Genomic DNA, 144,179 nt, shown 5'->3' on the forward strand with positions numbered 1-144,179 from the left:
GCCCAAAACCATTTTTACCTGCCCAATCAAATAAAAAGTGGCCCAATCAAATAAAAAGTAGCCCAATTGAGCTGTTAGATGTTAAAAAAGCATGGAGACACAATAGGGCTCTCACCCTTCATTCATCATGTTTTTAAATAGGACATCCGTTCAAACCCTATGACATATGAATCTGAATGATCAAAAAAACGACGTTCCTGATTCTTATTTGGTCTAATAAATCAGTCAGTGCTGTGAAGATATCATGAGCCGAAACATGTTGGTGTTTATATGGTGTTTCTTGCCCCAACAGGATCTGGATTTCTACACGACTCACTCCTCAGAGGTGTATGTCTCCACCTTTTTGTTTGTGAGACTTTTCCTCATGTTTTTCTTTTTTAATCCAACCCGGTTGTTAGATATTTATAGCAGACATTTGCATGATTCAGTTCTCCAGTAAACATGGCAGACATGGTCTGTGAGAGGTTTCTGCACCAGCTGCTCAGCCTTCATCATGTGACCTGCTGTGTGCAGGTAAATGTCTCTGCTCTGAGGCCGCTGATGAATTATTTCCATCTCAGCTTGAAGGCGTCATGGGGTTCTGACACTGTGTTGAGTTAATTGGCTGATTATTCCCATGTCGCGGTAATTAGTACTTCAACATAATGCAATTGATCCAATGGGGGGGTTTCTGAGCAGGATGTGTGCGACTGGCTGACAGCTTTTGATTCTAGTGCTTTTAACCCCCCGCCAGGCCCCTCTGAGGACGGAAACTGGGCTGATACTTCCACTGTTTTAATTAAACCGCTTAACAGTTACCAGCAAGGGAGACACTGTGAGACACCTACACTGTTTCATAAAAGGTGAATACTGCTCACACACACATCGGCAGAAAGTGAGACAGGCGTCCATGAAAACAGAGAGGCAAACCTACCTACCTTACATATATACCTTACTTTCTGGACGGTGTTTCCCCTTTGAGGGAGTGGAGAGCTGGAGGCCCCAAAACAGAGGAAGCTGCCACAGCCTATTAGCCCGGCTCTGTTGCTCCACTAAAGAGACATGATTTACAGACAGCATTCAATAATACAAATATGTCTCCTGAAAAAACTCTGAACTTATCGTCTGGTAGCAACCAAGCAAGCTATCCTGCTAAATGACTGACATAGTGGGAGAATTTGGGGCTCAGAGTGTTGCTCAAGGACACTTCGACATGTGGAGAGGATGAACCAGGAACCTCAATTAAAGGATGACTTGCTCTAACGTCACAGCTACCTGCTGTCCAGTAGTTACAAAATCCACGTACCAGCACCTCTCAAGCTCTCTAATTGACATCTTGTATGTTTAATCTGTAAGGAAAAAGTGTAAAAACGACAATTTGATGTTATTATTTCTTAGCTCTGAGCCGTTGCCAAGAAATAGTCCCTTAGACCCCTTGCACCCAAACCCAGTCCCAACGGGTCCTGGCAAACTACCTCGGGCTTTGGCCAGGTTCAGTTATTTTCAAAAGCGATTTCTCCTTCTCTTCCTCCCTTCTTTCTCTCACTGTGCTGATCATCGCATCCACTTGTGTCATGTGTTGAAATACAAAATACATCCTTGGGTCTTGTTTTGGGTCTCAATAGGTTGGTTGGGTCTTAAAGACATGAGTATTGGCCAGGTTTGGGACCAAGAGGTACAAGTCTGGCAGCCAGCACAGGCTGGGGTAAAGTGAGGAACAAGTACCAGTCAGTCCCGGGAGCCTATCTCTGGCTGCGTTCAGTTTATGGCTGCATTCATGCAATGTCAGCAGAATGGGAAGAAGAGGAAAAACGCCCCTTATTCTGACTGAGTGTTCACTCAGTGTTCACTCTTCCAAGGTGGTTAGCCCTAGTGATAACCTTGCAGTCACACCAGTGTTGTGTTATGTATTGGTAGCAGTTAAGTGAAACCAGATACAAACCACCTCCAATCCTCCAGTCTGGTAGCAATAAAAAACAAATAAAAAGGGTTATGCTTTGATTTATGACAAGGTATCTAAATAAGAAATGACAAAAAATCATCACAACCATCATGCCATCATGTTGACATATCTTAATCTGATGGGCAAATACATTGAATTCATCCTGCCCAGAGGATGAACCCTGTCTATTAGGGCACATTATCTTCCCACTAGCGCCACCCTCAGGACAAAATGTCGATGCGATAGAAGATAGTTTACAATCTTGCAGGCAGATTTGCATGAAATTTACTGAGCACATTCATGTTCCTCAGAGGAGGAACCCTTTAACTTTTATTATTGCACAACCTTTTCTGTTCTGGTGTCCTAGTGTCAAACGTAACAACAAAATCATCACTGTGCAGTTCATGGAGATGATTTTGCTCCCATACAATATGCAACCATCTGACCCGTGTGTATCATAATGAAGGCTGCAGCCTCTAGAGGCCGCTAGAACGGCATTACACTTTTAGTGTTGTTGAAATATTGATCAAGCTGTTGAGCAGTTTTTCTCTCTTCTCGCATGAACATATGCATTCCTGTTTCCCAAATAAACACACACAACACACTGACACAAATCATGTATGGGATAAAGCACACAAATACACTCTCCTTCTCTGTCTCACACACACACACACACACACACACACACACACACACACACACACACAAAACTCGAGACTCTTTGCCGGCTGAAGTGAGGAAGACAAACAGATCGATGTGGTCGGTGACCTCCATTAACACATCAGTCTGTAGCCTCTCTGTCCTTCAACATGCTCTCAACTGTGTGTGTGTGTGTGTGTGTGTGTGTGTGTGTGTGTGTGTGTGTGTTTGCCGTCTTGCATGCATCCTGATTTGCATTCATATTATTGGTATATGTGAGTCTGATTCTATTGGTGTTTTTGTACTGCTGTTTGAGCTGTCTGTCTTGGTGCTGTGTTGATGAAGACTGAGTGAGGATGACAGGCAGTCTATTTCTGTTCCTGATTGTAAGGATGCATTATCTGACACAGTATGTGTATATTTGTAGGCATGTGTGTGTTTGTGTGAGATCTATAGTTCATCTGTGTAGAAAATGTTTATTTCATGTGTGTATCCTCTCCTTTTTCCTTTTTCCACTACTGGTGTTGACAGGATATGATGTTGTGTGTGTTTTCCTTGGCAGTTTTTAAATAATTATATTATAGTTTTTTTTTTATATTTAGGACAAACAAATTTACAATCCATTATTTTGTTTTTCCATTTTACATGCGAATCAGAAAAATGTAAATCCAATGGTCACTTGCCAAAGAACATGAAGACCATTAATTTAAGTTTTCATGTATTTTGCAATCAAAATCAAAAGTTGTTCTTCAGCCATAACTCAGTTTCCCTGGTAACACCTGAGGGTTTGACTAATACCTGGACCAATCATTACCATCCCATATGGTTCTTATGCAATGGTTCACTACTCCAGTTAATAGGACGAACCTTAGATACGACTTGGCAACGGGAGATGTTTCTAGTCTCATAGAACCGTGACAGTTTCACGGGAACTACTTAGTAGGTGTCCATTGTCAGGAGTTAATGGTCACCGTGCAGCCAATCAGACTCGAGTATTCACCCCGACCATGGTACAGTAGTGGCGTCTGTGTGTAACAGTTAATCTATTTAAATGTATAGAAGATGAGTGACTGAATGCATGCCCATGCATGCTCTGACAGTATAGTCTGAGCCGACATGACAGCCTCCTCTGCCGTCTCTCCAGGCAGCCTCCGACGCCTCCAAGTTCTCCTCCAAAAGGCTCATCTGGCACCGCCCAACCTGGAAAGATTCTCTCAAACATTCTCTGCCCTTCGCGCTCCGCTGATTACCACCTGACATTTTGGTGGTAAAAAAGCAATTCAGGAGCATTGATTTGAGGGAAAGAGCTGGCGGCTGGGAAAGAAGAAAATCGATGGGCGCTACGGAGACGAGGTCAGGTATACAGGTACACTACAGTTCCTCGACAACAAAAGGCCAATGTAGGAAAAGAGAGCTCAGTGACTCGCAATCAGCTGTAAATCATACGCTGCAGGCTGCGTCAGCAGCTCCCACTGAGAGTAAATTGTCTGTGTTGCTATTTCTGCAGGGTTCCTGCTCGGTTGGTAATAGTCAGGTTCACTGTCTCTCTCTGCCTCTCTCTACCTCTCTCTCTCTCTCTCACACACACACACACACACACACACACACACACACATTGACAGATAAGACACATTTCTTCACTTTGGGCATTTCCTTTGATCAGCAAACGTTAATTAATCTAATTTAAAAGCCTCACTGAGAAGAATGAGGGAGCTTGTTCTCTGGTTTGGCTCTTTAAATGTGAGCACTGACCTCAGTAACACTCCGGTTATTAACTGACAAATGAGCTGTGTCTCAGTGCTGCTTCTGATATCCTGATTTCAACTGAATCATGTGGATTATTCTAGACTCTCGTTAACCCTCTTCCACACACTGCAAATCCGTTATTCTTCTGCTCTCCTGGACTACTATGTGGTCCCAGCAGGACTTTGTTTGGCTCGTTGTAGCTAAAAATCCCTGAATTCATTGTTTGCAACCTTTTGTTTTTACATAGCAGGTCATACACTTGGAGTTTGAGATGAAGGATTATTACCGACATTTCAGGTATGCTCACTTTCACTTTGACCTCCAAATTAAGTGGTTTAGTTCATCTGACTAAACTGTTGACTTGCCTCCCACTGATGGGCACCACGCCTCAGTTGGATCTCTAGTCCTGATCCGTCTGAGGCTGCAGATGCGGCACGCAAAAAGAAGAAATGTCAATTCTGCCCCAAAGAAGTGTAAAACAAACACAATGTGCCGCAACTGTGAGAGATACGTCTGTAAAGCTTATGACACAGTCATACATGTGTTAACATTCTACTTTGATCACAGCAAAAACTATCCATCTCAGATCACATTAGGATCATTAGCCACAGTCCCACCTCCCCAGGCCCCAAAATGTTAATGAAGCTTTGCAGTCATGGCCATTCTCCACCTGCCCACCAGATGCCCTCGGACTCCCCCACATCACTCCCACATCCACCTGCTCACCTGTTCCTCATTATCCTAAACACCCTGTCAGTACCCTGTCAGTACCCCCCCCCCCCCCCCATGCTATTGTTCGGTATTGTCCTGTGTGTCTTTATTTATTTGTATTATTTATCTATTTTTTCTTTCTTTGTTGGTCTGTTTGTCCCAAGCTTTCAGTTTTTATACTTTATAAGTACTGCTTTGTCACATGTATACTTGTAAATGTTTGTTATCTCAAAATGCCAATAAAAAGGTTATCAATGTTGCTTCATGCCTCTTCTACTCAGACCTGAACCCTAAACTGCATCTGCACCTTTTACCTGTAGCCAGTGGATTCTCGGTTGCTTCTGTTTGGACTCGTCTGTTCCCGATCTGTCTTTCTGGTTGTCTGCATCTGGGTTCTTTTCCTTGCTGCCTCGAACACGCCTGCGACGAATAAATATGTAATCAATGAAGTTGCGTCATATCCATCGTAACAGACCGAACCACATCCTATTTTTAATAAAAGAACATTATCAGCAAACCAACAGTGAACGCACTACTCCCTGATTATTTTTCCTTTTTGAAAACACTGTGTGTGGAGCACTAGAAAAAAAAACAACTCCAAATCAAAGTGTGTGTGTGTGTAGGTGGGTGTGGAGTAAAGGAAGCAGTGCAGTAATAACAGGGACTATAATTATTGGAAGCAGGCCTGATAAGGACGAGGTGAAGCTTCTCGCTGCAGACACGCTGGTGGGACTGAATAATAAATGAAAGGCAGAGATGAAAGGGACTGTGGGTCGCCCCCTGCACGCTGACACCCTCCCAGCATCCGCTGAGGAGAACAAGAGCATTCTGGGGGAATAAACAGGTTATTTAAAGATAAACAAATATGGACGCTTCCCCCGGGAAAACATCCGACCGTGTGACGTGGTAGGAGCTGGAGAGAGCAAGAGAGAGAACACAAGTGAAGAGTGAGATGATAGAAGGACCTGCCTTTCATTCAACACTGGGTAGATTCACGTGAAACTGTAGTTTTTAACGAGAAAAGAGTATATCTGTCCCACCCCCGCTAATTGAGACAGCAGATTTAATTTACAGTATTAGGTACACTATTTATACCAGAAAAACAAGTTCCTCTGTATCTCCAGGGAGTTCTGTGATCATCATCAATCAGAGTGACGCAAAGCCTCCCCAGAGACTTCAGCACCGCTTAACACTCTGAAAGGAAGAGTTTGGAAATATTCTTGTTTGCTGTTTACCTCAGAGACAGATGAGAAGACTGTCAGTACTGATAGGCCCAGGGCATGTTTTCATTTGCAAAAACAACGAAATAAAAGAGGAGCTTGTGGTAAAAGGTACCAAAGTCCAGACCTTGGGGAGCTCAGTGGTAGCCACAGCGTTGTCCATCCCATTTTCCATGTCGCTGGCCAGTCCTGTGTCGCCTGGAATCCCACAATCCCTTGAGAAGTGGTTTGTTCGCGTTGCACTGAAAATGAATAGCTGCAAAACTTCACTGTGCCGCGGTCAGTGGGTCTTCACAGTCTGCGCTTCAGTGCTGTTGTGCTACCGGGGAGATGACTGGCTCTTTAGCTGCTAAATGCTCCGCTACGTTCACCAGTCTCTAACTTTGTGTGCTGTTTGGTGTTGGACAGGTAGCTTATAGGGAGTTCTTTGAGCTTTTGCTCTGAACACAGCTGCCTGCAGTTGAAAATGATGCTATGGGAGCTCGGACAGTGAACCAAACGAGCTTCAAAACCACAACAATGAGCTAAAAGAAGCTATAGAGGAACTCGTGATAAGTCTCTGTGGCTTCATCACTATATTGACTACTATTGACTATAGCAGCTTTAATAATCGTTTTTTAATATCTTAATAATCTTGAATCATTTGTTTTCATGTCATAACGTGTATATTGTATATTTTTGAGAGTGAGAATTTGTTTTGATATTATTTAGGTAGAGGTAATCAATGAGCCCTTCTGGGCTTTTCCACATTCATTTTCATTATTATTTGTATGCCATTTGTGTGATTTCAACCTGTGTTAATAAACTCAAGTCATAATTTTGTCTTAATTCATTAATGATACTACATGGAGATTTAGTCAGCTTTTATCTCGTCTCTGTGATGGGAAAAAAGGCTGTTGACAAATATGTTTTGTCACAACAAAATGAACACGATTGCAGACTTTTCAGTTGCCTATACACGGTCTCCTCTTTGAGTTCACTCCCTCTCTTTCTTCTCTTTGGTCAGTGGATTTGAACTGTTGTTCCTCGCTGTGTATGTGTGTGTGTATGTGTGTGTGTGTGTGTGTGCGGTGTAATACAGATATGCGGACAAACATAACCCACAGCATTAAGACAAAAACTGTACTGTCAGCTCTGTGGAATCTGGAGAAAGAAACAGCCTGCATCTGTGTGTCTTTGGGGATTTGAAGAACCCCCACCTCCACAAATCCTGTGAAACGAGGACAGCCGTCTCCCTCTCACATTTACTTTTCTATTCCCTCAGCGACAGAGTGGCGGTGATGGCTGCAGAGGCAAACAGAAACAGGAAGAGACGTTTCTTACAGTAACTGCCATCTCTGCCTCGGTAATAAGCATCAGACTCTTACCCAGAACCCCATGGGAACAGGGGATTCTGAGAGAACCCATGAACCCCACCAATTCCTCGCCACATGCTCTTAAACACCACAAGCACACCTAAACCAAATGTGGCATTTTCAGTTAATCACTTGTGAGGACCGTCTTCCCTGCATGTCTTTCTGAGTGCAATTACTTTGCTCTGCAAAATCACAGTAAGACTCGCAGACCATTAGCATACACTTAACAGTCAAGCATCATCTGCAGGAGAAAGGAAGAATAGTCTGGAGAGGAGAATGGGGTTTCTTCTCACTGAGCTCAGGAAGTTCACATGTACCCAAACTCATAAAACAGTTACTACACTTCAGGTGTTTAGCCAGGATGTCTTACATTAAGTGCAACATCTTGAAAAAGTCAGTGTTTTTGAATAACACAATGACAAGAAGTCGTATAATGCGCACACACAAGCAGCACAACTAAAGACATCTACAGTTTTAGGTATTGTGACGAAGTGATATGAATTTTGATTTAACAAATGTAGCAGCAACATTTTTGGTTATTTATTTATTTAGTCATTGGTCGGGCTTCCTCTTCTTCATTTCTTATTCTTCATCTTCCTCCTCTTGCACTGCTGCCAGCACATACGCAAAAAATACTGAAATAATGAATAATGTGCTATGACTTTGGGGAACAATGGGAAATTGGCGTGAACAGAACTAAAACCCACCCCTCTTTGGGGCCATATTGCTTTTGTCATACATAACAAATAAACGCTATTAAACGTTTAAATGGACCACGAGACTTGGGACTGCCAATTAACTGCCCCATTGACTCCAATGTTAACTGAAAACAGGAATTTCTAACTCACTCTATTTCTCACATTATTGTCACCTCAAACATAAAATCTACATCAACGCGTTCTTTTCTCTCTCAGCATAATAACATTATGCTGATTGGACTCGTTTTACGAGCTATAAGCAGGGCTTTGAGAGATTTAATCTCCATTCAGCGAACTGTCTGACCTGTCTAAGAGTGGTGCATCTGTCTCTCACCTCACCGCCCCTCCCTCCTCCACTCCCCAAGGGGGCCACAGTCACCATAGCAACCAGTGACTCAGCATTCGTCGAACAGAAATGGGCAAAGCTGACTGTGATTAGCTAATTAAACCTAACTGCTTAACCTTCACTCTAATATCCATGCTGGCTCCCTTTCATGGAGGCATTTTTAATGTAGGCCATGTTGTTCTAGGATACTCACCAAGCATCAGGCACACTCAAAACTTCTTGAGGAATTTTCTAGTTTTTTTTTTTTTCTTTTTACCCATTTGTGATATTCTCATGTTAGAAGTCCAAATCCCCTACCCTGATTACAGTTTTTCCTGTAGTTACTCCATGTAGATGCTAGCAGCATGGCTCTAGAGATGGCAATGTCAGTTGGTCGATCCACCACTTTGGTTCAGATAACAACGTCTCAACAACTATTGGATGGTTTGCCACTGAACTGTGTACAGACATTAAGATTCCACAGAGGCCGAATCCTACTGGCTTTGATTATTCTCTGGATTTTCCTCTTTTGCCACCAGCAGGTAAAATCTTTCAATTATCCGGTGACATATTTCAGCATCTGGCAGATGGATTGGCACACAATTTTGTTCAGACATTCACGTTCCCCTCAGGATGAACTGTAATGACTTTTCCTCTTGCGCCATGATCAGGTCAACATTTTAAGGTGTCCAATACTAAGAACTAATCACATTCCCATCAGCCTCAGCTCTGTGTCAAGTGTTAGCAAATGTTAGCATATTAACAAGCTAAACAGTAGCAGTACAGCAATCTAATTTTCATTCCAGCTGTCAATACAGGAGGATGTTTATAATGTTCTGTTAAATGTGTGTCTCTCATTTTGGACAGAAACTCATATCAATTCTATCTCTCCTAAACACAATCCTGTTTCTTTGATGTTTGCATTGCTCTGCCAACGCTGCAGATCCACAGGGCTGTGAAGAAAAAACAGCCATGACTTGTTTCAAAGAGTTTGTAACTAATTTATGATTTTGTCCTATTGGCAGGGAATCATTTGTGGGGAATAAAGAGAAAAAATGGCTGGCTGTCGCATAGATCTGCTCTCATTCTGGTGAGGTCTCCCAAAGGTTCAGGTAAATCTGAGTGGGATCATTTCGGTATCCCACTGGGGATAAAAACAGATCAGCAGAGAGAGGGGTGTAGAGACAGAAGTGTGGGGGAGGCAAAATGCAATCAGCTTATTGGGAGACACATTTGTTAGTGTGTAAGGTTGTGCACAGTTTAGTGCTCTTTGCTGTGTTTGGAGGGAGAGAGGTGAACTGAAATCACACTTTTTATTTTGAATCCAAATAAAAGTCTGGATGTTTCAGAGCTGATGAGTTCAATTTAATTCGATTCATAACAGGTTATCTCAGGGCACTTTTCATATAGAGCAGGTCCGGACCGTACTCCTCGTAATATTATCTTATATATTAAGATATTATATTAATCTTCTGTATTAGAAATTCACCTGAAGCCCCCAAAAGAAAACACATAGACACACGTATTTACGCATGCACACACACACACACATCAGGCGGAGGTTGGCTCATTGAATCACTAGACAGTGTGTTATGTGGAGTGTGACCTTTCCAAGTGCTCCCACTGATGGAATGAAAGGTGCTGAAACACCCACAATGCAGTCGCCCCTCTCAGGAGAAATGTCAGTAATTAGAGCTCAGCGCCAGGGGAGGTTACAGGCCAAATCCCTCCACAGACACAAAGACACAGACACAAATAGTGGAGCACTACAAGTGGCCAGAATGAGAGGAACAGGTGACTTACTCTACAGTCCGAGCAGTGGCATCACAAATCTCCTCTCACACATGAGTGTGGATTATAGACGTCAATTACATTCCGATATTTCTGGATGTATCCGATCTCAAGGGGCCGTCTTTACCGTAGTTCCACGTTCTTTGCCTCCCTCTGTCTTTGCATTGGATTGTAAAGTGACGTACCTTAGTTACACGCAGCAGTGCTTCTTGTGGCTTCCTTATTGTTACAAGTTAGGTAGCTCTTAGATGGATCAATGAATAAAGAACAGTCTCCTTAGAAACACGAGAGCTGTCCCAGTCTAAGCAGCCATTGTCTACAGAGTGTCACATGACATGATGATAGGGATCAGCACAACAATATCCACAGTTTATATCGGGAGCTTGAATGTATTCATTTCATGTAAATCTACCTTTTACAACATGGGATATCCTTTGTGCGTCCTCTAGGGAATATAAATGTGCTCAAACAAACTATAACCAGTCCACTCAGCCTCTGTGTCCCACTATAACCAGTCCACTCAGCATCTCTGTAACCAGTCTACTCAGCCTCTCTGTCCCACTATAACCTGTCCACTCAGTCTCACTATAACCAGTCCAGTCAGCATCTCTGTCCCACTATAACCAGTCCACTCAGTCTCACTATAACCAGTCCACTCAACTCCTGTGTCCCACTATAACCAGTCTACTCAGCCTCTCTGTTCCACTATAAACAGTCCACTCAGCATCTCTGTCCCACTATAACCAGTCCACTCAGCCTCTGTGTCCCACCATAACCAGTCCTCTCAGCATTTTTCAGTCCAAAATGGCGGCAGCGCTACAGCAGTGCCATCTAGAGGCTGTTGTCAACAAAGCACCATAGTTTTGACTCTTTGCTTCTGAACACAGCCATCGTTAAGGCCATTAGCAACACCTGTGCTCTGTCTTCTGTGATAAATGTCTGTCACAGGTGTGGAGTAGAGACAAGACGGCAGGAGGCTGTTGAGTTTGAGAGTTTGAGTCATTTACAGCAGTCCACAAAGTTGTAAATTCACTGTCATTAAACTCCGTCACTGTCCGTGCACTCACACAAATACATTTTTCAAACTCTGAGACAAATAGTTTTAGTTTTCGATGTAAAGAGAGTTCCCATTTTCTTCTTTTGTAACGTAGAAGAGCGCTCTAAACCCAACCACATTCCCATTCACATGACTTGTATTATTGGTTTGTGTAATTGAAGCCTCTCCCCTCCCCCACACTTTAATGTCAATGTCAATGATGAACATCCTGATCGTTACAGATCATCTGATCCTTCGACATTTGACCCTGCGTTGATGATAATGATGAATCCAGTATACGAGATGTATCTGATGAAAGTATCCTCATGTTTGTTTGATTCTTTTTTCACGCTACCATCTGCGTGATAGGCAGGATGTGGTCTTTTAAGTCAATAAAGAAGCTGGATGAGGATTTTGATTTCATACAGTTTATGAACTATTGTATGTGTGTGTTTCCCTCTAACACTAGTTAGACTCACAAGTTATTGATGGAGGGGTTCACCTGAGTTATACTCCCCACCTGCAATGTCTTTATTTCAAGAACATACAGCAGCATATTAATGCTGAACTACTAAGCCATATACTACATATATATATATATAAATATATATATATATATATATATATATATAGGCTTAGTGGTGTGACAAGTCATCAAATGTTTTAACTTCAAGAGCCGTACACTACTGATTATAACGAGTCACCAACTCGCTAACAAACTCCATGTGAGTCTGCTTCCCTTACTTTGCCCAAGTTCTGAACTCTTTAACACAGCAGCCTTAACCGGAGAATAACTTTGGCTTTCACTCACAGGAAGTGAACAGTAAGCTTCTTGAGCCTTGCCAGTTAACACACATAGCAGCAACAGTGTACGCTCTGGCCAATTTCTACTGCTGGCTATATGCTCAAACAGTAAAAAGAAAGTGTCTGGATGACTCCCACAAAACTTTGGAACCGAACGCAAATTGCCAGCCACATCAAACCGCGATGACAACTCTGAAGATACAGAAGCAACATTCACATCATTATAAAGAGTACAGTCTAGTCCTGCTTTGTATAAAAAGTGCTTTGAGATCATTTCTGTTATGATATGGCACAATAGAAATAGAATTTGATCGATATGTCATTTAAGACCAATGTCAAAAATTATTAAAAAACACAGCCGATGTTGATTGTTGGCTTTGTGTTGGAGCTGAGAGCTCGAATGGACAAGGAAGAGAGGGAGGGGCTAAAGTAATTTCACACCTGCAAAACACAAATGCATAACCATCACACACTCAGCAGATGGTCTCCTGTGGAGACAGATGTTCTGGAGCTTTCAGTCTGCTTTCCCACCTCTGCATGTCTCCCTTGCTTGCGTTACATTTGCTCAAACATTGATCATTTTTTGATCTGCTATTAGGGTAATTTGTCAAACATTTTTCTCCATCTCTGCATCCTTCTCTGTCTCTCTCTTTCTCTCTCTCCAAAGTAAAAGTTGTCATTTGCTATATCTTGTTACTATTTGCGGTGTTGCAGCTTTGACAAGTGCCTAGTTTAGAGTTAAGTTCTTGTGGCTCCATAATCCCTTGAACTATTTGGTCAAAAAGTACCAAATCACACCCACATTTTTGGCATGTTTTACCAACAAAGGAGTTAACAAAGAGTTGAATCTAGTGTGACCTTCTAAAAGTTTCTCTGTTTTTTTCTCTCATTTAGCTGTAAAAGAAATGTGGCCATCCACAGTTCGGCTTTGTTGTTCCTGTAGTTCCTAACTGGCTTCTTGCTCTTGTAAAGATAGCTGGCAGACTTTATGTTAAGCTGGCGCTAACTGAACTTTGGCAGGCTCTCGCATCGCTGCTGTAAGAAAAAGGAGTTCTGTGTGTCCGCTCCGAGCAGACTACACGGAGTCAGCTCAGATAGTCATCAGGTGAGCAATTAAGAGCAACAGAGTAAGTCCAGGGGACATCAGGTAACAGGAAGTGATTTTGGAGGAGAGGTGCGACTGTTTATGTAATGGCTTACGTTTCAAAGTAAGAGTTCAGTTGAAGTCAAACAATGAACTAATTCTTCTGTGGAGCTCCAATGATCCCTACAGTGTTAAAATAGCATGTTTGAGATCAGTGGGGGAGATTCCAGCGAGTAAGGAGGCATTAACAATCTCACATCATCTACAAAACAGCTGAAAGCATTTTGTACCGCGGTTGATTAACTCCAGTGGTTTCAGACATCTCATAACGCTGAAGTCCTCTAAAAAGCAGAGTTCCTGCAGCCATAGCAATTCACTCAGGTGTGATGTCATCCCAGCTGAGTGCTCTCCTGCACAGATCCCTTAAGATTTTCTTAGCACAACACAGCAGGATTCAAGATTTAAGAGGATCATACACTAAAACATGAAGGAATCAGACTAAATGCACACAACAAAATCATTCATGATGGCAGTATCGTCTGCATGACGTGATGAATCCCTCTGAGGCCTCTTCTTCAGGTGTAAAGCATGCTGCTCAATAATTGTCTTGTTATTTGGCATGTTAAGCTCCTTTTTCCTCAATGGTAAGCTGATCTGGTAAACTGACTTGTTTTGCTGAGTTTGTGACTAATTCCATAAACTTATGACCTTCTCTTGACTTTCCAGGTTGCTAATCCACACTGCATTCAGGGAAATCTGTCCTGACATGCTGCTGCCAAAGTCTTGAATCCAAATTCAAGTCCAGCCCAGCATTGTCCTGATTGCATAGGGTCCACCATTAACACTGCGAATCACTTGTCACGAACATTTGTCCCTATCAGCAACCCAATCCCTGCATCTATCTCAGACATGTGATTATGTGTCAAATGAGGCCATCCCTGAAGATCCCTTTGTCTTGGAATGTCCCCCCTGTGGACAGACACCCCTGTTGTCCACTGCTACCTCTGATTTCCTCTCTGCTTGATCAGAGTCTTTTTTGCACAGGAAATCCATTTTCTGCAATGTTTGCTGATGTGACCAACACACAAACACCCCTTCCCCTCAAGAAGCCTATCTTCTCTTTGTGAGTTATTTTCTCCAACTGGGGACACAAATCCAACGTGTGTCCTCCACCACATTAATGACTCATCCTCCTTGCTGTTTGAATATTTTCCTTAACATTGGTTCCAGATTGAGTTTTGCTGTCCACAGGGGCTACAGTGGTGACAAAGCTGGTTTCTTTTATTCCAGAACAAGGTTGTTTACACCTTTATTCATTGTCACTGAGGGCTAATCCTGTATGTCTCCAAACACTGGGTCGGTTAAGATTCTCACTTGTCTCTCAATGAAACTGGTGATGTCAATGAATGTAGCTCTCTGGCTGCGCCTCTCTTCCTGAGTTTGTAAGTCAACTTCCTCATAATGGTCAGCATATTGGCAGGTATGGCTAGCTCATGCAAATATCGGACTTCTTCTATGGCATTAGAACAGCCTCAGAGGGAAAGGCTGTAGTCTCGAAGGGCTTTTTCATCTTCTGTTTTGATGGGAGGCCATGAAAGAGCCCTTTCCATGTATGCAGAACTTTGTGCTCATTTCCAAACTGCTCCCATAATAAAGCTGGCAGGACTTTTAACAAGTCCGTTAGGATGACCCTTATTTTACTGCTTCAGGAAATGGAGTCAGTCACTGTAGCTCTGTGTTTCTTTCACTATTCTCAAAAGCTTTCATAAATGCGTGATATTTTAATGGATCACCATCAAAAATAGGGGTCTCTCTGATGAGAGGCATTGATGTTGTATCAAGAGGGTAGTTATTTCATTTTGCTTTCTCATAATCACAGAGATATTGTTTCGATCCTTATTTTACATCCCAAAATTTGCATTCAAGGCTTCTCCATATTTAATTTGTGTGTTCTCTTTAACATTGCAATACACAGCATGTTGCCTGGCTTCATGAAGTATGAATGAACTGTGGTGCAATTATCCCCTTAGGCCTTGTCCTACAACCCAAGTTGTTTTGTTTAACTTCCTTTTGTTTCATTGACATTTGTGGAATAAATGAATTGACATTAGCACTGAGAGCTTCTGGTTTTAGTTTTCCTTTTTCCGAATAAGAGTTAACTCCATCTGAATGCTTTGTTTTCCACTTCGGATACCCTGAGATCGTGACACATCTAATTGAGCCGTGTGTGCTGCAATATCCTCATCCAATAGAAGCTGCATCTTCCTTCTCCTTAGCAGTTCCTCCTCTTCTTCCAGTTCATGTTTGTCCCTTAATCATTTCTGTCTTGCCATTAATGCTGCCAAGTTAGCCTCTGCTTTAAGATATGCAGAAGTAGGAGAAGCAGCAGACGTTCCTCCAATCCCAGAGTTTTGCAATTTAGTCACTCTGCTTCCCACATTTGACACACTGTCACTTGGTTTTACATCATCTTGCATGTCATTTATCATGATTATGGACACAGCCTGCATTGGTACCTGAGGTTCATCTGCTATAGTAGTTACTCCTTCAGGTGTTGCAGGATCAGACTGACCAAGGCTGCCATTCATTTTGTTTATTTGTTCATCCTCTGGGAGTAAAGGATCAGCATATTATGTGACATCGTGGCATTTTCATAAAAGTTGAATTAAACTCTGCACATGTGAGGAATTTTCCTTTCTTTTCAAGAATGCTTTCATTTCTGGCATGAGCCCTTTTACTTTATTCACAATGGTTTTGCATTTTTGCTGGAGCTTTTCGATTTTATTCACCAAGGCCTTGGCTGTGAGTTTAGTTTCCCTTTTCTCAAACTTTTTCTCCTTTTCAATTTCCTTTTCTCAATACATTGTGCATTTAAAACATATTCACAGACCGAAAGGAAATTCATCCAACAAACATTACATTCCCATATCTGCATAGCAGCGGCAACTTCAAGCAGACGGAGCTTAGACTCCCAAAGCATGGAGATCTGTGTTAATTCAACCCTCGATCAATCAGTCAACTGTCCCCAATGGACAAACAGCAGTGAATATGCAAGCCGCATCCCTTCCATTCACATACAGCTTAATGCGCACTTCCACCGGTGAGCTCACCAGGCCGTGGCTCGTTTTGACTGCGGCTCCCAAAGCTGTATAGTTAACAGCCAGCGCTTACCTCCGTCATTTATCTCAGATAATTGCTTAGTTTCATCCTCTTCCAACTGATCCTTGATCCGGATCTGGTGATGTTTCTTTCAATGCCTTTTTGTGTTGTCAAAGATGTCGCAACTTCAGGAGACAAACTAAAGGTTGCTGAGAGGCTGAGGTCGGGCCTGGTTATGCTTTTTACTGACGTGCTAACAAAAATATAGCTGAGATCCAAAATACATTATATAACTTTTATTCATGAAAAAGGCCAACTTATCATAATGTGCGCTATAATCAGAAAGATCACAGCGATCAAATGACACTCACCCCTTCATTACCCCTTCAAATTCATCACATTTCTCTGAAGAGAGGAGCTCAGCAGGTATCGGTCAAAGCGGCTTAACCAGTTTGTTTGCACTAAACAGAGTTATTCAAACTTTCAGTAATAATTTTGGGGTTATATCAAGGCCTTTAGAAATAATCAGGTCAAGAGCGTGACCCTGATTATGAGTGGGCCCGTGTGCTGTATGAGCGCAAAGGTTGATAACATGTCAGTAAAGTAGTTCGAAAAATGGTCTGTGGTGTTGTCAATATGAATGTAATGCCAAATAAGACGCTTTTACATGATAAAATATCTGAAAAAACAACACCACCACCCTTCTTCTTAGACCTGGTACAGTGTGAAAATGAAAAATTAGATGGTGAAGCTTTAATCAGTTCTACAGACATTGTATGTTACTTTTATACGCATCTATTTTTTCACCTACTTGCATGTACATAATAGTTCTATGTTTACATTTATCTATCCTAGTTCAGCTTTGTTGTCCTTGGTTTTAGCTGTATGTCTATTGTTATCTATTCCCTGAACTGTGTGTAACATTGAGAGCAACATAAATGCTTTACATGTGTACACATAGTTGGCCAATAAAGCTGATTCAAAAGCTGAACTGCATAATAAAATGAACTGTGACCAGTAGGCTTCTGAAGGGAAGGAAAAACACATTTAAGAATTACAGCTCCACTTGCATGAATGAGTAAATGGTCGTTAGTAATCACATTGGATTTACTGTGCAAAAGTACTGGTATGGTCCTTTGAGGATTATAACTTTAAGTGTGCTTTTTTTTTTTTTTTTATCTGGTTGATGAGCAATTAAATTCTCATTTTTGGACTGGAAAGCAAATGTTGAATCCCCGGCTTCCAGGGGTTGGACTTTGCATCAAAAAGTGATCATATTTGCCAACAACCTTACAGCTGGCAAGCATACAACCATCACCATGGCAACTTTCATTTGTTCATATCAATCCCATATCTGTGGACGAATAAGAAGTCTTTTCAGTGCCAAATTTAAAGCTTCACTTTGTATATTGTAAGTAGAGCAGCAGTTTTGCCCTTGAAGCGTGAATGCAAATTAGAGGGAGAAATCATCTGGGCTGTCTTGACAGCTTCCTATAAGCCTGCCCGGTTCTCCTACTCCCCCCACCCCCTCCCTCCCTCCCTCTCTCTGTGGGTCCCTATGTCTCTGGGACAGATGGTGAGTGTCAGCAGCATGCCAGTCCTCATATCTCACTATGGGCCTCTGCCATGGAGAGAGATGTTTTCGCACAACGTCTGGGTGTGTCTTTTGAATCCAGTGAAGGAAGGGAAGAGAGAAGACGAAGAATGAAGAGAAATGCAAGAGGGAAGTAAGGCAGACGAGGGGAAAGAGGACAAGAGGATGAGAGGGAATGAGATAGGAGGAGGGAGAGCCATGCAGGGAAGGATGAGACGAAGAGAGGATCGTGAGATGTGACGGCAGTGAAGGAGTGACAAGGAAAGGAGAGATAAAGAAAAGAAATTGCATGGAGAGTGAAGGGAGGAAAGAGGATGAGAGGGCGAGGAATAGATGAGAGTCGGAGGGAGGGAGGAGAGGTAAGGAGGGATTTTCTTAGTCTTTCAAGTCTGACTTATCTGGCATATTCAGTGAAGCTGATTGGTCCAGTTGCCATGGTGATGTAGTGGGCTTGGGAGAGAGAGAAATAGGGAGACTTTTGAGTTTTGATATCCTTCAATAAAACACGTCTCTTAAAAGAAACACCCCGCGAATAACTCCACACACACACACACACACATATTGAAAAATACATTCACTGCACCACAAAGCCCACACATGCTGGTACCCAGAACACCACCACCAACACACACACACACACACACACACACACACACATGACTGCAACCACATGCAGTCCAAACTGAGCAGTAGATCCCTGATAAACTTCATGCTAATACATGGGAATACATTTCTACAAACGGGTCACGGTGGTATGTAGTGCGTCCAACTTTCACATTTACTTTAAAGGCCAGAGTTTCTACTCTCTCTCAGACCAACAACCATGTTTCAAATTGTTTGATTCTTTTGTAACCAAGACCACAATCCTGCCCTAAGGTTAGGCTCTTTGTAGGAAAGGTTTGAGGGAAGTTCGGGGGAAATATGCTTTTTCACTCTCTTGCTGAGAGTTTGATGAGAAGATTGAAACCACTGTCATGTGTTCATGCTCAGGGGGAGGCCTGTGGCCGAAACGCATCAGCAATAATGTTTAATAAAATGCGGAGTTCAGGATTACAAATATAAACAAAAACAAAGTGCTGCTTGGCACAACTAAATTGTAAATTTTGGGAGAAAGTGAAAGTGCAGGTTCGCTAATGAGCTACTCGCTGCATGCACACCACAACGAGTGAGAAGTGACTGAGGCCATGTTGCGTGATTTGTTCACTTCCAGTGCGTCTTCTCCGATATCCACCACAACAATCACTTTTACATCAAACTGAAAAGAGCACGGCGGTGGAGCTGTGTGCAATAGTGAGAATAATACATGACAGCATCAGCGTGTAGAGTTTTCTATGAGCAGTGTTGGGCTTCCACAAGGCTCGGTGTGAAGCAGCACTCAGACATTTTAGTCAATAGTGTTCAGGCTTTCCTGACACAGTACAGTGCTACACTCTCTACTGAGGAAAACTGCAAGGGCTATTACAATGGAGTTTCTTTAAGGAGAGAGAGGGATGTATTTTTGTTAGTGTCTTTCATTCACCTTGGGTCACGACTTCCACTTCCACTGTGATAAGAGCACAGACAGCCTCCCAGCAATTCAGCACAATTTCTTCTCCATAAAACCCCAAACTCAAATACTTCCAAATACACAATCTTTACTATATAAACACACAGATACAGAATACATGTATAATCTACATGTGCACACACATGCAAATGTGGAGAAACAGCGCACACACACACACACACACACACACACACACACACACACAAATCCACTCTTGCAAATGCACAAACACTCATCTGAATGTTGAGAAAAACAAGTCAGATAAATCCATGCTTGCTCAAACGCACACACACACACCTGCTCAGGGGAGATAAGTGTTGGAGCTGTGAACAGAGCCAGAGTCTTCTGAGCCTGTAAAGTGGAAAGCTGCAGTGCTGCTTCCCTCACAGCCTGGCTGCTCACAGCTAGACTGCTGCAAGCTCCATCCACCCGTCCATTCACACAGCTCCACCTTGGCCCCACATTTTCCCTGCAAAATGCAAAACAGCAGAATAGAAAAATCTCTAGAGTGAAAACAACGTAAACATTGGCTCAGAAATGGCAGTAAAACTTTCTTTCAAAAAAGAATATGTGTGCGTATTATCAACATTTAAGTGGACAAATATCTGTAAATAATTACACAATTTGGGAAAATGGGAAAAAAACAAAATGAACAAACAAAAAATAACAATAACTAAAAAATAATTATGGTTTATTACAACCCTTTTTCATAGTTTTGGCTTTCATTTCTATTTGTAATAACAAACTGACGACTGGGAATGCAGCTATATTACTCTTACTACTACTATACTGATATAACACTGAAAACAAGTCTGACGGGTCAGAAACAAACGCAGTTAGGCAAACTTATGTGGAAGAGAAAATGAAGGTGTGTCCATTTTAAACAACATTACAGACCCACTTCAACTGTTCAATGATGGATTATTACCGTCATTTCAGGTGAACTCACTTTTAGTTTCACCTCTAAATCAAGGGGTTTAGATGTAGTGGTTCATAGCCCCCTCTAGGCAAGGATATGCCACCTAGAGACCCCGGTGTCAGCAACTCAGCATCAAATAATTACCCTAAAAATGTTCAGCCGACCCCAAGAAGCTTCTTACCTTCAGCAGTGAGGCTGTCGCAGGTGGCTTTCAGAGAAGAGACCAGCAGCAGGAACTATAGTTCGGGTTGGGTTGTAAGATCAGAAAACGCTCATGGGTTGTTTTGGAAGGCAATTACAAGCAATGTCAGTTGCCGGTGGTCTTGCTGTGGTGACTCACTGCCTTCGGGCCAAATACTTGTGAATATGTGTACTCTTTCTAACATGTTATCATTGCTGTACATGTGACGTTAGATGGTACATTAGAGCATCAGACCTGTTATTTTCGACAGCTCAGTGTTCCTAAGAATTATGTTCACGTTGGACAATTTCACGCCTCACGGTTCACATCAAATGCTAACAGTCAGTGTCAATGTGATGGATGGAATGATGTCAGATGTTATTCATTGCATATCATCTTTTATGGTTATAATGTTTACTGTCAGTTGCAGGAGTGGTATAGTACAATATTTCGGTGTTTTCCTATGTTTTAAGTTCAACACCAGCAGTAGTAAAAGTAGAAGTAGTTACTGGAGGGCTCCAGCAGGGGGAGCGTAGAGCTGTTGAGCTACGTTAAGGGATGCCTCACTTCCTCCTTTCAGTCATTACACATGATCTGAGGAAAACTTGCAGCTTTCATTCACATATCCCCCTTTTTTGGGTATGAGTCCCTCGTATTACCACTACAGTTCCCATGAGTGTTTGACAAAGATGGCCGGTCTGTTACCCTGCAGGCTTATTAAGACTGCACTCTATGAACTCCACTTATTGATGATAGATCTCATTTTTAAAACTCAAAGTTCACATATCTGCTTTTTCCTGAGCTTTCAACCACATTTCACAGCCTTTCCTCAGCAAATTGAAGTGGATATTTTGTCACAAATATGTGTTCAAGAAATGCAATAAAACAATCGGTCATGAATAACTCAACCATTCAGTAATGTGCGCTTCAGAAGTGAGTTACTTTGTTTTTGTGTGGGTATATGTATGTTTTTGTATTTTCTTTTACCACAAACGATAGGCAGATGTTTCCTTTTAGAATGATTCCATATCTACAACTAGAAAAAGTACTCTTTGATGATTGCATGTTAATGCAAAGTGACAAAACCATCCTCCTAGGTCTCTCTGTCTCCTCACATGTCTCAGAAACGACAGGTACTGTCATCCACCTGAATTCTGTCTGCCACTCTCCCTCGTCTCCCCCCTTTGTCTCTCGCCCACTCTCTGCCTGTCTTTTTCTCTAAATGGATTGTTCAAGGGAAGAATTACTCCATTACCTCCATTATCCATAAAACTTTCAGCATTAATGAGTCTCATTTGGGATCCCACCACTCCCGTTACACAATTGCATTATATATTTCCTAATTCTATTATGTAAAGGAGATATTCTTTTTTTTTTACTTTTTTACTTTTCTTTTAACTTTCAGTCTAAAAAGGATGAGAATGATGACAACTGCTTTCACCATTACTTACCTTTAGTGTTCCATTATTTCTCTTGAATTACGGTTCTTTGCCACAGTCTGCAGTTCTTGTTCCTTCTATTCAGTCCCTGTTCTCAAGAGAGAGACTGTGCGTGTGTGTGTGTGTGTGTGTGTGTGTGTGTGCTTTATGATGTACTGATAATACTGATAGGTTAACCCATAAGAACCCAGACCCATTTCCCCTCAAAGGAAAATTATGGGGAGTACACCACAGACCAAGTGGACCACATTGAAGACATTTCTGATGGGGTTTTTTTATACTACCCCTTAATGTGAAAGATCTGTGATGGTACATATACGTTACATTGGGCGTTTATGGTAAATGTACTTGTTTTATTGTTTTATATTAATTTGTTCAAGAAATATGGTCAAAACAGGTTGACTGTATACAGGAGACACTATTAAAGCATTAGAATCGTTAAATGGGTTTTGACTTACCTTTAGTATCAAAATACAGGCTTTTTGAAATGAGTTGCTTCCTTCACTTGTGTTCTTGTGTACATGTCACACCACCATTTTGAAAAGGTCCCGACCTGCCACAGTCACATGACTGTGACATGACCACCACACCAGGATGTTTCGTATATGTCGCTCAGGGACTTAATGAGTTGAGATCAAGCACAAAGCTGTATAAGGAAGATTCTGGGGCCTTTGAAGTGTGTGTTACGCTGGTGTCACCATGGGTTCTTGTGGGTTAAAATAAAAATCGTGATGTCCAATTGATGATCATCGAAATGCTTGGTCACAGCCGACCTTGCCTAAAGAATGATGTTCACTCTTTTCAGCAGGATGGTGTTATTGTGAATTTTCAGACCAATCAGACAACCTTATTTCTTAAACTGACTAGCAACAAATCTGGAAACATGTTGAACTACCTCCATGTTGCAACATCAGGGTGCCCACCTGAGGACAACTGGTTGGCAGTTTGATTCATATTATTACCCAATATAAAATAATAGCAACACTTATAACACTGTATGGTAATAATCATCCTCAGCATTATCATCACCATCATAAACATCATAGTAAACATCATAATAAACTATATAATAATAGTCATCATCATTGTCAACATGCTACTAATAATAATGATAAATTGTACTGTAATAATAATGGGCTCCTAATACTAATAATCATAATATAATAACAATAACAGCAACAATAATAATAAAGTAACACATTTATAAATAAATAAAATGATGTAATATAATGATAACACTCATCCTCATAATCACCAACATCTTTATTATTATTATTGTTTAAAAACGACGACAACAACAAAATAAGTGGATTAATGATGTGGAGTTTTATAAGTATAAAGGTAACTGACGAGTGATTTGATGATGGTGATGAAGGAGGGAGTAGGTAGGCAGGAGCGTACAGTCACCACAGCTGGTGGGTCATGGCAGGTAATAAGGGGATAGTTTGGAGGGAAAGCAGCGAGAAGGGGGGGGGGGGGGGGGGAGCGAGAGAGAGAGAAAAAAGATAGTGGGCGAGGGAGCACACTTACAACAGATAAGAGAGGGAGGTAGGGTCAAGTCAAATCCCATAGAAGTAAAGTTGTTGAGGGATAGTATTTTTTAAGACCAACAGTGTTTTGCGGTGTTGTGTCACTAGTCATGTCTTATCTGAATGCTGCGTCACAGACAACGTTTCGATGGTCGACTTGGTGACATTGCAGCGTCTCAAACTTGGGATCACGCTTGCGATCTGCTGGTGCTAACAGGCTGCTGATGGATGCCAATTTAGCTTAGTTTGTTAGCATGCTAACATTTGGTAATTAACACCAAACACTAAAGTACAGCTGAGGCTGATGGGAATGTGACATCTGCGTGTGCCTTTCAATTTGGATTTGTTGGCTCGAGGAGTTTCATGTCTGAAGATACTGAACCCTGAAAATGGCTTCCCATTGATGCAATTCTCATAATTTAGCTAAATATTATATATATATATATATAAATATATAGCAGAATTAATTTGTTGGTGTCAAATAGCATATACATTGATTTTAAACAAAATGTAAAGTAATACTTCTATCGGATTTGACTTGACCCTGAGAGTCTCTCAAAGGAGCATCTCTCAAACTAGCAGTTTAACTGATTTACAGATTGGTGTTGAAGTGCAGACAGTCACTCAGCAGCCAATCAGGCTTTAGTCTGTCCTGACCACGTGACAGGCTACATTTATGTCCCATAAGAATACCAAAGCCTTACATGTGTGAGGTCGAGCCAGAGAGTAGACCCGAGGGGTTCAGCCCATAATCAGGGTTTGAAGTACAGTGTTGTACTAAGACATCGTCTATTCTGTTTGCTACAAGGGCAGACAGCGGAGAGCATGAATCATTCAACAAAGGCATGTTGACAGCTCTTGAAGGGAGCTGCGTGGCGTCCTGGTCTCGTCTGTGTTTGTTGAGCAAAAACTGCAGCTCACCTCCGGAGGCTCACACTGAGAACCAGTTTAACCCCACGGCTCGCTCGCTGTGCTTCGCTATTTATACTCCAACTGAATAATTCACAGTTAAGGCTAAAACTGAGTGAAGCTGTGCTGCAGAAGGCAGGGGTCACTCAAGTTGAGATGTTAAAGCTAAATCCCTGCTACAAGTTTAAAGTCTTCTGCTTGGCTTCTCTCTAACTCGATGGACCAGATCCAAGAGGAGCCAGCGGAAGAAACTTACATCAACACATAATCTCAATGCATCTGTTGACTTTTACAAGCACATGCGAACAAAGAGAATAATGTGAGGCTCAGGGTTTTGGTCGTAAGGTTATCTGTATGTTAGTTTCAGTCAAATTTTAGTCTTTAGATTTTTATTTAAGTCAACAAAAGTTCATTTTAATTCATGCAGTTTAAAATTGTATGTCTTCAAAGCATTTTGAGACTATAACTCTTGCCATCTTTGTTGTGTCCAGTTACCACGGTTACAGGTGCTGTTCTCCCATATCTTGAGGTCAGTGGAAAAGGCAGTTTATTTGTTCACTCACACAGTGTCCACGTGACTCTGCAGTAACACAACAGGCTGACTCTCCTCAGTGAATCCAGTTATCGTTAACGAACCGCCCAGCAGTACCACAGCTACCTGCACTCTTCACTGCAGAGCAGCTGATCATTCAGAGGCTGATTCACTCACCTGCTTTTATTCAGTCTTCGTCTTGTATATATTTTTACACTTTTCTCAATCTTGATGATTCAAACAATGACTAAGGCTGCATTCGGACTAAATCCGGCGTTGTGGCGAAAATGCCAGTCCTCCCATTCATTTTGAATGTGGATAGCCAGTTTAGGCTGCGGCGGTGGTAACCGTGGGGGGTGCCGAACAAAAAGTTCGGATTCAACTTTTGGAGAAACGCAACCCAACGTCGGAGCTCCAGAGCCGCCACACAACCCTGCATTAATCGCAGCAACCACCTCTTCATGGCTGCAGAGAACATACGCCTAAATGAGGTGACATCAGACCTTCTGCACTGAGTGTTTTGTCAGAGTGATTGATATCAGCTGATCGGTTTATGCGCTCTCCCTCCTGCCTGTCGGCGCATGGAGAGCTGCCTTTTTTCCCTTCTTCCCCTCCTCTGCTCCTCGATGGACGGTTACAGTGCGTAACCTTCGTCTCCTCTTCCTCACAGCAGAAGGCTTGATTTTGTTCCCAGCCTTCGTCCCTTCACGGTTTTCTACCGTGCAGTTCCACTGGGGAGCATATAGGGTTTTATGTGCTATTACACATTACATTACCTTATTGTTTCATCTCATGAAGTGGGTGTGTGTTTGCGGTACTGGGTGGACCCAGTGAGGGTATATATGACTTTATCCTGCTTTGCCCTTATCTCACTAGCCGCAGCCTTAGAGGGCGAAGCCTGTACAATATAGAAAGTTAGGCGCAGCCCTCTGAGCTCGGGGCCTCACTAGTTCCTTAAATAGAATATTAAATAGCTATTTAATTGAAAATTGTTTCTCTATCCAGCTGCGGGTAAAGCCTAGAACTTATCATTCCGCTCCGTAACATACAGAGCTGCAGAGAATAATTCAGAGGTGGCCTATGTGACTGTCAGACGCAGTGACATCTCTGGCAGTGAGGCACATGACTCTTAACACTGACATCCATGGTGGCAAAGAGGTGCAGCTCATTTCTCTTTGCCTCCTCTTTTACCTCTGGTGCATCTGCTCCTTGTAGAGGGTCACTGTGTCAAAACCTGGTCTGGAATTTCAGCTAATATTGTGCTTTGGTGCATATTGATAGGGCATTATGCACCATGTCTACTCTTTGACCTCACCTCTTGTCTATGCTACATATAGTCCTGAGTTTTCTTTCATATCTGTCTCTGCCAGAGAGTCGTCATCTTTGTTGTCTTTGTTGTATTCAGCACCATTATTTGATGGACACCAAGTTAGAGTAGTTAGATACCCTCGTTGGCTTCAGGGTTTTTTTGTTTTCTCGACATGAAAAACTCCTCAAGCCTCTGCCTCCTCCTGCATTCATATAGGTTAAGGTTTGGGAAAGACGGTGATATGGATTAAATATTGAAAAAGTAAACACAGCATATACTGTGCTTGAAGTCAGTGTTGACTGTTTCAGTATTTAACCATGACCTCCATTGCTCCCTAATCTTAAGCACTTTGAGCGAAGCACTCGAAGGCATTATATTTCTCTCCAAATGTATTTTCTGTTTCAAGTGAATCGTATATAAACGTAATCTCTAGAAGACACGGTTGGCAAGAAACACAAGCAGTCAGATGATCAGACAGGTTGTAAACAAACCAAACTTATTTACAGGAAAAAGTAAAGTCGAACACTGTCTGTTTGGTTAACTTCCTGGTTCAACTTTTAACTACTGTACTTGTCATAACTGTGTGTGCACACAGATTTTTTTGTGCAATTAAAAATTAGGGATTCAGTTTTACCTCCAAATAAAGTGGTTTAGATAATCTGGATAGATGTTGGTTTTTGAGTTAGGGAGCACAGACAGTTCAATTTTGATTTATGTCCTCCCACAGAAGATGAATGAGAATGTGATTTATGAAAGCTTTTGCATATTAAAACCAAACAGTTTGACAAACCTGTATTTGGACTGTGTGCAGATCAAAGTGTATTTAACATGCTCAGACAATTAAACTATAATGTTTTACACCAGCGGCCGACTTTCCTGTCAGTAATGCTTCATTAAAATAAAACAAGCGCATTCTAGGAGCCATTAGCTTCCAATGGGAGAGCTTGGGGCTGTTGGTTGTAACAGTGATAGCGTGGATTAATGTCAGAAAATACCACAAAAACCAAATAAAACTTCACTTATTTCTCATCTAAACACTTTTGGGGCTGTGTGGAAATGACCAATTTAAACCGAGGACTATTTACAGACGAAAACAGATTTTTGAAAGGTCAGTTTAAATTAAATGCACAAGTTCACCCGTTTTACTGGCAGCAAATCATTTACTTTGCAATTATTTATGTTGGCATTTAGTCTTTTTCTCCACTTGAAGGAGGAAACTACAAGCTTTTATGATTTAATAATCCAGAGTATGAGGAGTGTGTGATGTCTGAAAACACTTATATATATATATATATATATATATATATATATATATATATATATATATATATATATATTATAATACATGGTTTACTTTAAATCATTAATAAAACATCAAATTTTGACACAGGGGGGTAATAACTCCCTGGACTCTCACCTCCCTGACTAGGACAATGTTTTGATGGAAAGTTTTATATCTACTGTATCTGCTGCTGTAGCATCAGCTTGGCTGCAGTATCACAAATTCCCAAAGTCCTCCTGATAAAAGACACAATGTACGATGATCTGGTGTCTCTTTGCAGAAGCCTCCTCTCTCATATCTGCGAACATGAGGAACATGGACATACTCCCAGAGTCAGTAGCCCCCTCGATTAGCTATTGTTGCATAAGAATGTACTTATGGGGACATTTTCTGGCTAACCAAACCAGCTGCCTATTCATTTTCAACAATAAGAAACAGTTTTCATTATAGTGGCTAATTTCTGAATTTACTTTGGGTCACGACTCAGAGAGAGGTGTTTGGAATGATTTATGTAACACTGAATAGTCAGAATGGCCACAAATATCATAAAAACTAAACTTTCCCTTCCTCCCCCTCTGACCTTGAGAGGCTTGGGCACCTTTCAGATATAAGCCAGATAAAAAGGCTACGTGTTTGTGTGCGACACGGTTGTTGAAATGAAGTTGACAAGTTTCTTTCATATTTTCGCTGAAACAAGGGCAACGCTGGGGCCAGGACAAGCCCATCCGTGGCTGACAGTGGCTTCCAGCTCATTGAACCACTTCTGATTTTTTAGTTTGCTCCACTGTTATTATACTGTCATCTTGTAATCTGCCAGACGCCTGGACATATTTTGTGCAACAAGCAGCAATAGCAATAGTGGTTAGTCCACTTTGGTCCAGACTGAAATACCTCAACCTCTACTTGATGGACTGACATAACATTTTGTACAGATATTCATGGTTCTAATCCAGCGCCACCATGAGGTCGATGTGAAATGAGGGGCAGACATTCATGGGTGAATTGTAATAACTTTGGTCATCCTCTGACTTTCCAGCTAGCGCCATCATCAGGTCAAAAGTTTAATGTGTCTAACACTGAACTAATGACATTCCCATCAGCCTCAGATGGACTTTAATTTGCAAATGTTAGCATGCTAAACTAAGACAGCATTATACTTGCTAAACATCAACATGTTGGCGTTATCATTGTGGGCATGTTAGCATTTAGCTCAAAGCACCTCTGTGCCTAAGTACATCCTCACAGAGCTGCTAGCATGGCTGGAAACTCTTAGTCTTGTTGAAATATTGGTTGTCTTAGTCGATGCAGATGCTGTGGTAAAATGGTGGTTACTGTAGGCGTCCTTGTTGTGATGTGACGTCACATGTGCTTGACCAATCATGATCAATTACACCGCCAGCAACCCCTCAAATCTGATTTAGCATTGCTCTCAACACTCTGGATGGTCAGTTATTCCTCACATTCTTCTTCCTTGTCGAAACCTGAGATTTTTTTCATTTTCTCTGGAGACAGTAAAACCTGGAAACACACGCTGATGTGGTTTACCCTCCACTTAATTCAGCCCTCTGTTTATGATGTAAACTCCAGCAAAGAGCCAACGCAGAACAACATACAAATAAGGCAAGTTTATCAAGAACTTCTGAAATAACTGAACACTTCTCCTCCTCTAGCACCTGTCAGTGATGTCAGGTGTTGTGTTTGACAGGAAGTCAAGGCGAGGCAGTTGGAGATGAGGAGGAGGAGGAGGAGGCTGAGCCTGGTGTGAATAGAAAACTGCCTGACACTCTTCCCATCCACAGCGGTGGACGACAGCTGTAACACACTGTGGCAGCTCTCCATAGGATCTGTTATTCAGAGCTTCAGTCTGCTGTGAGTCTGAGCGCAGGAGGCTGTATGCCTGCTGGGGCTGCCTATGGAAGCAGCTTTGAGAGTTTAGTAAGGATGAATACCTTGAACAACGCTCTGCTGCATGTCTGTTCATGAAATTCTATTCCTGCAAGTGCTATAATTAAGGTATATTCTGCCAAATTTGACATTATGTTCTTGCAATTCAGTTTAGTCCTGGAAAAATGTCATAAAAATGGTCAAATTGGAAGAATTCTAGCAAATTTGACCAATCGTCACCCTTTTGTTCTTAAAATAATCCACTAAAGGACCACAAAGTCAGGTGAAATAAAATCAAACCTGGACTCATCAAACATCAATTTACCTCTAAACATGGTAATGCTTAAATTATGAATTATGAAATTTCCACGTTGTCAGTGAACATTTTGCACCTTTGCAGACGCAGCCACTGAAAATGTTTCTTTACATGTTATTTAATGTTACACATGCCTACACATGAACACTAGTATCCTGCTTATGATTGGGTTTTTGTTCTGCTTGGACATGTAAGCATCATATCCTGTCCCAGAAACCCGGGATAAGACCTTATCCTCTTCAAGTCATGGAACATGATAATGTAGTTTGTCAGTGAGACCACAAAGCAAAAGTTTCTCTCTTTCTAAAGAAAATGAGATGAGACGCTTGTTGGCCACCTGCTGGCTACCACCGAAGATTTCTACTCTGCATATGATCAAAGGCAGGATATGACTCATAACCAGGAAACCAGTGTGCACGGAAACAGGCATCATTTCAAAAGCTCTTTTTAGCTTTCAGGCTTGTGATGTGAAGCCTGGATATAGTGACCATTAAGTCCTTTTAGAATATTGTGTCTGACAGTGTAATGCAACGGAAAAATACATCAGCTTGGATGTTTGCACACGTTCCTCTTAATACTCTGCTGAAGGTAGCAACATACGTGATACGTGACATCCTGATTTAGGGATTTCCCTGTATTTGTTTGTGCCATTCATAAAACGCAAAGTTTGGAACCAAAGGCTTGGCCTACAGGTCAGGGGGGGGCAAGGCCTGCGAATGGTCTGCTTCACAACTCTTTTCAACTGCCCCAAAGTGGCCAAAGAAAATATTATTTGTAATTTCAGATTTATTTGACATGGAGTGACTTCGTGGCTGCTTGAGAGCACAACCCTGGATTCCAAACAATATCCAAACACACTGCTGCCAGCTGAAAAGTTGCTCCAGTTATATTACCACAAATGTGCTAAAAATGATTGAATCCCACAGGTTTTATTCCCTGGAAAAGGGGGAAGATTTCAGTGAGAAATCCCAAGATCTCAATTTAATTTAATTAAACAGTTACTTTCTATTTTCAGTCCATGTAAGCGTATGACATTAAAATAAAAAATTCAATCAAGCACACATTTCATTCCGAGGTGTATTCATATTCTCTACCAAATTAAAGACGAAAAAAATCTTTTTTCATTTAATTGTAAAATTAAGTGTAATGGATGATAATTATATCTAATTGTATGACTGATGATAATCACTTCAGTAAAAATCTTAACATTTTCTTGTCTCTTGAATTCTAAAATTCAGTTCACCTTCAAAATGTGTAAAATAGCAGTAAGATGAGCAAATCATACTGGATCACTGCAGTTAACCTGCAATAACTATTACTATTATTATTTTAATCGTGGATCAATAGAATTATGATGTTTAAGATGATTTTGATTTAGAAAAACAAACAAAATCCATAAAATCTCCCCTCTCAACTCCTGACAGCCCTCCACCTACACACACACACACACACACACACACACACACACACACACACACACACCAGCAGAGATAATGAGCTCTGATTGGTCCACTCAGTGACTATACACCTGCAATAAGTGTCATCTTGTTCAGCCTCCAGCCTCTCTGGAGTCCAGAAACTAAAAAGCCTGTCAACCTCCTTTATTAGCCTAGAGAATAGACTTCGCTTCTCTCTCTCTCTCACACACACACACACACACACACACATATACACACACACACACACACACACACACACACACACACGCACACACACGCACACACCAGTGCGCCCACACAGAATTTAGTAAATGTCAGGGCTATGGTCCAGGCAGACGCTGGGCTCCTCTCCTGCTGACAGAAGCAGCAGCAGGCGGTGGGGAGATGGCCGCTGGATTCACCATTGTCTTGTGTAATTAAATTGACAGAATCACAACCTCCCGTGGCAGAGTTCACAGAGCCGACGTGCCTCTCTGCCTACAGTCAGACTGTAATGTTAAAAAGTCTGTATGAAAGGGAAGATGTTCACATCGCACCAGGATAAATTCTCAAATGAAGTCAAGCGTAAAGGAGCAGAGAAGTCAACCTGCCAGGTGTCACCCTTCATCTTTCAGGGACTTTAAAGCTTTAAAACGCATATATAAGGGTTTGCATACAGTACATGTTCATACTGCAGCCATTCTCAGCTGCTTGCGGCACCTCTTGCAAGAGAACATTGCCTCTCTTCATTTGGGAAACCTTTTTATAATAAAACATCTTGTGCAATTTAATCTAAACGATGATATCATTTGATTGATGATATATCGTAGGGATGATGAATACGCTGGCTGGTATTAATCTTTCCTGATTCTAATTAATCATTTTGAGCATATTACATGCAGATAATGCTTCACAGAGACTTTTCTGTTTTTTTGTTCGTTTTATTGTTTTTTTTTAAATCTGTTTCATTTAAACCTGGTGTCCAACATCTGGCCCAGGGACCATTTATTGGCTAAAATTCATGATTTTAATTACAGTAACCCAAACCCTAACCCAGTGTGCTCACTGTATCAATGAAATAAATTGAATAATCCAAATTTAATAATAGCATACAATGGTCACAGTAACTCATATTTTATTGAACTATAGTTTGAAAATAAGAAAAATAATTAGCAATGGTAACCCAAGAGGTTCTTTACATAACAGAACAATGTTCTGAGAAACGCCTACGGTAAATAGATAAAACAGTGACATTTAAAAATTCTTAATATTAAAATATCACCTACTAGCGGCACCATCCCGAAAATACTGGAAATCGCAACCCTCGTAACAAAATGTTTTTATAAAAATTATAACAAGTAGAGCCTACAGTCATGCCAACAGCTCTGTCAGGCTGTACTTGGGCTAAATGCTAACAACACAATGCTAACATGCTCACCAAGAAAATGCGTGCCAGCATTTGCTAACTAGAACACAGTACAGCTGGGGCTGATGGGGATGTCATCAGTTTTGCAGGAATTTGGTAATATACCAAAATATTGCACAATTTGAAATTTGGAGGATCACAGAAAGTTTCACAGTTCATCCGCTGGGGGCCATGACTGTTTACATTGACATTCTTTTAATTTGACAGACACTTTCGTCTGAAGTGACGTACAAATGAGGTGCAATGCAAGCGTCGGTAGATCCAGGAGAAGTTCCATGTTCCACCTTACGTAAGTGCCACGAGGTTGCAGGTGCTTGAAGTGACACATAAGCACACAGAAATGACATTTGCAAGAAAGAGCATATTTGGTGAGTAAGTACTCTCGGAGGTCTTCAAACTCTTTTAGAAGACAGAAGGAGATTCTGCTGACTGAAGTGAGTTTGGTAACTTGTTCCACCACCGAGGGAGTTTAGATTGGATGGACTGTCTGTATCAACTTTCATGGCGTTCCATGCAATAGTTGTTGAGGTTTTTCAGTCCGTCAGTTCAATTCAAACTTTTGATCTTAACCTTAAAATCATTACCACTTCGTCATGCTGATGAATAGTCTGTGTAAGAGGAAAAGAAAATAGTACAATAATAATGTTATTGTTATCTCCGGTTCACTGATTAAAGCCCCACAGTCCTCTTGTGTCTCTCATGAGAAGAAATGCAAAGCTGTCCCTGGATTGCCCTCTCTTTCCCATCCTTCCCGTCACTCTCTCTGCTGAACGCTATGCAAAACAGATTATGATGCTGCACTGCCTCGGAGACAGTGGTGCCGTGTCCAAACAAATCCTCCAAGAGTCAAAAAAGCAAAATCATATCCCAGAAGAGAGTTACTGGAGCCAGCAGGCCATCTGTCAGTCAGAGCGGATGATGGAGGCGTCCATCCAATTTCCATCCAGATTGTGTTCCTGTTCATCGGAAAATCACCACGCTCTGACTCACTGCTCAGGCTGCCCTTCTTTCACATCTCCTTTGTTTCACTATATCTGCTATTTCCTACCACCTCCCACTTCCCATCTCACCTGAATCTGACAAAATCTGCTGTGCGTATTACTGGAGTTCTCTCTTAATAGAAAAAGAATCAGAATGAGGTTATTGCCAAGTAGGTTTTCACAAGTAATTTGCTTTGGTATATTGGTGCATAACAACAAACATAGTAAGCAGAAAATATATAAAAAGATAAAGCAAGTACTGTAAGTCAAGAAGCATAAATAGAAAATAGAAAATTGACAAGAAGATATTTAACATTTTTAAAAATGGATTAATATTAATGTACAGTTTTGTGCAAGGATATATAATAATGAATATTTACCATGGAATGTGCAAAAGTTAAAGTATGAAGTTCCAGAATATGTGCGTTAATTGATGAGGCCAGCTGCAGACGGAAAGACACTGTTCTTGTGCCATGAGGTTTTGGTCCTGATGGACCGCGATTGCAGCCAATCAACGTTCTCAGCAAAGCGAATGATACTCTGCAGTCTGCTCTTGTCCTTGGCAGTGGCAGCAGCGTACCAGATGGTGATGGAGGAGGTGAGGATGGACTCAGTGATGGCGGTGTAGAAGTGCACCATCATTGTCTTTAGCAGGGTGAACCTCTTCAGGAAGTATATCCTCTGCTGGGCTTTCTTGAGGTCCTGAGTGATGATGGTGCCCAGGAAGCGGAAGGACTCCATGTTAGCAGTTTTCTTGTTGGGAGGGGGGACATCAACAGCTGTCAATGGGCACAGCATCAGACCTGTTTGTATCACTGAACAAATCTGAGATGTGGGTGGTGATTCAGAGGTCTGATATCACCAGGTATCATCAACACTGGCAGCATCATGATGCTCCACCACTTAACAGGCGTGGAGTCCAAAAGATTTGCAGTACATATAATTTTTTTTCCAGCAGTTGACACTCTCTGCCTCAAAAAACATGTTTTTCTCCTGGACTGATGACACATCACATGATCATAGCTGATAGAGTCAGCTTGGATCCATTTGGGTATTAGATTTACCGACACACTGAACAGCAGCAATACAGCACCACCCTATGGGTGTGGTTGGGTCATGGTTGCTAGGAACGGAGTGGATCCCTGAAGAGCTCTAGTACAATGTTGGCCTGATGGTGGTCACTAAAACCATTTGGATTCATCCTCTGTGAAGCATGAAAATTACTTTTCTTTGAAATCTAGGCTTTACTTTTCAAGATACCTTGTCCTGAGTTCCTGCCACCAGACTGGTCAAAGCCCAAACGATAATACAATAACATTCAGAGTCTGCATGGAGTAGTGAAGCGGGCCTTGTAAATAGGACTTGTGTCATTCTAGAAGAATCTCTGCCAGATGACTAAATCCATAATGGGATGAAGATGATCCTTTTTACAAATAATGAAAACGGGGAAGAACGAGTCAATCATATTGAGCAGCAGCTACAAAAGACTGCTGCCTCCACGAATCCACTGCACAGAATTACCTTGCACTATTACATCGCACTGTATGAAATAAAAGGGAATGAAATGTAAGGATGAGATTTGCTAAATGTCAAATTTATACATTTATATTACAATGAGCTCAGTCCACCTGATCCTTCCGTCTGTGCACTTTTACAGTCTTACTGTAGGTATTTCACTTTTAATACATTTATTTGCTGCATGTCTGAGAATTCTTGTGTGCTTTTATCACACTGTTGTTCTAAAGGTATGCGTGTAACCAAGTGTGAAATTAGTTTCCATAGAGTTTTAATGGTGCTTATGTACTTCAGGTCTATTTTTTAAGTTGAAAAAAAAGGCTTGAAGCATAAAAAGGTGAAAGAGGTCAGAGTGGTGAGCTATGTGACAGAGCAAGACCCAGCGGCGATGACTACAGTCATAGAGTTTCTGTTTGGAGAAAGAGATGTAAAATCACGACCTCATAGAGTGAGCATTCAGAAAGGTGACATACCTAGCAGTTTAGCCACGATGCAAATTATGCAGAAACAGAAAGTGAGCAGTTTCCCTCTATTTCTTCCATTTCTCTCAACTCATAAAATTGCTCAAGTTTATCAGTATATCTATATTCAAATTCTCACAGTTGAGTTATTTAATTCTCTTTTTTGCCATGCTAGCAGTGTAGCTGAATAACAATGTTGGGTGGTTGGTCTGTCAGACTGAATTATCTCAACAACTACTGGATGGAGAGTCATGAAATTAGATACAAAATGAATGTGGCTTCCAGAGGATGAATCCTACTGACTTATCCTCTTGCACCATGAGGTTGACGTTTGTGGTTTTTAGTGAAATATCTTTATGCATGAGCAGGAACAGACACTGTGACCACCGACTTAACAGTTGTGGTCACTCACTCACTCACTCACTTAGGGTTCATTTTCTGTGGTAAAGAGAAGTTAAATCCTGATACCCGCTTTTCCCACAACACAGAACATCAACCGTATGATGTGACTTTCATGGGTTGTGGTCACTCCCTTTTACATTACGTTCTGGAAGTGTTTGTTGCTGTGCAGTGACTGTGCACAACTTCCTGGAGTCTTGTCATCACAGTGAGGTGGCCAGATTTGGTATCATCATGCCTGTGCAGAGACCAAAACCAAACCTGTGCTCACCAACTGTACCTGGAAACCCATGTTATAGCTAGAGAAGCTGCTGGGAGGATGAATACACCAATAACCACAAATTGTCATTTTTTACATTTCTGTTTTTGTACATATTAAACAAACACAAGATAATCAGTGAGCAACACAGGAGTTGGAAGGTGTATTTGGGTAAATGTTTGAAAGAGCCAGACAAGCTGTTTCCCTCTGCTTCCAGTCTTTATGCTATGCTAGGCTAACCATATCCTGACTCCAGCTTTGTATGTAGCACAGATTGATCTTTTGAATCTTTTCATCTCACACTCCCCTAAGAACATAAATATTCCCATAAAGATGCACTTGCATGCTGGCCTTGGATGGCTTTATATGCTTAGTACATATGCAGAGCTGGTGAGAAGGAGGTTCAGTGAAAAGCGTGTTCTTTGAACTGACAGTGCATGCATTATTTACATCAACTGTCCTGCTCATGAGTCACAATGGAAGTGGTTGGATATGATTATATGAAAAAGGAAGAGTTGGACCAGAATGACTAGAGCAGATGGCATTTTCTGGAAAAGGACAATATCAGCATTTCATATTAGGAAATCCTTCTATCATTCTAATCCTTGTGTCAATGTGTGTGTGTGTGTGTGTGTGTGTGTGTGTGTGAGGGGTTTTGTCCATATTATGGGCCAGGAATGTAGGCCAGCAGAGCTCTTTGAGCCAATTACAGGCAGAGGTGCTGCTAATTGCTGCTTCATAAGAGCTGTGTGGGAGTGAGGTGATGTGGTGGCTGGCAGAGAGAAAAGAAAGCGGGTGTTAAAGTTGGTGGAAACAGATAGTTAGCCAAGTGTGAATTAGAGTTGGCTGCAGATGAGTTTAGCATTTTTTCATGAAAGTTTTCAGCTGCAGCAAACCTTTTTAAGGGCAGGAGACAGGATGAAGGAGAGCGAGCCAGCATGAGTCTTTAAAAATCATGTGACTGTGAGAATCTGCTTTCTTAATTATTCACTAAGACAGGCTTGTGTTTTGCCACTAATTAGATGCAAAGCCCTTGTGTTGGAAGTCACAGCTGAGCTGCTTTTACTGAGCTACATGCTGCATGGTGGAAAATGACAAGATAGTTGATTATTTTCTCACTTATTCAGACTTACTCAGGTGCATTTTAATTGATATTATATCAAAGTAGAAGGAAAGACTTAACGTGACGTTATCAAAATCCTTGTCCACTAGTGCGTGCGCTCCAAACCCAGTAATGTAATTTCTGTTAAAGAAATGTTATACAGTTAATACAGAGTCCTCTTTTGCCTCGAGAGCAGCCAGACTGTCTGGAAGCATGGATTCAACAAGGTGCTAGAAACATTTCTCAGGGGCGTTAGTCCATGCTGAACATTTAGATTCTTGCAGTTCCTGTAGATTTTATCATCCACACGTTCATGCTTCAAACGTCCTGTTCCACCTCATTCCAAAGGTGCTGGAGTCTGAGCAGGCCACTGGAGTCAGCTGAAGCCACTGTTCCTGAAGCCTTCATTCATCACCTCTCCATTAGTTGTCGTGCCTGACTTTCCTGCTCCTGCAAGTCACCTGATCTCTGCAGCTCTCTCACTCATATGCTCCCCATTTGCTAATCAGTTCCTGGTATATAATATGCACTATGCACTATGCAGCAACAGCTGGAAGGAGGACAGGTGGCTGTCCGTGACCACTGCCAGGCAGAGGAGAGGAGCAGGAGTGTAGTTGAAGTGGTAAGCAGAGAGTAGCATTCAGAGAAACAGGGGCTCTCAGGGAGGTAGTGTGTGTGTGCGGTGCCATGATGATGATTAATTCACTAGCAATGATGATAATATAACATAACATAATTGTGGGTCAGTCACAGTCTGAGCTGTCACACAGGCATGCTCTCCATACACAGAGTGCTTAAGTTGCTTAAGCTACGGCAAATGTCTAATACAGTCTGCACATTAGCTTTAAATAGGCAAATAAACATGGACTGCACAAACCCTTCAGTGATCAAATTTGCACAAAAACATTTCAGTGAAAATTCTGAACCTGAACCAATCTGAACCTGAACCAATCTGAACCTTACCAAAGCCTCACCAGGAATGAAACAACCTCTTTGACCTCTGGATGGCACTACTCAACAGTTTCACCAATTTCAAAGGGGCTCATCCTCTGGAAAGTATGAATGTGCTCAGTAGATTCAATGGCAAAGGTTCATATTTCTTGTGCACAGGTGAGAACGTTGGCCTGTTGGTGGAGCTGGTGGAAAGGTGACGTGGTCGCTAAAAACATTTGGTATCCTTCTCTGAGGATGTGAATATCGGGAGCACATTTTGTGGCAAGTGTGCTGAATGGAACAACAGACAGACAACATTAGCAGGGCAATAAATATTCAACAAGAAGCTGTAAAGATGAAATGCTTGCATCCATGTGAATGGAGTGTGGCATTTTAATCTCACTTTCACAAGTGGAGGAAGGTGGATATGCCTGAGCAGGTCACCCACATTACATGCTACCTCAGAAATGTGGTAAAAGAGAAAAGGTCAGGTGGTGACCATCGCAGAAGAGTGAAGTGCTGGAGAAAAGAAACAGGATGAGCTGGAAGGGATTTTTTTCTTTTTAGATAGGATTATTGAAGTATAGCGGCCACGGACGGACTCCCAGCTTAGCATGCTAATGAGTGCGTGTCTTAAACCTTCCTCTAGATAGTGGAGAGACGAGAGTGGCCCAAATCCCAAACAACAGCCCCTCCACGTCCCATTATCAGCCTGCTAGTTCACAGGCAGCAGAGGAGCAGTGATGAGATGGAGCATCTGTTTCATCTCCTGCTGAATGACTTGCTGTACTTTGCATAGAGAGCGAGGAGCTGCTGCCCTGCTGTGAGTGGGAGGTGAGCCGGGGGGGTGCCAAGGGTCAAACGTTTATCTCCAGGTCAGGAGACTGGCCTCCGGTATGCACGTATACACACTGTCTCTCTCTCACACACACACACACACATTCACACACAGACAGATGAATGAATATGAAACATATGAGCCCAATATGGTTGTTCCATGAAAAATTAAATCTGGTCCAGTCACCACCCCGAATATGATACATTCTAGTTATGATCGACTACATGATTGTTATTTATTGTAAAACTGCGCTTCCTGCCCAGGGACCGCAGGTGTAAATACGCTATGTAGCTAATTCTGACTCAATGGTTGTGTTACTGTTTATTTTCTAATTTAATGATAATATTAATAATACTTTTTTAATACTTTTCTTCCTGAGAGTTAGATTAGAAGACCGACTTCCATGCATACCTACATACAGTTAGTATGGAGCTAGAGCCATGAGACAATTAGCCTAGCTTAGCATAAAGACTGGAGGCAGGGGGAAAAAGCTAGCAAGTTCAGGCTTGGACGGACATGAAACTTTCCTCGTTGAATCATGATGATAAGGAGATGTGTTAGAAAATATCTGGTTCTAGTACAAGTCTGTGTACATAACAGGCGGCGAACCTTCAGAGAATTATCACCAACTCTGCAGCTCCCCTCAGCTCTATGGAGTGTGTCTTACTTTGTTTTGGTTTTAACAACTTTACAACAGTGTTTCCTGCAGCTGCAGCAGGCAGCTGTTTTCAGAGGAAAAAGCTCTGATAAAGCCACTGTACACGACCTGCTCAGCACCAAACAGCAGACAGACACACTTAGAGACTAGCTGGTGAACATAGCGGAGCATTTAGCAGCTAAAGAGCCAGATATTTCCCTCAGGTATTGGTACAGCAGAGCTAAAAGAGAGAGATTGCTGGACTTACATTCATCAGGTGGACAGAAACACGACTCTACATGAGTTACAATGTTGTTCTGTGTTTCAGTCAACAGTGTTATCAGGTGAATTTGCTCCTAACATGGTTCAAATGCAGAGAATGAATTTTCCTACGGGGATCAATAAAGGATAATTTAACCTTCTACTTCAGAGCTCTACTATATGTACCCACACAGGTAATTAGGCATGGCAGCTTGCAACAACAAACAACAATATAAACACATTAACTTCGATCCAAATACAAAATCAAAAGTGAAAATGTCTTCTGTTAAAAGCTGTGCAAGACAGTAATGATAAAGGTTCTTTGGCATGAAGTGGACAGACTGCAGAGGGGATAAATGACCTGGAGTTAAAACATATTGACCCCTTGATGGCAGCAGAAAGAATTCATTCACTAAGATGTGCTCTGGTCGACTGAGTATGAACATCCCTCTTCTCGAGATTTGCTGGTAATGAAAAGATTCCAAATCCCTCCCTCTGTTTCACTCCAATCTTAGAACAGATGTTAATTAAGTTGCTCCGCTTTTCTGGGTTGCACTAATAAGTTATGAAACCAGCAGATCAAGAAAATGTCAAAGACTCTGAATAAAGAAATGATAGAAGAACCAAAACTAACCGTCCTGAAAAGCAGCACCCTGCTCGCCACACAATAATCATCTCAGTGTTTACATCCTGCCATAGCAGACTGTGACAGCGTACCCGAGTCTTTACAAGAATCAATTGATCATTACAGCACTTTACGAAAGCAGGAAGAGCACAGCTATGGCATTGTGGACCCTGAAGGAGAGAAGACAGTGCAGTATCATCAGAAAATTTAACAAGGTAGTTGCCTTCTTTACAGCTCCTGCAGCTGTCACACCACATAATAACAAGTAAAGGAGGTAAAACACTCCCTAGAGGGGAACCCATGAATCTGACTTTAGTTACAGAATAAATGCCACTCACAGAAACACTCTGCTGTTGTCAGTTTCAAAAAGTTGAAATTGATAAAATGTGCTAACGAGGTAGTTTTAACATCAGAACGCAGTGGTGAGCACAGACTCTCTAAGGGGCAGGGGTAACATATGTTAACATATTTAAGGTGGTTTAGGCAATATGGCTGCATGGTGAAAAAGTTCTACTATTCATGTACCCCTATGTAGCATTAGGCAAAAAATTAAAGCTGGAAGTGTTTTCTGATCTAATGCCCCCAATGGCATTATATATCACTGTTACAATAAGGATCTGCCATCTCTATTGTTAAAGTTTGGTCATGTTTAGGGTCCAACAGATCTGGGGTAAGGTTAGGGAAAGATAACTACAACAACTGAAAGATACTGAACTGCAGAAAAAAATTGCAGGGAAAGGCAGTTTCTTTCTAGAGACAGCAATATTTGAACAAACTCCCAAACACACAGCAGTCCAGGAAAGAAAAGTGCAATAATGGAGGATCTCAGAGTTAACAGGAAATAAAGAAATAACCCACGTAATTCATTTAAAACCAGGATATCAGTTTGAGAAGCAGCAGTGGGACACGGCTCATTTCTCACTTAATAACCCGAGTATTACTCCAGTCGATGCTTGCATTTTAAAAATGAAGCTACAAAATTCCTCCTTGTTCAGACAAAAGATATTGAATATCATATGCAAGGAATATCATGTACCAGCTGTTTCACTTAAAAATATTAGCATCCGTTTTTAACAACCCACATCAGTCAAACTTTCACACACACATGCGTGCAGAGAAGAGAGGAAGACAGCAGTAGAGAAAACGGAGAGAGGATTAAGATAAAAGCTGTGTTGCGCGTTCTCGTGAGTTCACTCTGTTGGGTTTCTCTGTGGAGGCAGCCGGCACTCAGAGCTGAGAGCTTTATTTGGACCCTATCTGTAATGCAACACCTTCACACACTATTGTACATGCAGGAAATGGCATGGGAATCGCAGACAGCAGGAATGGAAATGTTAAATATCAAACATGCACATGCATCCGCACACACGCGCATCCCATAATTAGCTTATGTTCTCAATGGAATTGAGGAAAAGGGGGCAAGGCTTTGATATCATAAAGTGCACGTTTGTCAAAGTGAGGCTCAGGGACATGCAGGTCAGTGAGGAGATCTTCAGGGTCACTTCTTTGATCCTTGAAGAGGTCTTGGCTCGGTATTGGCTGGAGTACCTATACCAAGCCAGTGTCTCACTGTCAGCCAGGCCGACATTTTCCTTGTCTGACTCTTCCCCTGCCATGTACTAACTCTGTGTCACTCCCCCTGAGTTCCAGTCATTCCCCTTCACCTGGCCTCCACTGCCCACCTGCTCCCACTTCCCCATCAGTGCAGTAGCATATAAACTGGCCCACTTCCAGATCATGTATTGTGCTTCTGTCTTAGCGTTCTAGGCATTTTCTCTGCCTGCCTGAGTTTTGCCTGTTATGACCTCCTGTCTGCCTTTTGGACTCCTGCTGTGTAGCTGATCCCCTATTGGATGTGTTTGCCTCATCTCTTGGTTTTGACTTTTTGCCTGTTTTCGACACCAAGTAAACTCGATCTTTTTGTTTTACCGGCCTGGGGCCAGATGAACAAGACTCTGTGTAGTGTCAAGACTAAAACTGACGGGAATATGTAGATGCATTATTTTCATTAGACCTATAAAGCTGCGTGTTCGTCTGATTCTGTTTTATAAATCTCTCATCACTGTGGATCTAGCCTCATTCCCACTCCCTCAGTCATGCAGAAACACTCTTAAACGTCTGTTTGTTTATGAGCACTTCTGCCTGCACCGCCGCTCATCAGACCTGTCAAGGAGAATAAAGGCAAAGAAAGTGCAATTTAAACGATTATGTTGCATCAGCACCAGAACAGCCGTCATTATGCATAGCTGTGGCTATTTATAGTGGACATACAACTAATTCATCACGTCTACCCAGTGAAACTCAAAAATCATAATTAAAAGACAGAAGAAGAAAAGTCTGTCACCTTATATTTCATGTCCACATCATAATATCACCCGCAGCTATCTCTAGAAAACCATGCCGTACATTTATACATCTGGCCCCTGGTCTCAGAGTCTGACCAAATATGTGAAAAACATATTTTTGGACAAAAACTCTAAACTCTAAATGTGACACTTGATGAAGTTGGCGTATTTGCATGATTTGACAGTTTTGGATCATATCCGCATGGTTGAATGCACTTATTGTGAGTCGCTTTGGATAAAAGCGTCAGCTAAATAAATGTAATGCCGTGTATGATTTGTTATGTTGTAAGTGGTGGTTACTCTGTTGTTGAGTCTAACAAAGCACTGCCCACTTTGGCGATAAACACATTTCCTTCAGCTCTTCCACAATAAAAGCATCCCAAACATTCAGTGGTGGAAAGCTCGTGATGTGAGGGAACAGCAGCAGGAAATGTTCAGTTTTCATTAGTAATACCTGAACACAGCACATACAGCTGTGGCTCTGTGCTACTCAGCTACATGTAGCCATACAGAGTAGACAAGCCAGCATTAGTACAATTACAATATAGAGACAAAAAAAAGAAAAGTATAATATAAAGTACATTAAGTAAAATATGAAGTAAATATTATGTGTTATAAGTTAAGAGATGAGTGTAAAAGTGATTCTCTGGTGTGTTTGCGTGTGTGTGTGTGTGTGTGTGCAGCTGAAAGCACAATAACACCCAGCTGTGCTGCAACACTGCAGCTCTAAACCAGCCACAGGTCTAGAGAGCACATACAGTATGTCCAGTATCGCAGCCAATCACCTTATCATTCGCTCCACAGAGAAGGTGATTGGCTGCAACTGACACTCCTCCGGGACCCGGAGGTGCGTAGGAAAGATTGTGGCCGACCCCTCCCACCCTGGACTGAACTGTTTCAGACACTCCGCTGCAGTCCATAAGGATCAAAGGCTGTTTCTTCCCATCTGCTGCTGGCCTCATCAACAAGGCCGGGGACCCCCACTGACAATGACTCTCGTAGCCCCCATATTTTCTACTTACTATGTTTATTGTTATGTCCAGATACTACAGCTTCAGGTCGAGTCCCTCTGAGCTGGCCAAAAGAGAACAAGCTGCTGTCTGTATCACCAGTGTATCACCAGTGTATCATCAGTGTGGTGTAATGGATGCAGCAATATCCCCTACAGCCTAATAACCTCACACAGTAATGTAAAACTATTATATAAAACTCTATTACAACAGTAGATTTGGACATAAAGTGACACCTTTGCAGCTCTCAAACATCAGAGGTAATGAAGTGGGAGAGCAAGCATTACACCCCTAATGACTGAAGGCTGGATTTCCTTCTTCAGATCATTACAGGTGTCATTCTCACATACAGATATTTGTATTAAACACCTTTTGTTCTCAGCAGTCATCTAGTGGTGACACATAACTTCACATTCGTGACATTATATGTATCAGAAAGTATCTCCAACAAGGACTGCAATGGTTTTAACTCCGGTTTAACACACGCCACCATTCTTCTTCCATGAAATGATCACGTTTTCAGATTGTTTTCTGTACTGATGGCTGAGAAGCTACAACTGCCACGACACAGCACAAGTAAAACGAGATGCTTTTGTTTTTAAGGTGGACCAGCTTACTGAGAGCAAGTGATTTATGCAGTATGACACAGGGACAATTTCACATATGTGGGTATCCTTTTGGTCAATTTTGATGCATTAAAACACTGAGTTTGTTCTCATCAGGACTGACTGATTTACTGATGCGTGTAGCTGCAGTCAGCCCCCCCCCCCCCCCCCCAGCTATGGATCTCCATGATTCATTGTTTTTTTGATGCATCTACAAAAGCTGTATACATGCGCAGAAACAGACAGTGTGCTCTGATGAACATACACACTCAGAGCAGAATGTGTCTAATTGTGTGTGGTCTCAGGAGAGGGTCTGGGTTTTTCCTGTTTTCTCTGCCTTCATCACTTTTGTTGTGCCTGTGTGGATGGCTGGCTGCTGGGGAAAGATACTGCTGACGTGCCCTTGGGCCTGGAGACCACAGACACTCTGTGTGTTTCATGTCTTGTGTGGAGATAAAAGGCCAAAGTAGGAGGAAGAAGAGGATTTAAATCTGCCACAGAGAAGCAAGACGCTGCTGAGGACAAACAATGCTGGGATCTGTTTCTGTCTTTACTTTGTTCCAGTGTAATCAAAGACCTGGTATTAACCCATTCATAATCACTCATTCTAATGCTTTCAAAGTTATATATACAGTATGTGATTCAGTCACTCATGCAATCACCTAAAAACAGTGAAAGCATTGAACATATATAGAAATAAATGTTGGCAAATGGCAGACCTAAGGTGAATTCATCCATTTTCTAAAACCATAATTCTGTTCAGGTGAACTACAGCCTATCCCAGCATGCATTGGGTGAGAGACAGGCTAAACCCTAGATACGACACAGTTACACCTACAGGCAACGTAGACTGTTTCCAAGTCTGGGTCCTCTTAAGGATGTGGGCCACGAAGGACCTGGGGGCCATGCTGATTCCTCCTACCCAGATAAGACAGTACAGCCTCACAGAGACCAGAACTAATGGTGCATTAAGGCGGTCCTTGTAAATTCAAACATTACTAACATTCAAACATTTAAAAAATGTGAATTCTCTGGAAATGTAAATGACACTGGTTTACAGCAGGAGTACTCACTCAAATACATCATAAGAACACGCTATCCTCCACCAAAGTCGGAAGAGTTTTGGTTATTTCAGATATTTCAGATTTTTCCTCTCACTGGTTTGATTTGGGCGGGGCTCAGTTGGAAAATATAGCTCAAAGTATACATTTACATAAACTACAGTAACATCTGGGAGGTTAACATGACGACGTTAAGGGAGAGCCAGACCAAAACACGTGTGCTAAATTACCATCTTTGTCAGGACACCTCCAGCACTGAGCTGTCAAAGCCACATTATGCAGCCTGGATGGTGTGGAGTAGACTCTATTTATAATTTTGAATTGGATCAGTCTTGTTCGCAGTTCCCTTGACATTCTTCCCCCGTCTGCATCTGTAAATGATACCTTCACCTTCCTACGTCAATTGAAGGGGCAATATTTTGGACTCCAAGGCCGTAAGGATCATAGAGTAGTAGGCAGAGGCTTCATGACCAAGTCCATAAATGTTTAAGACCATCTCCAGAGTGTCAATGCTAGATAAGGCTATTTCTACCAGTACGTGTCTTAACTGTAAATACTTCCAAAATTGATTGTGTGGTAAGTCCAATTCCTGTCAAATTGCCTCAAAAGATGTTAATGTTTCATTCTGAAGTCCCCTACAACTGTGACCGCTGCACCCGAGAGTGAAAGCATAATGGTGAAATAACAAATTAGGCACATGTAGGCCTCCTCTGTCCACTAGCCTCTGCAGTTTTCACAGGTTCCAGCAGCACGTCGGGCCTTCATACGCCATGGTTTCATCCAATTATTCCTTTTTATATTTTGATCTCCCTCTTGCCTCTCACAAATAGAACATGAACCACCTCCTCTGGTGTGTACTGAGCGGGCTGTCCTCTGTGTGATGACCACATGTATTGATCGCTGAGTGGATCAAAGGTTTTAGGAAATCAATGCTAAATATCCCACAGCTTTCCAGAAAAAACTTTGTGTGAATCTGCACTGAATCTGACAGGCGCTGATTTTACATCAGTTTACTCTTCATGAGTGTTTCTTTGCAACTGTGAAAGTAACGCCATCAGGGTCAGTTTGGGTTTGAGACTACAAATGTTTAACAGAGTTAATAGTTACACACTGAAGGTGAAGGGTTTACCAGGCAGGGATTCTGCAATTCTTATAATGTGAGTATGGGAATCGAGTATTTTTTGAGCTGGAGCCATACTAGACTAAAGCTGACTAGCATACCAGACTAAAACTCAGGATATCTCAGCCTCTGCTGCTTTGAATATGACTTTTCTTTCTTTGTCTCTTGAAAATTCTCCAATTTTAAGGAAGTGCAAAACTAAATTATTGGAGGACCCCTTTAATACTGTGTTACTTTGTGAAAGAGACTTCTCCAACTCCTACCACTTTATTTATGATGACAATTTAGGTTCAGAGTCACTAGTAGTGATGAACCCCCAGTGAATTATTCGTTTTTAAATAGCTGCTTGTTTTCCTGGCCTGCAACTTTACTGTTTTGGTTCAGTCTCCTTGCTGCTTTTTAGCATCTAAGGAGCTAGAGGAGGTGGTAGAGATGAAAAACAGAACCAGACAGAGAATAATGGACTTGCATCCATCAGGTGACACAAACACCACTCCACATGACGGATCATGTGTCTGCTGGATGTATAAATTAGGCAACATGTTAGCCATAACAGCTTTATAATGAGGTAATATGTCAACGTTTAAGTCTTCTTCTGCAGCCCCCAAGTGACCAAAAAAATTAATTAATGCTGCTTTAAATTTCCCCTACTACTGAGCCTACTGTGTGTGTGTTGGTTTATGTGTGGTTGGTGTTTGCAAAAGATCTCACATAAAATACAGTTTTCCCATAATGAAAAGATAAAAACATGCAAAAACGTTTTAATTTGTAATCCAAATTACACATATACAAGGATTCAGGATATTAGCATGTCATTTTCAGAGATCACAGCCAAAAGAACAACAAGAGAAAAAATACAATCTGTACATATTTCAGTTTACAGTTGAGTAGCCAGTTGGAGAGTACCAGAGAACACTAAGGCAAATCATCAGCAGACAGAAGAAACATTGCCTTTTTTGTATTTAATCCACCACAGCAGAGTATGGAGAAGTATCTTTGCTACAAAACAAGGACTGATGTCTCCCTTTATTACATGTAGCAGTCAGCTGCATAAGTTACATCGTGATAAAAGCAAAACAAAAAACAGAAGGTATCTATCTAAAGTCTAGCATTACTTTACATGTCTTCTCACTTGCTTTGGAACACCAAACTGGCAAAAATGCAGCTCTTTTGTACAGCTCTGGGTTTGACCAACACCTGCCTCCTACTAATAAAAACCTACAGCAACACTGTCAAAGGCTGTCAACAGGAAAACATGCTGGTCATACAGCCTTACCACTTTACAACACTGGTCCTGACATCAAAATGTCATGACAATTTGCCCATTCGATTTTAAAGGTACAGGAAACAGGACATCGTGAGTTTGTACAATTACAACAATTATGGAACTGGAAATACCGGTTGAAAATGACCCGTCGGACTGAAAGCCCATTTGTCCGACAGCCCGTTATCCAAAAAAACAAATGGCCATTGCTCCGAAGGCCCATTGCTCCAAAAATACAAAGTCGCCTGCAGTTGTTTGTTCAGCGACTGCCGGCCCTGTCCATGGTGCTGAATCTTTGCCCTTAATAGACTGTCTTTCTGGCCTTACACCAAACAACATTTCAAGAGCTTTTACTGTTGCAGACCAATTTCCAATGTCGGAATAAAGTCCTGAGAGTTTTACCTCAGTTGGTGTGCGCCCCTGCCACCCGAGTCGTTAGATGTAGGCTGATCAAAAACTCAGTTATTAGATATTAGAGAGTTTTAAGTCTTAGCTCATGCAATGTGTAAGGCGCAACGGAATGATTTACCATCCTACAGTGTCAACAGCCAATGAAATGAACTGGCTGGCTGATTAATTAAAAACTAATGGGTATACGCACTGACGTGAGAGCAAAAGTGATCTAGCATCTTGTTCAGAGCCTCTTTTATGAAACTGCTGAGGAGCAAGATTCAGAAAGCGTGCAAGCAACATTGATCAAACTTTTCTAAAGAACGGGCCAATAGATTATATATAATAGTAACTTCAAAGGCAAAACGTTGTTGCCATTAGCCAGAGCCTTTAATTAATGTATTATTAATAGTCTTTATACTTTTATTAATAGCTCTCTTTATCAAATGAAATATAATAGCATGGGCTTATATCCATGGATCAGACCTATAAGAGTGTGTCTGTCTACACACACCCACGTGTTTTCCAGTTCTGAATGTATTCGTGCAGTCAGGAAAGCGTTTCAGAAAACACCACTCCACGCTGATTCAGCACCATGGACAGAGCCGGCAGTCGCTGTGAGAGTGTGTATGTGCGTGAACACATATTTGAACAAGCTACACAGGAGGGATTTACATTAATGGAGAGATTTCATCTTATATTAGGGCCAGTACGGTAGTAACAGTGAACTGTCAACTGGCACTGATAGCGTGTTTGTTACACATATTTCTCTGGCGGACATGTAATGATAAACAACATGTTGACCTCTTTCAACGAACTCCCCCCTCTCCCAAATACAGAGTTTATCTTGTCATTCATGAGGTTGTCGAAGTTTTCTGCTGTATGAAGTGTTGGCCGGTCTACTCCTCAGGGGCACTGACCCTCAGAGTTCTACTTGGTCTTACTGTTGGGTTGAACATGGTGCAGCTGCTCCGTAATATTTTCAGCTCCAGACGTTCTCATCCGGCTCAAACACAGTTCACTGTTCCCTTACACTGTGTGCCATGTTTGTGTGTTGCCATAGCAACCTAACTGTATACAAGAAGGGCTTGAGCCGGCTTTCTTTCCTCAGGAAGCTCAGGTCCTTCAATGTATGCAACAGGATGCTCCAGATGTTCTATCAGTCTGTTGTAGCGAGCACCATCTACTTTGCTGCGACCTGCTGGGGTGCAGGGATCAAAGCAAAGGACGCCAACAGACTGAGGAAACTCATCAAGAAGGCAGAGTCTGTTGTTGGCTCCGGGCTTGTCCCCCCTGGAGGAGGTGGTTGAGGAGAGGATGCTAGCTAAACTGCTAGCAATCATGGACAACACCTCCCACCCCCTCCATAACACCGTGGACAAACTGAGGAGCAGCTTCAGCAGCAGACTCATCCAACTCCGCTGTTCAAAGGAACGATTCGGGAAATCGTTCCTCCCTACTGCTGTCAGACTTTTTTATACATCTGCCTCTGCCAGACCGGTCCTCACAGAACTGGACTGAACCGGACCTTCTGCACCCTCACACTTTGAATATACACTTTAACCTCAATGTGCCTATACAGGTATAGGCTTTTCAACTGCATTCAAAATCAAAATCACAAAATTCAGCAGTTTGCTTGCTAATGTATATTTGCTTGTTAATGTACGTTTCTGTATAATTTTCTTTGTGTATTTGTTCTTATATTTCTTGTGTATTCTGTGTTTTTGGCTGCTATGACAATTTAATTTCCCTTTGAGGATTAATAAAGTTACCTATATATCTATCTAACAAGGATTTGTTGTCTTGATTTTATTTGCGTGTAACAGAAACAACCGGACAGCTAGTGGACTGGTGAGAAAAGTCAGGATAATAGTTATTTGACATTTTGTGTAACTTCAGACGCTTTGCACAATACATCACATGTATACCTCAATATGCAAAAAAATGTCCTTCTATGTTTCCTAAACCTTTAATATTTACCAAACTGTTCTAACCCTAACCCATTTTCTGCTACGATGGCAAAATATGTCATGTCTGCTGAACCTACAACCTACACAAATTCACTCTTGCTCTGTCTGTCATGTCCATTACATATTTCATCACTCAATTCATTTCCTTCATGATGGGAATTTTAATTCACTTGTCATTGCATAGATCTTACTGTTACTCTGCAACCAAAAGTGCTTCAAATGTTTTCAGATTTAGTTTTCTTTGCTCGTGGGCTTCATTCTTTGTTGCTTTCTGTTACTTTCTGTTTTTCATCTGCAAAAAGCACACAAATGGAAATTATATTTTATCACTATGTTTTTCACCACTTTGCTTCTGTATTTTGTCATCCTGCAAATAAGCTAAATTACGTTCCATTTAAAGTTCCAATTTGCGCAGCAAGGACGTAACCACAATATTCAAACTGCACTACAAATAATATTTCCTGCTGGTAAAAACCTCCCAGATTCAGAAACAAAATTATTTAATTTCATTGTGGCACTAAATGTCCTCGACTATCTAAGAATGTTGAAAGCGAGGCAGCCATTCTTTATAGCCATTTAATCAAGCTTAGACGAGATGTGATGTTGAATGCGCAGAGTTTGCAGAGAAAAATCATCGTGGGAGAGCAGAGAGGAAATTAAAACTTTCTGATATCAGCCAGCTTTGTTAACACGGGCAGTCAGTCACATTAATACCAGAGCAATGCAGTGAAATGAGTCTGCCATTTATGCACACAGACATGCATTTCAAAAAGTCACAGAGACCATGTGACAAATATATCGGAGCTATCACACAGAGAAGGTGTTGTGACTAAGCTTCTGATCAGAGGAGAATGTCTCTTCAGGGATCAGTAAAGTATTGTGTGTATGTTACTCATTAAAAGACAAACCTAAATATGTATACTTGATTCTGCTAACCTCTGTGATTGATTGAGATCTTCACACTGTCATGTGTTGGCAGTGTAGCTGTCATTTTCAACACCCAGAGCTGTACAGTAAAGCCATGTTTTGCTGGTAGGATCCAAGGCGTCCCATAGTAGTCTTTGCCCTTTAGAGTGTCCATCCAGTGTGTCTCTGTGGAAATGACTCACACACACACACACACACACACACACACACACTCACACACATACAGGTAATGAGGTGGAACCAAACACACACACACACACACACACACACAAGCTCTCATTATCATGGCGAAGTGCTCCTCCAGCTGCCGTTGCAAAACACTGGGAGCTTTAAAGCAACGTACGGAATCGAGACTGAACACAATCAAAAGAATGTACAAAAAGGCACATTTGACCCCAGTGCTCCTGTACTGTGAGATTCAAGTGTAAATGAGCGTCTGTAGCATGGCTGTCGCAGCTCTTAACCATTATAGAGACAACATCCCCACTGAGTGCACTGTTCTGGCTGCTCACATTTGTTAGCACAGGGGCTAACGCTCAGATGATAATGTCCATTAGCCTGAATGCTAGCATGTGCCAGGCCTTGCTAGGCCAGGAGTCAGAATGGTCCCTGGTGTCATCAACCGTTGTCAAGGGGCAGCAAGTCTCTTTACAAGCTGTCCTGTGGTAAAACAGAAGTGCCGATCCATATCCCATGTTTACCCCATGTCCCCTTTCCTTAACCCCACCCACCACCTGAGCCTTGGAGCAAGGGTGGGGTGGGGAGGGTGGTCGTTGTTGGTGGGGGTTTAGGGTGCTAATCATCCCCTCCGCCGTACAGGTCGGCCAGCTTGCGGAAGCGGGGTCCCCAGTCGCCAAGGTAGTCGTAGTCCTGGTCTCCGCAGCTTGAGGAGGAGTGCAGGGAGCTGAGGGAGCCAGCGGTGGAGCCACTGCCCTCATAGTCAAACACCAGCAGGGAGTCGTAGGGGGGGGCAGTGGGGTCGTTGTCTGCTGCCTTCAGGCCCTGGAAGTAGAAATGGAGGAGACAGGAAGGTGAGCAAAGAGAAGACTGGAATATAAGGCAAGATCCCGCATCACATTCATACATTATGATAGACTGACTGCGAGATGCCCAGTACCACGGTCTACTGTTGGTGACTGCACATCCCCTGTTGCTCGATGGCACTTTGTCAGTGCTTGCTGAGGCAGGGGAATAACATTACTGATACAAAGCCCTTTGTTTGATGTGGGATAGATGAACATGCACATTCATACCACGCTCATGTCACAGGTTAATCCTTGGAGTTCCATTCATCACTTCTAAACCAGAAAACATTGTATGAAAAATTTGCTGCACAGAGTCGTCCACTTTTAGTTCATTGAAAATGGACATGAAACAATGTTTGCACCAGATTTCCACATGACAGGGCAACAACCCTGAGCCCAACCCCCCCCCCCCCCCCCGAGTATCAGTATCTCTGTGACTGAGAAAGCAGAATTTATGGTTGAGAGAGCTGCAAGACTCAGACGATATCTAGTGCAGGATTACAGTAATCCTATAATATTTCTATAGTAACTGTATAGTAAACCTAAGGGTATTATAGAAACCTGTGTTCATGCTGTCATAGCAAAGCAGAGCAGTGTAAGACCCATGTTAAAGCCCTGAAACCACGTCTGATGACCCTTATGGACCCATTTAGACCACTTCGGCCCCTACAGGACAGGCACAAGAGTGTGACGTGAAGGAGATCAGAGCAAGGGAGAGGAAGGGGGAGGGAGTGTTAAGTAGAAAGGTTGTGTTTATTTATGTGTGTGTGTGGAGGGGTTGAGGTGGACAGTAGGGAGTGCTGGGGGAGAAGGAGGGATTATGGAGCGTAGAAGAGATGAGGATTTGGGTCAGGCTGGACAGATGCTGCCTCTATCTCCAGGAGGAGATTCAGCAGATTACCCAGCGTAGCCTGAACTTAAAACCACCCCCCCCCCCCTCCTACACGCACACACAAGCGCGCTTTAGACACATACACAATGTTTGAACTGGAGAATAAAAGTACCATCTAAAATGAACATCTAAAAACTGTTCCCAAACTAACCGTCCAGAAAATGGTGGTTTTTGCTTCTAACTGCTGCTCAGGATGGTTGAAATGAAGGCAGTAAATCTGATAAGCTGTGGAAATGTTTTGTGGGCCACGTCTGTTGTCTGACTCAAGACACTCCTGTCACTCTGAAACTCAATGGGAGGAGAGAATTAACGCGGAGAGGGAGAGGGAGAGGGAGGGCGAGAAGCATCAGCTTGTCATGTCTGCCGGATTAAGCTGTCTAGATCAGCTTGCCATGTCTGACAGCTCCCGCTCATTATTCATAGCTCTGCTTGGCAGATGTCTTTATGCAGCCCGGCCAAAAGACGCACACGCGCTCGCACACACAAACAATATGGAAGCCGCTAGCGCACAGAGAGCGACATGCATCAGCCGCATTGACAATGATGACTCTTCGCGCCCAAGATGTGATGACAGTTACCAGCCGTGTTAAAGAAAAAAGTCCCGTCTCTGATTAACTCTGAGAGTCATGTTAATCCACCTGAGAGACTGCAACGCTGTCAGGAAGCACAGATGAAAACCAGTACAGTATGTTGAACCCATGTATGGGGCATTACTGGACTTTATAATGTCCAGTCAGTGTAGTCAACTGGCCAGCTGTGTGGGGGGAGTGAAAGGAGGCAGCTTGCATTCAGCAAGGTTGCATTCAGACCAAATCCGGCGTTGCGGAGATTAACGCAGGGCTGTGCTGCAGTGTGGGAGCTCTGGAGCTCCGACGTTGAGTGGTGTTCCTCCAAAAGTTGAGTCTGTCTCATATGGGTTATAGGTACGCCTACATAAGACCTATGTTGTGTTTAACTGTCAAGCAACCTGCATCTGTCCAGCACCAAACAGCAGACAGACAAAGTTAGCGACTAGCTGGTGAATATGCTAAAATGCCTCACATGTCTTCTGGATGTGTAAATGGGAAACTGTTCGCAAATCAACTTTTAAAGTCATAATATGTCACTGTTGCGTTTACAGGTTTCCTGTTGGTACAAAATGGCATACTGTACTCATTTCCTGTATGCTATGTGCAGCAACAAGAATAGGAACTATAATGTACAATATAAGAACATGGAACAAAGTGACAGAGTTCCCTAAACCCCAAACTGCCCCTTTAGGGCCTGCAGCCTGTCTGTGAGAGTCAATAGACTCAATAGATTTACCTCCAGCCAGGCTGTGTCCATGTCTGAGGCCAGCTAATCCTGACCATTAGCAAAGCTAATTAAGAACTACACAGACACTCTGCGTTTCTCTCTTGCTACAGTACGTCTAGCGCTGGCTGTTAGTGTGCATCCTCCTGCCAACCACACACCACCACATATCACTGGTACATCACTGATACTCGTGTGTTCTTTAATACCTGGGCAACAGACTGTACAACTGAGTGAACTGAATACATTTTAAACCTGCATCGCTCTGCGTGATGGCTTCTGTATGCGTTTCTCTGTTTGAAAATAGCATTGCATTCTGTTTCAATTAGCAGTAATCAAAGTATCTGAATGTTACAGTGGGTTAGTTCCCATACTGGCAGCTCCGAATAGCAACGAGGAGCCACTGTTTGAAAAAAAACTGTTTGAACTTCAATATCCCTAAATCCTGTAAGGTGATGAGGTAAACTGCACACATCCTGGCCACTCTTTGATGCTTCATACCAAAGAAAAGAAAAGGGATGAGAGAAGCAAAAGATCTAACGTTGGCAAATCCAGCCTTTTCTGGACACAGTGTTTGCTTACTGCTGTCAGTTTGTATTTCACTCGAGTTGTGATTCATCACTTCCTGTGTGCTGAGAAGTGCATGTGCCTGACACCAGAATCTAATCTGGGCGAACAGACTGAGTATCCGTCAGTAAGGGTGGGACACCCTCCTCTGCTGTGGTCACACTTGCTGGTTTAGACTGACAAGAACACTTTACACAGAGAAGTTAGCAAAGAGGTTTCAGTTGGTAAAAGACACCAGATTTGTGGATTCCAGATGGATTTGTCCAACACAAACAGACTCTGTGTGTTGTACCTCGTGGATGAAGTCTCCTATGTCTCCTGGGTGGGGGGCAGCAGACCGGAGGGGGTACTGGTGGTCATGATGGAGGGGCCTCTCATCCAGGCGCCTGATCCCCACCTTGACACACTCTGGCTCCAGGGCATCAGGCTGCTGCAGCTGACTCAGATCGTAGTCCTAAACACACAAACGTAACCACACATTCACAGTAAGTCAAGTCCAGATTTTAGTTACAGAGCCCAATATCACAAATCCTTGCCTTGAGGCTTTAAAATCCTTAGACCCTCAATTAAAACCACAACATCAAGTGCTGGTCACATTAAAATGTCGACCTAATGATAATAATAATCACTTTATTTATATAGCACTTTTTAAACAGAGCAAAGCAATAAAAGACAAAAAGGGGAGACAAGACAAAGTATCAGTTAGCAAAGCAAGTATCACAGGGACAGCTACAAATATCAATGCAAAAGCAATCAAAATGAATAAAACAAACAAAACAAATTAAATAAGTAAAGTCGGAGGATACATTAAACTCAATTGGATTCATTATCTAGGAACCGTGAAAGTCTGAGGGATCTATCTAATAGATGTCAAGACATCAGCCTGGACCAAAGTGGAAGACAGACGCTGCCTTCCCTCGAGCCACTTTCACCTGCAGTCCTGAAGTGGCCTTAAAGGGGGAACACACATCACGGTTGTTGTGCTGGTTGTAGTTATAATCTATGACTGTATCGCGATTACATAGGATTTTTCTTGACTTCGATCATTTTTAGTGCGACCCCCCCCCCCCCCCCCCCCCGCTATCCACTTCCTCTGTGGCTGCTGGAAAAGCGAAAGTCAATACGAGACAGATACGGAAACCTTCAGATGGTGTCCTCTGAAGCTGGTGGACCAAACCAGTGATAAAAACTCCTCACTGGACCTTTGACATGTAGTGTGGAAGACAACCTGACATGCTGATGTGGCATATCAACACTCATGTTGTGAGGTTTGTTGATCTACATTCTGCCCTCTAGCAGCTTCAACCCTTCCCTACCTGAGCCGCAGCATTGTGGTAATCTCCAAATGAAAGTATGGATGACCTTCCTCATACTTCTATAACTAAATCACTACAAGCTTTGACCAATAATGCAGTGATGCAAAGGCTGTAATAGACTTAACTGCTGCATTTAGAGCCAAATCTGACCTGAACAACCTGTATAACACTGGGCCACGTTTTTACTTTGACTATGTGGTTCATAACTGCAAATGTGGTTATTTTATAGATGATTGTGATCCACATAAAACTGCACATTATTATGCAAGGAGAGATGGCGACCTCTGGATTGTCCTGAAACATGACTTCACCTTCAAACACCTGTACTTCAAATCATCTGTGCTTGGCAGAATATTTGGGCGGCTGTAAATTCACACTTCAAGCTAAATGAGAAAAATGAGCTTTATTACCAAACCCTGACAAACCTACTTATAGATGTATAATAAAGTATTCTTCCTGGTGCCAGGTGCACTAAATTCATTAAAGGAGCAGTCTTCATCGGGACTGACTTGGAAGAACTCCCATACATACACTTAGTGAACTGACCTCTCACTGCCTTTATGTTCTAGCTGTATTTAACCGTTGATGTAGTGAGAATGTCAATGACTCAAACGAGCACCACGAGCTCCTCTGATGCAACGTCTACCATTTCTCCTACATCATCTGTCCTAAGGGAGGCATGAACCAGACTCTAATGCTATCTAATTAGCATCCACTTAGAGAAACACAGTCCCTCTTTTACCATCTCTTACACATCAGCACAGTCAGCTGGCAGAGGGGAGGTGTGTGTCACGGCCTCTGATCTGTTCATGTCGAATGGTATTGTCTGAGTCACTGCAGCAACCATCCAGAAACCATTTCGTGCTCTCTGGTCTCCAGGGAAATCGACTAAAGCAGCCGGTTTAGGACAATAACGGCATGCTGGGGACTGACCTTGGGCTTTGTTCACTATAATGGCCAACCAACAGAATACCTTTCACTGAAGAGCGGCTGAGAGCCCTGCAATAACCTGGCAGGGAGAAAGGAAATGCTGTGTGCTTCTTCTTGTATTTCTATACTTACAAGGACCAGAGGGAGTGACGGCCTCTCAGGAAAGACATTTTCACTTCTTTAAGGACTCGATTCAAAGGACTATCCTAACCATGTTTCAGAGCATGTTGTAGTGAATAGTATGTCCTTCCAGGAACTCACCCACAATTATGTCATAGTTCATTGTTCATGGTCATTTAATTGTACATTAACAACAAGAACTGGTCATTTGAAAACCCTGTACTGCATTGACATACATTTATATCAATGAAAGCAGACTAAGTTTCATATTTCACGGCAATGGGTAGAAAATACTGATGGAGGGTCGGACATGTATTCCAAAACTCAAAACAATGGTGTGCAATGTAAAGTACACATAGTTGTACTATAACTAACAACAATATTTACTATGTAACATGTGCTATTGAAACTGTACACATACTGTGCAACAATGACGATTGGCATTGCGGTCCTGTATCTGCACTCGTGGGGGGGGGGGGGGGGGGGGTAAGTCTGGGGTACAGGAAGATGGGAAAATGTGACCACTTAAATCTTTTATGCACCAACATTTGGAAAGACCCACCATTTAGAAAACTAAACACAACAAAATGATTGGGAGGCTATAATTATTGATTTTTGATAAGTTAGAAGCCTCGTAGCTCCCAGGCCAACAAATGATACTGCATAGTGTAGTTGAGTGTGAGCTGAGTCTGTTGGGAGTATGCACTCAATGGCCACAGAAGGCTACCCAACTTAATAAGAGGACTCTGGTGGAGCGTTTCGAGCTCCGGTGACCAAAATCAGCTTGAGTCAACATTCTGATAGTGTCAGAAATTTAGGACCAAATTCTCACAATGTGACTGCTGCTATAATAAACCAACAAAATGGGATACAACATGATAATACATGTAAATATTATCAGACTCATCTCACACAGCGTGACATGATCCTGTGTGTGTGTGTGTGTGTGTGTGTGTGTGTGTAGGGGCCTGGGATGACCTCTGAACAACAACACCAGGCACAGCCTCTGCCTGCTCCTGTGCTTTGAAATGCAGCATTCACTGGTGAAAGATTTCCAGGACTATTTTAAGATAGCATAATCCTTTATTGATCCCTCAGCGGGGAAATTTGCATTGTTCCAGCAGCACACAGGATAGTGCAATAGTTTACTTACTCACCAATCAGAAACCTTTGCTGATATCGCCAGCCATACCCAACCGAAATGTACACTCCACTGCATTAAGTAAGCTTTAATAAGCCCGTAACGTTAAAAAAGTATTAGTTATAGTTAAGGAGCAGAAGCGAGGGAACAACTGCTATGGATGAAGGTCTAATAATGTGTGTGTGTGTGTGTGTGTGTGTATTTATCATGCTCAAAGCACGAGTGTGTTCCTGGGAGCTGAATCTGCTTTTCATCCAAAGCTAAAATCCAGGCAAATAAAGAGCCAGGATGCCTGCAGATGAAACTAGAGACATAAAAATCAAATCAAACAGAACAGAGGCCCAACACTACTGGAGGCCTGTGCAATGTGATACTGTAGCAGTAATAAAGCCAGAGGCAATTTTCTTTCAGAAACTTTTTGTCTATTGTTTATACTGCACAGGGATAACATGAATGTTGCTTCCTTCCACGTATTGACTCATGGAGAGGAAACTATTAACTCAATAAAGTCAATGCTCAGTAACCAGCAACAGAAGCTGGAGTCTGGCTCCATCATGGAGGAGCAGCGAAGAACTGGCTGTCCTCAAATAATGTGTGAATATGAAAGCAGCCAGAGTAGAAGAAGGGAGGTGCACGACGGAGAGTGTTGGTGTGGGTGTAGATTAAGTCTGAAACAATGTCTGATGCGCTGTTGAAGTGACCTGCATGAACATAACAACAATAGCACAGGTGTTACAGCCAATATGCTCATGCTAATGTAAACAAGCAAATGAGAGGGTTCTCACTTTATTTCAAGTTTTGCTCGTTGTAAACCGTGACTCCAAATCCTTCTAACACCACACTGTATCGCCAAGCTCCATCACAGCTGTTCTCCATCTTTGCCCATAGTACCACCAACACTGTGTACAACATTCTGATATTCTGATATGAGATTAGATTAAAGACCATATAGAAAAGTAGACCCAGTCAGCCATGCTAGCAGCTCTGTGAGGCTGTACTTAGGTACAGCGGGGCTTTGAGCTAAATGCAAACATCAACATGCTGATGCTAAGCAGGTATAATGTTTACCACTATCTTAATTTAGAATGTCATTCACTAATTAGCCCTACACACAGTGTATAGCTGAGGCTGATGGGAATGTCGTCAAATTAAAAGTTTGACCCGATGGAGTATTTTTTCTAGTTTGTCCTCTGGTAAATGTTTCGATGTTTCACTGGATAAGTAAAAACTATGACCTGCTGCGCTAGATGAAAAGTCAGAGGATCAACCTATTAGGAACCATGAATGTCTATTCAACATTTTATAGCAATCCATCCAATGCAGCAGCTGACTCGTGTATTCAGGTTTGTAGTACTGAACAATCTCAGCAGAGAGCACATACAGCGACGGTAAGCCCTGAGGGGGAAACATGATTCAGTCACCACCTGCACTGCTTAAAGCGAGCTAAACTCTGTCACACAGTACTGAGTGAGTTTGTAATACTGCTAACGTTGTAATTCTTCCATTCTGACTGCTGGCAGTTAGTTTGAAAATCTAATAAAAGCCACGTAGGCAGCGGTGGACTCAGTGCAAGGCTCTGGCTATGTCCTGGAAGCAGTAAGTACTGCTCTCTGAAAAGTGCACTGAGATAACTTCTTTATATAAATAAAATTGAATTGAATTGTACCAGTGCAGACCCGACACATACCAAACTCAAAGATTTGTTTGTTTATTTTCAGTCCGGAAACAGCCAGCAAACAGTAGAATAGTTTGGCGCGTTACGTCAGAAGAATCCCCAATCTGTGAGTGTGTGTGTGTTTGTACATATACAGTGTAACTCCCTTCCTTTCACAGCCACTCTAATGAGCTGCTGCCGTAAAAAGTAAAACATGTTGTCAGTCTAGTCGGCCGGGTAAATGAGGGTTAAACATTTCCCCAGCAGAAGAGCGGAGCAGCTTATGTGCTTGGCACCAGGAGGAGTTGTGTGGAGGGACACAGGAAATTGTTCTCCAACAGAAAGCAATTAATCCTGTTTCGAGGTCCTCTTTTGTGGTACACTTAATCTTAGCTGGAGGACAGATGATTGAAAACTGTAGAGAAGAAGAGTGTGTGTCTGTGTGACAACATTATGTGTCTTTTATGGTTCCTTTATGAGAATATGTGTGTGTGTGTGTGTGTGTGTGTGTGGGAGTGTGGGTGTGAAAGAAGGAGGCGTGAATTGTTAAAAGGATGTGCGTATTTAGTATTGATAAACTTAAGTGCAGCTCCTGGGCGATTTCTGTGACAACCATCAGTGGCCCCTACTGTAAACCTCGAGTCATCACCACCCAATCACAGGTAATGTAACACTAACGTACAGGCAGCTCAGCTAATCAGAAATAACAATGGAGAGAGGAACCCCAGCTACACTGAGTGATTGGCACGGATGGCCTCTTGGTCATTTTATTGTCTTTTATATATTTTCTATGGTGTGTGTGTTTGTACCTGGTCCTCCTCTCCTCCTCCCTCCTCGTCATATTTGAGAATGTTGTCTCGGACGTCGTCCTCTGGGTCAATGAGGAGCTGCTTGGCCTGACGCTCCTTATCCCTCCTCTTCATCCACATCACAAACAGCAGCACCAGCACTGAAGGACAAAGAACATAAGGACACCAGTTAACATAAGGGACACTTCTGAGGGGGCACACGTTGAGATCATAACTCAGATCATAGCCTTTCCTGAGATTAAATAACAAACGTTATTTTAACTGAGATGCTTCAATTTAAATCCATTTTGCCTGTTTTGTTATGTTATCCAGTTCTAACCCTTTGTTTTTCGCCATGGCAACACATTGAAGATTGAGTGTAAGATGTTCATTGAATAAAGTTACGGTTATGAATACATGATTTGCTGAGGATTTAAAATATATTCATGTTTGTATCATCATTACATTATCGTCAATGTCAGTAGTGCCTGTAGTGTTACAAGTGGGACTTTCCAAACATTCAACAGAAAAACTGATGGAGCTAGCATCCAATCACAAGGACGCATCAAAGTAGCAAGCACTAGCCAATCACAGCACAGTGCGGTGGGGAAAAAAACATATGCATTCAGTACAACACACCATTTGATTGGCAAATATCTTTTATCATATGCAACACTTGTGTGCAAAAGTGACACTAATAAAGCTCTCACAGCTAATTTCACAGCAGTCTAGCTATTAGTAATCTTGCACACGAAGCTAAAATGACCTCCTAACAGAGGTGTTAGAGGGATTTAACAATGACATTTTAAAAGAATATAAAATTGGAAATGTTGGTCTAAGTGTAAAGATAGAGGAAAGCCCAGGAGTTCACCAAGAACAGCCAGAATCATCGTCTGGCTCCATGATTAAGTTATCTGGCTCTACATGACAATGTTGGATGAGAGGGGAACAACATCCTAAAGGGGTCCCTTTTAACGCCGCTAGCATTGCAAAAATTTGGTCAGTAGAGACAATATCAACAAGTATTACAAAATCTATACATACTCTATATTTATCTGCATCAAATGGAATAAATATAGTTAATTTCTGAGCTGTATTCTTCCTTATCATTTCATACATGACATATATTTTGATGATAGCAGCTGGCTAAGATTGTCTTGTGGTAACTTGTTGATAATTAGCTGATAATAGCTGATATTTTCAGTTTTTCAATAGTGGTTCTCACACTCACACTCGCATGGTAAAATCAACACGTTTCAACACGTTTCAACACGTTTCAACACGCTTTCGTAACGGAGCCTTCCCAATAGTTAGCTACTGAACAGATAGAAGTTAACCAAGCTAACTCTAAGGGCCTTTGCAAGGTCTCCTCTCATCTGCTACTGCGCCAACCTCCGTAATTATGTAGTTGCAGCTGGCAATGCAACTCTAACGGGAGGACGTGCACAATAATGGTTGCGGACGCACAGCTGCAGGGGAGATCGTGCCTGGTGCGTTGACCAGGAATACGCCTCTCAAAATCTAAAACACTGTGATCCGTGGTTATGCCGATTGTGCTCAGATCCTTTTAGGTGTTTGGCTCCTGGTTCATGTGACACAGAGTATTCTTTAGACTAGGGAACACAGATCTAATATTGCTTTATCTGCTGCAACTATAGGAAATATGTGAAACAAACAAACAGATGTGTGCTGGCCGAACTGCCTCACAAGTCTCATTGTTCCATGCCATGCTGTCACTATATGTGAGGCTTTCTATTCACGGTATAGAAACTGTACTAGGAATCTGGGGGTTTATCCAGTTTAAGGCCAACCCTCCGGGTGGCTGTCTGGTCTGCTTGCTGCTGTGGATTTGCCCACAGTGTGAAAAACCCCAACTATTTTATGTTTTCCACTTCAGGCCTTGAAAAAACAAAAATTCAAATAAAACAATCTGAGAAGGGAAAATCCCACCTTGATGGAACTGCTCCAAACTCCACAGTGCACACATTGCTTCGTTTTAAGAGGCCAAAAAGGCTGGGAACCACCGCTCTACATGGCAGTTTACTGCGTGATGGCAAACATATCTTCACATTCTTCAACTTCTCAACATTAGAAACACAGCTACCTCATTAAATCACGATACTGATGTCTACACCCACATTGCACCACTCTTCAGCTATAGTACTGTGTCTGTGTTCTGCATTCAAACATGAACAACTATCAGCCGGTTTTCTAGGAGACCTGGTTCATTATCATTAATTCGAGATTTATATCTCAACTGCAAAGCTTCTGTTATCTCCTCTACCTTGTAGACAGTCCCATGTGGGACTTAGTATTTTAAGGAATGCCAGAAACACACAACTGGTGGGTTTTCAAACTTGATGTGAATCTTTCTCCGTTTGATCATATTAATCTGGGTGGATTTATGAGACAGAGGAGCTCAGGGTGTGCATGCGTTTGTAAACCTGCACTGCTGTACCTGCAAGGGCCGAAATACTTTAAGACGCTGAGTGAAATTCTAAGTGGGGACAATTTAAACCCTCGAGAGGCGATTTGAAAAATGGCTTGTCACCATTACTAACATTCCTCTGTGAAACAACATGGAGGGTTGGCTGCAGCCGCACAGCCTTTTAAAGAGACAACAGACAACACATCTAGTGAACTAAAATGCTCAGGATTTCTAACGGTGGTGCCACAGCTACTGTCAAACATTTGAATTGATTGAATTACATTCACAAAAGAAAAGAAAAATGCTTTTACTAAAACGTACGCCAAACTAAGAAGAATCTTTCAAACACTGCAAAATGGTGGAAATGAATTATGGCCATCACTCTGAAGCTGAACTTTCAATGCTTGTATAGTTTGTTCCAATTTAAAACTCATCTTGAGAACTGAACAAGAAACCTTGAACCATTTGGTTTGAAAACACTGTAACTCCTGCTGTAAACATATTAGAAGTAGTTTACCTACAGTAGTCTTTGTGAAACTTATTTGGCAGCCAGAGGACAGCCATGGAATGGATGAATTGATAAGATTGAATTTTGAATTATAATTTTAATTACTTTTAGCTCTTTACTGAGTACTTTAACTGACAATTGAACTTTGAGTGACACTTCAACTTCATTCAGCAATTCCACTTAACTCTTCACTTCAAATAATGTCAGCAATCACACGTAAACTGACTGTCCCGTCAGCACTTTCACTTCAACTAACATGATAACACTTACATTGACACTTCATTTATGCTTACACTTTTAATTTCCTTTCAGCGCCATTTTAAATGCCATTTCAACTTCACTAACTCTGCTTCAGGTACGAGTTCATTTCCTTTATTATCTTCAACTTCAGGCATTTGGCACTTCCAAATGCTACAAAGACTCAACATGTGAACACTCTCTTTCATATCTGAGGTAGTACTTATCTTTTCTTTACCGTTTTGAAATATGATAGAGGACATGGTTCTAAATTTCAACTCCTTTCCATGCTTGTATTTTGCCTCTTTTTGGCGCTTGACCTTCAACTGCTTTGATTTCTACTGCTACTTCAGCTTTATTCAACACTTACACTTAAACTGACGCTCCACTTTCATTCAGAAGCTACACTCAAACTGAAACTTAAGCAACTCCTTTCAGCACTTCCATTGAAATAACTTAACTTCTGACTGTAATGCTGTTTTCTTCCTTTCTTCCTCAAGCTTTTTTGAAATGGCTAATTTCTTATTCTGAAGACTGAAGTGGTTTAGTTATACTCACTGTATAAGGAATATGAATGGGAAGTAATTAAATCATAATTTGGTAACTAAATACATGTGTATTGTACTTTGACTGTGATGCACATCCATCCATACTGACAGACTGCAGCCCTTACTGCACTGTTTTGCTGCTTGTAGCTGTAATTCCTGTCTTTCATTCCATTTGCCCTCTGAAGGCACTGCTGGGCTCCATCACTATCGCCAAGTGCTCGAAAAATGGCTACCATTCAACAAACTGAAAGCTTTGTACATTTCTTATTGTACAACTTGAGGTGCCATTACAACGTCCAATGAAATTGGCAATTATTAAAATATAGTACTATAGATTTCATTAAGGCTTCTCGAGTCCCAAATGTTGCCTGCTGCGCTGATCATTTTTCTGCCACAGCTCAGCCGGCAAAGCTCTCGCACTGGGACTGTATTCAAAAAGGCCCAGTTAGCCAGGTGGAGCTTTTATTCTAACTGACTAATCAAAAATTCAGATTTGCTCTAAACAAACATCCACCGGGTGAAACCCTGTATGAGTCAAAGCACCATCTTGATTGCTCTCCCTTGTTTTGAAAATGTGGTGCAATCATTGAGAATGAGACCCTGTGTCTCAATGGGATTACCTGTTGAAATAAAGGTTAAATAAAAATAAAATTGCATGCAACAGCAAGGCTAGGGCTGTAGTTCTTGAACTCTCATCCTTTGCTAAACAAAGTCTTGTTCATTGCTGATATACTTTAATGTCTGATACAGTAAATCCCAGTACTTTATTACTCATTTATTATTGCTTCAGTTGAGCACTCAGTAAGAGCTAAGTTCCCGTGTTTGTCCACTCCATTGTCACCGTAGCATTATGTTGAGGGACCAGCTCAAAAGGTCTATGTACAGTGTCCAAGCACATGAAGTGCTACTTGGTAACAAGCACATAATTCATGAAAAACTGCAACCAGCTTGACACTCACACTTGGGATTAGAGGCAGGGATCTCTGCCATGGCAAACCTACCTTGTTTACCAAACAAGCTCCACTACCAGTGACTGATGCTAGCTGCTGGCAGCAACACAAAATTAATGATTTCTTTGCCTTTGAATGCAAATAACAGATGGAGTAATATGATACCTTTTCTTCCTGTGGTATTAGAGGTGGGCATGGCCGAATTAATGGGCAAAATGTGGCCGTTAAGAGCCTATTAAACCCCTACCCCAAACCCCACTACCGCCCTCTGCGCCTTGTGAACGTACCCAGTTATCCCCAAGTTAAGTAAAGTGCACAGAGCAGACATAGACCATGGCAGCTTAAGTACAAACTCAGAGAGACCCAGAAATCTATCAGTACTCCAAAGTTGCAACAACAACACCTGGCCCAAGGATTTCTGTATGTTAATTAGTTTGTGGTGATTTGATTGATCACAACTTTATGTTGGAATATGTACCATGTCAGCACAATATCACGTAAAATAATACAGGTGTTAAAGGTGTTTATCTTAACTTTGGTTGTGGTTTCTAAGCTCGAGCCATTGGTTCAACCAGCTATGATAACGCTGTACTCACCAAGGTAATCGCTGGGATCTCATGGCGACATTGCTAAAGGTAGGTCCAACAGGGCTAGAAACATGAGCTGACAGGTTGTACATAAGCAGCCAGTTTACCAAGATTATCTAAATAATTCATAATATGTTTCCTCAGTAATTAATAATAAGAGTCCACTAGTGAGGCCGCACTTAGGCAAAAAGATGATTTGAGCTAAATGCTAACATCGCCATGCTAATATGCTCACAATGACAATGCTAACATGCTAATGTAGGCAGGTATAATGTTTACCATGTTCACTCTCTTAGTTTAATGTGTAAGCATGCTAATTTAAATTTAAAATATTTTTTTTTAATTGGCACTACACACTGGCCCAGCTGACACTGGTGGGAATGTCATTAGTTCTGCAGGTATTTGGTCATAAACCAAAGTATTAGACACATTTCAAATTTTAAACTGATGTTAGTGCCGGATGAAAAGTCAGAGGATCACCAACACTGATGTCTATACAAAATCTTATGCCAATCCATCCCATAGTTGTTGAGACATTTCATTCTGGACCAGAGTGGTGGACTGACCGACAGACAGACATTATCATCCCTACAACAATGCTGCCAGCATGGCTTAAAAACACAACTACAGTCACTCAAAGTTGAAACAGGGAGGAGGACAAAAAGACGGGCACAAAATCAAAAGCACCAAAATTGGTTGACATACATTGAACCTGAAGCTTTTAAGGCCCCTGCGGGTCAGGGGCAGGGGTTGGTTCAGGGTTTTCACTGAACTCAGGCTGCATTCAGACCAAATCCTGCGTCTTCCCATTCATTTTGAATGTGAGTGGTAACCACACGGGGTGCCGAAAAAAACTTCAGCACCGCTGCGGCAAGTTGAAGTTGAAACAGATTGAACTTTTGGAGAAACACAACCCGACATCGGAGCTCCAGAGGTCCCACACCGCCGCACAACCACACGCAGAATGCCGGATTTGGTTTGAATGCAGCCTCAGACTGAAGCAGTTTTTGTTGACTCTGTCAGAAAGGTGTTGATTTAACTGTGTGCTCATGTTTGAGGCTAAAGTTAGTGTTGTCAGAGGTGTTTCTATTGTGTTTTCCACCTCTATTTGCACTTTCAGCCCAGTAGATTCACACTTGCTAGGTAGGCCACGTTCCAAACATCCTCCCCGAAGTGTTGAAAGCTTCAGATGTCAGCTTTAAAATGATACACAAGTTTCATTCACATTTTCTTTCAAGTTGTGTAAGCTGAAAATACTGTTATTGGACACATAGCTACTGTTGAAGCTTAAAGGGCTCAGTTTCTACACTTCTTACATATTCTCTTTGGTCTTCTAAGTGCTACAGCAATGACCGGTGTGTGTGTGTGTGTGTGTGTGTGAGCGTTTGTGTGTGAGCATGTGTGTGGGAGGCTCACCTAATAGTATGATAATACAGATGAGGATGGCAATTATGGCTCCGGTGCCCAGTCCAGCCGCAATGATTCGCTCCATGTCCACACAGTCTCCATGGTGATCACACTGGCAGACCTTCACCCTCAGGTAGGACGTGTTGGACATGGGTAGGTTGCCAGAGTCTGTGATCATGATGGGAATCTTGTAGATCCCACTGGCTAGGGAGCCAATCCGCAGTCGAAGCTGGGCGTACTCGCCTAGAGTATGATAAGATGAAGATGGAAGGGTAGATACATGGAGAAATTGAAAGATAGGCAAGCCCCTCACTTACAACCTTCATCCTGCTTCATATTCATGCCCCTCCACTCAATTACACTGGGAGCTGCCCAGTACTGCTAGAGCCTGCTAATGGCAGTCACTGGAGCGGCTGCGGGTTCTTTGCTTTCCAAAAAGCATTTCAACAGCAGTTGCTGATGGGGAGAAGAGTTTTGTATTTTGTCTCCTATGTTCATTTTCAAAGATACCAACTAAAATAGAAACAGAAACTTTACCCAAACCTTACACCAGGCTGTTAGTTACTGCGAGCTAAGAAAAACTGCAGAAGTGAAAAGGAAAATAAAATAGTTCCTGCCACAAAATGCAACTGTTCCTCAGACATTTGATTCAGAGCCCAGCAGGACCAGATTGACCTTGTTGTGTAGCTTTAATCTAAGAGGAGAAAGTGAATCATTTCTCTTTCTTATACTGTTCTAAATGGAAACAAGGAAATGGGCTGAAAGCAACAGCCAGCAACAGTTTCCTGTGTAAATTTGGAAGTATACTAGAAAGTAAATCCAAAGGCAAAACGGTTGGTTTGCAACCCAAACGTGTCACACTGGCCTCACTGCAGGCCATCACCTGGCCTCTGGTTCATCACATTCTTAGCACACAGACCACGAGTCCTCTATGATTTACCAGATTCATTCTTGCCCTTGGGAATACACATCTGTGGTAGATATTCTGAACTCAAGGTTCACTTTGTGGCTTATTCCAGAGTTTAGGAGCATATCTCACAGCCTTCTTCAGTGAATGGGACTTGCTCAAGTGTCTGAAAGCTGAAAGTATGGAGCTTTGATTAGGTGGATAGGGTAAGTGAGGTGCAGCAAATCCGGTGGAGGATGAATCTCACCTGACTTAAGACCAGGCTGGACACACAAAATCAACAGGGACCAGCCAAGTCTTTATAAGCAAATTGCAAGTCAGGATGTCTTTCAAGTCATTAAACTGACACAGCATTTGAACATTTGGTTTCAAAAATGTATTAGCAGTCATTTTTACAGAGCTGAGACCACGCCCTTTCAATGCATAGGCCTATTTAATAAATAGAGCATGTTTGATGCCTTCTTTTTGTATTGCTTTTTCTGGAACGTGACACTTGCACAATGCTTTTCCTTCAAGTCTTCAGAGAGTCAGGTCTGCAATGACTCCAGTCTGCTTACAGTTGAATTTCAAATGGCTCATTTTTAGTGATTTAAGTCTGACTTGGTCCAAGTTTGGTTAAAATATTTTACAGGGACCTTTGGGGACAAAACTCACTTCTGTAGCTTGTTGGAAGGCTGAGGTTGTCATCATGTGATCTTCCACTGACATGGAGTCACTATATATATAACTTGATTGTTATTTTTGGGTGTATTCTTCCCTTTAAGCAGGTACAGAAAGTGAGAGAGTGAATGAATGAGTGAGGATACATATCAAAACTGACATGCTCAGACACATTGTCAGTACGGGACTGACCATTGATGCGATTGAGTGTCCAGTTGCGGCGTACATCTGATGGACGATTGGCCAGCTCGAAGGCAAAGGGTCCGGCGTTAGGGGCCAGGTCGGGGTCACTGGCTGTGATGTTGATGGCGTTGGGATCTGGCTTCTCACACATTTCCACCTCAGGGGGGAACACGTGAGGTGCATTGTCATTTATGTCCAGCAGGTACATCTGAAGGGTGCCTGTCCCGCTGGCAGGAGGGATACCTGGACACACAGAACGGAAACATGTTCATTATTGTAGTATGTAGTCCCTGGGCATAGTTGGCTATAAACATGGTTCATCCGTTCAGCTTTGGCAAACCAATCATTTCTGGTTGACATACAATGCGTCGCTACTGGTGCAGAGCAGGAATGACGCCACAGACACCAAAAACTGTATGCTGTGAAATACAGAGAGCTTCACCTGGCGGTGATAGGGTTAATCAGCATTGTGTTTGGAAACGGCTTGAATGCCACAGACGTTCATTTACGTGTGAAAGTCGTGGGGGTCTTAGGGTCATTAACATTCCCTTGGGTTTATTAATGTAATGTATCAGGAAACTGTTACACATAATGTGTGAAAAGTTCATGTTTTGGCCTGGGAGAGGCACAATAGTATAGAGCCCAGAGAGTACAGATTTACACAGGGCTCACATGGCTCATGCATTGTCCAAAATGAAAAGGGGTCATCCTCCGTGGAAGATGATATACTCAGCAATCTGCTCAGTAAATTTGAATATTTCTTATGCATATGGACATTTTGGCCTGATGGTGACACTGGAGGAAGGGTCATATCTGCAACAACATTAGAATTCATTCTCTGGGGTTGATGGATATCGACAGCAATTTTCATGAACATCTGGCCAGCAGCTTACTATACTTTGCCAAGCAAAGAAGTGTTGCCCAAAGGGAGGATTTGACCTCACCATGATGCTACACTGGAGATCTGGTGGTATGTATATCATTCAAGGATAAGGCCGGCAAAATACAATATTTCCATTGAAGAGGCAAACCAGCAGTGAATGCATCTACTAACAAGTATTGTGCGTCTATCACACTCTTATATATCTTCTTCCTCTGTGCCATAGAGCTCCACTGTTGTCCAATAACTATTAAAAACACATCAGTGAGCCACACTGTTGCACTGGGTGACATGTCGTTGCACACTGTCGTTTATTTTGATTCAATCCCACATACACCGTCCTGCTGCCACAAATACTCACTAGAGCACCATATGTGGATTAATCCGCTACTGAAAATAGTCCCCAACAAATGCACTATTTCCTCCTGTTTAAACTATATATTTAAGCTGTTTTAAAAGATTTACATCTTCAGTAGGAACCAATGGGCTTGAAGCTGTGAGCCACAGAGAAGTATTGAGAGACGGACTAACACGGTGTTGGTTTTAGTCTTTTGTTGTTTTTTTGCCATGTCTTTTCATGGGATTTGTTGACAATAAGAAATATATAGAATATCACCAGGCTTAATGTCCAGTTTCATAGTGCCACATGTCAGAATGTACAACCTACACAGCTACATCATTGTTCTGGATGCAGCATATGGAGGGGTAATCAACAATGAAGTTATTGAAAAATAATGCATGCAAGCTGGCTAAATGCTACTATGCACATTCTTCCAGCAATGCATATTATTACTAACAGCGACAATATCTGCTTCAGCTATCTGAAATGAATGCACGTCCTCTGGCAAGTCAAAAATGCATTCTTCATGGACACAGTATAAACTACAGTATGCTCAGTAATAGCAGTGACCGGTACACATATGGCAGACGTGTAACCTCTTGCACAAGCTTGCGTGCGTTTGTCCTCGTGTCTGAGTGTGGTTTTGTCTCGGTGAGCTCCTTGCAGTGTGTGTGTGCTCAACAAGGGCCGAGAATGTGCTACGACAGTCAGTTAGCAGGAAGCATGGAGCACAGCGGGGTCTCTGTATGGAGACGGTGCTGGGTAGAGTGGATGGAAGGACGACATTCCTCTTGAACAATTTTCCACTTTGAACAGAGAATCCTCTTTTCTATGGCTAAAAAGGACAGTTGTGATCAGAACAAGAGCAAGACTTACGCACTAAATAGGCAGAGAAACATCTCCATTAGAAATCAATGGGAGTACTGTGTCCCAAAGACTGTCTATGTAATCCTACACGTCTCCCCGGTCAGGACATTCGATTACAAGAATTGAGAATCAAAATGTAATTAAAGGTGGACAGTACAATCTGTTGTCTACAGGAAGAAATCTTCTTCTTCTCATTCTGTCAAATAAGAGCTCATCATCAGACGCGAGTCTGGACACGTAGGTACCAAACTAAGACTACATTTGCTATATTCAACTGGGATGTGCATCAGATAGGTTGTGTATGCCGCTTGCAGCATCATCATGCAGTTGTTGATGTGATATCCAACTGTTCACTGTTCAAATCTGAAAGTTTTGCAAGGCAAGACTTAATATTTGAATAACCTTAATGATGAATCAAATTTAAGATCAATTCAAATAAAAAAAAAATTGAACAATGTTGATCAAATCTGGTCAATGGCCTTTTTTGCAAGATAATACATGCAAATAATAGGCCTTAAAATAAAAGCTCTACTAATTGGATTAAATCTTTTCAAACATTTTCAAGTCCACAAAAGTATATTTTGCAGTCAATTGTCAAACGTGTTCATATATTAAAAAGAAGAGAAAAAAGTTATTGGAGATATTATTATTAGTCTCCGAGCCTTTGAGTGTTTTTGATTGACAGCTAAGCCGTCGGACACACTCACTTCCAATAGAAGTGACGTGTAGCTTAACTACTTCCGGTGAAAATGAGCTCATAGCTTCACTAGCTACTGTTTCCAGGAAGCTTCCCCAACACTGCAGACGCTGGACTCACATACTGACGCCACAGTGAACGCAGTCCAGCTCTATATGTGGAGGGATGGGGTTACTGCAGGACACCAGCGCTGCCCTCGTGCCTCACCGTTATCAGAAGCCATGAAGGTAACGTTGTAGAGGTTGTTCTTGACGTAGGGAGACTCTCGGTCAAGGATGGCGATGGTGGAAATCCGACCGTTAACCGGGTCAATCTCCAGCCAGTTGGCAGGGTCGTACATCTTGGAGTACCTGGATTCAGTCAGAGAGAGACAGCATGAGAAACCACCACAGAGAGGCTTCTTTATCTGCTTCCCTGGCTACAGGCCAGCAGCTACTGCAGAGCTGATATATGGAAGCTGCAGCACTCTCCTGAGGCGACCACAACTCATTCACTTATTCACACTGGAAATGATTCTAACTTTAACAGATTTGAAAATGATATCAAAAAATTATACTTGTCAGTGGAAATGTGTTATATGTTATGTTTTCTAGACTTGGAAGCAACCCATAAACAGAGTGCAGCTCTGCAAATCTCTGTGACTTGCTGATGAAATGTATTTCTCTAATATAACTGACTCATACTCGTACATCTGCGCAGAAATATTCATCTTTCAAACGAGGAAACGCAGCCGAGAAATAATGTGAATAAACAATAATAGCACAGCTTTAAACAAAGGCGAGCAGAGTCGCCACCATAAACCTCCCATGAATAGGGAATTCCGTCCATTTTGTATATTTTTAATTGGTGAGATAAAGAGTAGAAAGGCACAGTTATGAATATATGTAGGAGCAGCACCAACTACAGAATACAAAGCAACAAAAAAGAAAAATCGCAAACCAAAATGCTCTCGCTGGCCCGCTCTATAGTGCACAATACACTCGCTTTATGTGTGTGAGCCTGCATGTGTGTGTGTATGCGCCTGCATGTTTTTGTGAACACAGTGCGTGTCAACCATTGGCTGTTGCTAGGCTACAAAGACTTCAGCACTACATTTAGAAACAAATAGTGGGATGTAAGAGAAAGAAGGATGGGGACAAGAAGCAGCAGTCCTGCAGGCTCTCTGCGCTCTGCTCTGGATGTTGTTGAGCTGTTAGCTCAGCGCTGCAGGGTCTACGAAGATATACATTTCCTCCACATAAGACGCTTTTGGAAAAAAAACACAGGCATCTTATCAGCTTTTATCTCTAAATGGGGCTGCAACAGAGAACAGCATGCCGCCCTCGCTAATTGAGAAGGCAAACGTTCACCCTACTGAGCAAATGAAACTGTTGTTGAATACGGCCACTGAAGGGAAATCTCAACACAGTCAAAGGCTAATCTAAAGTCCCGCTCATTAGGAGGGTGGAAACATTATTTTATGTTAATGTTTCCTTCAAAGACCATCATATAATCTCCTTTTATCATACATTTCCATGTAATATGCTCATGAGATATATTTAGTGGGCAGCTATATGTTTTTCACTGTGCTGGCTCTGGCACATTGCATTTAAAATGAAACTATGAGACGTTAAAGTGCTGTTTTTGGGGGTGTCCACACACTGGATGAACAGTGTTACAGTACAGAACTGCACGTGCATGGTCGAACAGTTTAGGAAACTATCCAGCATCACACTGGCTTCACGCAGCGATTGGTCAGCTGTGTGGCGGTAAGACAGGAAGCAGCTTCTCTCTCAGCTCTCTTTTTTAATTTGCTACACAACTTTTCCTGAATAATCAAGAGCAACGCTGTGAATGAGAGACGCTGTTATCTCCTTATTTAAATGCTATCACGTGCATAATGAGACGGCAACCAGCAGGGTACCTTCAGCTGCCGTCATCACAAGAACCGAGGACGTTTCCACAGAGTGACGTGACTAAAGATTACACAGAGAGACGGATACATTTACACCGTTTCAACATCTGGCTAGAATGAGTGTCGCCCGTCCTCAGGAGGTGGTTTCAATCTGACTTAAATGCTTCTTGGGGGCATTCACCGTAGCTTACTTTTTTAGATCGGATAGATATCCCCTCTGCCAAAGATGCATGGAGTGACTGAGTGTTTTCACTTTGACGAAGACTTTTCACTCTAAGGTTATTTATTTAAGAAATGAAAATGCAAACAGATATTCACAGGTTTTTAAGCCACATTCAGCTCAACCTGCTCAACCTGCTCAGTTTAAATTACACGTTTATATTTCTTTTTATCTTATAACTATGTTTTGACTTACAACTGAAACTCTGAACTCACTATCACAAAAAGAAAGCCTCTATGTCATGGTGCTTCCAGTGGGTGTCTTACTGGACAGTTTGTCTCATGAAGCGGTCTGGGTCCTGGGCAGTGAAGGTGGTGAGAAGAGACCCGGCAGGAAGACCCTCCTCCAGTTTGATGGACTTGGGGTTGGGGCTGAACTCTGGACTCTCGTTGATGTCCAGGATTCGTACAGAGACAGTTGCTGTGGACTGACGAGGCAGGTGGATGCCGCGGGCCAGCGGGACCTCATTCTCTGCCTCCACCGTCAGCATGAAGGAACGGGTCAGCTCAAAATCTACAGGCTGGACAGAAGAAGTGAGGGACAGGATGATAGTGACTTGATACACCGGATGTCCAGGAAATGAAACGTGGGAACCGTAAGCACAATACACATCGCCACTGCTTTTTAAAGTGTTTCTGGAGCATCTTTGATCGTCTCATGACGTGTTCAAATCGGACAAATCTCCCTCTCCTCTCCTCCCCCAGTGGTGGATATACATGTCCTGTCCAACAGCATCCTAGGAACTGCATGTATTACTAAATCATGCTTGCTGTTACCACCAGTAAGCTCAGATGTCCCCAAATCGATCAGGACTGAATCCTTGATGGAGCTTTCAGCCAGCGAGCGGTTGTTGTTTTCAAAGTGAGCACAGCGGCAGGAAGAGAGAGGGCAGCTGCTGTCCTCCTGAACACACGGAGCTCTTCGCCGCTGCATTCAGACTTTATGATGGTTCAACTTTTCCAACTTGTCGTGTGACCATGGCAACCACAGAAACCACAGCAAGGATTTTACTGATCTGAGTTCCCTGAAGTACACATCTCTTCACTAGCAGAGAACAAACAGTGGCAGCGAAAGCCCCTTAAGGATTAGAAGTATAAGTTCAACAAGTCCGATGAATATAGAAAATCAGCAAAAAGACACAGCACGGACAGTGTTATAAAATCATTTGTATATACAGTATACATATATATATACATATATATATATATATATATATATATATATATATATATATGTATGGCTTTGCTTTAGGCCTTGACACTTTTATTTGTTCATTCTGGTGTATGTGTGTGTGTGTGTGTGTGTGTGTGTGTGTGTGTGTGTGTGTGTGAGTGTTGTGGAGACCAAATCCCACCTTGACCACAGTGAGCAGGCCCTCGTTGGTGGTGGGGTCGGTGGGGATGGAGAAGCGTCCAGTGGGGTCTCCAGCGATGATGCGGTACACAGCGCTCCAGGCTGGAGTGTGAGGCTGGTCTTTATCCGTCACAGTCAAGTTAGCAACGATCACATTCACCCTGTTCTCATGAACCTCCCCGAAGAACTGACAGAGTCGGACAAAAAGACTGACGTGTTAACACTCTGCAGCATTTTAACAACAAAATGTCACTTTAAAATGAAACAGTAATACTGTAATACCTTGGGAAATTACTGGATACAAATCTGTCTCACACCAGAGCTAAGTGCTTCTGTTTCCCAAAATAAAGACCTCTTTTCCCACAAACACTGTTCCTGCCTGTCCAACCTGCTCGGCTTTACTGAGGAAAATAAACATGTTGGACGTTTCAATGGCTTTTCACTCCTCCACCATCTGCCACTGCCAATAAAAGCCCTGAGAGGTTCAGTGCTGTTTAGAAGAACAGTGCCTCGCCCCTGTTTGCTGTTTTAAAGCCATTACATTTCCTCTGTACATGTGTGAGTGTGTGTGTGTGTGTGTGTGTGTGTGTGTGTGTGTGTGTGTGTGTGTGTGTGTGTGTGGACCTACTGTGTCTGTGGTGAATTCGGGGGGATTGTCGTTGACGTCAGTGATCCTGATGACAGTGGTGGCAGTGTTGGACAGGCCGTAGGTGGGGTTTCCCTCCATGTCCGTGGCCTGGATGATCAGGGTGTACTGCGTGACTTTCTGGAAGCAAACAGAACAAAGAGAGTTTAGACTTGAGGAGCATCCCAACATCCATTCTTTTTTGCATGGATGTAAAACATATATTCAACAAGACACAGTTCAAATAGTGCTGCTCAGATCATAGTTAGAAATTAAGCTCATCAAAGGCAAAACTCTTCCTGTCAAAGCACCATATGAAGACTCAATCAGTACTGTTTAACAATAGCAGATTAAATTTGCTCAGTCGTCATGGAAGGGTAGATGTTCATACTTTGGAATTATTGTGACCACTTTTGGCTTTAGAGCCTCTCGTCCATGTCTGACAAACTCAAAGTGTAAGTCAACACGGACAAGAAGTCTGAACATCCACAGTTCCATGACAACTGAGAAAACCTTTGCTGTTGATGACCATGTGATGATGGTCCAAAAGCTCCACAACAGGTAAGTGGACCTTAGTAAAGATAGTTTAGTAACTTCGGTCTTACTTTCATTCACCTGAAATTAAAGTGGCTTAGATCACGGGGATAAACTGTCTGGCTGTTTGAACGCTTGTGTTTCTTGTCCCACCGAAATTCATTGTCGTAACGTCAACGTGTTTACAGACCTCAGATCACTTTGTCGAGTATGTGAACGTTCTCATGACTGACTGAAATGATGGCCAATACTGTGAAGAAAAGATCCAAGCTGAGCATGAAAGTTCATCTCTGAACTGAAATAGTGTGACAGAGGGATCTGAACTCGAGCTACAGCACACTCACTAGTTGTGTTTTCATACTAGCAAGTATACAACCCATATATGAAAACCTGCTGACAACCAAGCAAACTCCATCTGTGGTTGAAAGCTCCAGAAAAAGCTAGTGAGTGGACTTTAAGTGTATTTTGTCAAAAAGACCCAAGTTGCATGGCTGAAACTGTGTCTTGAGAATGTAAAGATGTGTTACATTTTCCTGAACCTGCACAATAAACTTGTGAAAGTAGGAGAAGGAAGTAGGAGGCAGACTTAATGGACTTCAGATTAAGGAATCCTTAACAACCTAATCATCGTAGGCTGGCATGCAAGCAGCATGGCCTCAGAACAGACAGGACGTTCTGTAGGATCTACTCATGTAGGAATATGACAAGCTGTCTTCACTCTGCAGGAAACACTGCGGGCTGGACACACATTCACAGGCTGAGAAGCAGCTGCTCCATATGGGTTGAGGGACAAAATGTCCACCACAACACACACACACACACACACACACACACACACACACACACACACACACCAACCTCCCGATCGAGGCCCGCTGCCACAGTGATGATGTCACCAGTCTTGTTGTTAATGGTGAACATGTTGGAGGAGGGGCTCTGGGGATTCTGGGAGAGGATCTTATATCGCAGCATCCCATTGGCAGTTTTTGGATCATCCTTGTCCACTGCTGTCACTGTCATCACAAAGGATCCTGCAGGGAAACACAGTCAGCACAGATAAATCAGCAAAGATGGATTAAATCCACAAGTTACAAGTGTATCTGTGTGTGTGTGTGTGTGTGTGTGTGTGTTGGTACCAGGCTTGGATCCCTCCGGTACTGAGCCGTTGAAGACGGTGTGTGTGAACTCTGGTCTGTTGTCATTCTGGTCGATGACGTTAATGACGATGTCGATGGGGTTCTCCACCTGATTCCCATTCAGGTCCACAGCGTGGGCTCGCAACTGTACACACACACACACACACACACACACACACACACACCATCAGATTAACAAGAATATGGAGGACTACTTTAGTATTACTTGATCGCACGTACAACTCTAGGAGCTTTAAACAGTTTTATTTGTTGTACATAGAAGAGATTTGTTCCATTAAGACCAACTACATGGGCTCAGTGGTAGACTCAGGGCTGTCACAAGCTCCACACTGTCCAAAAGAGATCAATCACCATGACAATGTTAACACGTGGATGTTTAGCAGGCGATTAAGCAGCTGATGTTTCGTCAACAACGTGCCTTCTTCAGAGCGTTCTTTTTCAAGTTCTACTTGAAAGCCTAACAAGTTATCCTGCACAGCACTTCATGCCCCTATAGGTTTGACTGTGGAAGTTATACAATGGAAAATGTTGTAATCAATATTAACCTTTAAAATCCGCTCAAATATGGAAGATCAGAATCATGAAAACTACTGAAAAAGGGCAAAAGAGCAATGAAAACATGTCTGAGAACCGAACATTTCAAGTTTTTACCTAATTTCAATTAACACAATGTCATTTTGAAAATCAAGAATCTATCATCACGATCTTTGATGTTCCAAATTAAAACAGCAGCCTATGAGATGTATTTGCATAAAATGGTCAAAGATGCTGAGTCTAGCTATTGATTGGCCTTGGACTCTCGATAAGTCATTCCTTTACGGCGCATGAAGCATCTGTATGAGGCTCTCGAAGAGCCAAAGCCTCCCTCATGAATAAACATGCCGGCCAATCCAGCTCCCAGCTCTGACAACTACATCCAATCACATGAATATTCATCAGACGGCTTAAATGCAAATTACCCTGCTGCGACTCCAGATTTCCACTCCCCTGTGTGAGTTGTGTGTGAGCATTCCTACAGATCAAAAGGTTAGACTGTATGTGAGTGTATTAGATAGAGTGAGCAAACACCAAGAGCCCTTTTTTAAAGAATTTCTTCTTCATCTCTGTGCATGAGAGAGAATATATCCAGCAGAGAGTGACAGCAAAGATGAAAATAAAAACAGGGGGATGACATGCAACCAAGGTGGCGAGGCAGATGACTCAACCATCAAGGCAAGCAGGAGGGAGATCATTTCAGTCAATAGACTGTATGAGTGTTAGGGCTGGTATTGAATTGCTTTTTATGTGATTTGAATCCAGTTTTGAATTTCTTATCAAACCCATTCAGGTTCAAATTGCCACATTTATGGAACTAAAGTTGATTTAAATGTGAAGTTGGTCACCTTCTTTTGGCCACGAAGGCAGAAAAGGCTTTGACTGAAAAAGGCTAATAAATGTTAACTTAGCTACAATCTGAAAACGAGATGAGCAGCAGACGACAGAACAGGTGTCGCCTACTTGCTTTTGCACACCATATTTTCCATGAGATACAAAAAAAAGAGTCATGAGAATCCAGCGATTGAAATGTTTCTTTTACCTCACCAAAGATCTTCAGCCGAGAACAGAAACCACACTAACTACACAACAGCCAGGTTTCATTCTGGCCTTGTAAGTAGCAAGAATAAAAGAAAAAAGTACTACAACGACTGCGACCTGGACAGAAACGTTAAACGTTTGCTCTGTCACAGTGTGGAGAGTCTTACATGGAAGTTGGAGATGTGCTCTCTGTCCAGAGGCTTGGTGACGGACAGCTGGCCCGAGATTGGGTTGATGATGAAGATGCTGGTCGGAGGCTGGTCGGCCCCCGGGCCCGTCACACTGTAACGCAACATCCGGTTCTTATCCCTGTCTGAGCGGATCTGAAGCACAGACAGACGGGAAGAGAGCGTTAACAGTTAATTTACTATAAACAGGAAAGCGGAACGACAATGAATGTGGTAAGTAATAAATAATAGAGTAATTGGATAAAAACCACATCCTATGTAAAAGTGCCTACACAAAAGAATTCAATCATTTTCTCTCTTCTTTGTGTCCTCTGCTGCGTCTACTGCTGTCAGTTTGACCTGGATGTGTCTCTTATGTCAGTTTGACTTTAGGCTTGCACAAGTGCTTGAGGCTGCTGCTACATAACTCCAGAAAACCAGTATTGAGCTGAAGTCAGGATAAAGTTTGATGCCTGGTGCACCATCAGTATCCTGAGCACCTGTAAGGTCAGGACTCTGGAGATAAACTGCACATTTTAACTACAGCAACCACTTGAGGTTGTATCAACTGTATAATTGAGCTGAACATTTCCACCTAAAAGAAGAGAAAGTCTTATTAGCTAACCGGACTCTCTCCTTATTGAGTGCTGCAGGAATCAGTCCTAAAACCCGGAAATGAGTCAGCATTTTTACATTTCCAGTCCCCTCTTCTTGCCAAGAAGTCACTTTGGAGCTTTGGGAGTAGTTCATCTAACAAAATAATCAAAAGTTCACTTAATGGGGGACCCCCATGACCACAACATCCCCCATTGGAGTCCACATCTATCTCATTTCCTGTCATCTCACTCTACCATCTGTAATAAGGGCTTATGAATAAACATAAAACAAAAAGGAGCTTTTAGTGGCATCTCAAGGTTCCATACTTACCGTAGGTCAGGTGACGACACCTGAGCTAGCTCCACATGCTGAATGAACACCACGAGATGCAGTTGAAAGCTCTGAAAGCTAGTTGATGGCACATTTTAGCTTGGATTATTTTGTCACATATACTGGTGAAGTTATTATAGTTATTTCATCTGTAACGTAGCTACATAACTAGATGGATGCATGACAAAGCCATTACATGTCTGCTACATGTGGACGTTCTGCAGCTCTGACAGAGCTTCTTACTTGAAAACAGAATGTCTAGAGTTTCGACATTATATGTGGTGTCCCGCAGGGGTCAAGTCTTGGTCTGCTGCTGTTCAGTTTACTGTTGTTTTGCATAATTACACTGTCAGACACTCCTGTCCCATGGAAGCCTGAGCCACATGAAATCACTAGTTGAGTTAATTCAAGACAGAAATAGTTGGTGTCAAGCTGAAGCAACAGAAAACATGGGTTTAATGGTCTTCAAGGTCCCTGTAAAGTACCAGACAGTCCGAAACCTGGGTGTAACTGCTATTAGAGATCTTACTTTCCAGGCTGTCAACAACTTAAAAATGCCTTCCAACGTATCTAAAGTAAGAGGCTTCTTGTCACAGGAGAATGCAACTAGTTCTCTCTTATCTCCAGCAATGCCCTCCTCACTGGTCAACCGACAAAGAGGGGCCGTCTACAGTTCATTCAGAATGCTGCTTCCAGAGTTTTAAGGAGAAAGAGAACATTTCATCACGTTACACCGGTTCTCAGATGCCTGCATCGGCTTCCAGTTCATCCTAGAGCTGTCTAAAAAGCCCTGCATCGCCTTGCTCCACAGCACATCTATGAAAGGCTGGCGAGACCTCACAGGTCATCTGGTACGTTGCAAGGGTTAAATGCTATGTCAGTGAAGCTGCTTTTAGTTTTCATGCTCCCAGCTGCTGGAATACTGTCAGACTGCATTAGTTGTGCCTCAGTGTTAATGTTTAAAAGCAGGCTAACAACATTTTCTTCCTGCCTTTGTATTTGATGAGCTTTATTTTGTTAGGGTTGTCTTTTTAAATTGCATTTAATGGTTATAATTACAGTTAGGGTTGTATGTGTATGTGCCTTTAATGTTCTTGTGAAGTGCATTGTGTTTACCTTGGAATAAATGTGCTATATAACTGTTATTTTGCTTGCTCCTTTCCTTTAGGGCTAGTCAGTAAAGGGTCCTCACAGTGACTGTAAGACAGGCTTGCTTTTGTGAGTGTGTGTGTGTGTCTTACTCTGACTAGGTCCTCAGGGAACTGTCCTCGTGAGTTCTCGGGGACGTTGATAGGCGGAATGACCCAGTCCCTCTTCACCCGCCTCAGAGTGCCATCACCCCTGACAACCACGCTGCGCCATGGAAACAAGATCTCTGGTACCCGCTGAGTCAGTGTTGCATCACTGGGCTTTACCTGCAGAGACAGTAAACAAGCGTTGTGTACTGGGCTACACACACACACACACACACACACACACACACACACACACACACACACACACACACACACACACACACACACACACACACACACACACACACACACACACACACACACACACACACACACAGCACGGCTGAGTTGCAGAGCCAGCCTGCTGGGAGGGCTTGGTGACTCAGGGTATTTCTGACCTCATTCCAGTGGCTTGGATTAATGCTCTCATTATAGTCCCTCTGATAAATGACCACCACCTGTCACCACGCACGCATGCGTGCACGCGCGTGTGTGTGTGTGTGTGTGTGTGTCCTATGCAACTACAGATCTGCATGAGTGGCCAGTGAGCAGCGACACTGCAGGGGATGATAAGAAAAAGGAAGACCATCTCATCTACTTTCACCTGCTGCTGGGGAGTTCAGCCCGACCTTGGAGGATGGGAAGGGTATTTCCAGCCTTTGATTCAATACATTTAATCTATTTTAGACATAAAGTCTAAAGAATTCATTGAACACATTGTAAAAATACATACAAGATGAGACAATCAGTTGTCAAGACTAACAACACGAACCGAAAACAGAACAAATTAAACAAAAAAGAAACATCATCTCCAATCAGCAGAGAAATTAAGTCAAAGAGTAAAGGGAACTGAAAGATTTTTATTTTTTTGATGATTCAATTATTTTTTATCATACTTTTATTTACAGTTGAAGTATGACACTGGAGAAACACAACTGCACACGAATACACGAGTGGATTATTGTAATGACATGTGAATGTGTGAAGCAGGGCATTCAAAGTGACTTGACCCAGATCATTCATGTGCATATCTTGTTATTCCTTACTGTGACTCTGTTACTGTTCTCATGAGCCAGAGATACATACTCTCTTCCCATGTACATAACTGCATATTGATCTTGATGCTTTCTTCCATGTCTCTGCTGTGTCTATTATAGTCTATTATAGTTTAATGTCCATTTCCACAGCACTACTTCCATCAGTAGCACAACAGTCATGTCACACTCGCCACTCTGCTGCTCTCAGTTTCTCTTCTTAATGCAAAAACAAAACTTCACTCACTGATTACTTCAATGTTTTCTCTTTTGTCATTCTTTTGATCGTTGTTAAGTTACAGTCAATGAAATGCAACACTTCCTGCCACATGTTTCACATTAAAAGCCAACCAGGAAAGGGGAGGATTGTGTGTATTATGGGAGGCTCTGTTGAGTTACAATGGGAGCATCTTAACAGCAATCAAAAAAATGGCAAAGTAGAAGAAATGGAATTATTTACTGAATGAAAACAAAAGGAGAAACAGAGCAGTAGGGAGTAAGTATGTAAGTATGAGACTCTTGTTTTATAATAATGCTACGGAAGTATACGTTACAATAATCAAGATGGAGGAAGTTTTAAGTTTGTATCAACAGCAAATTAAAACAGAGGACGATCAGAAAACAGGGAGGCTTCTAACTAAAATATAATAATGGAGAAGTAAAATAATTTATTTATGAATTAATTCAGGTATATTTAGCATTCCAAAGAATTTAGTGGCCAGCATAGAGGAGATTCTACACTATAACTATGGTGTTGTTCTACGCTGACCCTGTCTGATCTGTCTACCAAAGGCTGATTTTACTGGCATTTGGAGCTTGCTGGGCTGTAAATGTGATGTTTGTCTCACTCTTCAGTTTCATTTGATAACAATCGTGGCGCTGCCTTTCAGTGCTGACACTGCTCCCCTGGCAGATGACTGGCTGTTAACTGCCATGGCTGCTCCTTCTGAAGGATTGTTGACAGCTTCTTTCACTCTGTGTGATTCTCCTCCTCGCTGACTGCAGCGAGCGATGCTAATAGCAGCTAAAGCATATGGCAGTCAGCTATTTCTGGGCTGTGTTTAGAAGAACAGCTAATCAAGGCCAGTGTCTTGTCTAAATACAAGCAGAGGGCCTTATTATTACAACAGATGGCTGTTTGACTCCAGACAACCTCAGACGCCCGCTGGGCTGGAAAAGCTGATTTCATATCTGGACATAGTTCATCCAACATTAGTGAAGCCTTGGGGGGAAATAACAACCCATCATGCTCCGACTGTTTAATGATTCTGCTTGTCAAAAATTACAGTTCTCTTCCAGAGAGGCTTCATGCTGGCATCCTCAGACTCAGATCCAGGTATGTGTTAACGCCATCAGGTTCCGTGTGTGTTCATGAACTCCTGATTATTCAAACATCTAATGACTCAGTGACAGCAGAACTTTGTGCGCTGTATATCCACTCAGAGACAGTGAGCGTTGTGTACCGTGTGACTCTAATAAACAGAAGAAAGCACTTGAGCTGCCCAATGAATATGATACTGTGTGTTGTTAACCAGTCATGAGCCTATTAACCAAGCTAACAAATGCATTCATGAGAAAATTAGGGCTGCAACTAATTAATTAATCCACCAATTATATTTTTTTAATAATCATTTCATCTATAAAATAAACACGTGCAAAGAATCTTGTTGTAGTTATTCACAGTAAACATGTTTGTGCACACTGCTGAAAACCAGTGGGTCTACATGGAAACAGCTCTTTCCTTCTGCTACTGCGTTACCTGCTCAGCTCCTGCGCTGCTGTCATTTGGACGGACGTGGAGGTGCACTCTGGTCTTCCAGACCCGTTTGGACTGCAGGTCTCGGCCGTAGACCACCACGGCTTTTCCCTTTCCCGCAAGGCTGAGGCGCCGCAGGGCGTAGACCACGCCATCCTCACTCACCCTGAAGTCAGAGGAATCTCCATCCTCGAACCACACCTTTCCTCCACCGCAGTCCATGAAGCTCACTAAGAGAGAAAGAAAGAGACAGATGTCAGACTGAGCGGAAACACCCGTCAATCAGCTGCCATGTGTGTTTGAGGTGTGTGTCAGGTGTGAGCTGTATTGTGATAAATACACCCAGCAATTCTCAGGGTGTTTAACTTACATATATCATATTATTTTACACATTTATTTTTACAGATTGAACACAGATACCACACATCAGGCTACATTTCAGGAAAGTGAGTATGTAAGTAATATATATGCAAACGTCTCCAACAGCCTTCACATGACAGCCAGGTGGACTACGACCCACAAGTGACATCAATAAGACCCTGCAGAGGTTAAAGCTGCCCTGTGGAGTTTTAAGTAAATGTTTCTCATCATCCTTCAGGTCTAACAAACTTGTTGAACGCATCTCCTTCCTCAGAAAACATTTGCAAATCCTACTTTTCTTAAAAGTTTGACTCCTGAATTGTTTACATCCATGTTTACTAGCTAGCATAGTGCGACTAGTGATCAAACACTGCCTTTAAATGTCTGGGACTCCACACCAGTCAGTTCAAACCGAAGACGTCTAAAACATCTACAGAATCTTATGCACTTAGCACTGACTTGCACTACATACATTAAGATTTTCACTGGAACTAAAGGGTCACACCCAAACCATGAAAACCAGCCCCAGCAGGCTAAACAAGGTAGCCCCACGTCCTTCAATTTTACTTTCCGGGGGCTCCATAAGTTTTCCCAGGCCAGAAGGGATACATAATCTCTCCAGTATGTTCCTCCTCCTAGTTGGACGTGACTGGAACACCTCTACAGGGAGGAGACCACGAGGCATCCTGATCACCTCAACTGGCTGCCTTCATCAGTTCTTTCCGGATGTTTGAACACTTCAGCCTATCACTGGAGCTGGGCAGAACGCCATTTTTGTGAATTGAACCTTGAAATAACATTCTGGCACCATCCTCAACAACTCGAGACTCAACAGTCGCCCAGCTGTACAACCTGGGGAAGTTGAGGAAGGTTCAAGTTGTGTGGGAGCAACAACCTGGAGACAACCAATCAAGTCCACCCTTCCTGCGAGGGGAAAAAAACCAAATATGTCACCCTGAATTTTGGGAAGAAAGTTCACTAAATGATCAAGACATCTAGAATATTGAAAAACACACTGGGTTTGAATCATCTACCCATCGTGGCGCACAAGATGCAGAATCTATATCTGTGAAGCTGTCAAACTGTGCAGAAAAAAGCTGCTTAAGGGGAAATTTAAGGGATTAAAGAGCTTTTAAGAGGTTGAAGAAGAAAAAATTGGATGCTCGAGTAACAGAGTGACAATAAAGCCATGTAAAACCTGACTTGCTTTTAGATGAGCATTAGAGGAAAGATCGATGGACCTGGCCTGAGAGAGTTTAGCCCGCCTGTAAATCCCAAAGCTGAAGCAGGATTTGCAGAAGTAAAACCATAAACGGGCAGAAATGGGACCAGCTTTCAGCAGGAGCAGCGGGGTTTTCTCTCCCTGTAATTTTCTCCTCTTTATTTGTCTGCCAAGTATAGCCTACCTACAGAGAGGAAATAGCTTTTGTGATGCCTGGGGGGAGGTATGCAGCACTGTGACTGCATTTCGCCGGAAATCATCACAAGTTTGTCCGCGGTGTGATTTGAGCAGACACAGCACACTCATGCAGAACAAAGCTGTCAACGGCAAATGTCAGCTCATCACAGTCGGCACATTAACAACAAGTCAGTGCATCCAGAATGGCTTCTTCCACCTCAGCTGAAGGAGAGAGGATGAAGGCTGCAGCCTTGGTTTCTGTCCAAGAACTTCTTTTGACAAAAGATGGAAAATCAAAACAGAGCAGGAGGCAGGAAACGAGGAATTTGATAAGATTTCCGCAGTAATGCAAAATGTTTTGACGCAGAAACTACAAAGGCAAGCTTACATTGTTTGAAAGTCTTCAGAATATTTGCCCAACAAAGCCTCAGAAGTCTCCATTGTGATTTTAAGGTGTAAGTCTGCATTACAGTTGTATGTAGGGCTGCAGCTCAGGACTCGCTTCATTATAGATTAACATGATAGAGATAAGATAACATTACTGCTCAATGAATCAAACAAAATAAAAAATAATAATATTGGAGAATACTCATCACAAGCTCCCAGAGCCCAAGGTGATATCTTTAAATAGCTTGTTTTGATATAGCTTCCATCTGAGAACGTGGAACCAACAGAATATTTGGCATTTTTGCTTGATAAATGACTAATAATGAATCGATTATCAAAATTGATATACATTTTCTGTCAGTTGACTAATTAATTGAGTGACTGTATCAGCACAGATCAGATCTGTAACATCTTCTTTCTATGTAGATTGTCAGATTTTCTACTGTGCGCATATGGGGTTCTATGCACTGTTACGCATGGCACAGTGGCTGGACATGGAACCCTTGTTGTTTCATCTCGTGAAGTGGGAGTGTGTTTGTGCGGACCCCTCGGAGTATATATAGACTATATCCTGCTTCGCCCGTATCCCACAGCCACAGAGGGCGAAGCCTTTACGACGTAACTCCAGGTTCTATGAGTACAGCTGCAGCCCTCTGAGCTCTGGGCCTCACTGGTTCCTTTATAGCTGAAGAAAAAGCTGGTTTTGGGAGCAGATTGTCCGGTCTCAGTCCAATTTGCACACAAGGTGAGGCCCACACAACAGGTGGACATGGTATATATCACTTCATATATCGTATGATTAAAGGTCTTCATAGATCTAGCCTCTTAATTCTGCTCTGCTACAAAATTTTCTTCAGGGGAAGCACGGCCCCGCACCCCGCTAGAGGGTCCAAGGTCCTCCCAGCAGTCTCACAAAACCCTTGGGACTGAAATATTCATTTATTGTATGGGACTAAAGGACAATACCAGCACATATTTTGTATTTAATTGTTGTGTTCACATTCAGGATGCTAATTTATTCCCTTCTCACCATCATCTCAGCATCATCTCAGCCGATAGAAACACCTTACTCACAGTTTATTTTTAGTGGTGTTGTAAAAGTTGATTTGAAGTGTGCTTGACGGCTGGATGGAAATAGCACTAATGAGACAGAGAAAAGAGAGACAGACAGAAAGGAACACTAAGAGAAGGGTGACCGTGGAAAACCAAGCACAGACATTATGGTGAGCAGCGATAGGCTGTGACTCCTTGAATGTCTGTGTGTGTGTGTGTGTGTGTGTGTGTGTGTGTGTGTGTGTGTGGCTTGGAAGTCAAATGACTGCACTCTTGATTTTCTGTATTTCTTGGATATAACTGAATATGAATTGTTTCATTACAGTAATGTATGTGGAGCTTGTGATCACATGATTCGAGTCCTCTGTCTTTATGTGGTTTGTCCTCCTCATCGACAAACCTGATGAAACATACGCAAAATGCTCTGGTCACTCTTCCATTTGCAGAAAATGGTCAAATAAAAGCCAATACGTTTGAGGTATTCTGCTCTGCATGCAGCGTTTCTGCGTTCAGATTCATACTGTGTTTAGTTCGGTTTTACAGGCAATACCTTTACTATTGATCATATTTGAACAGAATCTTTTCCGGTCAAAGCCTCTGCACAAGACCACAAAGTTTAGATCACAGGAGGCCGAGAGTCTTCATTGGAAGCAGCTCTCCTCAGTCTCAGCCCTGAGCCCTCTGTGAGAAAATACAACTTATGTCGACTCTATAAATGCACATCATGTCTGTTTTTTTTTTTTTTTTCTATTTTCTTGTGAAATATTAAAGAGTTTTCAGCCTCCAGGCCTCCTGTGATGATGAATCAAATCAAACAAGCTGAAACGGCAAAATCATTTTCTGGTTGAGCTGTTCACCATATGCACGCTTTGACAGGGTGGAAGTCACTTTGTTTTAAGGCGTCACGAGCCAAAAAAGTTTGAGAACCACTGACACTGCAGTGTTCTGCAGTAGAACATCTATCAGAGAGCATCTTATCCATCAGAACAAAGTGCATGAGATTGAATTTAATAAAAGGAACAACTTTATCTCGACAGTACTCCTCTGTGACCACGTGACAGAGGGGTCATGAGGGCTATTATCATTTCAAAGTGAGGATCAGGAGGAAAACTACTTAATATCATATTTGGTCTTTAATATAAAAGAAATTTGTTGTTGTCATATGAATGTATATATGGCACTTTTTTGTATTGAATACAGCTCCAAATAGAAATATTTCAAAGCTGCTGAATTCGACAAAAACAAAAACACTTACAATATTCAAGCATTGGACGGGACAAACAACATTCTGACAATTACGCTATTCTAGGGTCCTTACCAGCAACAGGGGTTCAAATATGAAGTTTGTCCTGAGGCTGGCGTTTCAGGAAAGGGAATGGGGTTGTTAACATCAAAAGGGTTTATCACTTGGGTACATATATGTGATCAGAACATGGAAATCTTATCTTCATTACATTTTGTGTATAAAGTTGACAATTTGTCCTGAAGGGGGTGTTCCCGGACTGTCTAAAATGGGTTCATTCTCTGGTGGACATGAACGTGCTCAGTACATTTCATTGTTAACAGATAGTTAGGAACATCCTATAAAGGGATACAATTAAGTATTGCACTTTCATAAAGTTGGGGGACTTGAAAGAGACAAAGGGAAAAAAAGAATTGTCTAAATCAAGGCAGCACAAGCCAAGATGTCCTAACTTTTAGTCCCCAGTACAGCTGAATCTCCAAAACCACTGGATCCTACATTTCCCATAGTGCATTGTCTTTTCATTTGACCCTTCCTGCCACCCACGTCTTTCAATGTCTTTGCCCCCAGTTTATTACAAAGGCTTTCTGTTATGAAAGACAGTTCAAGCCCAAGCTGAGATATCTCTAATGACATCACTTTGACATCATCAGGGCTACTGTGAACGGGCTGCAAGGTAATCCTCGGTGAAAAGTACGTCCAGTAAAAGTGTCTGTTTTTGCCAGTGACAGGATCAGATGGTTTCTGTGTCTGACAACATTATGGAAAGGATCCCTAACATCCTTTTTGTTTAACCAGAAACAGAAGTCTCGCTCTGAAATCTCACAAGAGGTGAGTTGTTGAAAGTCATCTTACTCTTCACTTCAGACCCCAAAATGTGTACAAATTATTTCCCTTTAAGGACCACAAATATCAATACCAAAAAAATCTATCAAACTAATATCAATACCATGTAGCACATGATGTCCACACAAGCTCCAGCTGTAACATCCTCCACTCTGTCTGATGGTGTCTACCAGCTCAGTGTAAAGGCTCATACATTATCCATGCTCGTGTTCAAAAACATGCTGCTACATGATGTTAGAACCCCCCGTATATATATAGAGGGAACTGGGGCAGAACTAAGCATGGAGCTTTCAGATGCTGCTGGGCAGTAGTAGGTGGTTCCCAGTTCAGCCTCTCATATTCAGACAGCACAACACAACAACATCAACAGACCAGGGAGCTGTGACCTTTGTTCTCTTTAAAGCAAAAGCTCCACAACAACCTCTGAATGGACCTTGTGGTGGGACTGTGTTGTCCACTAGTTTTTCTATTGCTGGGCTATTTGAATAGGTGTATTTTAGCAGTCCACAATTTATCTTAATTTAGATTTTATCTATATTGCATTTTTAGGAGATTTCATATAGGCCTGTGGCTGTCCGTTTCTCTGCAGTTCAGGTAAATAAAGCAGAATTTACAGTCTCTGCCAACATATACACGCGTGACAATATATCTGTAACCAAATGAAGGCTGATAAACCAGCATACAAATGCATTAGTTGTGCTTTAGTGTTTTAATTTATATTCAGAATGGTTAGTGGTTAATGGTTTGTAATCTATAAAGCTATTATCAAATTCTTAACCATTCAAGTGTGTACGTTTACATTTTGAGGCACAGGACTGGCAGAAGAAGGACAGTGAGATAGATTAATATAATCTAGTAAATGGGGTACAGTCTGACAGAGCCACTAAGTAACAGTAGCTACTCCCAAGAACCCTTCCCAATCTGAATGTGCAGCTTGATCAATGCACTACCGGGATCTGATCGATATCCTCGCTGAAAAAAAAAAAAGGCTCATAACAGCAGTTCTTCCCTGAAAATCCCAGCAGGCACACATCTCTAAGCTACAAGCCTTACATCATGATAAGGAAGATGGAGAAAGCAAGTGTAAGATACAGGAATAGAGAACAGGACAGCAACGGATAAAAACAACTGATACCTATGTTTGAGATTTGTTTGGACTGAAGCTACCAATATTCTTAAATAATAACCCTTTCATGCCTCAGAGGTGATAAGAGAACAGTGTTTCCTCATATTTAGGCCACAATGGGCCACCAAAACTCAGACTAATGAAACAGTTTGAACAATTCATTCCAGGTTTTACTGAGTAAAAGTCTCCCAAAGCACACTGGAAGGACTTCAATGGGCAGACCTTTGATAGGAAAAAAACATCTGACCAAAAGATCCTGACTAAATTAAGTCACTCAAGTAATAAGCAAAACATAGCTTCTGGCAAACTTGGCCGACAAATTAGATTTTGTATTTACAATTGAATATTATCTGTGCTTGATGTATTACTGTAAACAAACAGCAGTTTGTGGTACTCTCTAAACTCTAAAATATAAATATAATAATAAAAAATATATTCCTGCTCTCTACAAGCGAGATACAAAGAAGAAGCTAACAAGGTGAGCTTCCGTGTTGTCGACAGCAGTTTCTCCAGGGCCCTGACTCGGCTTTCTTTGAGGTATCGGCATCTTTACTGCAACTACAGGCTGTTACAGAACACTTCTTCTACTAGCAGCTCTGTAAGGCTGCAGTAAGCCCAGTGGTGCTTTGAGCTAAATGCTAATGTCAGCATGCTAACATGCTGACAATGACAATGCTAATATGCTGATGTTTAGCAGGCATGCTTTAGACTGTTAGCATGCTAACATTAGCTAATTTAGCAGTAAACACAAAGCACAGCTGAGTTCTGCAGGTATTTGGTCATAAACCAAAGCGTTGGACACATTAAAATTATAAAGAGTAGACGTGCTCTATTTGTTAAGTGTCATGAGATGACTTTTGTTGTCAGAGGATCACCAAAGTAATTACAATTCATCCTGAGGAGAACATGAATGTTGAGATCACAGATTGTACATAAAGATGGCCGACATATCTCCACTTCCTCCCACTGTACAAAAATGAAGCCAAAATATCCCGGATACGGCCGCTGCCATCTTACGCTGGTGATTGGTGAGTTCAGCCACGGTATCAAGGTGACACCGCGAGCACACCACAGTCAATCACAGCTGTCAATCATGACGTTTCACCCGGTTTTATAGCATCAAATAACTAATTAAAACCAAACTTGTCAGAGAAATGAACACTTGAACAAACATCAGCGTGATAAGAACTAACCTCAAATGACAGAAACCATCTTAGTGAAAATTTTGTTTGACGTGCACTTTGATTTTTAGTTAGTTTGGCTCATGTCCCATCTGCTAACATGGAGGGGGCAGACATATACTATGACATATACTGCAGCCAGCCACCAGGGGGCGATTGAGACATTTTGGCTTCACTTTTGGGGAGCTGCCATGTCTTCCATCTTTATATACAGTCTATGGTTGAGATATTTAAATCTGGATCAATCAATACGGTGGACCAACCAACCAACATTACTGTCCCTGGAGCCACGCTGCAAAGTCACAATTGGTTGTTGGCTTTATGTTTCCAGAAAGCTCTTAATTAATTATAAAGTCCGGATGCATTCAAATGTTAGAACAGTAATGGAGCTGAGTGCTTATATTAACCACTGTTAATGATTGACATCAGTAACGGTGATGTTGGTGGACTGTCCAAACAAAGAGTGACAAAAGGCAACTAAGGCCATGAGAGGAGAGCCAACGGTGTGTTGATCTTGTGTCTGCAGGACGCTGTGAGGGTCAACTTGATGTGATTAAAGTGGGACAGACATAGACTTTGACCTGAGGGGATTTATCCTGTCTAATCTGGCAGATTTAGGAAGAGCGCTGTGACTGCTGATCAAGAAAACACCTGAATCATTAAACCTGCTGCGGGTCAAGGTGTCAGCATTTATAATATAAAATATAAAACGTTAAACAGACAGGAGGCTGAGAGCCAGACCCACACGCCTGTGACACGCTGTGGAGGAGCGGCCGGGCTACGACAGGCTTAACACACTTGCAGATAAAAGGACATACACATTTACATAAATGAACACACACAAATGAAGGCACATGTGAACCTGCGCACGCACGCACACACACACACACACACACACACACACACACACACACACACACACACTCAAGTAAAGATTAAAAGACAACAAAGAGAACTAAACAGGATTAAAGCCTCACTAGTGAATCTTCCAAAACAATTTTCTGTTTGCTAAATACTCACAAACACTGCTGAACTTTGAGGCTCCCGGCATTCTTAATGTGTGTGTGTGTGTGTGTGTGTGTGTGTGTGTGTGTGTGTGTGTGTGCGTCACAGTGACAGCTGGGTGTTGCTAGATAAACTCTGTCTAGGAGCGCAGCCAGAGGCCATCTTCTTCTTCTCTCTGTCAACCCAACCCATGCAGACAAGAGAATTTAATATTTCATGAATTTCTGTGAAATGAAGAGGCTCCTGCTGCGTCATTTACAGACAAACTGACATTTTGTACACAATGTGCAGTATAGTATCTTCGTATCATTGTGGTCATTATACTTCAATAATGTAGTTTTTTCTTTTACATTACATTACGTTACACACTGTACACTGACAATATAACACTAAATCCATTACATTTGGGTTTAAACACCTTTGTGAGGCATCCTTTGCCTTTTCAAACACGTCCGTATTATTGAGCAGCAAGTCCAATATGTCTGAGCTTTCAGAAAAATCTGAGTCATAATCAGAATCAGAATCAGAATCAGAAATACTTTATTGATCCCCGGGGGGAAATTGTACAGCACCGGTGCTCCCATTCCAGAGTAGGAAAATAGCATAATTTAGAACTAAAGGTATGTACAAAATATAAAAATAAGAAATAGAAAATAAAAAATATACACATTTACAGTATTTAAGTGAAGTGAGGTATTACAACTTGGATGTTGATGTGGATGTTATTTACAAGTCACAAACAGGCAACTCCCATACGACACAAAAGCACTATTAAATAGTGGTCCCATATTATGCTAATTTCAGCTCTATATTTTCATTCTGGGACTCCACTAGAGTAGCTTTGCATGATTCACAGTTCAGAAGTCCTTATTTATCTTCTCCTGGCCCTTCATGCAGCCACCAGTTCACCGTCTGTCTGAAACAAGCCGTTTTAGATTAACTGAACAACCTCCAAAAACTTAGAGTAGTCCTGAGCAGAGCGCTCCAATAACTTCGACAGACTGAGCGGGTGGATGAGCGTCCCTGTACTTGGTGGGTGTGCTGTACCTGGAGCAGATGACCTGCTGGGGGGGCGTGGCTGAGTGCAGTGACTGTATAGTTGTGACATGACGCCTCGTTTAAAGGCACAGTTTCTGAATACGGGCTGTGTGCATTTCTCTGTGGACTGAGCGTTTTGATAGTTTCACAGTATTTATACACAGAACCCAGACCTGCTTTATAATCAAACAAATCTCACTTTCTACAATATGGGACCTTTACAGAAACTTATACTTACAAGAAATACACTTATTAATCTTCCAAAACCTGCAAAGCTGTCTTATTTACATGTTGCAAATGCTTAGCTAGCAACCAAGAGGAAAGGAAAATTCAAAACGAGAGCTCTTCTTTGTCCAGGCTATTTCTCCTAGACTGAGCTCAAGATGTTCTCATACTTGTTCATTTCAGCTCTTGAGAAACAGCCTTCCTCCTGTCTCATCCCGATCCTACTTTAACATCTTAAAATGCTCTTTTATCTCTGACTGCACTCATCTTTATTTGTCTGAAAGAATCAGCTCTAGAGATAACAGTAAGATCCAAAAGAAAAAAATAAATTTGCCTCAAATTCAAGTCTGAACTCTGTGTTTGATCTGTTCTCAGAGTGGTCTCACTCAGAGCCACCATGGAAGGTAAATGAGCTAAAAGATTAACTATGTGGTGTTCCCCCACCCTAAATATAAACCTCTCTATCAAAAACAATACTCCCTCATACACATGGTTTCTTAGCGCCACCCTGTTTCCCCTGGCAACTGTCTCGCTTTCGCCTAGCAACTGCCCCTGCTCAGAAAGCCAGTGTTCCTCTGGTCTCGGCGGGCCGGGCTGCATGACTCACCCCCGCCCCTCCTGAGAGAGATAACACGGGGAAGCATGCAAAATCAATCAGCTACGGCCCTGAAAGGCCAATATGTTGCTAATAAACACACACACACACACAGGCAGAGTGAATGCTGAGCCGGTAGCGCTGCAGTCGTATACCCGCAGTACACACTGTGTCAGGTATTACCACGTGAAGACAGCACAGCGCTGATAGATGAATCACAGGCAGCCTCGACCACTATCATCACCTGCTGTTCACAGGTCCAGCTATTTACTGACCCACCATGCCTTCCTGCTCAACAGCTGGCAGCCGTAATGTGCTTGGATATGTGCTGAAGGGAAAAATCTCTCCTTAAACACACTTCACACATGGCTGCAGTCCAGCACACAGGCAGGTTGTTTTCCTCTGCTGCTACTCATACATTTTTAATCATTTAGAAACAGTATAACGACTGCAATATGTTTAATTTAAAGAAACAGAGTGGCCAAACTTTTTGGCACAGCTGAATGAACAAATGATTTTCATCGTTCTAGCTTTCAGTCATGTTGCCTCTATTGCTTTAAATAGAGGGAGATATATGTATATTGATGACGAAAGGTTTATTCATGTTGTCAAATCTCAGAGAAATGTGCAATAATGATGTCATCATACAACCCTTGAAATGTCCATACTGGTGTTTCTGTGTGACTGCTATCCTCTATAACGAAGTGACGAAGTGAAAGCACACATATTTTACTAACTCAAAGAACTGGATTTAGTGTCAAGTTACTCTTTCACTTCATACCCTTTAATGTTGTATCAATTATCATCAGAATGGATTGTAACATACACTAATCAGGCATAACGTTATGACCACTGACAGGTGAATAACACTGATTATCTCTTCATCATGGCACCTGGGATGTATTAGGCAACAAATGAACATTTTGCCCTCAAAGTTGATGTGTTAGAAGCAGGAAAAATGGGCAAGCGTAAGGATTTGAGCGAGTTTGACAAGGGCCAACTTGTGATTGCTAGACGACTGGGTCAGAGCATCTCCAAAACTGCAGCTCTTGTGGGGTGCTCCCGGTCTGCAGTGGTCAGTATCTATCAAAAGTGGTCCAAGGAAGGAACAGTGGTGAATCGGCGACAGGGTCACGGGCGGCCAAGGCTCATTGAGGCACGTGGGGAGCGAAGGCTGGCCCGGGTGGTCCAATCCAACAGACGAGCTACTGTAGCTCAAATTGCCAAAGAAGTTAATGCTGGTTCTGTTAGAAAGGTGTCAGAATACACAGTGCATCGCAGTTTGATGCGGATGGGGCTGCATAGCCGCAGACCAGTCAGGGTGCCCATGCTGACCCCTGTCCACCGCCGAAAGCGCCAACAATGGGCACGTGAGCATCAGAACTGGACCACCCAAATGTACACCCTTTCATGGAAACGATATTCCCTGATGGCTGTGGCCTCTTTCAGCAGGATAATGCGCCCTGCCACAAAGCAAAAATGGTTCAGGAATGGTTTGAGGAGCACAACAATGAGTTTGAGGTGTTGACTTGGCCTCCAAATTCCCCAGATCTCAATCCAATTGAGCATCTGTGGGATGTGCTGGACAAACAAGTCTGATCCATGGCGGCCCCACCTTGCAACTTACAGGACTTACAGGATATCCTGCTAACATCTTGGTGCCAGATACCACAGCACACCTTCAGGGGTCTAGTGGAGTCCATGCCTCGACGGGTCAGGGCTGTTTTGGCAGCAAAAGGGGGACCAACACAATATTAGGCAGGTGGTCATAATGTTATGCCTGATTGGTTATTGGTTGCTGTTGGGTTACTGCAGTGGTTCTCAAACTTTTTCTGTCATGCCCCCTTCAGAAGCCAAACAAAGTTCATGCCCCCCGCCACCACACGTGAACAAACTGAATTCTTATAAATCATTAACTATATTGGGCGTGCAACAAATAAAAAAGGAGCCCAGTTGAATTCAGGGTCAGCACGATAGAATCAGCAGACATTTCCCCACATAAATCATGTTTGTTCAACTTAGTTCCACTCCCCTGGTAATCCACACCCCCCTTGCAGTGGCTCTATGGCGCCCAAGTTTGAGAACCACTGGGTTACTGGGTCAAAATAACCGTTTGCCTTGGGTGTTAAGCCAATATTGTGTTGGTGCTAGGTTCACCACACTTGGACAATTTTAGTGTGTATGGTCTTATACTGCATCACCAAGGTTGGATTACTAACTGGGCAAAGTTGGTAACCGTCCTGGGGGGGACCCAGACACAAATCATCATTTCTTGTTTTTTGAACTGAATAATTTTAGGCGATATTACTTCAGCATGGGAGCACTGGTTGGCCTCTTGTTCTCTCAGCGTGTATTGAAACCGCCTTGTGAACGTTTGATTGGAACTTAGAGGCGAAAATGTACATAAACAATGCACAGAGATTGGGAGTTTGGGGGTGGGGGGGTCAACAGGGCCCCCTAAGAGGTTAATCCTGCCCTGTGCATTGTTATGTGGAGTGTTATATCATATTATATTGCATCACTTACATGGTACAGAGTTGTGTATGGCAGTGTTTTGTATCTTACTGCATCAGCATAAATTAACACAATCACACCGAATGGCTGACTTGCTCAGAGATATAAATCTGCTTTATGAATGTGATATAAATCTGCTTTATGGTGAATTTTCCATTTAGCGCACACACACACACACACACACACACACACACACACACACAGAGCAGGAGTGCTTGCAGGCAGAGTACATAGCGAAGTGGTTTAAGGAAAGCCTCATCTGAAGCAGAGCTCCCATCTGTTATTCCTACAGTGTTGGACAGACAATCGATATCTGTAGTGCAGATCTGTGACAACTGCTTGGTGGACTCTCACAGCTAAATGAGATTTACTTCATTATACTGCTTTATCTAATTGTAGCAGTGGCAGTACGGAACCACAAAACAGCCCCTGGAGAAATCAGGACCTCCACTGGACCTGTGGCCACAGCGTATGTTTCCTATCCATTTCTAAGAGAAGGATTCCAGCAACCGTCCGTTTGTAACAGCACGACAGAAGCCGGCCAATTACTCTGGAGCTGCATAGTATCTCATATATGGCTTGTATATTTTACAAATCATTTCACTGGCTTCAATTGAGTTTCTTGAGATGTTTTGGCCTTCAGAGCTTTTTCATCTACATCAAAGACAGCAGTTTAGTTAAAGGGCCCCCAACACCTCTCCACTGTATGCAATCTGAAGACTGAGCCGTGTGAGCAAATAACAATCACATCCACTCGTTATCAATTCTTAATGTTGTGTTTGTTAAGGCCCTGATCAACTCCTGCATTGATCTGCCTCTAATCACACTACACACACACATCAGACATGCAAACACACTTAGATAGCCGAGTGGCTTAGAGGAGCACACAGCAGCCATGTTGAGGCTGATCCACCCACCCGTCCTCTCGTCACTGATAAGCTGGAGCGTGGGTGACAGCAAGGACATGGAACACACACACTTCTTATTTTACCACACTGTTAGAGGACTATACCAATGTTCATATCCTTCTTTGAACATTGAACAGCTCAGGTATTTTATCGCCATTAGTTCACATGCCAGTTTTATTGTCCTTGGTACTCTTTCAACTGCAACTAACTATTTTTTCAATCTATTGAGTAATCCAGGGTTTCTGCCAGTGTATTGCAGGCCCGTCGTCCCTGAGCTTTGAGGAACTCTTTTTAAATGTTGTTAATTAATAAACTACAGTTACAGTGGGGCGGCTCTGTTATATAATATAGATATAATGGTTGGAAAGCTCACCAGCGTCGTCTATAGGGACATGAACACGCTATAGGAAAACAGCAGGTCTGAGATCAGTGTTCTTTACCCTCATTGTACGTAGAGCGACGTTCAACATTTGACTTCCCACTATCACAAGCTAACTTTACCGAGCAACCTTAGCTAGCTAGGCAAACAGTCAGTAACAGTAACACAGACCCTTTGAGACATTTAGGGATAATGTCAAGGAAGCCAAACACCTCAGCAGCCTCTTCCTCATCGCCATCTCCTCCAGTACTTAGCTGTCTGTCTACGATATTATTTGTTTTAATCCATTTGGTTGTTGTTGAAATGAGCCCAGCATTCCAAGGCTGTAAGAATCAGTAGCCAATCAGGACTTTGTTCAAGTTTTTTGAAACTTGGTATTGTTTATTTTAATTGAATTTAATTGAATTTAATAAATTTTGTTGTAGTTGAAATCACAGCATTCCAAGACTGTACATTGTCAGATTCTTTGTAAGACCCTGCTATAGTTGTGTTGTTTGAAATAAGTCATGAATTCAACACGCATTTAAAATAAATCAACTTTACTTAGTCATATAACAATCACAGCCTCCCAGAGTCTACGGTGATGTCATCAAATGTCTTGTTTTTGTCTGACCAACAGTTCAAAACCCAAAGAGATTCAGTTTACTGGGATAAAAAAAACAAGCTGAAAGCAGTGAATGTTTGTCTAAAGTACAAAAATATAGTACAGGGGTAAATACTTTTGATCATATGGAGTATAAAACGCAGAAAAAAAACAATGCTCACGTGTGCCAAACTGTAACCAGCTCATTTCTGACACCTAATCATCGTGGAGCACATTTTGTACAGAAAAGTCCGTACACCAGCAAGTGATCTTCCATTTCTGCTTTCTGCTTTTATTTATGCTTCAAGACCAACACCAGTTAAAATTCGGCACACAAGTCTGTCTAGTCCCCATCAAAGAAAAAAGAAGGCTGGACACAGGAGAGCAAAAGAGAGACGGAGAGAAAAAAGGCAGAAAAAAAGAAAGAAACGAGAGGAGACAAAGACACACAGAGAGACAGCCACGGGGGAATCTGGGATCTCAACGCCGATGAGACAGTGAAGATCTCCACTTTTAGATCTGTGCCTGAGCAAACATGAGACTACTACCAATTATCACCTCCTGCACCTGCCAACACACACACACACACACGCACACACACACACGCACACATGCACACACACACACACACAAGTAGCATGCCTTGCTCCCCAGTCTACCAGTGGGGCTCTCCTTCTCGGCAGGGCTGCTGGGTGTTAATGAACCCATCTCCTCCGTGTTAATGAAGCCATTCACAGGTCCGCTCCCTCCTCCTGCCCCCTCCAAATCCTCCATAACCACCTCCTGAATTTCTACATGGCCCTGGATAAAGAGCGCCAATCTGCGGACTAAAAGGAGTTTCATGTGAAATAAAGCTTTTATCCAGCTCAGGGATAGACATTTAGAGTCCATTCCCCTCCAGAGGAGCCCCACCGCAGCGTGCACCAAAGATCTCCTAGAGGAAAACTCTTCAGGGAAATCTTTGAGGTAGAAACCGGAGATGCTTAGGCAGTCTGGCATCAGGTTACATGATGCAAACAGTAGGATGGTTGTGTGTTCATATGACCCTGGAGGACTAAATGACATAAGTCTAGCTTCTGGAGGAAGTGGATTGCAATGCTGGAGGGGTCTGAGCTACTTCAGGCAGTCAATGATGGGCGAGATGACCTGAAATCCACTTCACAATCAACTGTCACGTTTATCTCAGGAGTAATAGATAAAAGAATACTTTTTAAATACACTTGTGCACAACATTACACTACTTATTAATTCACAGTCACAACTCGTAGTAACACATTCAGTAGTTAAAGCTGCATTGACTGATCTTTTCACCACTTGGGGGCAGTGGAACCAGCTGTGAACAAAGCAATATGGTTAATGTTAATGAAAAGATCATGTTAATGACAAATACAACTATGGTCAAGGTATGGTCAGGGTAAAGTAACTAAAACATTAAGGAAAGATCATGGTTATGGATACATTACATTACATGGATGTAATTCCTTGGGATTCTGGGCTGTTGTATGCGACTGTACTCGAACATAGATTTGATCCATGGTAACACAAAAATATGTATTAGTGGAGCCAAAAACCATTTTAGCGTTACACAATAGCATTTGTTTGCTAAAACAGGAAATCAACGTTAAAATAGGCCGTTTCACATCTCTTGTATTAAAATAAGGGATATTATACATCGATTTAATAACACATTAATGGCATCTGTCTCATTCTGTCTGCAGGGTGTAGATTCCCTGTGGCATTAGCATATTGCTGTGTCTGAAACGTGCCCTGGTCAAGTGTGGTTTTTTGTCATTATGTTTATCTTCCATGAGCTCATTATGAACACTCATGGTTAATTACATACATGAAGAAGTCCACTTTCTCTGTTACGAATAAACACGATCACATGCTGGCTGACAGTGTTGGTTGTTACTTTGGGTTAAATGGGATTTCTGGTGTATTAAAGGGGTGGGCTGCACACATACCAACATGTTTTACAGTAGGTCAGATATTGTTTTTGGTACATCGTTGGCTTTTTTCCAGCTCTAGTCGATGCTTTTTGCTTTTAATGAGACAAGATTTTGTACAGCCTTTAATTTATGCACTTATGTCATGAATGTCCTATTTGCCAGATCTGAGTGACTGAGGAGCTGATTGTTAATTAACAATGCCTGAAGGAGAGACAAAGCTGACAAAGCTTGTAAGGGTGAGCATCTTTTCACCGCTTTTTATGCTGATATAACAGATTTAAGCCATGATATATCAATGGTATCACAACCAGCCTTGATTATACGTCCCAGTCACTGCAACCTGTTTAACATTGCTATGGTTACCTTTTGTCCCAGCCATGACGATGTCCTTTGTGCTACTTATTGTATTTTCATTTTTATATATGGGTCTAGTCTAGGATGATATTTGCAATCTCTTGTTTTCTTCTTTAACCACCAGACAAACAAGTAGTGGCCAGTGTTGTCATACTGATTTGAAATAAACTCCAACATTCTCCTTTATTTATTTATTTTTTAACATCACTTCCATTTATATTCTGTTCAGAGGCATAATCCATAATCCATCATAATCCATGCTTCAGTTTAGACCCTTACTAAATCAAATCGGCCATTGTTTTTGGATTAATTGTCAAACCACTTTTTGCTCATTTATTATGAATCTAGAAAAAGCCTTCATCTAAAGAAAGTTGCAATTACTCCTATCCCAGATTATTTGTATTACTTTGTACTTACTTACTTCACTTACTGGTCATATTTGTACAGAATGTCCCTCTGATCTGATTTATGGAGGGTAGTTTCTGCTGGCATGGCTTAAATCAAAGTAAATAGTCTGGTAAAGCAGATTTATTTCCAAATGTAGGTTACTGTGACACGCTGTCTTCAGTTCTAATATCCACTCCCAAACTATCTCAGTCATCCTCAACAAACTATTAGTGAGCTAACTAGCCAACAATCCTTTTAGCAATCAGCCAGTATTGCAGGCACCCTGCAGCGGCAGCCTGCACAAAAATGTCCTGGATGTTGCGGCTGCAGTCCAGAGTAGAGTAAAATGCAAGAGAGCAGACGAGCAAAACGAAAGTCAAACATATGCAAAGAGTGCAAAACACCACAAACTGCAGTACAATGAATGCATGAATATAACGTCGCTAACGTTACCTCACTGGATCTTCGTCAGCGCGTCACTGTTTAATGTTTTTTTATATATATTCTGCTTCCAGGAGATGCACTGAGAATAAGGACCAGTCTTACTTTGATGCCAAGATTCGTACATTACCAGGAAAGTGAAAGAGGTGCTCTGTTTGCAACAACATCATTGACTAATGGTGATAAATAATCGTGATCTCAATATTGATCAAAATCATTTTCATTATATTTTTGGCCACAATTGTGCAGCCGTAATTGAGATATTTTATCAATATTTTACCCCTCGAGGGAGGGGTCACAAGCCAAAAAGGTTGGAAACCACTGCGTTCGTGTAAATGGTAAATGGTCTCACTTATATAGCACTTTTCAACCTTCACGGTTCCCAAAGCGCTTTACAGTCAAGTCTCAATAACCCATTCACTCAGCAACTTAGGGTTCAGTGTCTTGTTCAAGGACACTTCGACATGACGGGGGAGGGCCGGGGATCGAACGCTTGTGTGTCATGCTGACAGCCAGAAACACAATCATCTGAACACCCAGGTGCCCTCAGCCTGTCGCGTGCAACACCAACTGTCTCCTCAAGGGAAGAAGACCAACAGACAAAACAGGACGTCTCAGCCCACAAACTCTGAGTAACATTTTACAAAGAAGTAAGCCATGAATATCCTCAGACGCCATCTAACAACACTAAAACATGCATTTAAGACCTCTCCGCCTCACTGTACTGCCATAGAAACACTGTCTTCATGTTTTCATTGGAGGCTGTTTCTATGTTTACAGCTATAGTTTCGCTTTAATGACCAGGCACACGTTATAGAGACTGTGAGACTGACAGGTTAGGGTAAACATTGAGCGGGTAAGTCATTATGGCTGAATGTGGAGGCCAACACTACAGTCAGCCTGTTGCTGTGTTTGTCTGGATATGAGGAGCAGACTAAACTCAGAACCACAGGACAAGCACACTATAGACACACACAGCTAATCCTCATAGGACAGCTGTCTCCCTGTCCTGATTGATCTGATATACACACACACACACAAACATGTGGGTGAGGGCTGTCTCCAGCCATATACCACACAGTTGGATTATGGATGTAATGAATGCTCGCTTTGAAAATTGCATCATCTTAAAATCAACAACCGCCCCCTCCTCCGCATGTACAATCCCATAATCCTCCCTGAGCCTTCCCCCAGAGATGGGACCACACCCCGCAGCTCTGGACACTGGGACAAAATATTTGGGTATTTGATACTTTGTGCAGCACTAAAAGCTCCACCAGCAAGAATCACATGTCAGAGAAATGCATCCCATCAAATCAAAGCAATGCGTCTGCTTCAGCCTTCAGGGTGGATTTGATACCCCTGTTGTTGTTTTTGGGTCGGCAGAAGTCGTGGAGCTGACGCAGCAGAACTATGACTAACAAATCTCAGGTGGAGCAAAAATTGACTTTACAGCATGTAGGGCAAGGTGCCATGTCGACCAACATGATGGAGGTGAGAACAGGATTGTACCCCAAAGTCTAGAAGGCAGTGTGACTCAGTCTCCTGGTTTGGTTCTTCAGGATGTGTGAAGGAAGAGATGGGGGGTGTCATTGTTTTGGACTGTCACCCACCTTTTACCCATAAAATAAAACCTGGGGTTCAAAGTCTGACACTGTGGGACCCCCTCCGATAAAATCGAGGCAACCACGTTAGCCTGTATTTGTTTCCAAATATAAAAGTCAACAAGTGGAACTTTAAGTTCTGAAACAAAACTACAAGAACTTACAAAAGCACCTGTTTAGTCTGAACCTACAACAAACGGCACGTCCGCCTCCTGCAGACTGCAAAACTTCGAAGATGTGGGCAGATATACTTACAATTTCAGTCATTGGCACCTTCAGTCACATCAGCAGTATTGGCCTTCAAATAGCCCCAATAGGTCAATCCTTTATTTACTCTGACTTTTTAGATCTGGGCCCCCTGTGGGCCCCCTGGGGAACGCTCTTTCCTCTAACAGCGACCTCCGCTCTGGAAACGGAAAATTCTTCCTTGTTTACGACAAATTCAAAGACACCGACTGCTACTAACGTTGGCAGCTTGCATACAGAAATATTCTACATATTATATCATTATATCCTACATATATATATATATATATATATATATATATATATATATATATACATCTGTGGTGTTTCAAACTGTAACTCTCACAAAGTTCAGGGAAGGGTTAAAGGAGAAAAAACTGGAGAAACATAATGAGGGGAAAGCCACATGATTATGTGCTGTGAATCAAACACACAGCCACCCACATACTGACCCACCCACCACACACACACACCCCCCCACACACACACACATAGAAACAGCCTGTCCCTGGCTGGGAGCGTGTTTTGGTGGAAAGCCGGGGGAAGCTGTCGTCCCAGATTAAAGAAAGACCTTAATGAGCCTCGGTTGTAGCTGTGCACCCTGACCCACCAAGAGTTCATTTTTGTACTCTTTAACATGTATGACAGAGTGTCAGTTCTTTTACATTAGCAACAAACAGTTTCCATGCCAACTAATCTATCCAGCCACCCTGCGGTGTATCTTCACGTCACTTCCTGTGTCCATGTCCGGAAGGAGGCTGATTTGTCCCAGTTTCTTCATTTGAATTGGCGTGAGCATCGTTCCTATGTGCATACTATATAATAATATCCAGTGTATGCGTCTGTGTGAGTGTGTGTGTGTGTGTGTGTGTGTGTGCTGATGCTGACGTGTTTTCAGAGTCTAAGGCAAGACAATGACTTGGATGATAGCAGCAGAGCCCTAATTGACCGTGACAGGCCCTGCTGATTATATTACCTCACTATTAGACAGGAACACACACACACACACACACACACACACACACACACACAGTTCTCTCGGGTTTACCAGGGAGCACACGATGCATTACACACACACACATGTGGGTAAATGGTATTATGAGCCCAGAGACCAGCAGGCTCAGACAGACAGACTCCAAACACATCTCCACCTGAATAAACCGTCAGACAGGACTGATGGGGTCTGTCTCCTATGGTTCCCCTCTCCGTCTCTAACACACTCCATCGACTCACACACTAACTGATCGTGACGTTCAGGTGCGTCCACGACTGCAGCACACGCCTTTATTATGGGTAGTCAAAGTATAATCTTAAGCAATACCAAACCAGACAGGTTTTAGACTGTTGGTCCGAGAAATGGAGACGTTTGAAGACGTCTTGGGCTCTGGGAAAGTGTGACGGGCATTTTATTACTGTTATTGACTAAACAATTAATTTATGGAGAAAATAATGGGCAGATTAACCGATAATGGAAATAAATGCTAGCTGCAGCATTACTTAATTACCGCTGGTACCAAAAGAGGTTTATTACCTAGCACAAATTGTTTGACATTTTATCTGTATTTATTCAGATCCAGATCCACTACCCAGACTAGCTGACTGACTGCTGACCCAGGCGTGGACAGTTTTAGTTAGGAACTTGACAGCAGTTTGTTCATTCTGTGGCTGTCGAAAGGCTGTAGAGCTGCAACTAGCGACTCGTTTCAATAGTTTCAAACCATCAAATCAAATCAAAATGTTGAACTCAAAGACATTTCATTTCATTCTTAATTTATAAATCAAACCATCAGCCATGGGATTCATTTTTCTGTCCATCACCTAATAGATTCATAGTCACAGTTTCAGCAGACACAATGAAAAGATTATAGGACAACAAGCAAAAAGCCACTGAGCTCATTACCGGCTGTCAATTTAATTCAAAACATATAACAGCAGATAAAACATTTTAGTGACATGTACATTTACAGTATAGTACTATTCAGGTCTGCTGTCAGAGCAGATTGTCTGGAGGAAGACTAACTCTTGTGTTTTGTTAGCTACAGCCTGATATTTGTTAGAACCTAATACATATCTGCATTAGATCTCCCTCCAGCAGGGAAAGTGTGATTCCTGCTGCGAGGCATCAGCTGGAATTTCAGGTGTCGAGATGCGACGCAGCAGAACTGTGAACAACGGTGACGGGGAGTGCTGGCAGAGTCAGTGAAGCATTGAGGAGTATGTGTGCTTCCTCATGGCCCGGAGCAACCATGATGTTCCATTTCTTGGCCATTCAGCAGACACAATCATTTACACGGTTCATGTTATAGAAATGATTCCATGGTCACAGAAAATACTGGTTATTCGTTGGCTGGCGGGTGCCCATCAAAGTCTTATATAAGAACAACTCAAGGACAGAGTCAACAGATTAGCTCTCGTAGTAAATCAGTGCACCGGCGACATTAAACTGCAGGTAACCATAGAAACAATAGAAATGATCTTTTACTCCGTGAGTTTGCTAAATGAAGTCCAGTCGCTGATGAAGTTCAAAGCTACAGAACAGCTGGAAACCGTTTCCAAGGTCAAGAATGAACTTTAATGAGCCTTCCTTGGTCTTCTTCGGCACGTGGCCATGTTGTAGTATGACCCTGCGGTCTGAGCTGTCCTGAGACACACAGGAATGAACTTGGCAGAAGCCTCTCTGCGCCGTGTCACCGTGCTGAAAGTTGACTGCAGTAGCGTTAACACTGAGGTCAGTGAAACCAACACTTCCCAGAGTTTACCTCAGCTCTTAATCACAGCGTGCTGTCAGGGTTTCATTGTGAACTTAAATTCAACAGAACACTTGAGAATTACCATCACTAACGTCACAGTTGTGATTCGGTCACAGGCGCAAGCCAAAAAACGTCCAGAACAGATCAACAGTGTCCCCGAATAAGAAAAGGCAGACTCTTTCCCTCCCTCATACATCACTGCAGTGTTCCAGACTGCATGATCAGACTGACTCCTGTGTGCTCCTGTACCTGGTATCTACTTCACTGCACAACTATGCAAGTGCATTTAAAGATTAACAAGCTGCTCCACAGCTAACAGCTGCTGTTATGTCTTAGATCTTTTCTTTATTGACTGGCCGTCTCTGTAGGAGGTGAAGAATTAAATGCTCAGAGGGAGGCCACAGTACTTAAAGTTGATGATGGATGGGCTTGTGGTGGACCTGATCTTTAAATGTCCAAAACTGGGTTTCTCTGTCATCTCATCTATCATCCAGGGAAGGAAATATTAGTTGCTGAAAAACGATTGGTGGAACAAGCAGTCCTCTGCGGTCAGAGATAAGTCAGGATCACTGTGGCAGTTTTCACCACACAGACAGGACTATAGGGTTGGGCTATATGATGATTTATGCTATAAGACAATATAAATGATCAGCCATCAGAAATGCTGCTACACTCTTTATACAATGGTAGCTCTCCCGCCAACATTTTTTGGAGAATTAGACTGTTCTGAACTGAATCTTGAAAATCCATGAGAGGACTGTTTATGGTGACAATGGTGTTTTATAGGATTCCATTTTAATTTTTCAAAATTAGTCAAAAAGAGAGTTTAGTTAGTTTTCTAGTTTAGTTTGCGAGTTTGAACTGCGAATTGTAACTAAAAGCAAACTGTACAATGCAGACATGCTAACATGCTGATGTTAAGCAGGTATAATGTCTACCAAGTTCACCAAGTTGGTTTAGCATGTTAGCATGCTAACATTTGCTAATTATTACTGACCACAAAGTCCAGCTGAGGCTGATGGGAATGCCATTAGTTCTGCAGGTCATACTTTGGTCATAAACCAAAGTATTGGACACATTAAAATGTTGACCTGATGACGGTGCTGGATGAAAAGTCAGAGGATCACCAGTTATTATAGTTCATCCTGAGGGGAACGTGAATGTCCGACCTAAATTTCATGACAATCCATCCAACAGTGGTCAAGACATTTCACTGTGAACCAAAGATGTCAACCAGCTGGTGGCACGAGAGGAAAAGTCAGGGGATCAACAAAGTCTGTAGGAACGTCGGGGAGACATGAGTGTCTGTCCATAATCCATCCAGTAGATGTGATATATTGTCAAGTGAACAGGTCAAGCAAAGCTTTTGGCCTGCAGTTTGTTGTATTAATTCAGAAAACAGCACAGTCACGTCATCAGACAGACACTGTTCTGAAGTTATACTGTAACCCTATAATTTCATTCAGTGTGTGGAAAGGGAAATGTTTTCTGCAAATAGCAGACGAACAGCGTTTTTCCTCCATACTAACACTGCGGTACCCACACAACCCTGAGCTCATACACGCACATTCATTAGTCAGATGTGAGGTCAGGCATGCAGCCATAATTCAGTTAGCTGAAACTGGCTGAGAGACAGAGATGGAGAGGGAAGCAGAGAAAGACAAATGGGAGGACAGGATTTAGTGGAACATGAACAACCACAACTGGAAGAGCACCCGTGGGAGTACACACTTACACACATATATACACACACACACACACACACACACATTCCAGCCATATCTGTGGAGCTGAGAGTGGCACTGCCTGGGTTCTGTCAGTTCAACATACAGACGTTATAATGAGAAGCAGACCTCCACACACACAAACACACAGTGCATAAACACACACAAAGCAAGTTTAGCAGAAAGTGGGCCTCTCTCTGTCTACACTGTGTGGTTAGTCTGTGGTCCGTAACTGTCTCTAGCTGGCTTTACAGTATTTTCATGCGAGTAATGATGAATAGCATTATAAAAGCAAAAAATGTTTACTAACTTGAGAGAAAAAAAATGAAATTATCATTGAGGAAATGTGCTGATGCATGGCATTGCAGATTATGACACAGACGTGGTTTAGTCTCATGGGGATAAAAAGTTAAAGAGTAGTAGTAAAATACATGTCCCATGTGCAACTTAACACGATATAGTCTCTGGCTAAAAAATGTGTTGCGCCTTTCTAATCCGTAGTTAGCACGCGTTTGCTTGGAGGGATAACTTGGTGTTTTTACTATATTACTGAACGTCGCTGTCATCCTGAACGTCCCGCCAAACCTCATTCAAAAATCTGGCAGTTCACTGAAGAAGGGAAAGAATAGTCGAATATCAGTCAAATCTGATTCAACTAACAGAATTCTGAGTCGAGTAGAGCCCTAGTACCAATACAACATATTCTTTTTCTTGATGCGCCTCAAGATGAGCATATTTTTTAAAAACGTTTTCATCTCCAGCCATTGAGTCTGAACACACCTTCACAGCACTGACCCAGCTTTGGTTGATTTTCGTGAAGGCAGATGGTAGGACTAAAAGGCAGATGGCAAAATGACTTCCAACAGGTTTAACCTCTTCAAGTGGGCAGAAGTAACGAGGTTAATGAGAAGGTTCATTTAAACATCTCCACTATGCTCTCATCTGTTTATGGTAATTTCATCGCAGTTCATTTGGCAAACAGATGTTTAAACATTATACACAGAACAACAACTTTAAAATGAGTTTAATGGTTACACGGCAACAGTGCACATCCAGCTTCATGGACCTTGACTGACCTCTCATTGACTCCTCACACTGTAGGGAGACATCTCACCCAGACCTGGACTTCAGTTATTATTGTGTCCTCATAAATCTTCATATGCGAAGTTAAATCTATATCAACCTCCATCACATCGCCCGACCCAATCACAAGTCAATCACAGCTGTCATTATGTTTCACCCCCTTTTTATAGCATCAAATAACTAATTAAGACATCAGCGTGGTAATAACTACCAAAAATGACACAAACCATCTTTGGGAAAAATGTATTTGACTTTTTTTAGTTTGGTCCATATCCCATCCGCTAACATGGAGGGGGCGGGCTTATGACCCATACTGCAGCCAGCCACCAGGGGGCGATTGAGACGCTTTGGCTTCACTTTTGGGGAGTCTTGTCGTCCATCTTTGCAGTTGATGGTTCATATGTTTCTGGTCACAGGCTGTAGGTGTTTTATATTAATGATGATGATGATGGAAGAGGACAGATTGGTTTTAGCCAGTGAGGACATGAATGAACCCCTGATAAGCTGTGACAGAGGCGCCCTCCTCCCTCCTCACTGACCACTGGCAGTGAAATAAATGGCAGCTGCTCCTTATTGGTGCAGACAGAAGCCTCCCACCTCCCTTTCAGCAGTCCCCATTACTACATTCAGTACGGACTCTCCGATCCAGAGGCATTTCCAATGAGTGCACCAGTAAATCTACTTGGATCACCTGATGTGGAAAAAAAATGACGTGCTAAACTTGATATAAAGGGTCGGTTAGCACTTCAACAAATGATAGAATATGGATCACAAAACATATTACAGACAGCTCTGTATGTAACATGAACATTTACTGTACATAAAAATATTGTATCCATACTTCCACCTAACTGGTAGCTGTCAAGATATTTTGATCTGAAAGTGCTGCTGACAAGAACTGACCAGCCATCCTTAAAATGAAATGAATCATTTATACCTTGGAGTGGTACAAATTGAGTACTTTCTACTACAAAACTGAAGTAGCAAACACTACAATACATTCAGAAGTGAAAACATATAAGACCAATGAACATCCCATCGCTAAGATGTTAACAAGCCCCTAAGAGACAAAACAGGAATCAATTGAGAGGACAGAAAATAGTGGGACTGATTCAGATAGAGAGAGAGGGAAAAAGAGAGAGAGCTCTCATTCTGTATCTCGGTCGCCCTTCCCGAATGTGACTGCGAGGGGAGACAGTGATATATGAGGCTAGAACAAAGTAGGGCAATCCCCCTGCATGACAAGAGAAGAGAAAGAAACGGGTAAAAGAAAGGGAGAGAAAGGAGAAAGAGAGGGGGATTTAGAGGGAGGATGTGGGGAGATGAATGTGCTCAGTGTCTGCTGGCTCGTGGGACGGGGTTTTCCATGGCTGTGTATGGCAGCGCTGACCAGCAGCCGGCTGTATGAGGCCGTATCGCTGACTAACACTTACTGCCTTAATAGGAAGGATGGATGGGAAAAAGGGAAGGTCGGAGCAGTCAGCCCTGCTGCGCTCCACAGGAAGTACAGGATAGCCACTGACCTCGTCCTGACTCTCTCTCACACACACACATGCAAACACAGCATAAACAAGCAATGGAGCTCAAATGTACACACACACACACACACAAGTATGCAAACAGCACACACTGCAGTGATAAACCCAAAGACGCACACACATATGCAAATACAAAAACACACACACATATACCCAAGATCACAAACACCTTCATCAAAATCCAAAACTAGCACTTCTGTTTCTTCAAAGACGGACACATGAGCACAGAGGGACTGTCCACTGACTGAAACACTGATCTGGCAGCAGCTGAATCAACTTTCCATTCCTCTATTTTTGTTTCCTTTCCACAGAAACAGAAACCTGACTCAGCCACGACTGCTTTCAGCCACTTTCCTGTAAGTGGTGAATAATTTGAATTTTTGCTGGAGAGTTTTCTCCAAATCCAAACACAAGCAACTGTGCAAAAAAAATGGCTAAATGAAATATTGTAAAATTGTCAAAAATGTGACTTAAATCGGGAACATTCTGTGCTGTTTTCAAAACTAGGTGCTACAGACCCGTCAGTCGAATCAAAAAAACAAAGAGTACTGCAGTTCCACACCCAGCCCTAGTTTATTGATGTTATTTGTAATTATCCAAAGTCCCGGCTGGATTGAGACCGATTCTGGGAATTTTTGATGGATCACGATAGGTTATATAAAACCTGATCTGTTTCGAGGTCAACACTCTGTTAAAAGACTGAGATAAATAAAACAATAAAAAAGCTGAAGGCAGTATTTAAAACAATAGACTCTATCACATAACCTTCGCTGCTACTTCCTGTTTCCTCCCACTGTCTGTCTGTATCCGTCTGACCAGGTCTCTGCTGCTGATCCTGTTCTCCTTCACAACCCACCGCCCAGACACCGTCTGTCTGTTTATAATCATGTCTCTCCCCTCCATCCTCTCATTAATAATTCAGTCTTCCTCTGCTCCAATTAAATAATTAACAGCGCCCAGAGCCATCAGATTGTAACCCAGCAAAGACACCCTGCACTGGTCCTCAAATAATGTTTGAACGGCTCAGTGAGTCACTTACATGCTGCTGCAAACACACACGATCTAAACACCAGTCTCACTGACTTTGTGTAACTATGGAGAGAAAAAGAAGATCCTGAACAAACAGCTAGGAATCTTTCCACTAAAATCAAGCAAATGTTTAAACACTGATCCACATCAGTGTTCCTGATATATTTAGCTACATGTAGCCATAAACACAATGCTAATTTAGCATGTTCACAACCATTTTCCTTCTCACTATCTGACGAAAGCCAGTTTAAGTTTGAGTTTAGGCTGTCATTGATATTATAAAACACACACAGCTGCTTCCACTGTTTGGGGAATCTGCTATCGAGGTGTTATTTTTTGCTATAAGGTTATCGTGACTAAGGCCGGTGCGAGAACAAAAGGCTAGTGTGACAAATGCTCAAGTGAAGGCTTACGTGACTGACTACCACTAGAGAGAACATTTAAAGGCTAACATGACTTAAGAGCCATTGTAAAAAGCAAATGGACTAATGCTGAAAGAACTGTAATGCAGGTTCGGTATCATGACAACACAAAGCACCTTATCACGGACGTTTGGCTTCATACGAGTGAAGTCACAGTTTTATTCGAAGAGGTTTGGAAGTTGGTGAACAATAAGAGATGAAGTACGAGAAGTCAGATTGGTGGAGAGACAATGACCAGCAACAAACAAATCTCTCTATATAATGTAACAATTCGTATTTCTTACACTGTAAAAACAACACGGCCATGTAATTTCACCTACACACACCAACGCACACACACACACCACGAGCATCACCACAGACAAACACACTGAAACACTCTCTCGTCTTGTTTCCCTTGCCGCTCTGTCAGCTTCAGTCACTGTTGCCTTGTTACACTTCACAGAGCCCATACAAGTCCACTGAAGCACACAAACATGTGATCACACTCTCTCACACACACACACACACATTCTCAGCGCTGAGTTACTGTAGGCTTTTTGCCTGGTACTTCAACGTGGTTAGACAAAGCCCGTTTGGCTGGTCAGCTCTGTTTCATACATTCCTTCAGAATAAAATGACAAAAAGAAAAGCCTGATTTCATTCCAGCAGAGGAAAGTCACTTTCTGACCTTTATTTCTCTCAACAGCAAAGCCCTGCTTCATATTCATACTATTCACATGTTTCACACAGGGAGCTGCCCAGTGCAACCACAGGCTTCTTCTGTTAAACTGAGAAGCATCTCAGCAGTAGATGTTGAGACATTTTACGACCCAGGGCTTCAAACTGGCAGCCTTCCAGCCCAAAGCCCCCGACACAACGCTCATCAGAGCACAGTGAAGCTAAACTATCAGCAACACTATCACGCTCAAACCGTGCCTGCAATTCCCACTGACGCAGAAGCGACATGCTAATTTAAAGACATGACTATCAACACACATTTCTCCCAGTACAGACTCAGAAAAACCATGCCAGTCCAAACCAGCACCGACACCGATGACAAAGACCCCTGTTAGACAAGCGTTCCACTCAGCAGAGCTCACGCACTCCGCTCTCTCACCAGATCTACACGAGTCCACTGCTTATTGATCAGCCTGCTGCTGATACCCTGAGGCCCAGTAAATGATACTGATCGGCCCAACCCCTCTGACACACACAGCATAGAGAAATATGCTGATCGATCCTGGTTCGCAGGCCTCGCAACCCATGTTAACACATCACTGCAGACTGGGGTTTAACCTATATGGGTTTTTGGAGGCCTGCATTCATTTTGGAGTTGAGTTGAAGAAAGGCAACACACTGGTTTATGAATAGAGTACATCCTTGATCTTGAAGTCAGGTGATGTAACACTTTATTCATTAACATTTACATGGTTTCGTTCATTCATGCTGCTTCACGGGATTGATAAGCAGGCAACAGGTGACTACAGATTTGTTGTTATGGTAATGTTACTGTAAGGAAGATGCATTTTTAAAAGGTAACTTGACCTTTTGTGAAATACTTTTCCATCTATGATGTCAAATCTAAAATGCTTCCCCACATTGGTGTCATGGTTATCTGCTCACGGCTCGCCAGTTTCCTGTTTTGGATTAACAAAGAAAACAACTGATAGGGCAGCGGGGCATGCAATAATCAGACACCCCGGGCATGATCGCAGTCTTATTATATCAGTGTTATTAAAGCCAGTGTGTGGCTTATCACACTAACCCTAACCCCCAGAGCAGTGATGACACTGCTTAAACCAAACTTCATCTTTTCTCGTGGCTTGGAGCGGTAGAGATTCTGTGCACTCGTGACGGGATAAAGACCCTGTGAAACAGCACCGAGACCGTGTAACCCTTCCAAGAAGAGAGGTTTTACAAAACAAACCAGGAGAAGCTCAATACACCAATCCCTGCCGTGTTTATCACAATATTGAAATCGTAGCAGTCAGGGCAACACAGACTGGACCACATTCATCCCAAACCAAGGACAGGATGGGCTCAGTACATCAGTCTAATCCTGCTCCACACACAGTTCAGTCCTCTTGAAGCCCCATTATGGTTCAAATATCAGCAAGACTCTTGAACAACCCCCACCCAACAGCGGGGGATTATAATTGGAGATGTCCCCGCTCCAAGTCTGTGTGTGTGTGTGTGTGTGTGTGTGTGTGTGTGTGTACACTGACCGTTGAAGACGGCCTGTCCCTCTGCCAGCTCTTGGTCCACTTCGATGATGTATTCCTTCTGAGTAAAGCCCCGCGTGCATGGCAACGACCGCTGCTTGCTTGACAACGAAGGCTCGTCCTCTCTACCCAGAACAACAACCTGGAGAGGGAAAGAATAAAAAGAGCATTCAGATATTTGCGTGCATCTTAGATTACATCTTGATGCCTTCACAACCTCTTGACTCTTATGTGTTACTTTTCTTCAAACTGGAAGGTTGGCTCTTTTTCCTGTGTTCATCTATTCATCAGCATCCATTCAAAACTCCTCTTATAAAGCTGAGGTCTCTTACTGAAGCAGGGTTTCGAATTACACCGTGGTTTCCAGGGGTGGGGGAATACAGTACACGTGCGCTTACTTGAATGCGCCAGCTACGTGCAAAAATATACTGTCAATACACTTCAGCTCATACAGAGAATATTTAGCCAGGGAGAAGGAAGAAACAGAAAAATGATTCACTGTTGAAATGTTTTTTTTTTAATCGCTCTTCGCCAAGAAACAATAAAAATGGCAACGCACAGCGAACAAGAAGTGGTTTGAGTTACTGCAGCACAGGAGCATTATGAACACGCCCACAGCCTCAAATGTTGGTCTTGCAGAACACATAGCAAGATAACTTTTCCAACAGCTACACAGTAAAACATCTCAGAGGTAAACTGTGCCAACACCCTACAAACACTGGATTCACACGCATGGAGGCCACAGCAGGAATAAACAGCATTGTGTTTATTAGACACAAATTATCATATAATGAGTGCGTTACTGTTAGCCGATTATTTATTTCAGGAACCTAAATACACGAGAAAATATACATTTATACGGAAAAAACAGTGCCCCCCTTCATGAGGCTTTCTCATGTCTCTTTCAGGGAGCCCAGCTCCGTGTAGCTGGACTGAGGCTGCTGATTGACACTGATTCGGTTCTCTGCCATTGTTACGACTGAATAAAAACAAAAAAGAGAAGCAATTAGCGCAGACCAGTGACTTAGTTTTCCACATTTTCTTAATGGGGTTTGTCCAAAATTGCAACAGTGAAGCAGAAGAAAAATGTTGCACGTCAAAGGGAAAATAAAACCCAGTTCAGCACCAGTCCAAACCAAGAGACCATTATTAATCAACATGGAGCAGCAGACAACTGGGTCAATTAATTTTGATGATAATTAGCGTCTAGACTTTTGTCTCTTCTGTTGTTTGAGTCCCGGCCCAACATGGACCCCCCCTCCACCTCCTGTCCCACACACACACACACACACACACACACACACACACTCAGCTCCGCAGAGCAGCATAAAAGCATCTGTTGCAGTTTGTTCGTGTGTATGTGTGTGTGTGTGTTAGTGTGTGGGGGTGTTCTTCTGTGATTAAAGTAATGAATCCAAGAGGGGTGCTGCGATTTGCTTCCACTTAACCCAAAAACTTTAAACCCTCATGTCCTCGCTGCCCATCCTGACATGTTTGGAAGCAGGAGGGTGGGGAGGGGGGGGGGGGGGGGGGGTTAGCACGGCTGGCTTTTATCTCTTCCCCGATTGGCATAAGGAAGGAGGAAGTAAACACACATAGCAAGACTTCGGTGTGATGCTGTGTTTCTGCATAACGCTCTGCAGGCTTCAGTGGTGACATTTAGTGGGCAAGCGAAACGTGAAGGGGGGAAAAAGCGGGAAGAGGACCCAGAGGTCATGCAGGGCGGGGGGGGGGGGTCTATTCCACCACAAAAACACATCCAATCACAAGAGTTAGTGTGTTTACTTCAACATGACAATATAAAATAGGACTTTAAAATTTAATCTCACCACAAGGACCACTTGGTAGCTACTGAGTAATAATTAAATAATGTTAACATAACTAACGATAATGACAATAATTCTGAGACCAGACAATCGATCAGTTTATTGAGGAAGTAATAGGTAGACTAACTAATAAAACTAATTTTAGAAACAGCCCTCGTTTATTGCCTGAGAAAAGAAATTTAAACTGTATATTGCATACATAGACTTTTTGCAGTACTTTTATGATTAAGGCCCTGATGTCTCAACACCACACAGACATTACATCCACTGTTAACGTGACCAGGCTGCCCTGCGTCACCTGTCCTCTCGAAGTATTTGCAGACGTACTTTAACAGAGCGGTAACAAGGATGTGGAGGAGACTGTTTCTTAAATGGCTTCGTGCTTTAATGCAGTTGTCATTTTGGCAACATCAAGGGAAGAATGAAATAAAAAACTCAAACACCTTCAAGTTTATTGCAGCAAACAGACTAAGGGTTGTTTTTAGCCAAGACTTCATTTAGTGTGCAAATATAGTGTCTCATGCTGCCTCCGTTCTGTACAGATGTGAAGCTAAGCTTGCAGTGCCTGTGAAAACCACTGATACCCTCCAAAGGAGGGTGGATGCAATGGAGCAAGGACCACTACGCCCAACCTGACCTCTGTTTTAGAGACTGAGTCCGTTCAGCACATGTTAGTACGCGAAAAGACAGGTGGAAGGTTGAGCATCAGCTTCATGCACATGATGCAGAAGACAGAATCAAGTCATCAACTGTCACCTGCTTCAGGTGATAGACAGATTCTAGACAGAGGAAAGAGGATTAAAAGGACAAAGACAGGGATTAAAACACATTGTGAACTAATAATCCATGGGTGGCCAACCAGTGATCAGCTTAAGGGCATTTTAAAGGATGAACACCCCTTAAAACTGACCAATAAAACGTGAAAACCACCCATTCATTTATTCCTTAAAAGGTTTTACCCTTCAAAAAGCCCTTAAACCATTCATTCATCCATTTGTTATCCCCACGTTTGGTGTCAAGCCCTGAATTTGTCCCTGAAATGAAAAGGTCATATTAAGGTACAAATTAAGGGGCAGATGTTATTAAATGCCCCCTCACACATGTAACGCTCGCATTAAAAAAAGTAACATCAGCATACACAGTATTAAATTCCTGCTGTTGCTGTTTGTAACATTAGCATGTATGAAAATCCTAATCCAATCTTTTGTCAAAATATACCTGACACTGGATGTATATATGGGATTATACAGGATTTAATCAGTATTATTGATCAGTCACACAGGATCGTGAAAAGAGACACGTTTGATTTTATTTCTCTGAGACATTATACGCCTAACAAAGTGACGCATTTTCCATCCAAAACCACCCGTTTGCACAACTGTCTTCGAGTCCCACACTGAAACTCTTCAAGTGTTCAATCGTTGCTGCAGTCAGAAGACACACCTTTCTGAAACAACATTATTAAGTCCTGCACAGCGTGTAATGGAACTAAAGCGTACAGAAGAGTGTTATCAATGATGCAGGTAGAAAGTTGCACACCTGGGTCTCTTGTCCAGCTCCTTTCCCAGACATCACCTGATATGTATTATCTCTTCTAGCACACAATATATGAGTCAAATGTTTGCTGCAACTTTTAGGTTTTCAGAGAGACGAATGAATGGCACTAAAAGCTAAAATCACACAATTTAGCATCAACCATCCCCCTCAACAGACGGGGTCATGGTCAGAAGGGAGGTATTTTGAGTCACTGATAAAATCAAACCTTAATCAACGTCCAACATCCATTCCTTCCTCTTGATTTAACCAAAAGCTCTGGGAGAACAGGGGATTATTATCGGCACTAATTCATCTCCAAGCCAGTAAACCGTCCCATGGTTGTGTATAACTGAATCTTTAACCATATATCACCAGACCTGACAGTCCTACATCCAACAACCACATACAGCAGCATCGGCTACAATAAAGGTGCCTTCAGGTATAAACAGAAAACACGAGATCAAAGCCTTCATAAAAAGCTCAACATTGCAGCTAAAAAGTAACAAAAGCAAATGTATTTAAGGCTTTTGAGGGATTTAAGGTAAGCCATGGAGAGTGCTGACCCTGCTGTTTTGGAGGTAAGGCATTTCTGCTGCTGACCTGACCTTTGACCCTTTGGCACAGCACTGTCCTCTCTATTGATTTGTCCACATGGTGTGGATCCCCTCTTTTTCTGCCGTCCTTAAATCCTGTTCGCACTAACCAGCTCTCACATTAAAATGTACAGTCCAATGAATGGCCAGTACAGCGCAGGAGTGTAAGTGTGTTGCTGGCTGCGTTTGCCACAAATACAAATAATGCATCCGTAACTGACCACTTTTCAAAGCATACCATAGTTTGTAGATGCTTCTTTATTGCATGACCAAAGACAGAACATTAACAGGACAACATGAGGAAAAGCAAACAATGAATCCAAGACAAACGTTTAGTCAGAGAACAAGGTGCTGTGGTTATTTCTAAATGTCTATTTTTAATCCTCGAGCTATTGGCTTCCTTTGGTTTCACTTCATCTCATGAAATATTATAGTGGAATGAAAAAACGTTGGTATGGTCCTGTAAAAGTTATAGTTTTACTTGTGGGAATGGGCTGGAGAGCAGGTGGCCCGGTCCCGACTGTAGGCCCCTCGGTGTGCGCTCACATACGGAACCTGCACGCCAAACTCTATTCAAAAACGTGGCAATTCTTGTCGCTTAAGGCCGAACCACCAGGTGACATGGTTTGAGACGTTATGACAATTGTCTTTTGGTGCAATACTTTATCTCAATGACTCTGTGTCCACTTTCACAATGGGTTCACGTTCCCACGATGCACACGGATACAGTCTCACGTTAGCCCGGAGCCGCAAAATGACGGGTGGCCTGACGTTACCGTCCGCTCCGAGTGGCAGGTTTTAGGATGCGGGACTGTTCCAGGGCACAGGACGAGGGGGCAGCTTGTGCTACTGAACAGACACGACTCCTAAAACGTCTCCTTCCTCCACCACGTAGCTTCACTCCCGGTTATAAGAGGACACATTTTAAACTGCCATCTCCTCAAATGGAGATCAGCCGATGCTCACCGCGAGAAACACAACGCTACGTATCTGGGTCTTGAGTCACTCAGGCTAAACTGGATTACAGCCCAACAAAAGTCAAGCATAGATTTGAGCAGAGAGCAACATGGACAGTGTCACAGAGGGGGTGCCGGACCAGGCTGGACCAGGCTGGACCAGGCGGCAGCCTGTTTCAGATCAGACCGCAGACCTCATCTTTTCTCCTACAAAGGAGCCATCGGGCTCCCAATGCCTTTCTTCTTCTTAGTTTGATACATTACTCATTGTGCACCGGAGCAGGTCTGGGATCAGCAGCATTTTACTGCGAGCGTGTGAATATAGGCCCTTATTTAACGTTAGTCGCGGATAGCAGAGAATGAAAATAGAACTCAAATGAAGCAAGCAAAGGGGGGGGGGGGGGGGGGTATAGAGGCGAGTGTCGCCGCTTTGTCGTCCCTTCCCTGGGCATCAGTCTGTCTGCTCTGCCGTGTGTCTAACGTTACTGCAGCTGACTCGGTTTAAAATTGGAAATATTTTTACCTGCAGAGCCGCCATCAGCATCCAAATCCCCAACAGACGCATTTTGTTGTGTTATAATTCCTCCTTCCAGAGCCGAGAGAGCCCGTCGCGCAGCGCTGGACGTCAGATTTTTAATTCCCGGTAAACCCCGGCGGCATGAGGCAGCCTTCCTCCTTCCAGCAGCCCTCCTCTGTGTCTGTCTGCTCTGCCCAGCTCAGCGGCACTCCAGCCTGCCTGAGACTGACACAACGCCGGCCCCTCCGCGCCTCAGTGCCTCCCTCTAACGGACACCAGGAGCACTGAGCCCCGATACAGAGAGGATGAATGGACGTTCAGGCTTATTGAGACACCTGTCAATCAGTTTGAACATCTCTCTTTAATTAATGGGGCACTCCAACAATTAAATATTGTTTAATTAAAAATTAAGAATGTTCAAAGAGTTTGAGATATCCTGACTGAGAGTCAAGCTCCAATCTGCTGAATCCTACACTTCCCATTATGCGACTTGTTTGTGTCTTTTCATTAAATCTTGACTTTATGTTTAATAAACACAATATCTTCAATTTCTTAAAGCTGCGTAAAAAGATCACTTCCCACCCACCTACATGTTACCGTCAGTTTATTCGTCAAGCAGAGAACTACTCAGCCCGTGAAAACATAATGTCTCCTATGGCTCTGGAGGACCTCTAAAGTCTGACAAAATAATTCTTGATTTAGACTTCTAATATTTGACAGAAAACTTGCAGTATGAACTCAGGGCATGTAGTTTGAAAGACGAGGGCCGGGAGATCTAATGAAAGATGCTAGTGAGTTGCATTATGGACAAATGTGTTTGAAGCTTGACTCATACGAGGAACTACAAGTCACAAGTCTCTGGCAAGTCCCCCAACTTTATGGAAGTTCAATACTAAATGGTTAGAATACTGCTTTAATTGAGTACTCAGATGCCCACATTTACATTGAAAGAGTTATGGGTCACTGTAATCATTCCCCCATCTTTCCTAGCATGTCTCCAATGTAAAAAGTGGACAGAATACACAGTTCTGATTGTGTAGAAAATACAGCTGAATATGAGACTTCAGTGTGTGAGGTGACTTGTAGTCATGAACTCAGTATTTCTAAAATCCTAGCTATGAGGATGCACCCAAACACATTAAATGTTTCATGTTTTGATGCTTTTCTGTTTTGCATGACAAATTGTCAGTTTGATACTCTGGCCCTGAGGAAACATTATTTCATTTCACCTATAAATAAACTTGAACTTTCATACAGATCAGTAAAATTGTTGTATCTTATTTCAACATTTCTTCACGCCTAATGTTAAAGCCATCCATCACCAGGTCCAGATGTTTGTTGATGTTGGTTTCTGCTTCATCTCAGATTTCCCTAAATAAAGGGAAAGTATACTGTCAGAGAGCCACAGTGTAATACTCTGCAGCCCAGTACTTAATAAATCCTCTACATAGGAGACACACACATGTGAAGGCAACTTTTAAGTGATGAATAGATAATAAAAAAGAATTAGGGCCCCAGGACACTCCCCTGGGGGACCCCGCAAGTTATGGATTTAGGAGTAGAAATGTAGCCTTAAAACATTTAACAGTACGGGTGAAAAAATAATTAATTCTTAGATGCATTGCAATTCTTTCTTGAACGATTCAGCAGTAATGCAAAAAACACTCCTTAAGCACTGGCTTTCAGCTTAGCCAACTGCTCGTGTCTGTTTGGCAGCCACTTCCATAAACTGAGACGAAGCCACATTTTGTACAGGATGAATATGATGTTAAGCAGTTTGAGCCAGTCTGCTTCTTGATCTTTAGTTGATTTAACCACTGTGAGAAGAGTGTTACACACTCAAACATCTTTATTCTCTCTACTGGCAAAAACTTCAATCACTGTGAGGGAAGCTAATGTTAAATGATAAATCAATGCTCAGTTTTTTCTTATGTTAAACTGTTGGACAGTTGGCTGTCATGCACTTAAACCGGTGTGAGTCTCACACTGTAGATCTTAATCACACACAGATCCAACAGCTCCTGTTTCTACACTGATCAGTTGATAAGTGTTTTATCATTATATTACATCACTTTATGTAACCAGGAGTGCCTCATTGACATGAAAAATCACCTTTACACGAGTGTCCTGTCATAAAATGTTATAAAATTTTGTATTCCATACGTCATTTATTAATGTAAACCATTTACATATGAATGAAGTAATATTATGTGAAGAATCAAGAATGCTGAAAACTGACAAAGCTCTAAAAACTACAATACTTATGAACTTCAACCACTGTTGATGTAGGAGAAGAAGCCAATAAGAGGTGTGAATCAGTAATTGAGGGTTGTGTTGTGCATAGAAGACTTTTCCATGTGTGCCCTTGTGAATGCATGGTGGCAGATGCTGACTGTTGTGTGTTCGCCAGTCAGGGTGGAGTGACCACGGTGACCACTGTTACGTTATATGCTCTATATCAAAGGAAAGGTCTGGTGATGTTCCGTATTCTTCTTATTGTCAACAAATCCATGAACAGTGAACTGGAGTGTGAATCTTACAATCTCATTGTGTGTGTATCAAAAGCCCGATATATCCTCTTCCTCTGTGCCATAAAGCTTCATTGTTGTCCAAAAACTATTACCATGAACACACACTGTAGTTTATTTTGACTCAATCCCACATACACCGTCCTGCTGCCCCAAATACTCACTAGAGCACCAAATGTGGATTAATCCACGGATGAAAATAGTCCCCAACAAATGCACTATCCTATTTGAGTAAGATTTGCTAAAAACTACAGTGATCAGCTGTTTTAGGAAATTACTGAGCCTTTTATAAAAATGAAACTATATATTCGTGAGCAGTTTTGTATCGCAGGTAGGAACCAATGGGCTTGGAGATGAGAGCCACAGACAGAGTAGTGAAGTCAGAAAATACTGACAGACTTGCAGTATATTTTAAGTATCGACAGAATGCAACACCACATGTTCATTGAAGAGAGGCAAAATAAACGTACTATGTCTGCCTTGTACAGAAGACTGAAGACTGAAGACCATCAGCCTCCACTGGTCTGTGGACATTGAGTGTCCTGTTAGTGTCTATTGCATAATAGCTCTTTAGCATTTTAACCCAAAAGGGGCATTGCAACCTTTGATGTGAGAAGGTTCAGACTGTCCAGTCATAAAGATTAAAGACCTTGGGATATGCTTGTTGGAAACTGGTTTTGTCTGGATTTGTGGTGAGAGAAGAAGACAAGACAGCAATTTGCGGAGTCCGTCCGCTGCCTCCTTCGCTAGCACCAGGCTAGCTTATCGACTCCCCGGCGCTCCAAGCCCTGGGACGAATACGATGAAGAGGATGACTGGTGGGTGCATGAGGTGGAAGACCCGGCCACCTCTTCAAGGAAGAGCTACCCCCGCCGTCAAAGAACACAGTGATGGACTTCACCGCTGGCCTTGCCACCCAGCAGCCCGCAAAACCGAGGCCACGTGTAACCTGCCCATGGATCGTTATCCAGAGTGGGTGTGTGTATGCAGGCCCCTCTCTCCCTGGCTGGACAGGAGACAAAGACATAGACAAAGGGCTACACACTGCAATTCAGCATTTGGTCGAGGTGAGCTCTCTTCTGAGGAAAGGGGCTGTAGCCATGGCCCTGCTGTTGGAGGCAATTTTGGGCCTCCAAGAAATCAGGGGGCATCAAATTAGATCTGCATACTCTGAACCCTCACATTGCTAAACAGACTTTCCGCTTGTTGACAGTAAAACATCTACTGTAGTGTATCCAACCAGGCGACCGGATGACATCCACAGATCTGACAGACACATATTTCCACGTCCCCTACAGGAAGTACCTTTTTTCCGCCTCCCGTTCAGCTCCACGCACCTTTTCCACCTTTTTGCGTCATCTTTCTCCTCAGTGGGAACTTCAGATGGTCTTGGTTGGCTTCTCACACCCACCTCGTGCCCTGGATGTTCTTTCTATTACAGCGCTCCTCTTGGCCCTTGCTTCGGCTAAGAGGGCAGGCGATCTGTGCACCTTATCCGTGCATCTCTCATGCATGTTTATCAGTGGGGATAGGAGCATAGCGGAGCTGCAACCGAACCCATCTTTCCAACCCAAAGTCAACACCTCCACCATCATGTCCAGGGTCATTGGCCTGAGCCTTTTTTCCTTCCACTGATGAAACTCTTCATGACAACTGTCTAAGAAAAGTTCCTGTGTTATCCCACCGTTGTTATCCATCCATTGCACACTTCCAAACATTGCTCCACTGTTGGCCCAGTTGGTGCTGCTGCCCCCCCAAAATGTATGACATAAGCCCAGTTCTCAGACATTTCTGCAGATATACATATCAAACTGTTGAGCCTTCATATATGTTGGCAGCTTCAATTTCCTGCTGTTTCCTTCATAGCGACATGTCATCAGCTCAGTTTGTACCAGTGCTTTAAATGTGCACCTCTGGTGTGTGGAACAAAAATGTAGACCTCAGTCACTTATTACTCACGACATTTGTCAGTTTCTATTTCTTGGACACTGAAAGCTAAAAGTCACAAACATGACAAGTTAGTGGATGATATTTTGAGTTTTTTGTTTACAGAAGATTACTGTGGGCATACTATGTGGTATATGCCTGTCATGCGGACTTTGTGCTAATTTTTTTCATGAAAGCCATAAACTTTTCTTATGAAGGTCGTTCACAGGAATTTAAATGGATTTAACTGTACATCAGAGTGATGGCTGGTGGAAAGAAACTGTTCTTGTGTCTGGTCGTTTTACCGTACAGTGTTGTGTAGTGCCTACCAGAGGGGAGAAGTTGGAACAGGCTGTGTACAGGGTGTGATGGGTCTGCACTGATGTTCACTTCTTGTCTTCTGACTCTGGAGGTGCAAAGGTCCCCCCCCTTGGAGGCTGGTCTGGCTAACCTCAGTCGGAAACTGGCTGACATGGGAGGGTCGTCAGCTGATTGAGCTCATCTGGGCCCTTAGACTATAGAAACTGGCATACGTGTTCACTCCTGTCTCCCCCTTTCTACAGCTGACATCCACTCCGCATCATCTTCTTTTGGTTACATAAGTACATAAATAACATTTTGTCATTTTACTTTGCTTCATTTTATTGTAATATTTTGTGGTTTTCCAAAGACAGGGGAACAACCAGTTGGCAGAATGAACTCTATCATTTGCACAATAATGACCCTAAGCCATCATCTAACAAAAGCACAGATGGTACTCTAACATTATTTAATAAAACCCAGCAAAGCCACCTCTGATACATGATTAAACATGTTAAGGACACTTCTCCAGCCAAATGTTAATCGCACTGTGAAATCAAATTTCGAGTCCCACTTTAATCCACTTAATGAGTTGGCACCAGTTTGAATGCATTTATTATCCCTACATACGAGAGAGCTGTTCAAACTGTCGTAGCAGAGCACAAGGGTTATAAAGGGTGATGCACAGGTGAAATAAATCCTCCTGATGACAGATACTGCAGCGCCATCACAAACATCAATCATCATCACGAATGCACTTTAGACAGGCATTTTTAATCTGAAACAATGGTGTCATGCAAATTACCAACTGACTGATTTAGGCAAAACCAACAGCCAAGAAACAAAGGAATGGCCTTGAGGGACAATCTGCATAGTGAAACTGAGATGGTCTGAAAGGAATCTCATGTTTGGTTAAAGATGAGCCTGAGGAGAAAAAGACTCACTCTGATGTGGGACTATTTGTCATCAGGCACGGATATTTGCTTCAAAATACTGTGATATTCTAAGCAAGTGATTCCCTGAGGCTGAGGCTCTCTGCCTGCCTACAGGGGGAAGAAGAAAATATATCTTAAGAGCTGTAATGCAGGGACCCATGGGGGAATGATGAGAAGAAAAAAATCAATAACAAGAAAAATCACCTGGAAGATACAAGGCAAAGAACTGTTGAGCTATAAGACAAAATCCAGCCTAAAGTCGTTCTTTGCCTATTTGACTGTCCACTTTGTAACTGCAGCCACAGTCCTTACGCTTATGCAATTAAGTCTTTATGCTAAGCATAATTATGCTACCTGGCTTCAGCTCCATGCTTAACCACAGACATGAGAGTGGTATGGATCTTGTCCGCTGTACACATCCAGCCATTCGTAGGCTTTGGTAGGAATGACAGGCAGTACATTTTAGCCAATAACATTAAGTTTCACATTGGGTTTAAAAGTATATGGCAAAGCAGGTGTTCATTGAGGAAACTACATTAGTTTATTTGCATAGATTTAACTGGTATTCGATATCTGATGCCCCCTAATATCATTACTGGGTGTCCTTGAAGTTATTTTGGGCAAAAATCTGGTGAAAAAAGTAGAATGCTCAATTTTAGAGGTATTATCGTCGTATTTGGAACAGCGTGTGGCCAGCCTCATATACTTCCAATCAAAAATGAAACAAACAAACAATACATTCTAATAATACGCAATAATCGAATAATGCGTTCTGGATCATATAAATTACTTTTGACCTGTTATTCTCCACAGAGTAACCTTTTAGGAGAGACCGGGATCGTGGCTGTTTTCAAAGGGGTTCAAGGACAGTTAGGATTTTCTGTTGGGTATGTCATTTTTGGGCTTGTACAGAAAAAGGAGTGCTTTAAAATGTCTTAATTGAGCTATTAAACATCTATCATGTCACCAAGGTAAATGACTTCACTTATATAGTGCTTTTCAACCTTAACGGTTCCCAAAGCATTACAGTTCAGGTCTCATTCACACATTTACACATCGACAGTGCTAACCACTGCGCCGCCATGCAAACGTGTCTTTGAGCTGTTTATCTACAGTACAGAACAGGGTTAGTAGCACCCTTTCTGCTGCACAAAAGTTGGACATCATGTCCCTTTAAAGCCCTGTGTGTGTGTGTGTGTGTGTGTGTGTGTGTGTTTGTGAGGGCAAGTTTGATTACTATGATGATCCCTTAAATCCCTTCATGGTATTTTATGACTGCTGTCACAAAAAGATTTGCAAAAGGACTTTTGGTTTTCAAATTGCTATTGAATTCCAAGTAGCTTTTAAAATGTCATAAAAGTGTGGCCCTTAAAAGCTGTAAGGACATGACAGGCCTGACTGGGAGGCTGACCTGACCATCTTTATTGCACTGCTCTAAACTGAAGGCTCAGCAGCCGTCGGAGGAATTTTCCTGTGTGACGTCTACAGATGAGAGCTGCTAGCAGAGGAGGCTGTGGATGAGAGTTTAACGGTGCAGCAATACCCCAGACCCCATTAGAAGCTATTCAGTGTCAGATCAAGTTTAAGTGCTCTGGCCACTTACAGAAGAGGCAGACCATACAGTACATTAAGTAAAGCTTTCTATGGTTGGGCTCCTTGGCCAGCCATGATGCTAACTGAGTCCAAAGCATTATACCTTCCATGGAAGAAAAGTGTAGGCTCTCTAAAAATAACTCTCCATACATCGGTTTAGACTGAGCTCAGACACTTTGTCCAACATGTAATGCTCAGCTTCTTGGTGAGCACACACAGACTAGACTGTTGGAATGATTTCCAGGCTCCTCCCGACAGATAAATGCACCTTGCCTGGAGGCAAGATTAGTTATGGCCTTCTCATCTCTTAAGGCTGGTTAACCATTTAGCGTTGTAACCCCACCAGGCTCTCTGATAAACTAGGCCAACTAAAGACATTTCAATGTCTTCACAAATCTACCAGTAAGCGTGTGTCATGGCATCATGGAGCTCCAGTGGTGAACTGGTGCTACACAAATGTGTAACAAACATAGAATAAAGAGAGTGCTGGAATACTTCCTTAAGTAAAAGCACCAATATAACAATGTGAAAAATATCTGAGTGGTTGTCAGATGATTAATGGGAGAGGAAAGAAGAAAAAATGTCCTAATACACAAATCTGATTTCAGTTTTTAGACTTTTCTCTGATCTTTGATTGTTTGCGAAATACTGGATCAATTGAACAGCTGTGAGAAGTTTAGTGGGGTCTCTTTGAACTGCGAACAACTCAGAGACATCTGAAATGTGACAAGACACCCAACTGGTTTTATACAAGAGGACACAAGACAAAAAGGTTAGGAGCCACTGGTTTAATCTTTAACAATATGTTGTATTTTATAAATGTATAATATGTTTGTTTATGTAAAATCTTAATGTAAACAGTAGCCAGTAACTGCAGTTAAATGCAGTTGTATGCTCCCTCTGAAATGTAGTGCAGTACAGCATAAAGCAGTATCAAATCATCATAATCAAAACATCAAATATGTAGAAAGTAAGTGTATATCAGTACCTTGACATGTTGTCCTCACCATGGAATTATTTTGTCTTTAGCCGTGTGCTCTACTGTCACATGACCATTCAATAGTAACCATGCACACAAACCCTCCATAAATGCACTGAAATTAATTCATTGTTTTGTGCGGGTGGTGGAAATACCAGTAACCCTGAGGGACAGGGTCCTTGTACAAAGAAACACCAAACAAATAGTCGTATTAAAAGACATTTTTCAATGTATAATACAAGTTTATCAAATGTGATTGTTTGTAACATCAGGGTTGAATGTTCAGAGCCTTAAGGACAAAGACGGCATAATGCCTGAAATATCATTCAACGTATGATGTTAGCTGCATGTTCTATTAAAAATAGAAAATATAACAAAGATTTCGAGACTTGTCCTTGTGGTGTATGTTTTAGAATTACAATCAACCTTTCGTAGCTGTTGCCTATTAATTAAAATAATACAACAACATCTTTAAGTAATACACTCTGTGTACTGTAATGAAATGCTTATTTAGCTTTTGTCACATTGATAATGGAAAAACAAAATGATAGAACATACAAATTCATCTTTGCTCAGAGACCAATTAACATGGACGGCTCCACACAGAGCAGCAGTGGGCTTTCATTCTCACTATGTGCTCAGATAAGTAGTTCTAATGAGTGTCTTCAGATGGAGAGGGACTCAACTATCAACTATTTCCTCTCCCACAACTGCTGCCATCATGTTGCCTTCACTGGTGAATAGCAGAAAATTGTGGAGAGAACAACTCCACAGCTCTCAGATATAAATGTGTAACTTTGCAGTTGAATGCTTGGCCCCATTTCCTGGATAAATTCTTACTGAAAGTTTCATTTTGTCATTTTCTTTCCCATAGCATGACTTCAGTGACTCTTTATAGACCTTGGGGGTCCATTTTCCTCCAGATGCAAACCTAAGGTTAATCTAGATTAGATTCAACACAATGCTTCCTCAAGAAATCCCACCATTTCTTGTGTCATGGTGGAGGAAAACACTGGTCATGGCTTCACTTCAAATTCTTGGATCATGAATGAGTCCAAACTCATGAGGGGCTTTATATGTTTTTTGTGGTTTACCTTCACCATTATAATAAGCATTAAAGTTTGTGGTAGGCATTTTTCCAATCCATTTTATTTGTCAAAGTTACCGCATAGTTGAAAAAGCAGATTCACTTAAGTCATAAGAGTTATGGTCCCTTCACATTTTAGTGAGAAGTGCTAAAATCTGAGAATATAAGAGTTAGCTGGCGAACACATTTTGTTGTGGGATTCTGCGTTAGGCATTTTATGTTGTTGTCTACTGTTGTTAGCCATGATAGCGGCATGGCTCTATGGATGGCATTGTCGGTCTGTCTGTTAATCTGCTGGTTCACTACTTTGGTCCAGACTGAAATATCTTAACACCTGTTGGATGGATTGCCAACAAGATTGATTGAGACATTCATGTTCCCCTCAGGTTGAATTGTAATAATGTTGGTGCAAAGCTGACTCTGATTATGGGGCAAATGTTACATTTCACTCATATAAATACCCATTTTGCCACTAGACCTTCTGGCCGGTGCTATGTTTGCCCAAAACATTGTCACTCATGCAGAATAAATGTACGTGAAGGTAATTTGTAGGAGAGTGGGATGGGAGAAGAAAATCTAACCCAGATGACACAGAATGAGCAAACAGTGAAGTGGTGGATCAGAGAATGCAAAATGGGCTGCTCCTTGCAGTAACACTGCCTTTCAGCAAGCAGCTGTTGTCCTATGTCACTATCATTATGGGTGATCGTAGAACAATGACTTTGATGCATGGATGTCTATGCTGTCTGGGAACCTTGCTTGAGGGCACATCATTAGTGTTTGGGTGTAGAGGTAGAGAGATGGGCCTCCATCTGAGTGTTTGGCTTAAAAGTGGTTTGTGTTTTTTTTTACATAACTTTTCTCTTAAAAGTGGAAAAACATTATGTGATGGAACTCTTTCCAGCCTCAAGCATCCTCTATGCCATGTGTCATTGCCATACACACACACACACACACACACACACACACACACACACACACACACACAGACACATTCCATCAGGGTGTACAAACCCAGCCCATCAGCTGAGATTGTGGTCTAATTCAAGTTGGCAGATAGCAGTCGGGATGAGAGCAACGAGTAATCAAGGAGACAGACGAAAGAGAGAGAGGAGGAGGTAAGTGCAGAGAGAGAGAGAGAGAGAGAGAGAGAGAGGGCAAACTATAAAACATGAAAGTAGAGGAAGGAAGATATTCAACTCGACAGTATCTGAGTCTGCTTTCAGAGACGGAAGAGAGAGATTGGAACAGAATTAGAAGCTCTTCATTTGCCAAAAGCTAAAACCCATGCTGCAGTTTATGTGGGTTGCAACGACTTACTGTCAGAGCACATGCCGATGTACTGGGAAAGTAGGACTTCACGTACTGATAACCATATTAGGCTGTCAGTAATTGTATTGACGTGAATTCACAGTTTACATTATAAGAAGCATCGTCAAACTGATGTTAGCCATATAAGAGGTTTGTAAATGTTTAATCTGTGATTTAAATCAATGTCTGTTATTCCAGCAGAGCATGGCATACAATATGTTATTCTGCCAATAATTTGGCTCAGCTTGGAAGTATAGAATGAATCAAATCTCATGCAATTGTCATTATGTTTTCTCCTAAATGGAGTTGGCAAAGCAAATTAGTTGTATACATATTTTGTAGGAGAAGGTATTTTCAATACCATCGAAAGTACAGATGCTCCTGTTTTTATTAAACTGATACTGAAACTGCAGTTTAATACTACAGGTATTAAAGCACACTGCATGTCCTACGACTACTTCAAAATAAAAGTTAACTTGCCGGTGATATGCTTTTAATGTGAAGCTGCAGCAGTGGGAAATGTTCATTTTGATTAGCAGTAACTTAATACAGCATTTACCTCATTCAGTATAGTGACTTAACAGAAGTGTATCTAAATGTAAATCTTCGAGATTTCTACTTTACCAGGAAGACTTGTCTAAGTAGGTTAATTACATATTTGGAAGAGAAACAAGAGGAAAGGGTGAGGGCATGTCCCAACCTCTTTTGCTTGTGACCCCTCATTACAAGCCAGTGTCTACTTGTGACTCCTTGTTCCCAACCACTTACGTCAACCGATCTCCAAGTTGGGAACCACTGTCCCAGAACACTCAACCACTCAGATGTCCACTTAGTTTATAGTTTGTGGACAGCAAACAAAGGAATAATATATATATCAGGCTTTGATACACACACAATACGTATTAGTAGATACATTAACATTCATCTCTGCACATGAGCTTTCTTTGTCATAATAAATGCCTAAAATAATACCAGAGTTATCCTTCAAATAACTCTGTATGTTATACGTATACATATATTTATATACATATATCATACTGTGTGTCTGCAGCTGAAGGGATACATACAGGGTGGAGGGAGAGAGACATTAGAGAGTGAGTGGAGAAGAGAGGAAAAAAACCCCAGAGAAGCAGAGTGATGGAGAGAAAATAGACGTGGTGAGATGAAGAGAAAGAGACGCCTGAGGGGAAATGAAACGATAGGGAAGAAAAAGGCTTTAAGCGAGTGAAGGCTGAAGAAATGGAAAGGACAGGAGAGATGGGGGAGAGGATGTTTGAGATAAAGAGAAAACAAAGCAAGGGGAGAGATGGACAGATAGACAATATGAAACAGCAGCAGAAAGAAGAGGGGGAGGGAGAGCTAGGTCATGGAGAGAAAGGAGCGAGACAGTAAAGAGGAAGAGAGAGATGAGAGGAGCGAGTGAAGTGGAGGATAGAGGAGTGCAGTGATCAGTGCTGGGCTGCAACCCCACTTAGTGACCAGGCTGAAAGCTTTCCACTTCGGCAGCCTGCTGGCTGCACGCCTGACACCACATACACTCACACAACATGCACACACACTCTGTGACTGATGCCTACTTCAATACAGTCACACACACGCATACACACCTTTTCACATCACAACACAGTTTAAAGCCACGCTATGCAAGATTTTTTGGATAGAATCCCAGCTTTCTTATCAGTCCAAATCACAACATCAGGCTCCATCCATCCCATCCCCACTCATCCCACACATCTCCTACACCCAAATTAAATCCTGCTATTGTACTGTGTTCCCAAAGCTGATGAGTCAATATAGAAAAGTGCCAGAACTGTGGCAGTTTTCAGATGATACCTTTCAGGAATTATGGTGATTGAAGTCTTTATAATTCTGTTAGCTCTCTGCCATTTGCCAGCACACCAGCATGTGAAGTGTTGTTTAAGTATACCACAGGCCTCAATAGGGCTTGGTAAGCTGCATTACTGTTCATATTTAGTCAGGTTCAATCATCTTTAAGATCACACCACACAGCATTTATACACTATTCTCCCTATAACTTGGTGACCAACATGTAATAATTTACAGCTGTGGATCTCACATAAATGGCATGATAGAAACGGTGGATTCAATCATTTTCTTGTTGTCATCAAATCGTACGTGCAGAGCCAAATCAACAGTGAATGTATCCACAAACAAGGACACACACCGTCCTGCTGTCCCAAATACTCAATAGAGCATCAAATGTGGATTAATCCGTCACTGAAAATAGACCCCAGCAAATGCACTATTTCCTCCTGTTTTAGTAACGTTCGCTAAAAACTACAGTGAGCAGCTGTTTTAGCCTTTTTTAAAAATATTAAAAATATTTTTACTTAACGGGTCCCAACAAAGCATTTCACCTTGGTCAGACTTCAGCTGTTCTGAAAGGCTGTTCTGTTCAGGCTTGGGTCAGGTTAGGTTGTTCTCAAATGTAACTTATTTCCCTTTTCTTTCTGACTGTGCCAGTCATCTACATCCATATGTGCTATAAGTATATTTGTAATGTCAACCCAAAAATTGGAAGAATCATGCAAGCACATGAACTTATGGGATGCTGATATGAATATGCTGAACTGCCAGCACAAGCTGTGTCTGCGGAAGGCGAGCAGTAGTGATGTTCGTTCTTTTTGAACGACTCTTAAAGAGGAACTAGTTAACTCAATTCGCAAGCGGGAGTGAATCCAAAATAATGCTTCTAATGAACTAATTAGTTAAAAGCCATCAGACTTATATCAACAGACCCTGTGGTTTAGTCATACCTCTCAGCTCAGACTAGCATTATTCAGGAACGGTAAAAAGGAAAATTTACACACAAAAAAACTCACACAAAAGTGAAAAAAACGTTTCAGTCAAGTATTGAAGAGTATTTGAATTCAAAAGCAACTTCCTGTGATGAAGGTCATCTTCAATCCTCAGAGAGGTCTTTTCCAAAACAGTAACAAAGGCCAAAACATTGGGATTGACTCTGTGAAAGTGAGAAGGAGTTGGACTGTTGCTATTGTTAAGAAATATCATTAAGAAAAGGGGGCTATTAATTACTGGCTTATATATGGAGACCACAAACAGAGCTAGAAGGAGAGCAAATGACTTGAATTCATCAGGTGGACAACACCAAACAACACCACTCAAAACGCTCAAGTTGCTCTGTGTCTGCTGGATGTGAAAATAAACGTTCACCATATTAACTTAATAAGGTGATGTCAACGAGAGCGTTTACATGCACAAAAGTATCTTTGATACGATCGGGTTTTTGGAGTATCCCGCTTATGTGTTATGTAAACACCATATCCTGGTCACAGAAACCTGGATAAGGCCATATCCCAGTTTTGAGAAACCTGGATGAGGATAAGACTCCAAGGATGAGATGATATGTAAAATATTTCTCTACGCCTTTGCTTGCAGGAAGGTCATTGGTAGGTTTTTTGGACTTTTCCAAATGGGTCTACATAGTCGTCTGGCAGGTTGTTGTTAATTAACACCATTAATGACTATTAACAGTTAAATAGTTTTCATTTAGACTCAATTTAGACTTTTTTTTGAAGGTGGGGTTCAAATACAAATCATGTTTTTATTATTTGATTAATCCAGGTACATGTTATTATTTATATGGCAACTAAATAATAATATGAGTCGTATAAATGGCAGGAGACCAGACAATTTCTAACAACCTCCAGTGTAAGCCATGCCCGGACACGAATGCAGACATTTTTGTGAGCCAAACAGATACAGATACAGATAGTAGCTGTGCATTACACTCCTAGTATGTTCATCCCAGATTAAGTTGACAGGCAACATGAATTAAGAAATTTTTTTTGCAGCAGATACCTGTGAGGAAGACTGTATTTGCAGATCCTATACAGTATAGCATTTTATTCACATCTCATAGAACAGATTTGCTTCAATTTTAACATGGGTCGACCACACAGAGACATACTGTACTGTATGATGTCCATATAATAAATGGAGTATTGCTGGACACTAAGTAGAGCAGCTAAACGAAGAGTAAGAAAAGGAAAAGAAATAAGAAAATCAGACTGACCAATACATTCAGCTTTGATGATATTGTGGATGATTTTGCAGAAAGCAGAACCAGGACAAAATGCATTGCATAAGGTAAGACTATTTTATGATTAATTTAGGCTTATGAAGTCTACCTGTGACCTTTGTGACTTCACAGCTTCCTATCAATTGTTTTTTAGGCTTTGATTTTGTTGATATCAGAGGTGGCTTAAAGTTATCTCTCACTTGTGGTTGAGAACAGTGTATTTAATTAATGTGCTGTTGGCTTTGATTGAGTAAATCCTGTTGAGATGCAGGTGAATTTATGCCTGAATGTAGAGACTTCAGTTCCACCTTGCGGCATTTTTGCTTCAGCTTCAGAATATCTTAATTTCTCCAGGGCAACGAGAGGCAACTCGATTTTTTGGTCTTGAAGGGAGCAATTTTATCTAAAATGGAAGTGTATTATTGACGTGTATTATTAAAATTTTTCAGCAGTTCACTTGTGGAAGGAGGCGGAGAAACTCGTGGGGATGCTGACAGCAGTATTGAATTTAGCAGCATAGTATGAGTGAGAAGCTTTAGATGTAGCATCAGGGACTGGGTTCTTGGTAACAGAAGGCAACACTGTGTTAAACATAACTGATGGTCAGAGATGCACTTCTACATTAGGAATCCTTACACCATGGGATAAGACAAGGTCAAGAGTATGGCCTTTTGAGTGAGTCGGTCCAGTCAGAGCACGTTCAAGGCTCAGGGGGTCTTCAGAGCAGCAGACATGAATATTGAAGTCTCCATAGATAACCAACTTGTCAAATCTAGGCAGAGTTTGGGACAGCAATTCAGCGAATTTGGTGATAATAGTGGGGTCATATCTAGGTGATCTATACATTATCAAGGAGTATATCTATACATATGTATAACAAGTGTAAAGTAACACATTTTCGCATTATGACAAACATTGCCATGGATTGATTTATTTTCAGATGTGTATCTAATCTGTGCCAACTGACACTGACGTTAGCAAAAGAAGTTACGTTACTTCCTGACACTTCCTATGAGTGACTGCTTTGAATTTTGAACTGTTGGCTAAGACAGCTAGCGATGCTATAGACTAATATATACATTAATAAATTAAAAAAAAAACATTGTGTTTCAAAAGTTTACCTTGTCATTACGTCCAGAAAATAAACAATGGCTTTTATTCAAACTCCCAATGCCGGATCTATCGGCTATGTTACTTTAGCTTTAGTTGTCATCTGTCTCTATCATTATTTTACACAAAGCATAAATACTGTTTGTTGTTCTTTCATAATGTTAAAATCTCTCACCTGTGACTCGGCCATGGCCATTGAAGGCGGTTGCCTCCCAGACTGTGCTTGTCTGGTGGGAGGGGCTGAGGACAGAGAGGGGAGAGCTGCAGGAGGAGGGCTGTATTTTCAAATTCTGGCTTTTTTTTTTTGCCTTTTCCGGAAAAATGCCTACCCCAGCTTTAACTGTTTTTCAACCATGTCATTTTTCTATCAACCTTACTTTTATGCACTTGTCCTGACTGGGCTGGTCACCCCCACCCCCCGGCTGTCCAGTGGTGAACTTATTTACGATAGCAGAGTTGTTACTCAGTCTCCACTGTAAAGTGAAGTTTCGTCCACCTTCCTTCCAAACAAATCAAAAAATGGCTCTACCTCTACTTTACGTCTTTAATTCACAGGATCACAGGAATACAGGGCTTGACATCTTGGGCTGTTTCACTTTTAAGCTGCTTGATGCTTGTGTGGTGTCGTAATGTGGTATTCTACTACCAATCTGATCAAAGGTAAGAGAAAGAATTAATTTTCAAGCTGATGAGAGCAGGAGGGATGTGGTCATAGTTCATGGTGACGTTTAAGGGAATGATTACTTACAATGAAACAAACATCAGACATCATCTGCAGTGTGGACGCACAGAAAAGTGTTGTCTTTTTGTGAGTGTTGTACAGCTAATATTTTGCTGCAGATGTCTTATGTGCTGTTATGCAAACAAAATCAAATCACTGATTCAGAGACGGGTCACTGACAACGCACGAGCAGGAGACAAGCAACTGTGGCCGCAGTTTGTTAAAAGCTCACTGCAACATTATCTCACCATGTTGACAGGTAAGAACAGATCTAAGTGACACCTTAACAAACCCTGAAGTGAAATCTGTGTGCCTGATAGTTAAACTATGTCAAGAATGAAGGATCATCCTATCAGTCCTAACTCAAGGTCCACTCACGAGCCTTTTCTGGAGCTTTTAACTGTATTACACGTTCATCAGCACATGGTGTATTTTTAGTTGTCATGGAGATGGATCTGTAGACAAGCAAGCTCAGTAGCTTCTATATATCAATTCACTTTTTGGACGTCTTGTTCATGCTGCCTTAAGCATGAATGATGACCATGATGAAGATCCGTAATATGATTGGAATTTCTGGACAAATCTAATATGTGGACTGTGGACTTTTTCTGGCAAGGACAGTCTTTTGCTTTATTATTAGATGTTGGACTAGACGCTGGATTAGAGTTTGAGATTTAGTTACTCTCATTCTATGGCTGCACTTACAGCAAGTTGCTTTGAACAAGCACATCTGCCTGATAACCACATTATGAAATGTTAAAATGTTAAAGTAGAAATGTATAAAATGTAAAAAGATCAGAGGGTTCAGACACATACCAGGTTTTCAAAAATGAGTTCAGGTTTATATTTCATGAGCTGGATAAGTTGCCCCACATACTTTAGGTTATTAATTTAAAGGCAGAATTAGTAGGATTTTGCTAAAAAAAAAAAAAAAAAAAGCAATGTACAAAAATAATAATCCCTCTCAATCATCCCTTATGACCCACTAGAAGTGTGTGGCGGTGTTCGTATCTGCAGAGACCCTGCTCTCTGCCTGTATCTTATTTTGCTGTGTTCAGGACATTTCTGCCAATATAGTGTGCAGGGTGTGAGGGCGGTATTGTAGAAATGTAGCGATCAGGTGCCGGATCGAAAGCTCACATTCAAGAGGAAGCAAACTTCCTTTGAATGATGTTGACTGATGAAGGTCAATGGCCAAAACTTTTGTGCTGGCAGTGTCTGGGACTACACTGGTACACTTTCTTTTTCATCAGATATGAGTCTCCTACACACCGTGGAGATATGTAAGGCAGTATAATTTTTCTTTTTGTTAGATAAAGAACAGGAATGTAGGAGTGGAATAAAACTCCAAACCACAGAAAGTGTTGTTGATCCTGTGTATTGTAAAAGTACCAAAGCTGAACATAGATTTGATCTTCTCTTTCATGCCCTCTTTTTTTATTCTTCACACAACTACTTGTGTGTGCACGACCAAGCGCAACACCATGAAGGCCTTCTAGGAGAGACTGCACAGAAAAATATTTTGTCAATATCTTAATTCAAACTGTTATCGAGTCTTGCCCTTCTTTATTGTGGCTTTTTTGCCACCTCAGTGTGGCTATTTGGAAGACCATCATCAACCTCTAATCATCAAGTCCTCTAAATTAAACGACTAAATATGTTTGTCCATGCCGTCCAGAATGGCACATAGAGGCATTTTCTGTTCTAGTGTTAAAGTCTGATGTCTTGTTGACTCCATCCACCCAGACCTCCTCCCTACATTAAGTCACTTGAACATAAACTGTAACCCTCACCCTTGAGTGTTGAAGACTGAAATTAGTTTCTCTTTATGCAGGAGAAAAACACGTTACACGTCGTTGTAAAGACGAGCTCTCACACATGTCTCTAATATAGATCTGCAGAAAGAAAAGGCTGCAGATGAATGTGTTTGGTTCAATGAGACAGGGTGTGTTTGTGATAGAAGCCCTAACAACGTGTCGCGTTGCTCAGCTGACACCCACTCACATTCAGCCTCTCCATCTCTGACACCGTGTGAATGTGATTAAAACCTCTTCCTTGTAGATGGCTGCCTCCCCCGGTCCCCTGCCTCCTTCAGACAGCAGCCTTGAATCTGAGCGGGTGTCTGCATGTGAGCATTCCCGTGCTATACGCTATAGTACACAACACAATGAGTGTCATTTTAAGCAGTTGGTATACAGAGCTCATTATTAACCTTTAGCACACAGAGGGCTGATAAGTAATTAACACTTGCTGCGTTTTCCCTTTTTATGTAGAAGTCTAGTCAAATTCAATTCAGTTTTTATTTATAGAGCGCCACATCACAACAGTATCTCATGACATTTAACATAGAGCAGGTCTAGACTGCACTCTATTTGATATTATAATTCTGGCCTGTAAAGCAAAAGATCATCAACATGATTAGATATTTTTATTGAACAGGGCTTTATTGTCCTCTAAGAGGACTTGTGTGTCCACGGTACAAGCCATTGACCCTCATATCCACAGACAAAGACTAGCCTTAAGGTATAAAACCTACATGATATATTCAAAGCGTGCGTGCATGTGAAGGGGGGGGGGCTACAATGGGTGTAAGAAACACAGTGGCTGCATACAGTTGTTGATAGTTTGTTAGAACACCCCAACTCATTGCTTTCATCCCATATTGAAAATAAAGCTTGACGAATGTACTTTGAATATACCATAAACGTTTTATAGCGACCTTAATGTTCCAATCATAAAGCATTTTGGCGTCTTACATAATAAACTCTGATGACGCAGCGTAGATTCTTTTAAATGCATGAAAATGCATTACACTTACCACTGACAATGAAACGTATGTACTTCATTTTACTTAACACATACCATGACAACTTATGATACTGCATGGACTACTGTAGCATACTACGAGTCCTTACTACAGTTGATTGTTGAGGTGTGTATAGGTGAGTATAGGTAGTCGTGATGTATTAGAAGCCCCGTCAGTTAACCTCTAGTTTATAACTAGTCAAGAGCGTCCATAAAACACTAACCCTAACCCATTATCTATAATGTTTTATGACTGTTGATATAGTGCATCAGATAGCATTATTTGTGTTTATGAGTGTAGTCATAAAGCATTATGAATGCTTTATAATCCACTATGAATGTCCCTATAACAAACTATAGATGTGGTCTCCATAGAAAGTGTAAAATGTCCCAACAACAGCAATAAATCATAGCTTGCCAAAAGACAAAATGTAAGTTGGAATGCCAAATCTCTGTCAGTGTGTATGGCCGTACATCTCGGGTGGGGGGAGTAAAGTTTTGTGCCCATGACTCCGGAGCCTGCTGCCCCTTTGACAGACGACTATAAAACAGGAAGAAGCCCAAAGAACACTCACTCTCTTATCCCCCCCTCTCCTTCTTTGTGTCCCGTTTTGCCCTCTTTGGGGTCCCAATCTCTGACTGCAAGTGAGCGAGCAGGCCAGCAGTCCCTGTAACGAAAGGGACTGCAGTGAAGTCTAAACAACTACCGCCCTGTGTGATCTGAGAAACTGGTTCTCCAACGCATCAAAGACAACATCCCAGCCAGCCTGGACCCTCACCAGTTTGCATACAGAACCAACAGATCCACAGAGGATGAGTGCCCTCCACTCAGTCTTCACACATCTTGAAAATAATAACACCGACATCACAAACATGCTGTTTGTTTATTCCGGCGCAGCATTCAACACAATCACCCCCATCAAACTGATTGAGTAGTCGGGCTTGACTACTAAATTCTGCAACTGGATATTGGACTTCCTCACAAACAGACCCCAAACAGTTCAGAATGGTGGTCACACCTCTTCCACTCTAGTGCTGAATACTGGAGCCCCCTAGGGCTGTGTGCTCAGCCCCCTCCTGTTCCCGCTGTACACCTCCCGACATGGAGAGAAGTCTGCTGTGAAGTTTGTGGATCATCGGCCGGATTACAAACAATGAGGAGAATTCATATCGGAAGAAATCCACAATCTTGCAGAGTGGTTGACAGAGAACAACCTACTGTTCAACGTCAGCAAAACCAAGGAGCTGATCATTAAGTTTAGAAAAAAGGAGGTGAAGACACACCCCTGTCTACATCAGTGGAGCTGAGGTGGAGGAGGTGAACAGTTTCAGGTTCCTGGGAACCAACATGACAAAGAACATGTCATGGACATCTCACATCTCCACGCTAGTTAAGAAAAGAGAGTACAATTCCCATGACAAGTTCTTGCTAACTTTTAAAGAGGAGTAATATATAGCATACTGACAGGAAACAAGGGCAGGACAGGAGGGCTCTGTGGTGGGTGACTAAAACCGCCCAGACCATCACTGGTACCCATCTACTGAGCATCAGTGATATCAGTGAGGTGAGGTGCCTGCCTAGAGCCCAAAGGATACTTAGAGACAATACCCACCCCAGCCACAGCCTGTTCACCCTGCTGCCATCTGACAAGGGACACATAAGTATCTGGTTGTGTCACTTGATTCACGGGAGAATGCACTTTTTTAAACAAGTGCTAGTTGTGCCATCTTGGCGGGCCCCCTCGGGTTTAGCTTGTCTTCACACCTGAACAACTTGCACTCTTTTTACCTTGTGGCACATTTCAACAACTCTTCCTCCATATTTATGGAGGCGTCAAACAAGAAGTCTCGGCAAGCCATGAAATAAAAGTTCTTAAGTACACCGCTGCCAACCCAGTCTGGTTACACAAGAGCTTCTGACGTCGATCGCTTGCTGCAGTGCACATTTCACAGCACTGCGTGACATTATCTGACTCTGAAGTGTCTGATACCAAATACAGTGGAATATATCTCCTGGCAGGGTTGTTTGTTGATCTCCTCCCAGTTTGACTTGGCTGGAAAACTTCCTGTCCAGGTGGCGTCCTAACGACAGGCCCAAACAACCTCACTTGGTTCTACTTCGAGGTCCTTCTGGATGTCTAAGCTCCTGGCCCTGTCTCTAAGGGTGAATCTGCCACCATGCAAAGGAAAACTCATTCCATAATCTCATTCTTCCGTTCATTACCCAAAGCCCATGACCACAGGTGATCAAGGGTTGTAACATAAATCGACTGGTAAATTGAGAGTTCAGGTTCAGCTCCCTCTTCACCATGGCTGTCCAGTAGAACACCTGTACCACTGCTAATACTGCACCAGTCCATGTCTCAAAATGTCCATAAAGTCTGCAAACACAAACACGAGTGAAAGATCTCTGCCTATACAGAAAACAGGTCAGTGGGGTGATTCCCTGAAGGAATACACATATTTTAGCCATTGGCATGGTTTATTTTTACGTGTTTCAGCTTTTACCTCTCACAATTATATGACCAAAATGACTAAAAAGAGCTTTAATGCTTTGTTACAGGAAAACGTCGACGTTCATGTTCAAGAGGTACAGATTTTTCCCTGAAGGATTTCCACCTCTGTAACACGACACCTTGTACCTTAAAGTGATAAAAGCATACTTTCATATTCAAAGAACATGAATACATAAATACAAATGAACATGCATAGAAAATGTGCTGCTCTTTGCTGTTAGATTAGTTTTTGGTGAAAAGAGCAATTATTATTACAGTGGCAGATGTGGCTGATGAAGTAGAGCAGGTTGCCCACTGATCAGAGGGTTGGCAGTTTGCTCCCCACCACCTTCTGTCCACATGTCAAAGCGTCCTTGGGCAAGACACTGAACCCCAAATTACTCCCGATGGTTGGCCAGCACCGTGCGGTAGCTCCACACACAATAACGCAAGCTCATTTGGTAACCATGGTAATGCGTGTCAGCATTTCCTGATGCATCAGTATCACAAAGTGAAAAGTAGTTAAACCTGAGGTGCGTTGTGCTTTTGTCAAATGTAGTGACCAGTGAAATAAGAAAATACTTTTTTTTAGGTTTTAAAAAGTACAACTCCCCCAAATCCCAACTTTGTTACAGTAACAAGAGTAAATGTAATTCATTACTTCCACCCCTAGTGATCCTAGTTTAACATTCAGGATCACTAGCTTACTTTTACCTAGTGTACCTGCATGTCTTTTGAACAGAAATCAATCCGTTCTGATCCCATATGTCTGATATCGTCTGGGATTAACTACCAGTTGTATCACAGTACTCAGCTGATACTTGCTAATGTCATACATCCTTAGAACATTAGTTGTATTTGCGGCTGAGTTGACCTACATTATTGTGTGCTGATTATACAGAATGTTGAACCAGTAACTTTGTGACCAGACCTCAGACTCTACAAGCAATTAGAATATTCAGACTGAGTATTGACTCAGTGAAAATTGGTCTCTGGGCTGACTAACAGTGCCATATGGACTGGACAGATGTAGGTGCCACCACCAAGGGACATGATGAGCTATTTATATGTTACCCGCTCACTCTCTCATTCACTCTAAACTTCCTGGCTGTGGGCTGTATCGTCAGAGCTTTAGCAGAGAGAGAGAACATGCAGAAGAAAAATCCACTCAGGTAAATTATTCATCACAAGGCTTGCATCTAATAGAGGAAGCTGGAAGTCTACAGCACGTGGCCCAACAGCGGCTTAAAAAACTGGGATAATATTTGTTAAGATCAAAGTGACACAAACCAAATTATAATTGATGACACTAAAGGCGGTGGCATTGCTCTGCTTAATGATCAAAGACAGACTAACAAGCAGCACAATCAGTCAAGACCGGCTGCCACGCAAAGCTGTTCCAGCAGGCTGGGCTGAGGCGATACAGGGCGGAAGCCAGCATTCAGGGGCCTTTACAGAGACAGATCCAGGCTCTCAGTTTAAAAGTGCACCAGCAGCAGATAACAGGC

General features: G+C 42.2%; 1 protein-coding gene across 1 annotated transcript; it reads right to left on the reverse strand.

Moving 5' to 3' along the window:
* Nucleotides 1-52,210: 52,210 nt before the first annotated feature.
* On the reverse strand, nt 52,211-120,866 carry LOC139287454 (cadherin-2-like). Its single transcript, XM_070908485.1, has 16 exons — nt 120,825-120,866; nt 115,394-115,532; nt 84,821-85,047; nt 82,034-82,207; nt 79,866-80,021; nt 78,103-78,247; nt 77,825-77,997; nt 76,436-76,573; nt 75,809-75,994; nt 74,721-74,974; nt 72,548-72,690; nt 69,566-69,799; nt 67,816-68,049; nt 61,163-61,302; nt 55,485-55,646; nt 52,211-52,417 (listed from the first exon to the last, which is right to left on the reverse strand). The coding sequence occupies exons 1-16, from the start codon at nt 120,864-120,866 to the stop codon at nt 52,211-52,213; spliced, it is 2,754 nt and encodes a 917-aa protein (XP_070764586.1).
* Between the last annotated feature and the right edge of the window lie 23,313 nt (nt 120,867-144,179).

Source organism: Enoplosus armatus, chromosome 7 (genome assembly GCF_043641665.1).
Source record: "Enoplosus armatus isolate fEnoArm2 chromosome 7, fEnoArm2.hap1, whole genome shotgun sequence".
NCBI classification, from domain to species: domain Eukaryota; kingdom Metazoa; phylum Chordata; class Actinopteri; order Centrarchiformes; family Enoplosidae; genus Enoplosus; species Enoplosus armatus.

What these genes read in the sequence shown, in the direction of transcription:
- LOC139287454 (XM_070908485.1), bottom strand. Translation starts at nt 120,866, where the DNA reads ATGCGTCTGTTGGGGATTTGGATGCTGATGGCGGCTCTGCAG. An exon ending in GCAGCGCAGGAGCTGAGCAG is followed by an intron (nt 82,208 to 84,820) that starts GTAACGCAGTAG and finishes CTGTCTCTGCAG; the next exon opens with GTAAAGCCCAGTGATGCAAC. An exon ending in GAGGAGGAGAGGAGGACCAG is followed by an intron (nt 55,647 to 61,162) that starts GTACAAACACAC and finishes TTGTGTGTTTAG; the next exon opens with GACTACGATCTGAGTCAGCT.